Here is a 144,179-nt window from a genome sequence, read left to right as displayed (position 1 = left end):
TCCTATTCCAGCTTCAAATGAGAGCATCTTTTGCAATTAGCAGTTGGGATGAAGATTCTGGAGCATGTAAATCACTCAAAGCCCGTGGTAAAAGGGGCTAAAAAACCTTAGAACTTGCTCATGTTTTGATTTTTTTAGGGCATGCAGACCTTGCCAGAAGCATTCCTTCAACCTCCCCCCATTGCTGACCCCAAAACATAATTGTATAGAAGACTAAAGCGAAAGGAACTGGATCAGTACCCGGTCTCAGTTTAGGCTTTCTCTTGCCTCTGAAGTGTGGCACATTGCTTTTGTTGTCCTACATCCAAAAGATGGAGGTAGTTTGATCTGTTGTGAAAGCATTTGGGGGGTCCTGTTGCTGTTTGTGCAAAGACACCTTGAAGTAGAAAACACAGTTTCTCCCACAAATATTCACGCATGTTAAGTGTGATGTCTATTCCCTGTGCTACAGAAATCAGTAAAACCATCTTTGTACTAATGCTGGTTGAAAGGGCATGGAAAAGGGATTAAGACAGGATAAGGAAAAGCTGCCACCTCACTGGGAAGTGTTTTTCAGGGTCACAGGTTGAAATTTGCCATGATGAGAAGTTTTGAGAGCGACTGTTAAACATCTAAGCAGCTACTGAAGTGAGATTTTTCAGTTACTGTAGCTGCTGAGGTGGTGAAGGAAAATTGATGCTCAATAATCCGAGCTCAAAGCGCTTTGCCAAATCACTGTTAAATGTGTAAGCTGCAGACTGAACAAACATAGCGAAGAAAAATTGCCAGAGAATGCCCCATAGCAACAAGTCCATTAGTTTGCCATTTATAATGGGACAAATACATTCTTTCCGAAGTCGTAAAGATAGAATCTTCAAACATCATTCGTTTTCCTAGCTGGGATCAGAACCTATACATATATACAGTCTTCAGCCGTGATTGTGCACAAAACATTCAGTATTTATTTCCTTTCACATTTTATTATTGTTAGTGGAAGGGCCCAAAAATATAATCAGGATGCAGACTGCATATGCCTGATAATATAGAAATAGCACAGCATACCTGTCTTGCACCAGAAGACTTGTAAGAAAACCTTTAGTGTATGGAGTATGCACATGGATTTAGCTGCCACCTTGAACCCCTCAGTTCGTCTTTCAAAACAGGCATCAAAATAAATAGGAAAAAAATGGATTTGTCAGTTAAAATCGGTGGTAAAGTGTTTATGTACGCTCTATCCAGTTTTCTCACATACTAGTAAGATTTTTCAGGTTTTGCTTTTCTCCTCCTGATTTGCCTTCCCTCAATCATCCCTCCACTTTGCTCCATTTGATTCTCTTTGAAACAGAGAATTTATGGATTAAGAGCAAATCTGTTCCTTTTTTCTGCTGGAGCTCTGGTTTAGGTTACTGCAAAAAGAAGACTCCTGGTTGAATTATCAGTTGTGTCTACATTTAGTTTGGATTTATCTCTTTTGCATCCACATTCTTCTTTGTTGCTCTATGCTCTGCCTTTGATTGAAGGCATTTATGGCTGCTCTCATTCTCTGATGTCAGCCCACTGTGAGCAAAAGCAATGGAAATCAGTTAATGCGTGTTAATTGTGAGTGTCTCCACCTTAACCACAGGTATTGTTATCAATACTGTAGCCAATTTTGGTTTAAAGTGTAAGTTTTATTAAACTGAGGAAGCTAGAGCAGATAAACCAGCGCTGGGCGCCCCACGCGCACACTCGGTCCCTGGGAGGCGGTCCTTTATCTTGTTCGGTTCAAGGCTCCAGCCAATCCTGTCGCCCCTCCTCACTCGGATGTTGACGTGGCTCTTCCCCATTGGTTCCCTTTGTTGCAGGGGGGGGGTCTCATTGCCGAGAAGTTTCGGGAAGTTTCGAGAAGCTCCCAGAGGCTTCGAGAAGCGTCCACTGCCAGCCTCCAGCCCCCTCACCGTCGCAGCCCCCTCCCCTCCCCTCAAGCGTTGCAACAAGACACCACTTCGAGCCACCCAGCCCCCTTTTCTCTCTCACAATCCTGTGCAACAATACAACTGACCTCCCCCCCATTACTTACAGAGTACAACAGTTAGAGTCAAAAAGGAGTATTGTTTCACATAACGACAGCCACAGAGAGCCTCCCTCCCCGCAGACTTCTTGATGAACAAACCCCACACATCACAGGTATGGCTCATAAATAAAGCATGTGGTAGGTTTCTGGGAATAGCATTCCCACTGGGACCATCACAGTGTGTCACATTTATAGCTTTAAAAGAGAAGGGTGTCAAAATGGGCTCACTTGATTGAAAGAACGTTCACTACCAGTTTGTCAGGTCTGTTGTAATGTTCAAGCAAATTAAGATGCTGGTTTTCTTTAAGCAGTAAATACCTGAAACATGACAACGAATTGAAATATTAGAAAGGATACTGGGAAGCTTTGGTAGTCCGTGCTTGTGAATTTAAATGTCTAGCAGCAAATAGCTCTTAAGTGGTGGTCAAGCGTATCTTCTATGTTCAACTTTACGATGTGCACCAGGCAGTGCCAGACCATGTGTGTGAGCGCAGGGCTAAAGAGTTGTGACAAATACGTGTTGACTGTACTTGAAAACTTCAGCACAGTCTGGGCACTGGAAAGAGGTGCCGTCACACAGACGTGAAGTACCCATTTTCCAAGTGATTTTGGAGTCCATACGACACAGAGCTACTTTCTGAAGTCCCTTTGGACACTGTTCCCTCGCACTTCTGGTGATGGGACTCCTGCCTGCATCTCTGTTCGGGCACGCTGCCTGCTTGTGCCAATCGATGAGGCTGTGTCACAGCGCTGCCTGATTGTCTCTTGTCTCCAGCTACTGCGATCCATGTGCGGCCAGAGCAGTGGCAGAAACTTCAGCTTTGACCTTTATTTACTTTGCAAAATCAGCCTGAAGTTTATTATGGCCTTTGGAGGTGCTCCAGCTACTTACCCATAAGTATGCTGAACAAAGCCCTCCTAGCCAGGGCAAAGAAATAGTCCTAAAGGAGGAATCTGTGGTGATTGCTTTGACTGCCGTTAATGTTCCCATGCTTAAAGCGAGTAGGTGGGGTTTAGTGGGGGGCTTTTCTTTCTGTTATTGCAGGTCCTCTTCCTCACTTGGCCGTCTTGCTGGTGGCTCTTTATATTTAACCAAGGCAGAAAGCTGCTGGTTCAAAGGGACTGGGTCTTAACTGCGTCCTCCTTACTCCATCTCCTGTTCTTCCTTCTGGTGAGTGTTTTAAACTTGTCTCATGTTGTGATTCCTTTTTACTCCTGAAAGTTCAGACTGAAGTTTGGATCCAGCAGGAGAAGCGGCCGAGTTGTGCTGATGCCTCTTGCACCAAACGCTGAGTACTCCGTGCTGGTGTGGTTTTAGACAATCTAGGACGTGCAGGAGACATGAAAAGCGTGATTTCACAGATGAGCAACGTAGCCTCTGTATTTCATGCTGTTTGGTAGCCATTCTGAGCCACATGGTCTGGCAGAGGTCAGCTTTGCTCGGTATCTACCCTAAGCTCTTTGTTTTGATGCAGCCACATCCTCTGCGTGGCACAACAGCCATTTCCAAATGCCCAAAAGGCACTGTTCCCCCTTCCATCATCCGTCAGGGGTATTAGTAATGAATATAACAATGCATAATTATGATCTATAAAGAATTATTGCTAAAGCGGGTGTCATGACGGAACATTTATAAAGTATACGACCAAGCTCTTACTTAGCAGCTCTCGGAGCTTTCAGCTTGGCTGTTAAATGAAAGCTTTTGTGTTCTGGTTGTATTTTGCCTTGGGGAGTTGATGTGGTTTCCGAGCCCAGCAGCCAGGTCCCTCCTTCTTATCTCCCTTTTCTTAAGGAGTCCTGAAAGGTGTTGTCTTTTCCCCCAGAAATACCCATTTAACTGGTACCTGGTACTGCTGCTTGCTTCTGAATGTGAAGATTCTCTCTCGGGAAACAGCAGATCCTGGACCCCAAAACCATAAAAGCTTGATGGCTTTCCTATCTCTTCATAAACCCATGAGGTCTGAGGTTCTGTTACTGATAACGTTTTCTCCTCTGTTTTCTGTTGAATGAGCTGGTGAGCAAGTAAGCGTCTGTGCTTCACTCTCTAACCATAGTGACTTCATGTAAATAATCCCATGCACGGCCGATAACTGCTTAAATACATGCGGGACAAACTGAGGTCCATTAGGGATATGAGATGTGGTGGGAATGAGTAAGTAATAAATCCAGTGACTACTGGAATCATACTACTTGTTGTTAATGGTGGCTGAACACAGTGAATGGACTTGCTTGCATGCTCTGCAAAAAAAAATCTGATACATTTTCTTTCCTTTTCCTCGGTCTATAAGTAATTTCTATATCCTTTATAACATCCTCCTTTGTGGCATCTAAGGAGTCAACATTCCTTTGGCATTAAAGAAAATCCTCTCTTAGTCCCTAGAACTGCTGTTTAAATTGATAATGGTGCCGAGGCATTTTCTTCTCTGACCACACTGTGCTTACAGAAGGAATTAGATTCCTCAGTTGAGGCCCTGGCAGTCATAATTCAGGTACTCTTTGAGGGCAGGCATTTGTTTGTTGGTTTCTTTTAATGAAACAGAAGGTGTATTGAGCACATCTATTGAGTGCTCTAGGGAGTGCGTGCCTGGAATCGCTGAATCATCCCCTGGTAGGGGGTTTGCTGTTACAGATTTGCAGTTCAAAACGCAATCCCTTCGTTCTCAAAGGTGGGGGTTTTTATCACTGCCATTGCATCTCTGCTTTCCTGCGTCTGGTGGGGCACTTCACGGCTCTGTCCTTCCTCTGGGGATATTCCAGTTTGTTTAACTCCAGGTCTCCAGCATTCTTCAATAATCACTTGGAGCCGAGCTGACTGCGTTCACTGGGTGCCTGCCTGTCCAGGGCTTCATGGTGTAAACTAGCACATAGCACGGTGTCCAGTTGAAAACAGTTTTCATCCTGGAGACTCTGAGTTGCCCCTATCCGTGACCCCTTTCTGCAGATGATGTATTTTACCTTAATATGTATGCTGTCAAAACACAGAGGACCAGAGCCCTCTCTGCCTTGGTGGAAAGGAGGTCAGCCAGCCTTGCTGATAGGAAATCTATGCAGTTCCTCCATTCAGGCAAAGACAGACTGATAAGTATCAATTGAGACATCTGGATAGATCTTGGGAGAATAAGAGCCCTTGCATAGAAAGTTTTCCTCCTGGTTTTTTTTTTTTTTTTTTTGAGCGTATTATTCTGTTTGGTGTCCTTATCTAAGGACATTCTTACTTAAGTGCTTGTGTTTTTAAGTGCAGCTTTAGCTTTTCTCCTGCTTATCCTGCCAGCACTTCCTGCCCTCTCTGTTATGCAGAGGTAGAAGCTTTCTGTGGCTTTGTTAAAGTCTTGAAGCTTTGAGCATGCATTTCACTGCTTGTCCTTGGCGTATTCAACTTTTGTGTAAGTCAGCCTTGTCAGCTCGCATCCAGACAAAACATCGAACTGGAAGATGTGTACTGTTTACTACAGCAATAAGAAAAGGGCCTTGATTATGGTAAGCAGTGTAAAAGATAGTTGTCTCTAAGGACACGAACCGCGCTGATAAGCAATAGCTGCAGAGCAGTATGTTTTGGTAAGAATCTGAAGGATCTCTAGAGTGTTCACTTTGCTCATCCTCAATGTGGTAAAACGCAGCACAACCCAGTGGTAAAGTTTTGAGTGTTCCCCAGTCCCGTTTTTGGTGCGCTGAAGAAGGAAGTTCATGCACCAGCTGCTAAGGAGAGAAATAGCAGTTACAGCTGAACGCAGGATAGCGAAGTATTACTGTTGCTCCTGCTGTCACTGTTGTGGTTTCAATCTGAGCTGTTAAAGCAGAAATTTGTCTTATATTTTGCTCCAGATGCTTGTTGTTCCGTAGGAGTCTTCCCCATCACCCATATATGAAATTGAATACCTCTGCAGACCACAAGCTTTACTACCTTGTTATTCCTCCAGATAGTTTAAAACTGATGCAGTCCATCCTGTTACTCTGTGTTAGTGCCCTGAAAAAATTTGTCTTGATACTACCAGGTCCTATTGGTTCCCTTGAAAAAGGATTGGGAAAAACCTGAAACTAATATAGAACAACCTAAGCAAACACTGGGCTAAACTCAGTTTAATCTCTGCTTTCCAAGACTGGGGTTAGTGTTCCAAGCCAAGGTTGTAATTTAAGAAGTGAAGAAAATGTCTCAGACTTTTTGTCCATGAGGATAGTCATTTATCTGCAGGTAACATTTATGGGGAGAATAGAGGAGGTATTGCAAAACAAGATGGAATAGAGAAAAGCAGAGGGTACAGCAGGCGAAAAGTTCTATCGACAATGATGCCAAATTGCAGAGGTTGCCCACTGTACTGCTCTGCTTCTCAAGGGAACGCATGTACTCAAAGGGTGAAAGATTTAATTTATCCTTCTTCAAGCATCTGATGCTATTTCGAATGGTTTTAAGCAGAATATTACTTTCGGATGCTCCACAGCAGGTACTTTATCTAAAACTGCATTGCAAATAGAGATACTTCAACATATTCAAGAAAATAACCAGTGCCAAGGTATTATGGCACCCAGATGGTTTCATAAACCATGAGTATGTTTTAACTAGTGCCTCTAATCACTTACTTTGGGTTTTCATGTGTCAGACTGATAGCCTAAGAAACAGTAATTTTCTCATTAAAGTTTTTGAGCTTTAATACTGTACATAGAGATAGGAATTTGGCACTGCACAGAAATGAGTTAAGCTTCATCAGCTTTGTGAGACAAGCATGTGGTTAGGTGTGCTCCCCAATTACAGTAAAAAATGTAGTTCTCATTTCTGCAGCTGCTATGATGCTGGATGGGGCTTGATAATACCTCATTGCATTGAGCTGCTTTGTGCTCTCTTGAGCCACTCTTTTTGCACGTGCGGAGACTGCAGTGCAGTAGAACTGAAATCCCCTTTTCCTGGCAGCAGCAAGACTTCGTAGCCTGTGATTGCTGCACCCTTTGGGCCAGAGGTGCCTCTGTGCTGTGAATTGCACATTGCCAGGTAGCAGACAGAAAGGAGGATAATCCACTTCAAGTACCGACCAGGGTGAGACCTGGCCACTTTGAAGTCTTGCCTAGAAAATGGAGAGATACAGGAGGTCTGGATTCAGCCCGAAAGGTGAGGAAATGCCCACTGGATGCGGTAGTACGCAGCTCTAGCAGCCGTGATTAAAGGGGAAGTAGTGATCTCAAGTGATGCTAGGAAAGAGCAGGGAAATCCACAAACCCAAAAGATTTCATGCAAACGGGGCAACATCTTAACTGCAGCGGTTCCAGGCGACAGAGGTCAAATTCACAACGATGATAGTTGCACTTTCCTAAAAGTAAAGAATTCCAATGAAATGTTTGCAGTGCTGCTTGATTGCATCAGTGAGCTGGTTTGTATCAATCAGTAGACTTCGTAGAAAGTAAACCAAGGACATTATTGTGCCTACCCTTAAATAGAGAAGATTAAAACTAATAGAGTTCATATATCAAGTGGTAAGTACAGTTAAAAACCTCCATAAATCTAGTGTACTAGCGTGTTATTCCGTCAGTGTTTTAATGTGACAGCAGAATTACAAAGAAACTCCTCTGAAATGAAGCTGTTTCTTTTATGAAGGCCCAAGTCTTTGAATAAGAAGGAAAGGAACAATTTTTTTTGTTCCTCTTCTCAGATGCATTGATGTGCATCACTTTAACATCAAGTGATTACTACTGACTAGATGAAGACTGTGAGTTAAAAGAGGTTTGATTGTCTTTAATCCAGGGAAAATACATTCCTCAGAGGTGTTTGCTTTCTTCTTTTTAGACTTCAGTTCAAACAACCTGTCGAGGGACTACACGTGCCAGCCATTGGGAAATATGCCTTTGTAAAGTCAGACCCCATAGGAGCCTGTGCTGGGTTTGTGTGTGGATAAAAGCCTCTTGACACAGAGCGCTCAGTGCTGATGTGCGGGATGGTTCAGTGAGAATGCGAAGGCAATGGGTTATACGGGAGCCTGATCTGGCAGATTTCACTTCCATTACAAGGAATTAATCCCTTGTTCAACAGACCTAAAATAGAAGCTCTTTTGCCTGCCTGGTAATTAGTCTCTTGCATATTTGCATCTCATTGGCTTTTTCTCTGCACTTAATGGCGCAGCTGCTTTTTGCTCATGATAAACTAGCATGGGGATCAGGAAAACACATCCATTTGGCCGTAATGGTGTATCTAATATCTTGTTGCATCTCGAGCTTCTTGGTCATGATGGTAATCTCCTATTAGTTCCAGGAGTGCTTTCCTTCTTTCCTTCCTCCCTCTCTGCTCCCTATTAGTTAAAGCACAGATTTAGTGAAACAGATTTCCACATCAGCCATCCACTACTGTGAAACCTCAGCTATTACTGGAAATTTTATACATCCCATCAGCCATTCTGAACTGGTGCCTGCACAAATCCACAGATAGTAAGCAGGGGAAAGAAGAGCTGCATATAGCCAAATTAATGTCTATTGCTTCCATGTAATGAACTGAAAACCTTCCTTTCACATTGTGATTTGTGTGCAGCCTGCTTTAGCCACAGGCAACGCCAAGCAAGCCCTAGTGCTTAAGAAACCTGCTGGTTCTCACAGCTTTCAATGGGAAGAATGAGTACATTGGGGATGTGAATATAAGCCAGTTGCTAACTCTGTAATTTGAATAGCTGGTGAACGTTTAGGATCTTAATTAAGACAAAACATTAGCAATGGAATTATGAATCACGGCAGAGCTCCGTTGAGCAGCAGCAGAAGTCAGAAGCTTCTTTGCTGAAGGCAAGAAGAGTCAAATAGCCAGCGACAGCTTTGCTGGTCATAAATTGAAGGAAATAAAGGCAACCTAGGCTCTGTGAATTTGGATTCAAAGTTGTAATTACAACTTGCCCTGCACTGGGTTATGTGGTGTGAAATCTCTGCAGATACAGTCTCAAGTCTGGAGTCACTGAAAGTCACAGTATTGTTGGCCAATATAAATGAGTTTTTCCTCGGGCAAAATCTCTGCAAGTTTACATTTCTGGCTTTGTTTTTAATTTCACTGTTTCTCTTGCTCTGTTCCTATTTTCCATTTTGACCTGAAACCACCCCTTGTGAGTAGACTGCTGATGTGAGGGCTTAGAATTTATTATTACTTGTTACTGCAGAAAAAATAAACCCAAGTGCATATTTTGATCCCCTGCTCTTTTCCAGTGTACAACCTTAAAATGACACTACTGGTTCTTTCGCTTGCACCAGTCAAGAATTACTGAAAACTTGGCTTTTCTGCTTTTTCTTTTGATATTCATTAGGCCAAATGAAGCGATGAACTGCAGGCAGAACCAGCAGACTTAATTACTTTAACATTTCACCCTTGTAAGATTTGATATCATGAAAACGAGTAACATTGCATGCTGTGAATGGTGAGCTTGTTACAGCATTAAGCCACGTTTTCAACTCCTTGTATCTGAATGGTGCTAATAACAGTTACTCATTTGCTACAGGGCAACTAATCAGCCCCAACTCATACTGGTGTCACTGGTGGACTGCATCTGCACAGTTCAGGAGAGAAGGGCTGAAGAAAGGGCCAATAAAACCCACTTAAAAGCTCAGAAGTAGCACAGTTTAAAGCTGTGTGGAGGGGAAAAGAAACGTGGAGGCAGTCATCAGGGACACTTGGAGACTAAGGTGTAGAATTTGCTATTTGAACATATGCACACAAATGCAGTGATTGTATGCTTTAGTTTCAGATGATATTATGTCCTGTGACAAATCCATAGGGACTCTTCCTCTCTAAGCCTTCTAAGGACTCTGAAGACCCTTTCTGCATACCAAGGTGGGGGAAAGGGGTGGTTCATCTGCAGCCCTGGCTCATCTGCAGACTCCATAGAATTCAGAAAATGCAGGGGGTCTGGAAAAGCCCTGGATGAAGGGTTAAATTTTCCCTTTTTCCTGGCCAATAACTTTGTTTTCTTATGTGAAAAGAGACAGAGATAGCCACTGGGATTTAGCTGAAAGAGATGGTGCAGTCCAGGAAACAGCACAAGAGAAGTGCAGTGTTCAGTATGCCCTGGGCTTTCTCTAGCAGGCTCTTGCAATATTTACCAGTGGTGTGAAAAGCATGAGAGTTAGCTGCTTCTTGCTTCTAAATTATAAAGATGAGTGTTTCGCAGTGGTTTGAATTAATGAGGCTTCCAGTGTGCGACTTATTTCCTACTGAAAGAGAGGAAGTCTCTTGTATCAGAGGAGAATACAACAGGTCTGTCCCTCCTCGGTTGTGAATTGGCCAGAGAGGGAGAGCTTAGCTCATACTGCCTTCATCTTGAGCATCCCTGTGCAGTGGGCTCCACCAGTGCCTTGCCACAGGCCTTTGGATCTATGCAAATTCCTGGCCTTAGAAGAATGTGAAGTGAAAGTCGTTAATGAACACATAAGTAGTATTCTGCTGTTTTGGGGTTGTGCCTTCATTTATTTCCAGGTGTCTGTTCATGGCCTGGCAAAAGGGAATTCTTTTTCTCATTGCACAGCAAGAGCTTAAGGAAGGATGATTGAAGAACAGGGACCAAATTATGAACATAAAGAGGGATCCAAAGTATTGATAGTGCACAGTGGGTGAGATGAATGCTTCTTCAAATACGTAAATTCATCTGCCTCATTAGCTATTAATATAGCTGTTGTAGAGCTAGAACATCCTCCTACTGTAAAACCTGAACAACCTCATCTTATCGAAGATCCTAATTTTATAGAAACTGGGAACTTTTGCTGAATTATTGAGGTTTTTCCCTGTAAAGCTTGTCAACTTTTTTAAAAAAAAAGAAAAGAAATGAATTTACTACTTTGCCAGTTGTGCAAGGACAAAGGGAAGATGCTGTGTTTCAGATTAAAGCCATAGAGATGATGTCAGCCTACCTTACTTGCCAGTAGACCTTATCTCTGAGAACTCATGTAACTTGCTGTAATGAAGTGGCTGGTCTAAATGCATTTGCAACTCTAAAAATAACATTTCATTTCAAAATTAGCATATTTACAATTAAGGCTCTGCTGTCTATTGCAAAATGAAATATGCACATTAACTGCTAATTGTTCTGTCATGACAAATGGAGGAATAGAGCTCTCTATGAGTGCAAGAGGTGTGTGAAAGCTGTGAAACAGAGCAGGAAGGTTGAAAATTGGGTAAACATAAACTTGGCACTGGAGGAAGGTGGAAAAATGAAGGAGGCAAGAAAGATAGAGCCATTAAGACACAGGACTGCCTTTTTAAAGCAGATTATGGTATGGGTTATCTTTCCAAATGCTAAGGTGTTCTGAGGATTTCTGAAGGCAACCTTCTGAGAAATCATCTGTGTCACTGCTCAAATACCAAGAAGCTACTTGGAAAATAGATGAAGTTGTACTGTACATGCGTTGATAATGGGTATCATCAGCCTCAACTGCTGCACAAAGGTGTCTTGGAATTTATTGTGAGCAGAGTCCTGTATTCCTTCTCTTTAAAATAAGGACTTATATTCTGATCACCTTCCTTAAGCTATAGCAAACAACTTTGGGCTACCCTCCGCCATATAGGTACTGGTTTATGCTGTGGATGTTCAGGATCAGTGTGTCTACATGAGCCCTGCTGGAGTAATGGTCTGCACAAATAACTAGACCCCTTTCAGGAGGTACCACTTCAATAGGCCATGCCAGGCTTGGACACCCAGTTCCATTCCCCCTCTCCAGGCACTCAGGAAAGTGGTGAGGATATTGATAATTCACTAAGCCAAGCTGTCCCTTGCAGCTGTGCCTTGAAAGTTCTAGTTCAAATGCTTACAAGACCTGACTTTGAGCTTGTTAAATGAGTTTTGGGTGTGGAAAGGCATGAAAACTTAGCCTATTAATAAACACATTATACATCTTGCCTGAAAAACTAGAAGCAAGCAAAGAATAGCAGCTACAGACAAATTTTGGGAACCAGGAAGAATGGAAACATTGGAAAGAAAAAGGATAATTTGGGAATTAGCTGATATCTTCAGATTTGCACATGGTCCTGGCGGTTACTTGAGCAGGAAGAAACAGAGACCAGATTTGTCTTTATTAACTTGGTTTGGGTTCTTTTTCTTGCTTAACATTCTCTGGAGTTTGAGACGATGTCTGTTAACACATGTGCAGCCTGTGACCACTGGTGCCTTGAGCATCCTGCTGTGGGTTAGGGTTGGTCTTGTTTGTGTTTTGCTGAAGTGCTGCACACCTCTAAGACACAGCACTTGGAACGGAGCTTTAGAAACTGGAGATGAGATTAGAGGCTCTTCCTTGACTGTTTAGGTTTGCCAGCACTGAACGCTTCATTTCTGTTGCAAATCATCTGATTGGCTGTCATCACAAGGATAACCTTTGTGATCCCATTCAGCGCAAATGTGATCAAGACAGATGGTGACATCACCAAGAAACTTCTCTCTGAAAGGTTACTTTGATTCCTAACTAGGACTTCCTAACTAGCTGTCATTCTAACTCCAACGCTCACACCTGTAGTAGGGGAAATTGCCAATTTGCACATAGACTTGTAGACATTATCCACCTTTCAGCCAGGTGCCTTTCCAATGACATCTTGAATTGCTCTCTCTGTTGCTAAGCATTGGTATTTTAATATTTGCTCTTTGCAGCCTAATATATTGGCTGTCTAATTTAATTTCAGTACATTTAGGCTGAAGCTTAATCTGGGTTCTGAAATTTGCTCTACTTGTGCAAACAGTTATTTTCCCCCAGCTAATCTGAGAACACACACACATACACTCTTCCATTGAGAGATGAGCGAATCAAGCTGCGATGGTGTAGGAAGATACGAATGACCCTTACAGCGATTGGTTTTAAATGAGCCATTTCAGTACCATAGTACATTCCATCGTACATTCTGGCTGGAACTGCACTGATGCTTACATCAAAACCTCAGATGCACGTTTTGCAAGGATTCAGATCTGGATGTTTTCTGTTTTCCCCAGCTTGGGCTGTAATAATCTGATCAATACATCTGTAATAGTTTCACCTTTCTCCTTTAATGTTTACCCTGTTCAGTAGGTAGTACCCTCACCACTATTTCTTCTAAGAGGCATGTTGACAGGTATTGGCAAGAAGATAGAAAAGCTAAGGACTAGTCATAGATACCAGGTGGGTGGATAAGCAGCCTGCCAGCCTAATCAAGCTGAGATCATAGGCACAAGACACTGCCCTCCTCCAGAGTTTTCTCACCATGGTACCCCTCACAAACACAAGATTTTAGCACTGGGCTCTGAATTCCTAGTGCTCAGCTTTAACTGGGTTTGACTAGCATGTTAAAGCATGGAATCAGAGAACTGGGTTGGAAAGGACCTTAAGATCATCTAGTTCCAACCCCCCTGCCATGGGCATCTGTAAACATTCTTGCTAGGGGTGAATTATGTCCGCTCAAATAGGTTGATGAAGTGCTATAATACATATTTATGCATTATATATATATATAAAAAGTTAATTTTACTAATCTGTTCCAGTTTTATTCTTTAATTTCAACTAGGTATGCAATAGGTGTACCTTATGGCATTGCTTTCTGAGGGCTAAGACCACTTTTATTCCTGGTACACTGTGCTCAGCGTAGGCAAATAAATGTCTGGATTGATCAAAACCCAACTGATTACTTCCTTAGATAAATGATTTAAATTCATCTATTTGACACAAAATAAAGGGGGGGGGGGGGGAGTTTTTGGGGTGGAACTAGGTGGCTATTTGGCTCTTTACCATACCTGATTGAATCAAGCTCTCCTATGTGTCTCAGCCTCATTTTAGTGCTTCTGAAACCTCTCAGAAACCCTTGCCCTGGACAACAATCTAAAGCCACAGGATTCATTAGCAGAACAAGGAGACCTCATTGGGTTGTGGTAGAACAGTGCATCGTTTACTTTCCTAGATACTGCTGTTTGCCTCCAGCTGAGGGAGTGTTGTGTGCAGTAATCGGTGCTTTTGTGTACGTTCAGGGTTGGGGTTTTGTTACGTGTGTTTGGTTTCTCACGGTTAACTTGTAAATAGAACAGATTTGTTGCAAACAAATGAGTGTCTGTTGCTCCAGCCAAGGTAAATAATTTGGGCTGGCTGTAGGGGATGGGTGATGCAGTGATGGTGCGCGAAAGTCCATGCTTCCAGCACAAGTTCAGTCCCTGGTACTGGTTTGCTTTAATTCTCCATGTCGCTCGCAGTCAAAGTGAATAGAAACCCGAGTCTAAATAGCTGCGAATGGGTAAAGTCAAGTAGAAAGACACAAATACCACCATTTATAGAGCAGTAGAGCTAGGGTTACCGATAGACAGCATGTGCTAAGAGCTTTTTTAAGCTGGTAAGAACTTCAGTAGGTAGCTGACAGGAGTTCCCTCATAAACTGCAATACTGGGTGAAGGCAGAAAAGCTTTCATTAAGGATGCTGCAGACCACCTGCATAGGGATGCTATCTTGTAGTCCTGATGCAGTGCCATGGGGAGCATTGAAGGGTTTCTCACTCCGCTAGAAAATAAGCGATAACAATCTTTAATGCCTCTGGTTCCTGGAAGTACTTTGAATCTTAATACAATTGCCATAAAGAGACCTCGGAGAGGAAGATTTGCCTCATGCCAACAATTTCTCAGTTTTATTGTCCATTACAATGATTTTACGCCCCAAAACATCTGAGTCCAGCCTCCTTAAAAGGAGAATTAAACTTCACTTTTCTCTGTGTGTGTGTGTGCATGCTGTGTTCTGTGTCTTCACTATCCTTCTCCCTCAGAAAAGCTTCCACAGTTCCTGTTGCAGGTGGTAGAATTTCACTGTCAGTAAAATGATGTAGAGTTAAACAGTCACTGAACTGCAGTAGTAGATGCTTCATTTCTGAATAGATGTTACCAAAACATAGCTTAAATACTGTAGTGCCTAGGAGTCTGAATGCTACTACAGTATGCTATGTAGGCATACTTTTTCCCCCATGCTACAGAAAGATTTGCCAAAAGACGAAGGAGTACACAGTATTGAGAAGGCTTGGTGATGCTGAAAGAAAAGGGAGATGTGTAATCAGTTTGATAGCTCTGAGTTTACAGATGATCCTTGTCAGAAACACGAGCCACAACAACGTGCATGGGTTTTCTAATTCAAAGAAGTAGGTAATTTGAGTGGCTGCCCAGACAAGAAGCTATTCCATGATGCTGATCATGTATCATGAGATCAGGACAGGCAGTTGAAGGCCTGACATCAGTATTTGAACTCAGGCATGTGAAGAAAGGAATTAATTATGTGTTGCCAAGTAGTCTGATGTGGGGAGAGGAATGGGCAGAGCTGCTCTGTGTGGTCTCGTTACTAGTCCAGTAACACTTAAGGATAAGCTGCACAGAGCTGTCTGAAGTGGGCCTAAATTGTTAGGAGAAACCAGTAACTGTACCAGATTGTTCCTATTCTAAGGCCAAAATGAACTGGTATTTGATGTGCTGTTTGCAATATCCTTAGTTTGCATACCATTTATCATCTCTCTTGAGTTCTGGGTTCTGCTAGTGTTGTGCTGCTGTTGCCTTGGCTTTTTACCTGGTTTTCCCCACAAACTACAGTTTGAGTCTTGTGTGGACAGAAGAGTGCGGAAGTTGTGCAAACCACGTGTCAAACATCACCAATGTTTTACTGTATCCCTGTCCCTGATTTCTTTGTCTGCAATACTGACTTGGAAATAAATCAGTGCATTAAGTTGTCCCTTAGCCATCCTCTCAAACCTTGCATCGTGTCATCCTCTCGCTATAGGCAAAGAACTTCCCAAGACAGAGGTGGTGCTTTGAGTTCTTGCTGAATTATATTGCAGCTCCGATGGGACCAAGTGAGATAAGCTGCTCTGAACTGCAGCATGGTTTCCTGCCTTCTCATTTCTTACTGCACTGAACTCTGTCCAAAGTAATGTTCTTGAAACTGCTTGAACTGCATCCCAATAAGCCAGTATTCTTTCAAGACCAGGAGGAAGTTAAACTTGCAATCATGATTAGCTATGAGAAACTTATACTCGAGTTGATGGAACAACTCTTTCTTTCAGTCTTCACAGTGCTTCTACATTCAGTTACCTTTTGGGCTCTGCTTCAGGCTGGGCTGTGGATCTCACACTAGGTTGTCCCAGGAATTACCTGGCAGTTTAGGGCTCTCAGGGTGTGGTCTGATGTACCCTTGCTCTCTGTTTAGTAGTAGGATTTGCAAAAGGCTGTGGCCTGGGCACATGCACACAGTTGTTAGGTTTCAGCAGAGTTTCAGTAGGTTCTTAACAGTAAAAGTACACTCCAGTGTGCTATACAAATGTGGCCTTTCTATCAGTATGACAAATTTTGTAACCCTATATCTTAATCTTATAATGTTAGGGATGTAGTAGTGATAAATGCAGTTAGATCCATATGGTGTATAGGAAGGCTTCTATTTGACTTACAAAGTAAAAAGTAGTAGATTTTAAAGTTTTTCTTCAAAACAGCATCATGCTGCACCCATCTGTGTCACCTTACACAACCAACTGAAGCAACCAAGATTTCCTGCTAGGTGATCAATGGTTTTCCCACATTCAGGGCTCTTGCACTGTGTACACATGGGAAAACATGGAATGATCTTCTGCTTGGAGGACTCTCTTCCAATCGCAAGGTGAAAATGGGATTATTGGGTGACTTAATTTGGTTTTCAGTGAACCAGGAAGCTTAACATCCTGCTTTGCATGCTTTCTAGTGTATTTGCCAGATGGGTCCAGGTTGCCTGTAAAGAGTTTTGGTAAAGCTAGTAAACTTGGTGGTGTGGAGGTATGCAACAGATTAGGACCTCTGTTGGGACTGCAACTGCTCCTTGGCCAGATGGACCTAAACAGGAAATACCATAATGAGCTCCTGTTTTCTATGCTTATTTATCCTTGTGGTTTTTTTTTTTCCCAGATTCTTCCCTTTGTTTTTGATATTCCAGCACTTGAGCATTTGCACTGTGTTTTTCAGAAAGCACTCTGAGTCATGCTCTGTGCACGCTGCTGTGTAAATCATGTATTTCAATTGATTAACAGTTTAAAGCCTACTTTCCTTAGAGCGGTTGCTAAAATAAGTAACACCGCAAAAAGGCTCTGTCTGTAAGCTATGGTAATGCCTTTGGAATAAAACAGTAAGTTACTCACTTGGAGCTGAACTTTATGCAAGCTATTCTGGTTTTGTTCGGGGAACGTTCTGAAGCGGATTAGATTGCGTTAGTCTGTAACTAATGAACGTTTGGTGCTTTGTGGCCTATCGAGGAGAAATGGCTGTAACAACTTGTCACTACTGTGTTCGTTCACAAATAGACAGTCAGCATCTTACAATTAGTCTGGATGATCTTAACTGTAATCTTGATGTGGAACGTTGTGAGCAGGAGCTCCAATCTCAGTGCTCTCAGAGATTCTACCATCGAGATGATTAAGGAAAGTGTGTCTGTTTTGTAATGGCATTTAAAATCCATTATTACTTTGTTAGTTTGCAGGAATCAAAATGAAACACTTCCATCATGCAAAGTGATGCAAAAATCTTCTGCAGTTTCTCCTGTTCTTTCCTCTGTTCTGCTCCCTAAACTGCATACCATGCAGCAAGAAGTTTGGGTTAATACATGTTATCTGAAAAATGGCTATTTTTTTTGGTTTTGAGCCTGCTACCTGTTAATGGGGACACCTGATGATCATTCCCTCTTACTCTTCAGGTCCACCTCATTCATTAGAAGAGCTTTGATGCAGTCTCTTCCTGCCCTCCCTTTGCCTGTGTCTCTGCAGTGAGCACCTGGGTTGAGAACATAGCTTCAGAGAAATCATGACTACTTCTCACTCTGTTGCAGTTCTGACTTTTTAATCAGGCAGTGTGTTCAATATAGATGGAGTTTAAGAAAATTGCTTAGGGAATGTGGTTAGATACTGCTGTTCCATAACCATCATCTGAAATTTTCTTATAGAATGACAGAATTGTTAGGGTTGGAAAGGACCTTAAGATCATCCAGTTCCAACCCACCTGCCATGGGCAGGGACACCTCACACTAAACCAACTCACCCAAGGCTTCGTCCAGCCTATGTTATCATCCTATGCTCATCAGCTGATACTGTTCTGACACACTTGGAGTGATGATAACTCTACAAAACCAGCCTCTGTCCTTCATTGTTCATGTTTCAAAAACTTATTCATATGTGTCCCAAGGTTTTTTGCATAGTCTTACTCTTTTGACTGTTTTCATAGTGCAGCTGGGCCCTGGTATTTGATCACAGTTACTGGTGTCTGCTGGATTATCACTGGGAGGAGTGAAATGCACCACATAAAAAGAATCCATGAGAAAAGCATCAGGGTGGTTGGGATACTGATCTCCTGTCGCTTTATAGATGAGCTTTGTCTCCCAAGCAGAAACTGTAGCTCCTTCATCCAAGGGATAGCAGCACCCACAATAATTGTGTTAGGGAATAAACCTTTGGTTTATGGTCCTGTTGTCTCCTAGAGTTTGAGTGTACAGACAAACATCATTGGCAATGAAATCTTTGTTCCTATCCAAACACTGTTTCTAGAGAGCTCCTGTTCCTTTACAAACCAGGTATTTTCTTTCTTTTCAGAGAAATAACTTGGTGGGAAGAGGGGAGAGGAAAGAAGGGAAAGAGAGTGTGGAGAAAGAAAGACAACCACTGTGTCGTATGAGCTAACACTGGCTGAATAGCTTTGCTATAGATACTGAGTTTGTTTTTCCCAGTTGAGTTTTCTTTCTGACATTATTCTGTTGCCTGTAACTTTCTTCAGCACCATTTCACTAACATCCACCTTCCATTTTTTGCTAGGATAATTTACCTCCTACTCCTCCCATCCCATTTTCATGTTGAGTTTGGGTACTCCGAAGCTAAAATTGCTTTGTTTGGGTGCAGTAAGTAAACATCTCTCTAGCTGCTGTGAATTTAACCAGCCATGTTCAAAATAAGTTTTGGTAATCCTAGGATCATTCAGGTGGACAGGACTTCACAAGGTATCCAGTGCAACCTCCTGCTCAAAATGGGGTCCATGTATGCCTTCATCGCTTCATTAGAGAATTTGGATTGCTGAAGCTCAGAGGGATGGGTCTTTAGCAGTCACACTTGCGATCATGCAGTAGCCAGTTTGTATAGGAGAAAATGAAGTTGTTAATTTTTGCCAAGGCACATTTGCACCTTGAGTGTTCCTAACTGGAAAGTGAGGTAAAAGCTTATAACAGAGCCATGTTGTTGTGAGGCACAGAAAGACTGCTCCTAAGCCCTCATCCAAACAGGTTGTTTCTGCCTGCTTCTTTCATTCTGAGAGATAGCTATAAGGGAGAAGAAAAACAATTTTATGTGCAGCAATATGACCCCCACCTCGGGCCTTGTTAACATGATCCTGAGGCTGGGATGGTGCAGTATTAAATGGTGACATGGTTTACAGTTCCCTAAGTCACTTTGTTCATGTTTTGGTTAGCTTAGTTCATACACACACTGTGCATCCACAGCAGCGAGTGCTGAAAGCCTGGCTAGCTACAAGCATGACTTCAGCATCACTTTCATTTGTGTTGCAGTGTAGCCTAAGATACAGACCTCTCCAAGGACTGCAAGTGTGCTGCCAGGAGCAGAGAGCTGATACGCTGCTAATAGGCTGTGTCCCAAACTTTGGGACTATGAACCAGCTTCTTTGCAAACCATGTCCATGGGTTTTTTGCCAGGGTTACTTTGCAAGGCCACTTTCTGTCTCCAGGCTCCCTTCGCATTGGAATGTGGAAGCCAGAAAGTCAGATTTCATACTGTTTCACACTCTTTAATTGGCTGGATCTCCGCTGTGCCAGCAGCATCTTTCTTCCCGAGATAAACAGTAAGATGAAAAGCAAGAAAAACTCTTGCTCTGATACCTAAATAAAGAGGTTTTTAAAACATGGAGAAGTACCCTCCCCATGAGAACACCATCTCTCCTCTCGTTTGGTGTTTCCCACTTTGAATTAACAAGGCTTTGTGCAGCCCAGTGCCGCTTTGAGATTGACTCGGACTGTGCAGTGGGTTTGGACCAAATCACTTCCAATGGTTCCTTTCAACCTAAAGTAGTTTAAAACCAAACCCTAACTCCCTGGTCTAAACCTTAGTTAATAGTAGAAAGTAGGTACTTTCTTCTTCTTTCTTGCTTTATGTTACTGCAAAAAACCCCAAATGAACAAAGAAAGATGTTTAGAGAGCTGGGGTTTTGGATACCAAGCACTTTTCCAAAGATCAAAGTGAATCTAGAAAGCAGTCTAAGTCCAGAGCTTAGGCTCTCTTGAAGTCTGGCATTGTTGTGTTATATCTTGTCAAAGACAAGATACAGGGAAAGCAGATAGTTGTTTGAAATGGGCAGTAGCCATTGATTCCAACACCTCACGGAGTTCTCATACTGTACAAAGGGTTAGGCAAGCAAGGAGGCAACTTGGATTGCAAGTTTACTCTGTTTTCTTCTCCCTTATCCTTTTTATGAGCTGATGTGAGTGTCAGAGCAAGAAGTAAATCTCTATCTGCATCTCTTGAGTGTGTGGGACCTGAATTACGAGCAGACTTTTGAGCACATTTCTCTGGAATGTACTATTAGTTGTTCTGACAATTAGAGAGTAGCTGAGGGGGTGTTTCAGTGGATATAATTAGATTTAATGGGCCATGATGAAGACCAAGGGAATACGGGGAAAATGATGGGGAAAGCTTATTCTTCATAAGGTACATCATAGCATTCTAGCCTAGTGTGAGGCATCTCTGCCCATGGCAGGGAGTTGGAAGTGGGTGATCTTCAGGTCTTTTCCAACCCAAACCCGTCTGCAGTGCTATGATTCTAAAAAACCTAGAGCTTACATTGGTACCTGAAGAACCAACAAAGCAGAGAGGGGGGCACTGAAGCAGAATGGCAGCCAGTCACTGAGATAACATGCAAGTTAGAAAGGCAGGTGCAAAGGACATGTAATAACATAAAGCTGTCTTGGTTGACTCACTCTTTTTATTGGCTATGAGGAAGAAGTGGGACTTTATGGGTGTTCAAACTCGTGCCAAGAAGCATTTGAATCCAGTCCTCCAAACACCTCCAGGGTATCAGCTGGCTAACACTTCCCCGATTACCTCAGCCTGCCTCTACACTGGCATCTTCTCTGCAATGAGTAATGCTGATTTGGAACCAGCAGCAACAACAAAGGAACAGTGTGAAAAATTAAGATGATCCTCAGCCAGATTGCAGCTTGAAGCGTCTGGAAAGGAAAGTGCTCATCAAGCTTTCCAATGGCTGCCTTTGCTTCTAACTTGGCCCCAGTGTCTTCTACCTTGCGTGTCAGCAGGGAAAGTGGTCATGACATGCTCAATGTGTGTCCATTTTATGGTATTCTGAGCAAGTGTTTCGTTTGCCTTCCTTGATTGTATTCCCTGAAGGACTGTGGTGGTTTAACCCCTTAACTAAGCACCACTAAGTTTCTGGCATCGCTGTTTTCCATGAAGAGAACCTGGGAAGTGTTTCCCTAGATCCTGGTTTTAAAAGCTCTCCATCACGTTCTCCTGTAGCTAATGCTTGCAGGAAGAAATCGTGTGTCTTGGAGGATGTAACTTCAAACAGTATATTGGCTCACAGACAGCAGGGCATTTCCAGCCAGGGACTGCACTGTGTAAGAGGTGCAGTGTACTGCTGGTGTCTACAGGCTTGTCTTTGAGATCAGTTTTATTTGTAGGTGTCTTAGTAGAAAGTACATTCAAAAGTACACCTCGGGGTTAAGTAGCAGAAGAATAGAAAGGAATGGGGAGAAGCAGGATTTAAGTGTGTCTCTAATCCCATAAGTGACTACTTACCTGATCTGATGCTCTCATTTTAGAGGGCAAACGTGGGAATGCCCCAGTGCGGTAACAGTGGTACTTAATACCCACTTTGTACACATGTGGCTGATTGTGTGAGATGAAGCCAAGTATATCCTGAGCTGCTGCATGCACAGAGGCTTTTCTTCCTGCCCTACCAAAGAACATCTGACCTGGGGAGTGAATAGAACAGTGCTTTGTGTTTCTAATTCCTTTCTTTGCCTGTAATGTACACTGTTTCTTCTGAAAGTTTTTCTGCGGTCCTCATGCTGGTAGATGATGACAGAACTGTGTAAAATGTTGCCAAGAGTTTGTAATACGTGGTGCATCGCCTCTCCTGTCAGGTTTATATGTTCTGAAGTCATTGCCCTTCTTTATTTAAACATAACGTGAAATCATAGCTTTTGGAGAGCCGTGCAATAGTGCCCACACCTTTTTCAATATCAAGGATGTAGTATGAGTCACTGTTTCGTTTAATTCAGACAGTGACAGCTGTGTTCATGCAGCCTTAAAGCAGGCAGAGTAATGTTACACAGCCCTTGAACAAAGCACATGGTGGGAAGCGGCACAGCAAGCCTCTGTGGAGTGACTGGGCAGCAGTCTTGAAGGGCTTTGGCAAGCGGAAGGAAAGCATCAGTTCCAGGAGAGCTCGTTCAGCTTTGTTAATGCAGCAGTTGATTTGGTTGAGTCATCAGAGGCTGGAGCCTGAAAGTGAGTTACAAAAAGGAACTTGTAGGGTAAAAGCTGGAGAGGGGCTTTGGGCAAGGGATGTAGGGACAGGCCAAGGGGAATGGTTTTAACCTGCCCGAGGGGAGACTGAGCTGAGCTCTTAGGCAGAAGCTCTTCCCTGTGAGGGTGCTGAGGCGCTGGCACAGGGTGCCCAGAGAAGCTGTGGCTTCCCCATCCCTGGCAGTGTTCAAGGGCAGGTTGGACACAGGGGCTTGGAGCAAGCTGCTCTGGTGGGGGTTGGAGCTGGAGGAGCTTTAAGGTCCATTCCCACCAAAACCAGTCTGGGATTCTAGGATTTTAGGCTTTTCAATCCACTTTGCCTTGAAATTGTTTTTGTTGCGCAACTGCTTCCCAGAACCCCCTGTCTTTTTAGTTATCACTAGTGGGGAACAGTGAATCTGGGGGGCAGATGTGGGAGATGAGGGAACACAGGGGCTACTGTCTCTTCTTTTGCATTTAAGAGAGTCAGTGATGCTCATAAGCAGGTAGCGCTTGCATGTGAGACTTGCTCAGGCTCAGTCTCCTCCTGCAGCCTGCACATGGGACCCTGAGGTACCTGCAGGTATATCCCAAATGCATAGCAGGGGGGAAGCATGAGGGCACAAGTGTACTTGTAACCTCAGCAGACAAGAGGGTGATGCTTTTACTGCTGTTAATGAAATCAAGAGATTCTATGGGATGCTAAGAGGGACAGACCAGACCAGGTTTTCTCAGTCTCTGACTTTGCCTGGTTCTTCTGCTCTGACCCGAGATGTTCTCACTGGCTCGGTAGCGTGGCTGTGGTAGTCACACAGCCATCACTAGCCAAAAGCTCTAGATCACTAGATTGCACATTGATTGCACACTGGAGTGGCCATGGGCACAAAAGGTCTCACCTCACTGCTAAAAGAACTGTTGAGTTCTTGGGTACCATCCCAAACAGGGCACTAAAGGCTTCAGACAGGTGAGAAATCCTTTGGTAATGGCTGACACCCCTTGCAATATGTATGTTATTTATAACCAAGACTCTTTAAACCCCACAAATTGACATATTTGGCTGCCTTGGGGATGATTCTGCTGCAAACACAGATTGTGTGATACAAAGATTTGCCTCATCGAATTCATGAATATCAAGTGTAGGAAAATCTGCTTTGCTCAGAATTTGTAATAATTCAGCATATGTTATTTTGTCACAGGCTTTCATTTGAAAAGAGGAAATTGCTCTTAAACTGTTAGCACTGAGGGCCCATATATATGGAGATCTGTTTGAGAAGGATTTTCTTGTGTGAGGGTTTTGGCTATGTCTAGACTTAGCTCTTTGGCTTGCGTATTTCTATTACAGAGAATTCAGATAGGGTATAACTATTATTGATGAACTGCATTGTACCTTTTAGTGGAGTTTTCCTTGGTGAGCCAAATGGCTGAAATTAAGCTTGTTGCATTTTATCCCCTTTTTAAGGGAAGCTGAATGGTGGCTGCTCTTACACTAAGTGTTCACCTATGGGTTTTAATGGCCAATCAACATCAGAGAATATTCCAGATGGACTTTCCTCACTATTCTGATGTAGATTAACTCGAATGTCTAAGATATTTTTTTGCCCATCTAGAAAGTTGTGCCATTTATTTGCATCATTTTTGTTGTCTGAATCCATAGTTCTGAGGCTGAACACCCCTTGGTTCTGCTGGTTGAGCTCTCGTGTAAGTGCTTTCTATTCTCTTTAAAGCCTAAGTCAAGTTCTCACAGCCCTAATTCCATGGTTTATTCTAACTCTGATTGAGGAGGGTGCATATGCAAAGGTCTGTGGCACACAGGTTTCAAAGCAAGCATGTTCACAGTAGCATTGCATGGATGGTTTGCAGAACGCAGCCCTGCATGCAGGCAGTGGCAGGCTCTCACAAAGGCTGCGTACAGACCAAGCCTGCATTCACTCTCTTCTGCCCTTTCAACAGCTTCTGCAGAGCTTTTACATAAACCCTTCCTCCTCTCTTCTCACCCCCAACTCATTCTGAATCTTTCCACTCCGCATTTATTCCTTCCCACCTCCACTTCCCTCCCCTCCCCAGCTCCCAGAGCTGTGCATGGAGCTGAAATTCTATTTGCTATTTCTCTGTGATAACTCGAGTCTCCAGGACATAGCCCCTTATTTGACAGAACATCCCCGCTGCGCACAAGCATCCAGAGCGGGGGGCTGAAAATCGTGTGTGCTCGCTAAGGCTCCTATTAATTGCTAAAATGTATCCCCATTACTCTCTCCCACTGCCCATGGTATTTATGAATTAAAAAAGTCCTCTGTAGCCTAAAGCTCAGAAGTAATCCCTTAATAACTTTACTGCTGGTGGCTTGTGCCAGTTCTAAATGGAGGACAGAGCTAAAATAGAAAAGAGCTCTATTGCAGGTCAAGGTAGCAGCCTCTCTAACTTTAGACCTCAGTCACTTACTTTGTATTCCTCTCCTTAGTCAGATGGAAAAAGCTCCGAGTTCCGGCTCATGTGCACTTTGCTGGTTCCCTTTTATTGTGCACCTTTCCAGTTCAGGTCGGGTACCCTGCCTCCGTGCAGCTTTACTGCTGAATTCAAGCAGCAGCCCAGGAAGAGGTTGCATGGATGCTGTCACCGTTCCTTCCCTGGCTTAGGGGGAAGGAGTAAGAGAGTGAAGAGCTGGAAAGTTGTCCCAAATCTCAAGGCTAGCCCTGGCTCCCAGGGGAGCCGGGGCTGCTTCTAGGCTGTGTTCATTCATGCTGTACAGACATAGCCCGGTTGATCTTGGTGCTACTAGGGAGGTGAGGGTTTCCTCAGCATCATTAAGCCTGACACAGGCCCCAGTGGGAAGAGCAGAGGGAGGATGTGACATGGTTTCCCTGTACTTAGTGTTTTCTCCTCAGGTGCTCCTGTAATGCTTAGAGACTCTTCCAAAACTGTCTCCTTAGTGCCGTGCTTTGACTAGAGAAGGAGCACTGGTAACACTCTCTTCAGTTTCCAGACTACTCTGTAGCCGGTCCATCATTTCTGGGGAAAGAAATGAAAGTAAAACACAACAAACCTGATGTTTTTTAAAGTATCTGAATAAGAAAGCCATGGCATCCGAAGTCTTGTGCTAAGCATTCCAGCAATCCATTCCCTGATTTGCAGTGACAAAACCCAGCCGTAATAAAGTACTGCTATGCCATTAGAGTCACCTTACAAAGATAAAACTGTTCTGTCCTCTGAGAAACCCTGCATTTATCTCAGTGAAGATTTTGACCACTTTACTATTAATAAAAGGCAAAAGCTTCACCTCTGTTGCAGATAGAAAATAACAATACACAGTTGTGTTACCAGACAGCAGCTTGCCTGCATCCAAAGGGATGTTGATAGCACTGAGTTGCCAGCACCTGCACTGGATGCAAGGAATTATGTGACTAGAGTACTCGCCTTTTTACATGTCTTCTTCCTTTGTGATGAAAGGCATTTAGCCCCCCCCCCCCCCATATGATATGCCAACTAAAATACTCCAGTAGTGTAAAGTGGTGAGCGTGGACTTGATCCCTCCATTCAGCAAACTGCTAGCACTCATCCGTTTCTTTCTTTGCCACTGTAATCCAAATGGGCTTGCACTCGTGGTGATCTCATCACAGGTTTACACTGCACTTAGGTATGACATTGCAGCAAAACGCTGGACCTGATCTCTGCTACTCACTCTACAGATACTTGGAGCAAGTCACTTGAATTTTGTCTTCAGCTTGTTTGCTGGAAAGGAAGTAAATCAACCCAAATAGTTCAAAGTGGTGAAGAACTCTTGATTTGGTAACACTGATTGCAAAGCATGACTTTGTTCATGCTAGATGCAGAAAGATGCTGCCTCTGTTTATAACATGCCATGGTGTAATGTGTGATGCACAGTAATCACAGGGGAATAATGAGGAAAATAAGGTCAGGATTGAAATTCCATGTAGTTTATATAGACTGCTCTGATCTAGAACTGGTTAATGACAATGGACAAGTGATGCACACATCATCTAGATAAGAATTCAACTGTCCACAGTGAGGTTTTTGAATCACTCTAAAAGGTAGCCTAAAAATTAATGTTAGTGTGCCTGTGCCTCACGGTATTGGATTTTTATGAACTACATGTCCTGTTGTTCAAATACTCTTAACAATTTGGTAAAGAGTATGTGCATAAGACAGCAATATTGCGCAGCACTAAGATTCCTGTTAGTGGTGATCATTTGTTTCTTTGAACGTGCACATTGAACGATGGTCAGTCAAGTACTTGAGTGTCTGCCCATCTTCCTTTACTGGGAGAAAGGATTAAGAGCATATACATGGGTAGAAGTTCTTCATTTTAATGAAATTTTAGGATAAAATATATCATTTCCTCCTTGTTTCGGCTGAAACAAGGTGCTTTGTTTGCTTGCTTGTTGCTAAAACATGAATTAGACCATGGAGACAACTTCTGGAAGTTTTCAGAATGCAAATGGATAATACAGGGCGATGCTGTCCTTACACATCCTGGTAGATAAGCAGCCCCTTTTTGGAGATGAGATGTGAAATGTTGCATGAAACGGGGTATATGTGAGCTGGGGGGAAATTATCCATATTCCATGAAGAAATTGGAGGTGTTTTAATGGGCTTTGTGTTATAATGATTGCAACAAGGGAAAAAAATCACCATTAAACTGGTAATTTGATGTGATTCATCTCCCTGATCCATTTCTTTTCATGAATCCAAGGAATTTTGCAGAAAGAGGCTGGAATATCCCCTGTGGAAGACTTCAATTAGGTTAATGACTGACATGACAAATACTTGACAGCATGTTTATGCCTACTACCATCCATTCACAATGTGCCAATTCAAATGACATTCTGTCTTTAGCTCATTTCATTTCCTGTTTGTATTCAATGTATACAAGCAATTAACACGTTTAAATGTCTTTTAGGCCTTTTAGTTACATAGTGAGTTAATTGCTAGCTTGTTTTGATGGCTACCATGCTGCTAACTGGTGAAAAACATGGTTACTTGTAAGTCAGAAGGTGGACCGTTCCAGGAAACTCATCCATTATCTTTTTACCATATGTATAGTTAGAACATGCTGCAGCCTTTGAATTTGAAGCTGTAGCATTGCTTAACCTCAAGTATCTCATCTCATCTGGCATTCTTGCATGTTTAGATCCTTCCCACAGGACACTGCTGCTCTAGAAACCTTTGTGAGGAAGATCTTACTGTAGCTCTGGTGAAAGCATTAAGACTTTCAGTGTTAAACTGGTCTGTGAGGATGTATGTCAGTAAAGTTCTGGCCCTTTAATTGCTGCTATATTCACCTTAGCTTACAGGAATGACATAGATAATGAGTAAAGGATTTGGACAGTTCTGCTTCCCAATGGTCTGTTCGTAGAGGCAGAAGTTTTCCAAAGTTCCTATCCATGAGTTCATCATTTCAATGCGTTCTTATAACAGCTTTAAGGAGCGTTCCCAGCTCAGCTTTATCATTTTTAGAGTTACTCTAAAATCAGTATTTTTTTCTTAGCCATTTCTGCTAATTGCTGAAAATACTAATTTGAAAGAAAACGTATGCTTCTCAAGTTCACAGTGTCTTGATCCCTTAATGATGTTGTAATAATGTTGATGCATCATTGTGGATAGCAGCAGCCATTTAGAAAGAAGTGCTTTTATGCCTCGCCTGTGTATTTGGTGGTTCTTCACTGTTCTGTTAGTATTACCCAGAAGCATAAGTCTGTGTTAGCTGAACCACTGTACCAGAGCTTCAGTTTTTAGGAACTTGCCAGTGGGCCCATCTTAAATAAAACTGTTTTACAGCCTCCACAACAAGCTTTTTTGAACAAATAAAACTTTTAGTTAGGTCTCTAGATAAGGGTCCTGGTTTTAGATTCAGGCAATATCTACCACAATGAGTTCTTCTGAAAAGCTTGCCACCTTTTGTGGCAATCAAATGGATGCTAAGCCCTTGAAGAAACGAATCCCCAGTTGTGTCTCCTAACATCTTTTGGATTTAGATGATCAGCTTAGCCCAGCCTGATAAATAGCTAACCAAATCTATATACATGTCCTGGGTTCAGCAGCAGCATTTTTCTCCTTCTCAGTAGCTGGTGCAGTGCTGTGGTTTTGACTTTCAGCCTGGGAACAGCGCTGATAACACCGATGGTTTCAGTTGCTGCTCAGTAATGTTTAGTCTGACCAAGGACTTTGTGAGCCTCATGCTCTGCCAGGGAGGAGGAGAAGCCGGGAGGAAGCAGAGACAGGACCTGACCCAAACTGACCAAAGAGGTATTCCATACCACAGCACGTCATACCCACTATATAAACTGGGGGCAGTTGCCTGGAAGGGTTAGATCACTGCTCGGTCGGGCTGGGTATCGGTCGGTGGGTGGTGAGTTGTTGTATTCTCTCCCCTTGTTATTTCCCTTATCATTATTATCATTGGTGGCAGCAGCAGTGGTTTGTGTTATACCTTAGTTACTGGGCTGCTCTTATCTCAACCCGTGGGAGTCACATTCTTTCCCTTCTCTTCCCCATCCCTCCAGGAGCAGGGCAGGCAGTGAGAAAGAGCCTGCATGGCTGACGGAGTTTAAACACGACAATACATTTCACTTCAATACTGATGTGAAAACAGGGAATCTGTAACTGAAGATGACATGTGGCTCTTTTTGGCTCTTTTATTCACAAACAGCATCTTCAAGAGGTGGCACCAAAATAAGTGTGGGAATCAGCCAAAAGATTTAACAGGAATTTGCTGCCAGCAGTCACCTATTAGTATAATCTCAGGCTTCTCTGCAGCTGTTTCTATGGCAGGTTTACTTATTCAGTCTTCTCTTGTACTGTATTTTCATTATATGGGATGGTGCTGAATAGCTGTGAAACACATGGAAAGGCCAGATTTCACTGGCACTGTGTAAAAGCAGTTGTAATTGCTGATGATATCTTAAGTGTAGGAAGAAACTTCATTATGAAAGAATATTACTTATTAATTCATGTGTTTAGGATCTCAAGGTATGGTTTAGGCTCACCTTACGCTATGTAAACAGTTTGAAATGTTTTAGGATAGAAATGTGAAATAGATGAAGACAAGCTTGAAGATTCAAAGAAATGCTTGTATGATGATGAATGACTTCAGCACATCTGTGTCCTAATGCTGATGTTCAGTTGTGAATCTGTAAGAGACAGGAGAGAAAAGGGCACTAATTTGTGCCCTTTTGAAGCCATTGAAGTGAGTTTTCGGGAAGTCAGTGGAGGTGGATAAGTAGTATGTATTACTGCAGTTATTAATAGGTTGCTCTTTCAAACGTTCAGATATAGAACAGGGGAAGGCACACAGTAAGATTATCTTCATACGTACCTGATGAGCAGTGAGAGCCAGCAACACAGGCTGGGAAGCTGCATCCCTCCTTGCTTTGTATATCAGAGATGAGGGGCTGGGAAGGAGCTGACTGCAAACAAAAGGAATAAGTTTTCCAGTAGTTACAAGACCAGACCATGAATTGTGGAGTATCACAAGGACACGGAAGGTGATGTGCTAAAATAAAGCCTAGAGAAAATGTCTTCTGCTGTTCTCACTAGGAACACATTAAATCCCTGCTTCTCTGGCAGAGGATATGGCGATTTGAATTGCAGACTTAACTGATCACGAGTTTTGAGGCTTTGTTCTGGCAGCAGGTTTTAATTTCCTACCAGCCTGTTAGTCCGGTTATGCTCAATTTGAGGTAGAATAAAGCTGTACTTCTGCCTTCTTAATAAAACTTTATTTTCAGATCATTTTTTGAATTTCAAAAGACTGCGTTGCTTAAACAAATTTGTGATGCAGCCTGCTTACAACCATGTCATGGAGGCTAGGTGGCTGCTGGGTCATCTTGATAAGAAGTCTCATCTCTCTGTAGACTTAGAACTTAGCCATTTCTCATCAGCATGCAAAATGTCGTTTGTATTCCCTATTTCCACAGAAAGCATAATGACTTCCAGTGTACAGATAGGCATTCAGACCTCATTCCTCCTGGTTTCTGCAGCGCGTATAACATGGTCATGTGCAAGAACGAACTGCAGTTGTTCAGAAGGGCACTCATGGGGAGCAGGAAGAGTCTGAAAGACAGCTAGTTACACATAGCACTAGCGTGACTCCAGGGAATAAGAGTCTCTCGGGTTTGGGTTTGGGGAATGCATCGGCTACATTAGGGCAATTACCTTAAAAATAACTATTCAGAGTGTTCTCACTGATTGAATCACAGAATCATAGAATAGTTTGGGTTGGAAAGGACCTTAAGATAATCCAGTTCCAACCCCCCTGCCATGGGCAGGGACAGCTCACACTAAACCATCTCCCCCAAGGCTACGTCCAACCTGGCCTTGAACACTGCCAGGGATGGAGCATTCACAACCTCCCTGGGCAGCCCATTCCAGTGCCTCACCACCCTCACAGGAAAGAATTTCCTCCTTATATCCAATCTGAACTTCCCATTTCAGTTTTAACCCGTTACCCCTTGTCCTATCACTACAGTCCCTAATGAAGAGTCCCTCCCCAGCATCCCTATAGGCCCCCTTCAGATACTGGAAGCTGCTCTGAGGTCTCCACGCAGCCTTCTCTTCTCTAGGCTGAGCAGCCCAACTGCTGTGGCTTATTCTAGAATTAATTTTATTAATTAATAGATTTATAAAATTAATTAAATTTTAATTTATTTTTATTCATATATTAGGCATAATTTAATTAATTTATAATTTAATTAAATGTTAATCAAATTAATAAAATAATTAAAAATCTAAAAATAAAAATTAAAAATAAAAAATATGACATGAACCTGAAATAAGTTATTTTCTGTTGTTGTACACCATTATTTAAGTCACTTCTTCAGTCTGACTTTTCAATTTCATTGTGACAGCTTAAGTATGTGATGCATCATAGATGTTTAAATCTTTTGTCATGTTTAAGTATTAAAATCAGTCTCCAGATAAATCCCCCTTTCCCTCTTGTTTTTAAATGCTTTGGGCCAGTTTCTGTGGCATGACCCAAACCTCCTCTGTCAAAAAGCAGCAGTGGAATTGCTGACAGCTCTGTGATTCTCTGCTTGGCTGGAGACTGACCTTGCCACAGAACAGGGCAACTTCAAGACCTCTCTAAAGCATTTGATGGGCACAGGCCCAGTCTTCCTTCCACACCCATCTGTTCATGCTCAACTTATTCCAAGTCATCCTACAGTAAATCAATCCCAAAGGACCTATACAATCAAAGCAGCAAACCTTGGGAGCACCAGGACAACTGTTCTGATAAAGTCTTGTTCAGTCACTGCTTTATCATTAACATTTTTATTACTTTTCTTAATTACATTTTTGGCCACACTTTCTCAGCTTAAACTCTTAAGTTACGTTTTAAATGGTGAGCTACAATTGCTTTGTTTAGGTCTTGCCTTGCTTCGAATCCTTAAGAGAAATTACATTTCTTAATCATTCAGTAACATGAATTAAAGTTTATCTTCTTTCAAGTGCTAGAATCCATACCTTTAACCCTTTTCCATTAAATACATCAGTTTCTATTTGCTCTCAAGTCATTTATTCGCTGGGAGAGCACAAGTTGATGACAGGCGTCGCATGGTGGTCTTTCCTGTATTGAGGCCATTGGAAGGGGCAGTCCCGTAGCAGTCCCAGAAGCTTTCTTTGAGATTTTAGACAAGTCACTTGTTGTGACTTGTTAATAATAAAATAATTAAAAAAAATGTGAGGGATTTAATTGCCTTCTGTTTTCATGTATCTGAATGCAATTTTGATGCATGGGTACTTAGAAAGAGCAAGACTTGTGATGATTTGGGTGCCTTGCTGGATGCTGTTGAGGGGAGCTGGTTCTGGAAAAGCTGAGTGATCAAGCATCTCCTAGTGTTGCAGATTAAGTGTGTGAAATGGCTCATTTCTACTTTTTTTCCCCCAAGATACACCCGAGGTGGTTATATGGAGGTTATTAAAGTGTAATTGCAGAGTATGATTGTTTACGTACTTAGGCTGGCTTTGTGCAGACTATTTGTATTATACCCAAGCTCATGTCTGTCTTATATTACCTTTAATAGAAGAACACAGGTCCTCGGGATGTAGAAACGGGAACCCGTATATTATGCTTAATACACATATTTTAGAGTCATTATGTTATATGATGAAATTGCATAGCATAGAAGACCACATGCAGGGAAGTGATTTCTCCAGAGTATTGTTGGAAAACAGCACTGGTTTAATGTAGGGTATACAGAAGACATGATACCCTACGCTAGAAACTCTCTGCTCAGTGTTTTACTTACAGTCCCCGAGCTGTTCTAGCTTTGGGATCCGGTGCCCTAAATGCCCTATCTTAATTAGATCGTACTTTTGGTAATTAGTTTTCCTAATGCAATATAGTCAGTCCTCTCCGAAATGTTCTTCCGATGCCTAGGGACACACTGTGTCAAAACCTGATGAGTGCTAGAAGCTTACATATGCAAAAGATGATTTATAGTTGAGGTTACTTCTCTATACCAACACAGTGAAGAAGGGAAGCACTAGAACTATAATCTTTTTGACATCCCCAGCAGGAAACCCAACTTGTTCTTCTTCCATTAGACAGTTAATGTCTTGCAATGCTATGAACCATAGGCATTTACCCACAACCACTGAGCATGGCAAATGTTTTCCATTTCCATCTTCTATTTGTTCAGGCGGGCCATCAGAACCTGTGTTCGGGAGCGGATGTATCAGCCGTGTGCACTGACCACCAAATAGCAGCTGGAGTAGAAAAGGGCAACAGTTCTTTTTAGAGCTTATTTACACCCCAAAATCGCAGCTTTAACTTGACCAAATTCATGTTTTCCACTTCTGTTGCTGAACTGCTTAGAAAAGCAAAGGGGATCAGAATCTGTTGGTTTGATGCTTCCTTCAGTGACATTTCCCACTTGATAACACCTTATGCGCCTGGGGATTTTTGCTGCAAAGAGCGTGTTGAATATAATCAACTTTCTTTGATGAATCCTGGGGGTTTTGGCTTTGTTTGGTTGCATTTTTTGTTTGGGGGTCTTTTAAATTCCTTGGCACACTTTTGGAGATTCCTGTACAAAAGGCTGGAAAAGTCTGATTACCTAAACCAGAGCTGAGGTGCTGAGCCAGTCCCTTGAATATGTTAAATGGCTTTGTTGTATTATTTCAGTTGCCGCTTACTTTATTATCCTCCTGAAGTATTTATCTGACTGGAAAGCACCACACAAAGGTTAATGAGATATTTCTATAGAGGACTTCTAATGACACTGTGATAAAACCCCAAAGGATTTCGATCTTGTAATAAAACCCGGGGTATTTTGTCAGTGAGTGGAAGTGGAGAAAAAGGAATAGCTGTGAGGTAAATATCCTCCAAAGTCATCCAGTTCAGAAATGTTTCAGCAGTTCCAATTAAAAATCTCAGAGATTGATTCCTCTGAAATGACGCAGTACTTGGAGGTAACTGATTACAGCAGTTTCTCACGAGCATGAATTTAGACATTCAGGTCCTTCTCTGGCTCCATCCAGACACAGCATCCCTCCCAGGGGAGACATCTCCCCTAATTCTCCCATCCCTTGGGCACAGCAAATCATAGATGGATGGCTGGGGGGTTCATTACACAGGGACTACCTGAGATATGCTGTACTTGGGGCTAAAACCAACTGGAGCTGCTCTTTCCACTCCCTTGTGCTGATGCAGATTTTGGGGGCCACAATATACACCAGACTAAATAGGCTTCCAGTAGTGTGAATCAGTCCAGTGATGCAGGTTAGCACCCAATCTCCTGATGGGTGGCATGGGAGGAGGGGAACAAGCAGGGGCTTGAATGTCTTATATAGCTTTTGCTATAGGAGGAAGAGGACTTGTATAATTTCACCCTGACAGAATTATACTGCTAGGGAATGCCACACATGGGGAAGAAATCAGACCCTGAACTCAAGGCTATGATGTGATATGAGGGACATTTCAGTGCAATGTTTTATCAAACTGAAAGATGGTTAATGCTTTTGAATGAACTGTAATAAATATGAATACGAAGGAATACAATGGGCACATTAAATGAAGGTTTTGGTGTTTGTGGAGCCTTTGCCAGACCCAGAAAGCGTGTTCCAAGAGCAGAGGTAGTGCTACAAGTCATAATACCCCTAAAATGGACATGAACTGAAACAACCTCATTACAACAGTGTTTATGACAGGCAGAAAAGAACAAACCACAGGTATGTCAGTCGGAATGTTTTGTTCATGTTTTGTGTGTCCCATTAAGGATAATGAGAGTGAAGAAAAGACTGGTCAGTTTTTCTCACTTATGGACACAGTCTGATACTTTGCCTCAAAAACCAAAAAGCAAAGCAGCACATTTCCTGAAACTGAGAAAATGAGACCTCAGTACTTAGAAGAGACCATCAAAAGGGAATACTGAAGCAATTCCTCATTTCATTTGCGTAGCACATTGCTGCTGCTATAGCTCAGCTATATCAGGGCAGGGGTTTGTGGTGAATGTGATAGAGAAAAGGAAGGATCAGTGCTTAGCCTGGGGTGGGGATATTTGGCTAGTGAGGGGCTGGTGTTCTGCAGTCGGGCTGTGACCCACATGCCCAGCTCCCCTTTCCATGGAAAGGACATGAAAGGGTTGGAAGGTGGCAAATGCTCTTCTTCTAACCTAAATTGCCACCAGGATGAGCTCTCACCTCTGGGAAGTGTCTCCCACTGTGTATCTGCGAGTTTCCAGCCTCAGCTCTGTTTCCTTCACAAAACCAGGGCAAACACTTCCCTTGGCATCCTCTCCCTGCTGCATATGGATGTACCCTGAGGATTTTAAGTCAGTCTTCCTCATTTTCATAGCCCGCAACAGTTGCACAAGGCAGTGAACACTGCCCATGTGGGTATTTCAAGTGGGTATTTTCGTCATGGGTAATGTTCTTCCATGTATTTTTCATTCATTGCCTCTTCCGTTTAGGGACATTTGCCTTTATAGATTTCAAAGCAAAGGAGGCAGGAATGGGATGTTTAGTCCATGAAGCTGGAGAGGATTAGTCTAATTTATTGCATTCAAGTAGCCAAAGTGGCTATTAAGCACAGCTACCTGAGCATGAAAATGGGAGGTTTCCTTAGGCAATATTTCAACCCCTTAAACAACAAATAAGTCCCCCGATGTCGGGCAGTGCTAGAAGAACCAAAATTGAGCTCTGTACTGAAGATAAAGCACACAAAGGGATGAGGGCTCATGTCACTTAAAGCCTTGACTGGAAGTATTGGTGGTTAACAGAATCAATATAGAACCAACTGATTGCTAACGGAGCCAGTCAAGTCGTTGGCACTTACACCATTTTAGGCTTAGGAAGGTGAAAGATTTCCTTATTTCTCTTATTTCCTAGCACTTTCAGATTTCCTCAGAAACTTGGAAAAGGTGATGACTGGCTTTGCCTCTTAAATGAACAGAGGCTCTGAGAGGAGCACTTTGATATAAACCCATTTTGATAAAACGCATTCGATATAAACCAACGCTGCCATCTCCTTAATTACATCCACAGTGTGTTTTATAAATATTTGCTTATAGCTTCCTGCATGAAGGCACAGGCAAAAATATGGCAATAAATTTCTATAATTGCAGTTTAATGATCTGCATTTTAATTGAGGTTTTGCCAAATAATTTTGTAGGAACTCAGGAATGCCGTTGCGTGGTTAAGCACTTCGGGCTTGAATTCCTCTGCTTGTTATATTAGCACCTATAAGGGCGTGAAGACAGGGGCATTAAAATGTTTTTAAATGTTAGGACTTATCTTTTTCTCACTCCTGTTTGCAGTATTCTAGGCAAAGACGTCTTCTTATGTCTTGGCTGCTTCTGATCAAACTGCATTACACAGTGCTCTGAGGAAGCACTTTAATTAAAGTTGATAGTGAAGCCTTATACATACTTGCAGAACACTTCCCTGCGCTGTTGTTACTCTCTGAGATGCCCTCTCCTTAATTCTTCTTCTCTGAAAGCAAAACCACGCTCTCTCCTTTTTGCATCTACATTCCTCCAGTTTCTGCCCTGTTTTCCCAACTAACACTTACTTGACATACATTGTCGCCAGCCAAATAGTTAAGGAGGAGTAGGTGATGCTGCCAGAACTGCTCCTCAGATATCTCTTCTGCATAACTTATCATAGTGTGACACTTGCCATTTTGGTCAAGCACACAGGAGTTGCACCAAGATCTCCAATGGCCTGTGATGCTACTATTTCATGCTTACTGGGAGCTGTGGGATATTTCTCTTCCCTGTCGCTTTGGTCCAGAGGACAAAAACGCCATCAGTAGTGCTAAAATTCATGCTTTGCCCATTAAATGGTGTCAGAGACCAATTTCCCAGGGTGTTTTGCTGCATTTCCTAGGCAATAAATAGTTGATGATCACAAAGTCTGGCTGCCAGTCTCCTCCCCTTCACTTATCCCTGGTCATTTTGATACCATTAGCAAATCTTAACCAACCTTGCCAGAAGCATGGAACTTCCTTTTGTGACAGCAAGTGGGATGGGAGAGGGAGACTCAAATGCGTGGCACTCTGGGAGAAGTTGTGACTCTGTGCTAGGTGCATCTCTGCAGGTTCCCACATCTCAGATGCAGATCTGCTGGAAGTCAGGCCTGGTTGGGTGAGGCATCAACCAAACAATTACCAGTCCATGTTTCACTGCTTTTATTACATCTCTTTTGTGTGTGTGTGTCCTCATTTCAGATCAAACACTGAGGAAAATGCCAAGTGACTGGAGCTCACTGTTTTCAAAGCAGAGCTCTGTAGTAATTCTGGTTTCCCAGAATTACTACATTAATTAACCCTGTTAACATTCATGCAGCCAGGGTTATCAACTCAAACACACTTCTTTTCTTTGTTGCCGTCTGCTAAGATCCACTTAACAAGTGCTAAAGACACATTTTGTGATTTCTTAGTTCCTACAGGGGATGGGACTTTTCAATTTATTCTTTTTAATATAATAACAAGAAATCAGAATGTTCTTGGCAAGCATCAAACAAAAAAGCATCTCTTTCTGCCTCCAAGGATAAAACCATTTGAGTATATCCCTCTGGATATGGTCCTTTCCCAGATGTGCAGAGGAATTGCTGCTCTTCTGGATTTGAATGATCACAACTGTGAGCACAAGACCCACTGGGAGCAGACTGAAAATGGTGTTTGAATCTCGTTCTTGCAAAGACAAGGTTGTGATGTTGCAACGCTTTATGTGCCACCTTGAGTTTTCCCAGAAGCCTTTTCCTCTTCAGTGCCTCACTTCTGCTGTCCAGCTTTGCCTTTTCTCTTGTGAGCTCTGGTCCATTTTAAATGGTGATCTTAGTCTATGGAGCGATAAACAGGAAATAGAAGTATTGTCCCTTCTGGGCATCAAACTTTGCAGTGTGTGAGTATTCACTGAGTTCTGCCATACCTTTGGAAGAGTCTTTTTGTGCAGACTTGAGCTGTTAGCATGTACCATTCTTATTAAATATTAGACTTGGAAGAGCCACCTGTGTCACATAAAGTCCATGATGAGCAGAAACCTTATGCTCGTTTCCCTGCAGGTACTTTTCCACCTGTGTGCATGTGTAAAAATAGGTTATGTACTTAAATAATGCATAGAAGTCATCCATAAATAGCCTCATTTGGTTAAGAAAGATCCCTCATGCAATATACACATCTCACTTTTGCATATAGGTTTTGCAGTCCATCTCTTGTGTCTTATCCTAGACCTGATTTTCCTGGGTATCTTTCAGATTAAATAACTTTCTTGCTTCATTATTTTTCTCCATGCTTTAACTTTTCTGCAAGGTAGGTTTTTCTCTCCCAGGCCCAGTCTATAGCTATCTGAGAGTCTCTTTTAGTTGTTGTGCTTATCTTTTTTTAGTCTTCAGATAATGGATAATGTGCTTTGTGCTTTGTATGTGCTAAGCAGCCAGTGTGATGAAAAACACAATCACCAAACAAGCTGGTACTTAGAAGCAGGAAAATAAATGTGGCACCTAATTATCTGTACTCCCACTTAACCCTATCTGATATCCTACCAGGCTTTGATCCAAGCTTCCAGCAAATGGGTATGCACCCCAGGAAACAATTAGTAGAGAGTAATACTGCATCTTTTCCCACAATGAAAATATAACCTTGTTGCTGCAAAATAGAACTGCTTACTATTGGTATTCCATCTCGGCTGAGGAAAAGAATGCTCAGTTGCTTTAGACAAAATTCAGTATGCTCTGAAGGGTCTGGAGTCCAGTACCATAGAAGGACGTTTTACAGGGGACAGGCTAGTCAATGATGTATGTTTTTTGCCTTTCCTTATATCAACCTATTGAACAGTGGTAGAAAAAAGAGAACAGAGGGAATATCGCTGTGGTATGCTAAAGATAAGTCGCGTCAAATTTAGATGTAACGAACTGAGCTGTTCTTTCTGCACAGAAGTCAGCAGCAAAGTTTGCAATGGGATCTGAGGCAAAGCAGCTGAGTCGCTTACTGCAAGCCATAATCCTTAGGAAAATAAGAGAGCTCAGACTATGACATTGTCCCATGACTAAATATAGGGAAAAGCTAAGCCTTGCTGTCTTGTTTGTACTACTGCAGAGTTGTGAAATTCTCAGAGGATGAAAGGACAGAGCCGAGTGTGAAAGCGCGTGATATTTTTTGAGCGATGTTAGTTTTATGGATCTAAATATAGGAGGTGGCCAGACTGCATAACAGTCCCAAACTCCTGAACTCCGTGTGAGAGAATTGGAATCACCAGCAGTGTAAAACTGCAGTTCGTGTCATGTCAGAGCCCTGACCTGCTCCGGAAAGAAAGGAACCAGCGTTTCCAGAAAGACTTGTTATTCACTGATGGGAGCTCCTAATGCAGGCAAAGGATGTTTAAACTTCCCCTGTTTAAGTTTTAGATTGGATATAAGAAGTTCTTTACTGTGAGGGTGCTGAGGCACTGGAATGGGTTGCCCAGGGAAGTTGTGAATGCTCCATCCCTGGCAGTGTTCAAGGACAGGTTGGACAGAGCCTTGGGTGAGATGGTTTAATGTGAGGTGTCCCTGCCCATGGCAGGGGGGGGTGGAACTGGATGATCTCAAGTTCCCTTCCAACCCTAACTATTCTATGATTCTACGTGTCCTGTCTTGTGAGAATGAATTTCCAACACAGCAGGTAGATAAGTATAGAAAATGAGATTAAGACAATGCGTGACTTTTTTGAGGCCTCAGGATTCAAAAGATTAGCTGCAGAAACAGTGTAAACAGCCACAACTCCACTCTATGCAAAAAACCAGGTTGTATTCCAGAGCCTTTTGGAGTTTGACTTTTCTTCTTGACAGGCATTTGCCAACACTGGGAAACTTAGGGCAAATTCATCTTCTTTTTCTCTTCCTCTTCTTCAAAGCAAGAATTAGTCTGCGTGAAGTGCTGTTATTTTACACTGCCTCCTTCATCCCCTCTGATGTTGTTTGTTTCACACTGAATGTTTTAGTAAAGCTTGGGTAGGCTGTCTGAGAGGGTTCTGTGGGGAGGCATTGGCCTTGTGATGGCGAAGATTTACAGCTGCCAGTAAGGAAGGGAGGTGTACTGTAACTTTGCACAACTTCTTACCCAGGGAAGGCTATGCAGATGGTCACAAAACGAGAAGTGAAGAGCGTGAGAAACTCCCTTTCAGTCTATGGGGAGGGTGGTTACTTCACACACCAGTGGTCCTCCCTTTCCTGCTGCCAACAGCTATTTCTCTTCTATTGACAAGAGAGGGGAACCAGGACTGGCTCTTACACTTAGTGCTGTCCCCATTCATTTGTTCATCCCCTGGGGAATCAGGCAAGAAGGAGCTCTTGCTCCTCCTGTTAAATGCAGGATTTATGTGCCTGGGGCTGAGCGTGGTGCGTGATGCTGCATCGAACATACCCCCTGTGCTGATCCGTTGCACTCATTGAATCACATGCCTTTGAAATAAACCTTCCGTTCCCTCTGAACTGCTAGGATTTTTCCCCAGCTCCAGCAGCATGGATTGCTGGTGGGTTTGGTGCAAGTTCCTACTTAGGGAACAGTTAGAATTATTTACTGGGAAGGGCACTCAATTAAAACAGCTTTCAAACCAAAAAGCTGTGTCTGTTCCCCAGCCCTTTCTTAATGTTCTTTTTTTACTCTGGTCATAAAACACAAAGCTAATGATGAAAAGCTAAAGAGGAAATGGTGAAATGGTGAAGAGATTGTAAAGCAAACAGTTTGATGGCTCTACTGAGTCATAGCACTGCTTCGCTTACCATCTTTTCCAGTTTCTCATTAGCAGCCAAATGGGCGCGCACACAGGCACATTTCCTCACACTGGCTCGCAGCAGAGCTGTAGTTTCAGCTGCTTATGATCCTTCAGCCAGTCATTTCCTCTGCCTTTGCATAAGTGACTCCTCAGGACGCTATTGCAATGCTTGGATATTTGTCCATTTCCAAAAATAATCCCCTCTGAATGTCCCGAGTTTTAGAATGAATCATTTCAGTCTCTGAATCACTGCGATGCGCTAACAGGGGCAAACAATAGCCCCAATCAGCCATAGTTCAATTTACAACTAAAAAGCTGTAAACCCAAGGCTTCCAGAAGTAGGGTTTTAAGTTGGTGAAATACTCCAAACCCAAGAAGCAGAGTGAGGACAACTGCCTCTGAGCAGCTTCTTGTCAAGCTGCATAAGCTGTTGTCTGTGGTTGGGGCAGTTGAGCTGCAAAGCTGTCCTGTGTTGTTCTTAGGACATGCAAGTTTCCAGCCTCCTCTCCCACCCAGTGCTTAGCAGAGGAAAGATGGGAGACTCATGTTTCCTGGGAGTCATTCAAATCCTGTTTAATTCCCAGCAGATGTAACCAATAATAACACTGGTGGCTGTGTTTTGGATGTGTCAGGCTTGGTCTTACGTGGCATCACCTGCTAGTATTGCCTGGCATAGCTGCAGTGCCTAATTTGCCCTAATTGAGGCAAATGAGAAATTGCATCTCCAAAAGAAGGTTCTTTCACACCCCTCCATGAGCTGGTAATGTCAGCTACGACCTGGTAGTGTTGGTTGGAATGAGATTGTCGACATCTTCAAATGGAAAAGCACAATAAAATAGCTCTTTTGGCTACAGAAACTGGTATGATTTATGCCAAAGCAGCTCCATAGGCCCCAAGGCCATGGCAGAGCATTTAGAGTTCTGCTATATGTTACTGTTCTTCAGTTTCACCATTGAACTGCAGGTAAAGGAAGGGAAATGTCATCCTTATTAATGATTGCTTAGTATGTGTATGTGTGTTTCTCAGGAGGAGCACGTTATGGTGTACTTGCACACAGAGCCAGGATGTGAAAGGTTTTGTAATCCTTTATATATCCTCTTCTTTAGATCACAAAAAACCAACATGCTTACGCATTAATTGTCCATCTTATCTTCCTAATGCTTTCTTACCTCCTCCCAGGCATAGTGGGACTACCTCCCCTGTTCCTAACTCTTTTATTAACCAGCTACCTTTCTGTATGTTGCTCCCCACAGGTTGTCTTGGGGGCTTTTCCAGCACTGTAATGCTGTAGGAGTGGATTTCTTTTCTGCCCTGGTATTCTGTAGACCGTCTTAAAACGCTCCTAAATGACACCTCCACGTTTTTCAAGTACATAGAACGTGCACAGAATGTCAAGTGTGGGCATTTGTCTCTAAGCATATTTTATAAATACATTACTGTGCATGCAGAAGTGTTTTTTTCTTCCATAATCACACAGTTTTCATATGTGACATGGTATTCCATTTAGAGGACCTGAGGGCCCAGTGTGTTAGAGTATGCTACTAATCTCTTCGGAACGTGCAATCAGAAAAGAGCAAAGCTTTTAATGCACTTTGTATAAATGTGTGGTTGCTGAAATACGTATGATTTAGTTGAGTGCAATTACTACTTGATTGAGTGACATATCCAATGGTAGGCTGAATACGTGTGAAGAAATCTGGAAAGTCACCTATGAAATGAGGTTGGGATAGCTGACAAAATCAAGTGTAATGTCAGATGTTGGCTAAAGTTTGGGCTGCATTGGTGACAAATCCATTTCTGCATGACCCCAACAATGTCCCAGTGGGGAATTAAGTTCAGAAGAAGACTTTCCTTTGGGAAACCGAAGGACCTTCTCACCGGATACTTTTTATAGTTCACGCAGCATTTTCAACGGGAAAACATTTTCTCTCCTCAAATCCATGTTTTAGATTCTGATACATGAGAAATTCGGGAAGAGGTGACCAATGCCAACGGGAAAGTGCAGCTTGGAATTCTAAACCATGGTTTTCCTTTTTTTAGGCTAGGGAGAAGCTGGAGGAGGAAACATTCCAGGTCAGAGCACCTCATCCAAATAAGGGTTTGCTTGTTGCGGGCTGGTAGATGGCTTCAGACTCTACCCCCAAATAATCGATTCTTTCTGCAGTTCTGTCTCTCCAAGTGCTGTGCTGGAAAATAGCTGAAAGGTTTTGAGGCTTTCATTAATTATTCCTGCAGCTCTGGACTTCGGCCTTCATCCAGAACTTGTGAAACAGCAGAAGGAAAGCTGACTGCCTTGCTTTTATGTCTGGGACTAGAAGAAGGGCTAAGAAACTCATGCGATGACCTAGTTTCCTGAGCTTCCCCCCCCCCCCTTTTAAGATGCTGCCAGTCATTGATGAGCAGGTTTCATTTAAGCAAAAATAACCTCCTTCCCTCTCCTCTTCCCAAAAGGAATTGGCTGTAGGGAAGAATATAAATGGTTAGCACTTCATTTTTTTTTTTTTTTGGCCAGGAATTCAGGTTAATTTTTTCATGTGTTTTATCTCATCCTTAGAAAAAGAAATGCCATTTTAGGAGCGTGTTCTTGACTCTGAAGTGCTATAAAATTTACTATAATAGCAAGTCTGTTTCTTAAATCTTCTTAAGTGCTTTTGTCCTAGCAAGTGTGCTGTTTTGGCTACTTCAAGGAAAAAAGAAGGGGAAAAAAATCAATAGCAGGAATTCATCATACCATTTGTTTGTCAGTCTAGTTGGAAATTAGCTGTCAGCTTAAAACAAACAAAAAGAGGATAAAATACCCCAACATGCATTCATGCTAGCACAGAATAATACAGAACACTAGAATAGCTTATCTGTGACCTTGCTATTCATCCTCCTGGCTGTGAATCTGTGGAAGTGAAAAGCATTTTAATGTTTCATGGTAGTGGTTGTGTCTGTGTAGTCCTGTAAAGACATCATAGAACCATAGAACAGTTAGGGTTGGAAAGGACCTTAAGATCATCCAGTTCCACCCCCCCCTGCCATGAGTAGGGACACCTCACACTAAACCATCTAACCCAAGGCTACGTTCAACCTGGTCTTGAACACTGCCAGGGATGGAGCATTCACAGCCTCCCTGAGCAACCCATTCCAGTGCCTCACCACCCTCACAGTAAAGAGTTTCCTCCTTCTATCCAATCTAAACTTCCCCTGTTTAAGTTTGAACCCGTTACCCCTTGTTCTGTCACTACATCCTCAGCAGCAAGATCAAAGCTGAGCATCTTAACTTGAGAAACCTTGGACCTTACCAGCCTTTGCTTTACTGGGCGACACCCAGGGCTGTGGGAACACCAGGTTTTCTGCTAGAGCAATTCCTTTTGCCCTCCCCATGGGAGAAACATGTCCCATCTACACATATCACCTGAACTTGCTTTGCAGCTACTGCCCATGAGCGATAAACTACCCTAAAGAACTCACCATTTTCAAAGGCAGCAAGCACATCTCTGAAGGCCTTGTTTTCTATGCAGGTTGCCTTTACAGAGGGATCATAATTTTTGTGTGATCCCACCCCTGTGCCTTTCTGCAGGTGTGCTTGTGCCCTTTATAGTACCTTGGTCCTATTCAAACTCTTTGCATGGCCATGACTACTGCCATCTCAGCCTTGCTTCTTTCTCTTCCCACCTTCAGCAGCAGACCCCAATCCAACAGCCTTAATAGTTTTTAAACAGGTACAAGTTTTGCTTGTGGCAAAGAACTATGGAAAAGTTTAACCATTATGGTGTTCTCTGATGTGTACCAGTCCCTCTTTGCCTAAATCAGGCCATGTTCATCTGCTCCATTTCTCTAAGTTGCTACTGCCTTCTGCTAGCAAACATAAAGCTCTTCTACCTTCCTTGTAATCACAGTCCCAAGAAAACCCCTTCCACCACATGGGGTTGAAGCCAAGTGAGGGGATTGAGTCCTACCTTCAAATCATGCCCTCAAGAAGTAGGGAACCATATTTGTTAGAAGGCCAGCTTTCTACCCCAACTTTTGTTGGGTTTAGGAGATGTCAATTGATTTTACAAGTGCTTGTATCTATTGCTTTTATAGTCAGTGGCTCTGAAATCGTTTGTCTTTGGGAATGTAACCAGAAGTTAGGTGGTCCTCACATTCTAGGCCAGGTTTTGCAAATGGATGTAACCCACAGTAAGCATTTAGGCACCAGGGTAAGAGAGGCTGGGTTTTCAGAAGGGCTCAGGAAGTTGGATGTGTAGATGCTTAAAAACTTCACCACAAAGCAGGAAGATGTTGAGAGTTCTTTAGTTTTGAAAACAAGCACACAAAACCCAGATGTTTTACTAAGTTAAGAGAGAACTTGAAAAATCCTCCTATATTTGCAGATGCTAATCCCTGCAAATGCTGCAAATACTGTGAATGCTCTTGGATTGATCATTTAATACGCTTGGTGAAAACCCAGTTCTCTCTATCACAAGTAGAGAATTGCAAGTCTTTTGTATTCTGAGAGCAGGTAACGCTTATGCCTTTGTTGCCAAGTTTTCTGGATTCTATTTGTCAGGCTTTAAACCAAACCTGGTTTGCGATTCAAACAAACATTCAGGTCAGTCCATTTTCACTTCTAGTTTAACTGGGATGCAGTGTGTCCGGCTGGCTTTGTATGTTTGATGGGGTTATCAGTTCCTCGAGGTTACAGTGGTTAGTGATGTGTTTCATTTGTAAGCACTTAAAGGCACAGCCAGCGTTCAAGCTTTTTTTCCAGGCCTCTTTATTTTAGTAGAAAGCTGCCATGTTCATAAAGGAGTCAGTGTCACACAGCAAAGTCACCCTCTTCTTCCTGTTTTTTTTATTTCATCTTCAAAGTCCCCTTCTCTTTCCACATATTCTGCTTGGGCTGACCTCTTGCTGGTGCTCAAAAATAGTGAGGTTGGCATACAGGGTGGGTAGGATGCATCTCTAATTCATCACAGCATTAGATCTTCACTTGGGATCACAGGCCAGAAGGGTGCTGCCAGGCTATAAGGTTAAGTGTTAATGTTGGCTGGAAATGGTGAATCAGTTCTTTCCAGGCATGATGCACCAGAGAGTCCCCTTGGTGGTGGATTTCCCTTATTGACTCAAGTCACCTACTGCTCATGCATCATTACATGGGTATGATGCCAACCCTAAAACAAAATGAAGAGAGTGGCTCTTCAACTCCACTTCCATGTGGAGGGATGGTTTCGGGTTTGTGTTGAGGAAATGTATTGCTTCCACAAAGTCATAGCATTAAGAAAACGTCTCCACCAAGCTGCTGAAATACCTGTATGAAGCTGGGAAGGAATGAAGACTGGGGAAATGGGGAGGAAGTGCAGAAAACTGAATCAGAAGACTGTTAAGACCAGAACTCAGTGCCATTTTAGTCCCTTTTTGATACTTTAAAAAGACCATTTTGAAACCCTCACTCCTTTCCTCTTAACAAAAATGTGTTCTTCTCACATGCCCAGTTAGAGACTTTGTTCTGGCAACATTCAGGATCCTTGCCTTCAGTTCCTGTAGCTGGTATTAACAGCCCTTTTATTAACAGCCCTTTTCCAGGCAGCTTTCTGTAGAGGCATCCTCACAGACAACCTCTAAGAAGTCTGCTACTCGGGAGAGAATTATCAAGCAGCGAGAGCAGCACAGCAGGCAAGGATTTCCAAATGGAGTCAAACCTGTAGGGAAACATTTGCCTCAAACTCAGGTAAGTCGGGTAGGCTAGAAGTGAAGCAGTCGCATGGTGCAGACGCATGCCGAGTAGATGTAGCATTGTTATTTTATCCTAAAGTCTTCCGTGTTTCCTTGTGCAACGTAAAAAAGACATCAGCTACTCAATACTAGCATTCTTTTCTCTCTCATGGTCGATTAGCACCATGTACTAGCCCAGGGCTCCCAAGTATCATTTAGGTACACATACATATAAAGTCAGTCAGAGTGAACCCAAAGCATGCTGGATCTATCACACATACTGTTCATATGGAAGTTGATTCTCCTTGTGAATGCATCTGTGTTTCCATTTGGGACTGGAGTTTAGCCTGTTAGATGGACATTTAGGTTATATACAGTTGTCCTGGGGCATATCTGTCCAGGCTCTGTACACGTATAAAATACATGTGGCTGATGCCTGCAGAAGGGCTTTCCAGACGTCTGGATCTTGGGTAGTCCACTCAGTTCTGCAAGGGGAAGTCTGCGTATGTTGGAATGCCAGGGGACTAGCTAAATGCCTTATCCCTTCCTGAACAAAATGTATGAAGGATGAGAGGTCATGCCAGCAACTAAATCGCCCATGGTAGTTTTATCCTGGAGAAACAGGTTCATAATTGAACATACCCACATTCTGTATTGTCACTGCCTAACTCCAGAAGCATTTTGGTGTTGTTTTTTAAAGTTCTGCTGCCTTCTTTCTCTCCCCTGTCTGTTTTTAACTAAAAATGGGAATTTTGGCCTTGTAGCCCAGCAGGTCACCATGGGGGAAACACACTGAGCTTGGGCTGAAATTAATAGGAGAGCTTGCTGAAGCAGCAGGAATCCTGGCATGCTCGGGTGGCTCCATGTAGGAGCCTGTGAGCTGGATGATGTCTTTTAAGCCAGGGCCCTGCTGTCTAGCTCCTTGCAAGTCAAGGTCAAGTGCAGTGTTTTCACTCCCTTAGAAGTGCTCAGCTTGTACTGTGTGTGGACCTGTTGTATGGGTAGTTGAAAGGAAAGGAAGCTCTGCCGCTTCCCCAGACTTCCTTAGGCATCCGGCTTCCCCCCCCAGTGAGGGCAAAAGTGACCTAAAAGAGGGATTGCACTTTTTGGCTGACCCACTCAACTGACTGCTCACAGGGAAAGAAAGTTTGCAACTGAGAGATGTCAGAAGGGTACCTGAGGTTGGTTTTGTTGTTGGCAATATAGAGGCATAATGGGACTTGAGCATCTGTCTTTCTGGTCGATATTTAAAAGCATCATCACCAGTTAGCCCTAGAGAGGACTTGTACAGTTTTGCTATAATGTATACATACATTCTTTCTGCCTGGCAGATGAAAACAATTGTTTGTTTTAATTGTGCAGTAAAGGAGGAAGAACTATGCACAAATACATACTTTTACCACCTTTAATCCTCCTGACCATATATAAGGAGATGCTAGTGCTTGAGAGCAATTGAACTTGTTCTGGTCACACTCATAGACAAGAGTAGTAGTCATTTTTAAGATTCCCATTCTTAAATGTTACAACAGGGTTTGAAGTTACTCAAAGTGAAGTGTAAATGTTATGTGCTGCCTGCTCTATGTTGATATTACCGTGGCATATTTTCCAGTAGCAAAGTAAATAATTAGCACATGGGAAGAGATTACTTTGTTAATAAGCAGCACACAGTGCCAGTTCATCCAATAAAGACTTATTGCATTTGTCTGTCTAGACAGCACGTATACTCCATAGGGCCATGGCCTCATAAACCACAATAATCTGGCCAGGATAAGGATGGTTGTTAAGTGGCTGGAAACCTGGAACAATGCAGGAAGAGATGACTCAATAGCTGTGCTTCTTCCTCAAATTCACCCATGATCCAAAGTAGCTGTAGGGGATACTCTGCTGCCTCTGAACGTGTTGCCAGATTAATGACATTTAAAACAAGGGCCCTGATGAACAACAGACATAGCATAGTCTCATATGCTTGCCATGAGAGTGGAGTTTCCTGTCCATCCTAGTGAGGATGCCTGTCTCAAGTTCTCCTTCCAGTCAAACTGAACATGATGCAGTGCCACTGCCTGTGTGACCTGGAGCAGACCTACTCATGTCACACAGGAAAAAGCAGTTTAATTCGGCAGAGGATGCACTTAGAAAAGGTTTCTTAGCAAACCCTGTAGTACAGGTGGCTGTGTGACCTCCTTGAGAAGGGGTGAGGACCTTGCTTTTCATACAAGTGTCAGTGAAAAGAGGAGCTGAAGACTAGAGCCCACCTGCCTGGGAGAGCCACTGCACGATTTCACTTGGTGCATACAAGGAGGAAGACCTGATCATCACAAGTAGGGTGATGAGCCCTTTTAAATCAGTTCAGTGACCCAGGCATTAACAGAGATGCTTCAGCCCCATTACTTAATGATGAAAGGAACAAAAGCGCCAAAACATTTGGAGAGCATCCGGAGCCCAAAGAGCACACACGTTTTCAGTTGGCTTTTACCCAAATGAGGAGGGAGGGAGGATGTCATGGGCTGGCAGTGAGGTGCAAAAGAAATACGTACATTGAATGGCTCCTGTCCTCACAGGAGCAATGGGGGTGAGTTTGAGGTGGTTTTTTTTTTTTTGAAGAAGCAGCTTCCCAAAACCTGTGGCACTCTCTTGGGCTGTGGCTTGGGGTGGTGGGACACTGGCACAGGGTGCCCAGAGAAGCTGTGGCTGCCCCATCCCTGGCAGTGCTCAAGGCCAGGTTGGACACAGGGGCTTGGAGCAAGCTGCTCTAGTGGAAGGGGTCCCTGCCTGTGGCAGGGTTTGGAGCTGGGTGAGCTTTAAGGTCCCTTCCAACCCAAACCAGTCTGGGATTCTGAGGGCTGTTTCTTTTTACTTCTGTCTGTCTTGCAGTCATCAGATAAAAGCACAGTTGCCACGAGCTTGAAAGTGAAGCTTCCCTTACCTTAAAAGTACTGTTTCTCACTCCCCTTTGTCATGTTTTGAGTCACTGTGACAAGCAGAGCTGCTAACATTAGCTCTCCTCCTCCTAATTAGACAACTGCATTAAAACCCTTTATTAATGCCGACCCTCCTGGGTGGTTGCAGATATATATATACTCTCACAGAGTAATTGCTTTCTGGCCCTCATTTTAATTGGAGCCAGCGGGGGGGCTGTGGAATTCCACTGCCTTCATCTCCCGTGGGCTCATTGTGCCTGTGACACAAATTTAGAAGCAGGGAACTACTTTAGAGATCTGCATCTGAAAGAACGTGTGAGGGAAGGAAAAACGGCAACAGCAGCGCTGAGATTTAAGAGGAATCGACAAAGTGTTTCATTTTGGTTCCTTCTTTTATTGGGAGGGGGGGAAAAAAGGGGGTGTTATGGCCTTTGGCTCAGGTGGTGCAGGTTGTAACTAGGTTAGCCGGATTCTGAAGGAGCTTAAAGACTGTTTGAGGCTAAGCTCACATGTTAGCTAAGGTCGCACCTATTCTGCAGAAATGATCCTCAGTTTTCTAGGTCCTTGGAGTCTCAGTGTGTGTGTGAGAGATAACAGAATTCCAAACCCAAACATGAAAGGCACTGCTGCTCCTCATTCAGATCTTGTCAACTCCAGCTTCAGAAAACTGGCCTTGTTTTACTGGACATTCCTATTCCACTGGAAATTGATCCTTTTTGAGGAAAGAAACCATTTGCCAGAAGAAAACATTTCTGCCAAATAAATTCCAACAAACCAAGAGGTTGGAAGGAGAATCCATCCACGTTTGATCACGCAAAATACAGTCAGGGGGGTTTGTGCTGCAGGAGAATAGAAGTGTTTGAGATATGTGCTTTAGCCAGGTATTTAAAGTGAAATGAGTATAGTGAGGTGGTAAGAGTATTATCAGTCTTCAGAGTTAATGTATGCTAAGGTGGATGAAGTTGTTCGTATCCATCCAAGTCACTGTTTCAGGCAGTGACTGCAGACACTTCTACGCTCTGTAGTGTTCCAATTAATGTTTTCTAAATTATAGTCATAATTATAAGGGTTAGAAACTATAATTTCTCAAAGAAGTGTGCAGGTACGACAGCATGAAAAGAAGGTCTGTCTCTTATTTCAACACTTTAAAATAAGAAGTTTCATTCAATTCCTTTTATATTCCAGCAGCAATAAGCATAAAACTGTAGGAATATAATTGCCTCTTTTGGAGCTTTCTTTTTTTTCCCCCAACATCTCACGGTTTTGACAGTTTGTAATTAATTCTGCTAGAACTTACACCAATCCTTCCTTTTCTTCTTTCCCCTTTCCACGTAAGGCTAGGTTCTGGAGCAGAGTTTCATGCCAGCCTAACCATTCCCTAGTGTCGCATATACAGATGTACCTAGCTTTGCACCGGAGTGTGTTTGGTGGCGATTGCAATGCTGGTGTTTTGCTTCTCGTCTCTTATAAAAGGCTGATTACTGTTGCCAGCTCTATTCGCAGTTGGGGGTTTCTAGAGAGGACAGTTATCTCCTCATCACATCTGTCTAATTAGGCTGATTGGTTCACAGCACCCTGCCAACCTGATGGAGAGGTGTGCTTGGCTCTGTGTCCTTATTTCTAACTGCTTTTGCCTTGTGTTAAATGAACCTTTGCAGAGGCTCTTCAGGAGCTACTCTTAGCTAGAGGCAAAGAGGCATGACCAATGTAATGCTGAAGAAGTAAAACCTTTCCTGCTGATGTGCCGTGGATCAGATATGCCACAAATACACAAAGGTCTTGGTTTTGAGTTGTGGTTGCATGGAGTGAGAAAAAACAGTTGGGGGGGTTTGCAGATTAAGGATTTGGGGAGGACCACCCCATGACAGTGATCTATACATGGAGATCAGCCTAGGTTGATTAATCTGATTTTCCATTTAAAGGTAGTCCAGCCATCCCTGGTGGCTTTAAATCTGCACCATAGAAGGTAAAAACGACGTACCTGAAAGGACTGTGCTTGTTTCAGAGGCTGTGGGGCTACAGCACATGTGGGTTTGGGCTCTGCACTTGCAGCCCTTTCATAATACAGTGCTGCCCTTCAATTCTGTAGGGACTGAGACATTTGCTCAGGACCACTGACCTCAGGAATGCAGCTTCCAGTAGTGTGTAAGAACTAGATTGTGTAGTAACAGCAGCATGAAAACACATGAGGAGGGTATGCTTGGTAAGCAAGAAGAAAGGGGCAGTGTTGTGCCTGGAATGAGCTGTCTGACTTCTGAGCTGTAAAACCAAGAAGGAAATGGAGAGGAGGAGGCTGAGTAGTGTGAAGCAGGACTGAGATTTTGGTTTGTCTTTTAAATCCCAGCTTTTGAGATGTTTGTATTAGTGAAATTTATTCACTCCATAGTAGTTGCCCAAGAGCTAAGTCTCTACTGGCTTTAATTCTTGTAATCAAAACAATTGGTATAGCACACCATGCCCAGAAAAGCAGTTGAAGCATTCATGTGTGTGTGTGTATATATATATATGAATGTATGTATGATATGTAGTTTATATATCATATATAATTAGATATATATTCATATATATATGAATATATTTAAATAATTGGATTTTGAGCTCTCTCCTAAACATGTGGTTGCTCTACTCACAAAGAAAATGTAGCTCTTACATTGCAGCCTTTAAATTATCCATTGACTTTGACAAGCAGTCACAGGAATGCTGTGATAACATTGAATTTCATGCAGGCTAATGTTCTCTTTTGTTGACCCTCTTAAGGAAAATGGTTCTAAGTGTCTGAAACCCTAAACCTCACAGGTGCTCTACTGGGTTTAAGTTCTGTTGCAGCTGAATCTCGGTTAATGTCAAGCACATCAGAATGTGCAGAATTCATTTTCCTCTAACACCGACGAACCACCTGACAGATTTACATCAGAATCACAGACACATTGTGTAGCTTCATTTAACTGCACGTAAGAGCGTTTCATAACCTGATATTCTGCTGTGTAATTTTAGTGTGATGCTATTAGCTTTGAAATCATTGCAGTGAATCCCACCATCCATGTATCTGGCCCAGCAAAACTAAACCTAAATCCTACTTTCTTGACAAAGCCTGAAGCCTTAATGTTCTGTTATTTTACCTTTATTTATTCTTAAGGGATTACAAAGAAGAAATACCATGATTTTTTTCCATTTTAGAAGACCAGGAAGCTGTTACAGCTGCAGCACTGTGCAACATTAAATCCATTTCCCATTTCAAATATGTATTAGTATGTACAGCTAACATCCGAGAAGAATTTTACATTTGGAGTGAAGAGCTCATTTGAGCACAGTATACCCGGTGAATTCCCTCCTTTTAGAGCAAGACTAGTGCTCATGAGCAGCTGCCTAGAAAAAGGCTTACTTCAGGCACACAACAGGTAAGAAAGGCTTTTCCACTCACATGCTTCTTCCTCCTTGCACGAGCTCACATCAAGCTCTAATGACTCATCGGTTTGAAAGGCTTTGTCCATGCCATAGGTGATAAACACTGGAGAGATTTGCTTGAAGAGGCAAGCTATGAACACCTATTCCTATCAAAAGCCAAGGTAGAATGTGGGTGAGAGAGAGTATTTTGCACTGGTCTGAGAGTGAGGGAATTAGGAGATAAGTTTGATAAGTAGATATAGGCATTAACCTTCAGTATATTACCTATTGTCTTCATGCTATGACCAAGGCATTAGAGCTGAAAAGCTGGGTTTAGGAAAGGCTCAACAGTCATCGATAGGATAATTTACACTGTTGATTTAGGATTTCAAGGAGTGGAAAAAAAACCCTCACTTACTCCTCTTCAGTTTGGAGGACAGATTTTCAAGCCAGAACAGGCAGTAAGTCTATGGTGGATAGCTCTTCATTTCTGATAGACAGGAAGCAGTTATTTGTCTCAACTCATCTAAGGAGGCAGCTAACCAGTGATCAATCCTGGCTTTCCCCTAAATGTGTTCTGAAACATGTCTGCAGTCCATTCCTGAGTCCACATAGTGTAAACACACATGTTTTGTGTGGACAGATCACTGTATAACCCTGGGATTTTTCCTTTTCCACCTGGAGAAGAAGGGAAGATGTTCTGGCCACTCCTCAAAGGGCCATGCTCACAAACATTCAGAACCTATACCCCAAGAAGCCTTAGTGTTGATGGCTGATTACGAGGTCTGTGATGAGTCTTTAATAAAGGCCAAGACAGCAGCAGTGCTCTCACTGTGCAGCAATTTACCTCCTCCACATTGGGAAAACCTATCCAGCTGGTTACCATACTGCTTAAGCTGACCTTACTGCTTCTCTACATCTGCCAATAAATCTCAGTGGAGTTCTGTAGTAGTAGTATTCCCTGGGTGAAAAACAGTAGGTTGAATCTGTTGGAGAGCCCTGACAAACTTTGTTAGATAAAGCCCCCATTATCAAAGCTAGCCTTATGGACAACATATAAATGTTTACCTGTGCAGGAATGATAGGGGAATATGAGCTGATAATTAAGGTGAGTAATGAAAGCTGAAAATCCTTGTTTCCTGAACTAACATTTGGAGGGAACCCTTGAGGCTGAAACAGGGACGTGGCTTTTAAACTGTGCTGAAATGAGTTGGAATAGTTCCACTTTTTTTGTGAGACAAGAAAATAGGAGTGTGTGTGCTAAAAGCAGCGCTTGCCCTTCCTGAACAGGAGCATCTGACAGCCGAGACGAATTGGTTCAGCTTTGTCATTTAAAAGAATGACTGATATTTTATCGAGTTGCTCCCTCATGGGCAGGCTCTTACAAAATGAGAGCGATGATTCCATTAATTTGTGGCTCCTCTGCGGTCCCAGGTGATGTAGTTAATATAGTTCCTGAAATGTCAAGTTAATACTTATTCCTCCTTTCGGTGCCTTCTTCTCTAAGTTTGCCCTCAGCTCATACCCTCTGATAGTAAGAGGAGTTGAAAGTTGAGAACGGAGACTTCAGGCTTGATGTAAAGAGAAGAAGATAAAAGCTATCAAAGTGAAACTTCCACAGGTGTCTTCAGATGCAGCTTAGCTCCTGGCTCTCCCAGTTTGTGTTTGTAACCCCATTTGTGTAAAGTAACGCAGCTCCCTAAATTCACTTGAGCTGTGGACGTGGTTTAGTGGTGGATTTGACAGTCCTGGGGTAAAGGGTTGGACTGAATCATCTTAAAGGTCTTTTCAAGCTAATTGATTCTATGGCTGTTTAACCCACTTGAATACCACCGATATCAGACTAACCCAATACCTGGACAGTTCACAGAATTTTCTGTCTTCTTGCATTGACCTTTGTTTCCACTTTCATTTTGGGGTAGTTTTGTTGTTTTGTTTGTTTTTTTTTTTGTGCTGAATCTTTAAAAGAAAGAAGTGTGTGGAGCACTGCCCCATAGCATCTTGACTCATGCGAACGAGAAGGTATTTCAGCAGGAAGCCTTGGGACAAAGTTGCCAAATGCAAACCTGCACTTGACTTGGATGGTGCTTCCCAAGAGTCCTGGAGAAAGGCTGGTCCTCAGCCCAGTCAACCTCTGAGTGGAAGATGGAAAGGAGCCTGATAACACTGGTCATGAGCAGATCTCCTGTTCATTTCTTGAATTAGGTGAAAGAAGCCAAACACCTACGTTGTAAAGGGAAGGAATTTCACCTAAACTCTAATTTCTGGTTATCGATCACACTCAATGAGCTTAAATAGTTAACAGAGCAGTTCTTGACGTTCTTCATAGCTCTAAGGATGTGTGAGTGGGCTATTCAGAGGTGAAATGAACACTGGTGTAAAACACTATTTTACCAACTCACTTTGTATGTTTCTAGGGGTGCCTCTCACAGTGACTGAAGGAAAAGAACAACCTGGGTAGTTTGCTACAGTGAGATGGTGCAAGAAGTGTGAAAACGAAAGCGATTGAATGTGATAAACCCCAGGATTGCTTTTAGCTTTTTTCATTTCACCCTGGGGGGATGGATGGACAACAACCCCCAAAAACCAACAGTTCAAACATAGGCAAAACGTATGCTGATCTCATTGTCCTGAGTGAAAACTTTGGGGAAGTGCTCTTTTAGGAATCGTGATTTTTTTTTTTTTCTTGGATAATTAGATCTGACATTAGATGCATATAATTAACTGGGAAAATGGTTTGCATGCTGGCTGTAATAGCACTGTCTGATCTCTTTGCCAGATAACTGCTACGGCCTGGTTTTTCGGCATCATTTTATTTCCACAGATAGCAGGAAATGTACCTAACTGGAGTCACCTGGATTTGTCTCCAGGGCCAGAATCCTGGGACCCTTTACTGATCTGGCATGCACCCTCAAAGCTTCCCTTCAAGACAGTCCTGGTTCAAAGGATTTATTTCTTTTGATAGCTGAATGTGAATGACTCCCCCTTGTTGATAGAATAACAGGACTGAAACCTCAGAGCAGCCTTCCAGTATCTGAAGGGGGGCTACAGGGATGCTGGGGAGGGACTCTTCATTAGAGACTGTAGTGACAGGACAAGGGGTAATGGGTTAAAACTGAAACAGGGGAAGTTTAGATTGGATATAAGGAAGAAGTTCTTTCCTGTGAGGGTGGTGAGGCACTGGAATGGGTTGCCCAGGGAGGTTGTGAATGCTCCATCCCTGGCAGTGTTCAAGGCCAGGTTGGACAGAGCCTTGGGTGCCATGGTTCAGTGTGAGGTGTCCCTGCCCATGGCAGGGGGGTGGAACTGGATGATCTTAAGCTCCTTTCCAACCCTAACTATTCTGTGATTCATGTGTATTGCTTCATGTGTATTGCTCAGGGAAAGATGTCTTTTAGGATTGGCACAGAAGCTTTTACTGTGGTTTTCAAACTGTGAGTCTCTGGGAGGGAGGGAGATGTGCCTGTAAACTAAAAAGGAGCTTTATATGTCCTTTGTTAACCAAAGCTCAGCACTGTGGTGTCATTTATGTCTTTTGTCCCCAGGTATTTTTTAATAGCCGATTTACCAGCTGCTAAGCAAACACCTAAACATAAAGGACAGGGAAAGAAATGGTTGTAGCTGCCTGTTATGATGTATTTTATGCTACTTACAACTTTTTGCATTTAGATTAGATGAAGTTTAGTTATGTAGAAGAAAGCTTTCAGTCCTGAGTTTATAGGGAGTAAGAAGATGGGCATGAGATGAGTGAAGCAGCACCAAGTTACTCTTATTTTTGCTTCTGAGCATGGGCTCCAGGACTAATATTTAGTCCTGTAATAACAATAAAACCATAATAATACCGAGGAATATAGGCTTAAGATGTCTTGGACCACAGTGGGGTTAGGAGTTTCAAACTAAGTGCTCGATTATGGTCCAGGTGAAAGGAGGGCAGCTTTCATGTCTGTGGAAGAACAAAAAGGTCCGTGAGGCATTTTTGGAATACCCCATGATGATCTGAGCATGGTTTGTTTCACCTCATGGAGAAATAGCTTTTAAGGCATATTGCAGGCAGCCTTATAACTCCGCTGGGTGCAGTGGGATTAAGAAAAGTACCCCAAAGAAGTCAAAACCTTTAGCAGCCATCTGCAGTTAAAGCCCATCATTCCCAGCTCTGCATGTTCTCTGCTTTTCTATGTGAAAGATAAAAATAGATTTCCCTTCACAAAGCTCTCAGTGGGGGGTCACACAAATACACAGCAGACATTTTTATTCCTATCAGATCGTTCTCTCTGCATTACTTCTTTTGATGTACGGGGTCTTTACTGCAGTGAGCTTCCCCCTATCTTTCCTGAGCATCACTGCCTATTGGTATCTATCATTCAGCATGGTTACAACATATGAAGCCATTGCTGTGCTAAGTATGTAGCGTATGAACATAAATGTGTGTGTGTGTATATATATATATATATAAAAAACTACAGTTCAGCTTCTTGAGCAGACACATGTCTATCTTTTAAAATGCTTATTTATTTAGTTTACTGTAATACCTAAGACTGGACAGAAAGCAAAACTAGCTGCTGTAGAAGCTCTAAATAAAAGGTAAATACCTAGCCTGAAGAGCTCACAGCTTAGATATGAACTCATGCGAACTCAGAAAGCTTATATCTGAGGGCTGGTCACATCCCCTTGGAAAGACAATCTCACCTGCTGTGTTCCAGCTGGATTGCCAGTGCTTTTTGTATTGTTTCTCATGAATCACAGGGGTTTTCTTTGACTGAAGTTCCATCTTCCCAATGTCTGCATCTCCTGAATGTTGTGATTGTGGACACTGCCATGTCTGCTGGATTTCCCTGTTTCTGGGATCCCAGAGGAATGCCGAAGCTTGAATCAGTGCCTAACATTCTGAGATGATGGCTGGCCTTTCTGCCCATGAACTGCTGCTTTCTTTCATTGTTGGCCCACTGAAATTACAGGTGACCTGTGCTCAGCTTTCTTAGGCTCATGGTTCAGCTTTCAACTAAATTAAAGCATCCCAAATATTAGGCCACCTTAGGAGTTTGTAGTCGCTTGCCTTGCCTCCAGATTTCAGCCATCCTGATGCTCATTGCTCAGTAGTCTTTTCTTTCCTTATTAAAACCCCATGTAATACAGAAGTATTACAGACTACAAACTGAAAGTAGAGTTTTAAAAGCATACAAGTTATATTGGTTATATCATCATTCATATCAACTTAATTGTCTGTTATCACAACTAATTTGACCAACTCTCTGGGTAAATCTACAGCTTCAGTGCCCTGTTTGCTCAGAGTCTGAAGCCATTGAGCTCAGTTATTGCGCGTTTGAATTTGAAATAACTCATTCCATTCAAACAATGGGAGAGGTCCAGGTTTGACTGGGCCTGGCGGGCAATGCCTTTCTACCTGAACACTTCAGGCATCCTGAGGCATTAGAATGGCAATTTTAGAGGGGTAACACCGCAGGCGATATGACTAACAAACATCAGGGGACCTGAAGAGATTTGTTTTTCCCCATAAATACAAGGAAGAATAGAAATAGTTATGCATGTGGAAGGTGAAGGCACTCATACTTTGGACAATTTTGCCCTAATTTTTCTTTTATTTCCCTTCTGATATTTGCACTTCTAAAAATCAGGGCTATTTTTGCTAGTGAAATTGTTTGCTCTTGCAGCTGAGCTTGACCCCTGTAGAACAATGAGAGGCAGTGGTTTGTATTCATCAAAAGAAGCAGTGACTCCAGAATGCTCTGTGTTCAGGTTTCAAATGGGAGGGACCGTATTCTTTCTTATTGTTTTAAGCAACAAAATATAACGATTGTGTGCACTGGAGCACTTCAGAGAAATGCATGTTATTTCAAGGAAGAAATCTGATTGGAAAGGTTCACAACTACAGTGCCCAGTGGTTTTATCACTGCTTGCAGTCTTTTAATAGTACAGTCTGGTTTTTTATATTAGAAATTGACCTGAATCCTTTTTAAAAGGTACTGATTGTGTTTGATAGGCTCATAGAATAGTGATAATTCTGTCTTTGCCAACAAGACAAACTTGTCTTTCTATTATCATTTTGCACTGGGCTCCAGGAATTCCATTGCTTTAAATGAAATAATAGAAATCGTTATAGATAACCTCTTGCAGCATTTGTAAGGTTTACCTTTATTTTTTGCTCACTTCAAATTTTACTGCCCATTTTTACTTTGAATTGGTAGATATGTACAGAGCTAACAACCCGGCTACTATCAATATCTGTCAAATTTTGCTTTACATGAAGATCTGAGGAACAAACCAGATGTGTGTGGGCTGCAACGTATTCTCCTTCCCATCAGGTTTATAGGATGCTGAACACTTGCTTTATTATTGTTTGAGGGCTGTAGCAGATCATTTAAAGATAGGTAATTGTGGGGCACCCTCATCATACGCACTTCTGTTCCAGCTGACATGTGCACTAATCTGATCGAGTGGAATGTTAATCTTGGTAATGATAATTCCTACTATTCCTACAAACCCAGTCTCTGAAGGCACTGATGAGACTTGCTGCACGTAACCGACTTCCACCACACCCTGTGGAAAAGCTCCACTTTCCTGACAGAGGTCATTGGCACGCTGAGAAATCCTTTATATTTCCAGGTCCCAATACAGGAGCACAACGGCTGCAGGCTTGCAGTTGACGGCGAGCTTTATTTTGCATTCAGCATGCGTGTTTGTGCCTAAATATTGCAGCGACAGGCGTGCTGTAACTACCTAAGACAGGAAACACTCTGCATACGCAGCCTTCCGAAAACTGGTGCATAGCCATGAGATCTCTGTATGAAAAGAAAGAGGAATGCATATACATATCCTTGTGCTCTGCTGGGAAGGTTTGCCACGTCTTATTTTGGATTCTATTTACAGTTAGAGCAAAATGTTGCTCCTGATGCATTTTTCACTGACATGAGTGAAGAAATAGCTCACGCTGACAGTGTTCAATACCACAGTGAATGGAGCAAACAGGAACCTGAGACAAACCCAGTAAAGCCCTGCCAGCTGTAATACCCAGCTCACGCCTGGAAAGGCTAACAACCAGACAAAGGAATTGAAGGGGCAGTTCAGGTCAGGGAAGGTCTAAGAAAGAAAGAGGTGATTGAAAGCTGGCTCCTAACAAAAGCCTTTCAGAGAATGAAAAAGAAGCCCAAGATCCAGTGTGCTGACCTGTGTATGTGTAGGGGGATTCCTCCCATCCCACTCTGGAAAAGGCTGAGGAAAAGCAGTAGTGTCTGGCTGAGATGGTGTGATTGTATGAGACCCTCTGAGTGGTACTGACAGCCATTGGGAAGAGTCTTAATTCCTATCCAAGGAAATACAAGTGAGGTTAAAGCAGAGCCCAGAAAGAGTGGAGGAGATTATATTAATTATCACATCTTTGTTATCTCTTTAAATAAATATCTGGAGCATGGATGTCCTGAAAGGATGCAATACACAGCTAAATCCCCGCTGCAGCAACCTGATGAACTGGTTCAGGACTTTCCTGCTACAGTCATACTGGTCCAAGTCAGTAAGTGGTTATTAAACGGCAGGGATCTCTAGGAGCATCTGTGAGTTGCAGGAAATGGTGATACTGATTCCATGGGCCTCTTCTTTTTATATCGCATTCCTATAAAAAGTGAGAAGGAATCATATTGCCAGCAGAGATGTAAAATCAGGTCGGGACTGTCGCTGGTTATTTAAAGGTATTGCAATGCTTTTTGTAAGACTGAACATATTACATGCTGTATCTTGGCTAAATTCCATCTCTTATAATTACATCCTCTTCTCCCTTTCTCAAACGTTTCTTGCTATCAGAAGAGGATGCAGCATTCTTCTTTCTCCTAGATATCTGGGTAGCGGTGTTTCAGTCTCATCATCATCTCTCTGAAAGACAGATTCGAGCCGCAGCATGATCTTTGCATTGCTCCCTGTGCCATTGCTGTGGATGGAGAGAGGTTTTGAAAGCAGTGCTCAGGCAGAGGTTCCATTTTACTCCCAGCTTAAGTACAAGCACAAATCTGTTGGTCTGGCTTCCTCTGCTGTTGCTCGTTTGCTGCAGTAGAATCTCTCCCTGGAGCAGTGGGAGGCTTAACACTTAAACCCTAAAAAGTGCTTTGAGATCATTTTAGTCAAACTGCAAGCCAACAGCATTCCATTAGTACTGGGAATGCTTTCAGAGCATTGACCAGCTTGTGCTTCCGGCTCGATGAACTGGTGACTGTAGCCCTTAGGATGGCATTTTGATCAGCAGAATCCAAGGGGGGTTGTTACTGCGTTAGCTGCTGGATGAGCTGTCAGGATGGTACTGAAAGCAAACATGGGCTGTGTGACCAAAAAGAAAAACCCAGCCACCTGACACTATTTTAGTGTCCTTTCCTCTGTGACTACAGTGTTTGCTGGTGAGAAGTGCCCACAAGCCTGTTACTTGGAAACACAGGCAGACACTCCATGAGAGCAGTGGTCTGGTCTTTGCAGTCACTTAGCCAGCTGTGGACAGCAGCAGGTATTTGGGAGGAGAGCCTAGTGAAGATGTTCATCTGGCCGAATGCACGATGCCAACAGTAAAGTTCCCATCACCAATGGCCCTAGAAGGATATCCTGTTGCCAGTTTCCTTGAAGACAGAATTGAATTGACTAAGAAATGGAGCTACTGTTTCTCACCTGGAACACTCACAAATTGGACTGAGGAACTTGGGAAGAGGCTGGCCAAGTTTCACTGCAAGTGCCAGAACTACAGGCTTTTTTTGTGTGTCCAACGGTTTTCTGTGGTGCTCAGCCTGCATCCTCTTGGGAGTTGGATACAGTTCAGGAAATGTAATTCCTCTTTCCTTCGAGGGCTCTGCTTCAGTGGCAACCAACCTGATTCCTCATTGCTTTGTGCATTTCTAGAGAGAGGCACGTAGTGGTTTAAACCAAAGGCATTTATCGGCAGTGTCATCTCTATATGCTCTCTTATATCCTCTATATGCTCAGGAGCAGGGGATGGTTTATGCAGCAGGCAGTGAATGATGACACCTACAGCTCCCTCTCTCCTTTTTACTTCTGTTTTTTTCTCCGGTAAATACATGAGGGTCTAACCAGGAATTATGGAATCACAGAATGGTTTGGGTTGGAAAAGACCTAGTTCCTGTCCCCTGCCATGGGCAGGGACACCTTCCTCTGGAGCAGGTTGCTCCAAGCTGTGTCCGACCTGGCCTTGAACACTGCCAGGGATGGGACAGCCACAGCTTCCTTGGCAACCTGTTCCAGTGCTTCACTACTCTTGCAATAAAGAATTTATTCCTTATATCCAGCCTAAATCTCCCCTGTTTCAGTTTGAATACATCACCCCTTGCCCTACCACTACAGTCCCTCATGAATAGTCCCTCTCTAGTATCCTTGTAGGCCTCCTTCAGATACTGGATATTATAACTGGTGTTATTCACAAGGATAACATTTAATAAGCACTGATTTGATGTCTTCCCTTTGGTGATATCCAGCTCTAGTCCTGTACCTCTTTCACAGAAAGGTGCTCAAATATTTCAAAGCAATGCCTATACAAGAAGAAAAGAAGGCAAAAGAACATGATATGTGCCAAACTCCCTACATCAGCTTAATCTTGCCACTGTGGAGCTCTCCAGCAGTGTGTGTATATTCCTAGTGTCAGGATCCTCTGGGATTCTCTTATTGTGCTGGCTGCAGTCAGAGCTTAAGAAGTGCTGGAGCCCCAGCACAGAGGGGTGCTCTGCATGGCACCCTGTTGCCTGTACCAGGAAGCAGGAGGGATGGGCAAAGTGTAGCACCCATGCAGTCATCATTGGAGCACCCCGCCAGGCCATGCTCGGAGGGGATTCCAGGCAGCATCCAAGCGCCTTCACACGGTGCAACAACTTCAGCGGGGGGCTGAGCATCGGCTCTCATGTTTTATTCATCCAGATTGCATTTCCCCACTCCAGAGATCTCCGTTTGTCTCTTCACTGGAGAATCTGTTCTATTTCCTCGTTTAGCACCGTGCTGCAGCGCTCACGTTTCCACCAAGTACCTTTGCTTAGAGACCGATGGGCAGCAGTCACAAGTCTGGCTTCTCAAGACTGAAGAGTGGGAGAGAGAGGCAGATGTAGTTGTAACTGATCAGTCCGTTTTGTTCTACAAGAGATCTGATTTGCAAGAGCCTCTGAAAAGGAAATGAAACCAGAAGAAAGCCAGTTTCTTGTCTCTTTCGCTTTTTTGGTAAGATTTGAGGTTTGACTCATCTTCCCCAGGCTAATTGTCAAGAAGCTGACAGATCAGTGGTGCTTGACAAGTGAGTAATTGGGAGAAAAGAGGGAGTGCAGCAGGTGTCAGTACTAATTTGGTAAAACAACCAAAAAAAAGAGTGGCGAGTGGTATGATAGTCACTTACACAGTCATGACGCTACAACCTCCTCACACAAAACATGTGCAGGCTTTTACAACACATAGAGCATTAACCATTAGCAAGCCACTCCGGGTCTATTTCTAAGGTGACCTAAATGTTCACCAGAAGGAGGTGGGTTTTGAGGCTCTTAACAAGACTGGTTCACAGCGCTGCTGGGGAACAGGACCAAAGTGAGTTTTGTGCTTCTCATCTGCCCCGTTGCTGGGCATATGGAATACTCCTTGCAGGGAGCAGAGCGCCATGCCTTGGCCCTGACTTGGCTGTGCTATAGGCTGGACCATCAGGGAAGGGTACCACTGCCAGAGTTGGAGCATCCATCGTTATCACTCTGCCAAGATCTCCGCTGCCCACAGCTGCCCTAATTTTCCCAAACTGGGACTCTGCCCGGTCCCTGCTCATTGCTAAGAGGCTGATTTTACAGCAAAGCCCAAATCTCACTTGCTGAGTGGAAGAAATGAGCTCTGCACCTGGAGAATACCTCTGGCTCTTGAGAGAACAGTCTAAAACCCTTAAAGAATTTCTTCCTAATCTCTAATCTCAGTCTCCCCTCTGGCAGGTTAAAGCCATTCCCCCTTGTCCTGTCCCTACAGGCACCTGTCCAAACCCCTCTCCAGAATTCTTGTCAGCCCCTTTAGGCACTGGAAGCTGCTATAAGGTCTCCCTGGAGCCTTCTCCAGGCTGAACAAGCCCAGCGCTCAGCCTTTCCTCACAGCAGAGGTGCTCCAGCCCTTGCAGCTTCTTTGTAGCCTCCCCTGGATTTGCTCTAACAGGTCCTATAGCACATCCATTCAGCTTTGTCCAATACAGCCTGTAATTCAGCAGGTAAGAGAGCTGACAGGCGCTGTTGCGGCAGATTTAAATCAGGCGAAACCTTGAGCAACAGGAAGCAATCAGAGCCAGCCAGCAAAGTCGTGCTGACCTTCCACTGGTGCTGCCACAGCCCCAAGCATGACTCCGGGTGCCGCATCCTTGGGAATGGTGGCACTGGGGAAAGCCAGAGGGCCCTTCCCGATGGCTGCCTCTGCTCAGTGTCTGCCGGATGGAGTGTTATCACTATGACAACCCACAGGTATAGGATGTGAGCACCAGCTGACCCGCATTGCATGTGTCTGGCTAGGCGCTGGGCTTCCCTGGCTGGGAGGGGAGCAAAGAACACAAGGAACCACAGGTGACTGTCCCCTGGCTCTGTCCCATCACTTGCTAGCAAGTTTGGGATGTAAGGTAAATGTAAGGCAAGGTGGGAGCTTTAGGGACACTGGGTTATTTAGGGTTTTAAATCATCCTCTCTGGGACAAGGAAAGGGTAGACTCATTTTTCTCCTCTGTTTCTAGAGCCCTTCTTCAGGAAAAGACTTGTAAGAATACAAAGCTTCCCTTCAGACTCTGCCTTCTGCTGCCTGTTAAAAGGTAAAATGCTTCCAACGCTCATACACACCGCCTGTCGCTCTGCCTGCATGTGTGTGTGTGTGCATGCAAGCCTTACTTTCTTTCACTACTATGACAGCCCATGCTCCTCTAAAGCTATTCCCAGCGCTGGAAATGCAACTCCTCCCTCCAGTGCCCCGCGTGTGTGTGCGTGTGGCTTGGGCTTTCTGCTTCAGCTCACTCCCCTCCGATCACAGGGCTGGCGGTCACGACTCTGCTCCACACAGAGGGGAGGGGAAACACAGGAGCAGGCACAGAGCTGACCTACGGAGCCGTTGATAACTTATTCCCTTCGCAGCGGAATCGCATAGGGGAGGGGAAGGAGGAAGGAGGGAGAGGAGAAAGAGGGGGAGGAGGAGGAGGAAAAGGGGGAAAAGAAAGAAAATCCGGAGAATTCCAGTCTCCCAAATGTAGTGAAGCCTGGCAGCCGGAGTTCATTTGCTCTAGAGGAGCAGAGAAGCGAGAGGACATTCAAGAAAAGAAGCCAGCAAGGTCTGTGGCTTTCTTCCCGACAGCAGCAGTGATTTAGAGGTGAAATGATTCCTCCGAGCGGCATGACCGAAGTCGGCGTGGATAGTGTGGAGAAAGAGAATGAAGTGGAGAGCACAGAGCAGCCCCCCTCTCCAGCATCAACCACCAGCCAGGAATCCAAGGTACTCGCACAATGAGGTCTTTTCCCTTTTTGTTTTTACTCTTTCTTTGGTTTGAAGAGAGCTTTGCTCTGGTTTTGATGTGGAGCCCTGTGCCAGGAGCAGCGCTGGAGTGCTACGAGCCACCTCTGATTGCGGTGCCTGCTCTGGCACTCCTCCTTCTGAATTCTCCCTGTCACCTGGGCAGCTCAGGAGGCTGAACTGGGAAAATACCTGCCTTTGAGATGCTTGCTTGTGTTTATTCCTCTGTATGCAGTAAGGTCTTTAAGGAGCGATGGGGCTCAGGGAGGGGATCGCTGTCAATGGATGTTTTTAGCTATTCCCACCCCAAGCATCAGATCGCTTACAGGGGTTTGTTCATAATTGGAGAGCTTGATTTATTACACAGGTTCAGAGAAGAGAACCTTGCCTGGGGACTTGGGGGTTATCACCTGCCTTACCCTCTCTGGCAGACTCACCAGTGAACTTTCACTGTTTAACCACTCAGCATTGAAGCAGGACGTGACAGTTTGGGCACAATAATCCTTATGTGAAAAGAGGAGAACTTCTTCTTTTCCTGCAGCCTTTTCCCTCTGCTTATTGACTTTTAAGTGTGGTTCAATTTACTTTATTGGAAACCAGCTTCCAGCTCAAATGGCATGGCCTCTGAGTCTTTAAATGACCTGCATATGAAAAGTTTTCTGCCTGCCAGTATGTCACTTAGAAGATAGAGATGTAAAGGGAGAAAATGCATAATGATGGCCTTAAAGGTCTTTCCCAACCTAGTTGATTATATGAGTGTTCTTTTCAACATACCTGGATAATGTGCTTTTACTGATCCTCTGCTTACTTATGATGGGTATTATGATAACACCTGACTGATCTCCCTGTGAACTTCATAGCAATGCTCTGAGCTGTGTAAACACGTAAAAGCAGGGAGGTCCTTGCCACTAGGAGCTGGGTAGAACCTTAGGAGGCAGTGTATGAACAAAACAGCCACTTGACAGGGAAGGTTCGTTCCAGCTCGAGTTTAAAGGCAGTGGCAGCATGGTTCTAACGTAGGAAGACGGCTCCCTTATTCCGCAGCTATAGCTATAGCTGTGAGTGAGTTGCAATTATCTGTCTGTGTGGGTAGTTCTGACGTGGGCTTTGGGATTTATGATTTCTTTTCTATTAGATGCTATACTCCAAGGAGAGCTGAGGTATTCCCTCTGTAAAACAGCCTCTTTAAAAGAAAAGAGCTCTCTGCATAGCAATAATATACACTGTTAACTATACGCATGCAGCAGTACTGGGATGCTGCTGTAGTCTTCCTGGTTAATGGGAAATGAAAAGTAAATGGGTCATCAGCTCAACCCCAGGCTCTAAAAGGATCCAGTTGGTTGGTACCTATGTCTCCCCTGAGGCCACTTCTCTGCAATTGCTGAGTTGTTATTTGGCCAGTGGGAAGCTCCGTGAGGTCCCAAAAGGAACTGGAGACTGCGCTGCACTTGCCAGGAGCAGCTCCTCATGCGCATTGGGCTGTGCACAGGGCCTGATGCTCCCTGTTCTCCTAGCTATGGTCCTCACTCAGTGCTGGGCAAGTGGTTATGGAGCTCAAGGTGCCACTCACATGGCCAGGGACTTCATTCCCATGGTGCTTTGAGGGACTTTCTCACTGGGTCACAGAGAGCTGTTCCCAAAAGAAACTAAGCAGCACGAATCCAAAACTGAGGGAAAGTGAAGTGCTGCACGCAGGGCTCCTCCTTGCAGCTCCTCGCTGCTCCTCCTTGTGCATCTACCCATGCTTTTGCAAGGATGGCAACAGGAATTAGGCACATCTGGGCAGAGAGCAAATAAGCTGCAAACTGGTTTATAATCGAACGTTACCATCATCAGTTTGAAGCAATACACTGGAATAGGCAAGAGCCGTGACTGTGCAGTGGATGCTGTTACTCACAGATATTTTTAGTAAACATGTAATCTGTGTTTTTACATTGTAGAGCTGCAAAACCCATCAGAAAGCACATTGTATGGTTATTTCAATAGATGGAGTCAGAGGAACCTTCTGAGCACTGGGGTAATGAGATAAGCTTTCTCTTTTTGGTCCTAGCAAACAGCAGGATGGAAAGATTCTCAGTGATTTCGTAAAGGTGATGGTTGTGCTTGGTTTTTTTGCTAAGAGAATTGATGTATTTCAGAACCTAAAGACTGACAAAAGCATAAACCAGTGCTTGCCAAGGGCCTGTGTGCAAGCTTTTATCCTGTGTGTCCCCTGTTGAGGGAGCTATCCTGGCATTCCCAGAGGGCTAAGATTTCTTCAGGTACTCTGTTGCACAGGTTAACAAGTTCACATCTGCTGCAGCTACTGCAGAACAGTTTGTGCAGTATCTAATTACCCCACAGGGACTTGTTTCTGTGGCAAAGCACTATTACGACCGCATATACGGGAGTGGAAACGACATGGATAATAGCAGCCTTCAAAATGCATTTGAAAGCATTCGGCAGAAAGGCAGTTTTGATAACCTAACGTAGAACTAGCATAGCAAGCTTGCTTCCAGTCCTGTATAATCACAGGCAGTGTGGCACAGGGTCCCTTCTAGTACCACACTGCAGACCGTGCTCTCACGTGGAGGAGATATTGCAGTTCCTGACTAGTGTGAGTCTGAGAGGCAGAACTTCAGGCTGCTACCCAGTAGTTGAAATTTGGAATGACTCTCATGTGTTACTCACACACCCCTGTCACGGGAAGGCAGCTCTCTCTGTAATAAGCACTAAAGCCTCCCACTGTTGTCCCAAAAGTCTATGTTACCACCACCTTTTCCTATGGATTAGGAGCATATTATCAGGTGAGCGCGCCCAGATGTTGAAAGGCTACACTGTCCTCCTCATCATGAGCATCTTAGCACCTTCAGTATAACCACTCAGAACGAGGAAGTTCAAATGAGCTTTCAAGCCCTGGGCCCTAACAGCAAACCCATTTGCATGTTTTAAGCCTGTTTGCCTTACTGCATAGTACATGTATTTGTAAAGAGCATGACTGTGTCTTTTGGGTTACGTGTCCTCAGGTACTTTACACGCAGCAACTCCAGCGTACTCTGTCATTAATACAACTTCAAATAGGTGTCCAAAGGGTAGCAAACACGCTGTAGCTGATCCAGCCTGTGTACTGCTACTGTGCTAAAAACCCCAAAGCTTGAATGGTTAAGAATGTTGCTAATTTATTAAATTATTGGCTCTTGAAAACATTTCCTTCACACTTAAGTATGACTTGAGTGGATACTTAAAGGTTACTAGGAGAATACCTTCATGAGGGTACCATGCAAACACATGTAATTGCTACGTTTACTACATTCATATATTTGTAGTTGTGGCTCCCACCTCTTTGGCTTCCAAGAAGGCAAATTGCCAGTTTGCCAAAGGCTTTTGTAGGTTTACAAGTCAAGGAGGAATCCTGATGGGAAGTTTCTTCTTGGTGGCAGCAATTACAGACACACTGCACGCTTGTACAGCTGCTAACTTAGCAACATAAGCAGCATTCTAGTGGCAACGGTCAGAGATCATGTTTCTGATGTATCTTACGTAAAGATTCCTTGGAATTCAGTAAAGAAAACTGGGATTTGAAGGAATATCTTTCTAAAGAAAAGATTCCTACACCTGGCAGTGTTTCTTTATGTTTTAATGTAGTTTGGCACATAATTCTGCTAGGTTTATTCTTCTTATATCTAACTGACCTTTTCATATGGAAAGGAAAGAGCCCATCTGCTGATTTCTTTAGGTGTGAGTCAAGCCATTACAGCTGCATTGTGAGTAATGGCTGAGGGCATTCATAGACAAGAAAGTATATCTTAGAAAATTCCCTTACCAGTTTAAAGTTCGGGGGGGGCTGAGCATTTGGGGTGTTTGAGCTAGTACCCGCAGGATCGATCAGCACTGCTGATCTTCAAGCTGTTGATCTGGACTATGTGCTTCACAAAATAAATGAGTCTGTCTCAGTCTGCACTTTCCATACAGGGGCTATCCAGTGGCCAGTGTTCAGGGAAATGCAGACCCCTCGTCTTCAAGTTCAGGTATGGCAGTTCAGGAGATGGAGCACCATTATGCAAACACTAGCTAACCTAGTACATAACGTGTGCATGTGTATGTCCGCTTTATGTACTATGCATCATGTATACATGTGTAGTGCGTGATGTGTAGCACATCGAATGGAAGTTGCTGAAGAACAGCAAGCCACAAAAAAGATTAAGCATTGAAGTCCAAGATTAGACTTCATTTATGTACATCCCCATATAGGTCAAGAAAATTGAGCTTACTTTCCCCTGACTTGCTGATCTAACAAAGCAATGGAGCTTACCTGAGGTTTCAAACCCAGGTGTTAATATTAGATACTGAACTAACGTAAACAGCTTGGAACTCTTTGGATTTTAATAGGATTGCGTGGGCTTTAATCATGTAGGATTTGTGCTATGCTGTTCAGCAGAGATCTTCCCCAGTTAAAGAGTTAATACTTTATGAGGCTGCATAGATGGTTACTCATGGATTAATATTTTAAGAGGGTAGGGAGTTTGGTGTACAGTTAGTGTTTCACCCTCCATACCAGTGATAAACATCCAGTACATAAACTACTGCTGTGGTCTTCAAAGGAATACCAGACAGCTTCCAAAAAATCCTGTAAAAGGGGAAGGAAAAACCTGTTCTTCTTAATCTCACCTCTATGCCTCTGCTTAAAATGGTGAGTACATGCTCTGTAGGTAAGACTAAGGGAAAGAAGTGAGCTTAAATGTATTAATGTCTTCTGATGAAGTGTTAGAACAAATTATGTACATGTTAGAACAAATTATGTACATGTTAGAACAAATTATGTATGTGTTAGAACAAATTATGTACAGGAAGATTTCATTAAGAACAGGAAATAATACTCTATCAATAACTTCTTGAGCAGACTTGTTCTTGTATTTACATTTTTTCACTTGTCTTTATTATTCTTCTTCTAATTAAAACACTCTTGTATTGGTTTTGCTTTGATATATGATGCCTGATACATAGTTCTGATCAGTCTGAGACGTTTAAGGCAAAATAGAAATGGGATCAGCTCATTCTCTTCTGTCCACACTTCCAGTGTTGCCAGAATGGGCAAGATGCCTATTGCCTTCCAACAGCTGATGATGGCTTGTCTGATTTATTAAAAAGTGCAAATTTTCACTGTAACAAAAGTTGTTTTCAAAGCTGGAAAAGAACTCAGTCCCATCGCCTCAGTCTTCTTTGCTGTATTCCCGTTCTGAAAGTAATCCTGTTCAAATCATTTTTAACCACTACTTTTAAAAGGCTTTCCCAGCATCTGGATGCTCTGATATTTAAGGGATGCCCTCTGCCCCTCTCCCCTTCCTAATTCCCTGTCCAAGTTTATTTCTGGCCAGCTTGTGTGCCATTGTAACTTTAATACCTTAGCCTTAGTTTAAACACCTCTTTTTGTATTCATGGTCTAGGTTTCCATCATGTAAGAATAGACTTTCACATCTTTTCCCAGCCTTTTATTTTCTCTATTAAACAAGTTAGGCTCACAGAAGATAAACTGTCCGTTCTTATCTCGTTCTTGTAACAGATCCGTGCCCCAGTTTCACTTTTGAATAACCTTTGAGAATGGGTGGCTGAGTCTGTGCAGGGTGTTCGACATGAGATCTTGAACAGCATCACTAATGCCTCCCTAACTTTCCCAGGAGCTGTGCTCCTGATGTTAGTGTCTCTTCATCTCCCCTTGGTCAACCAGAAGTCTCCATTCTGTCTCTCTGTAGTTCCTGGTGGATCCAGGATACATTTGTCCTCATCTAGCATGGTTTGGAGCAGGTCTCAGGTGTACAAGCTTGCATTTCCAAAGCAGAATTTCATCACATTCCCTCAATCCCTAGGCTTCCCCAGTTTTGACAGTGGTTCCAACATCATGTCAAATATAAATGTCCTATGAATTGCCTAATATTTGCATCAAATTCAGTAATAAAAATACAGAGAACAAGATTGATCCTTACACTGTGCCAGTGTTGCTCTTTGAAGAACTCTACCTTCCTTCAACCTAGCACTTCTTTCCACAAGAGCCATCTGTCATTGAACTTAAACATTCTTCACTACTTCACAGACTCGTAGAATGGGACCCCAAAGTTCATCTATCTGTCCCATGGGCAGGGACCCCTTCCACTAGAGCAGCTTGCTCCAAGCCCCTGTGTCCAACCTGGCCTTGAACACTGCCAGGGATGGGGCAGCCACAGCTTCTCTGGGCACCCTGTGCCAGCGCCTCAGCACCCTCACAGGGAAGAGCTTCTGCCTAATGTTTAATCCAAATCTCTCAAAATACTCTGGTTCTTTTTTATCTAAAGGGAATTCAGTTCTATTCCAAGCGTGTTTCAAGAGCCAAAGAAGTGTATCTCTGTGATCGACTGCATTCTGCTCTGTTCTCTTCTCTTCAGTCCTGGGTAATAGATTTTGGTAGCATACTCAATAAGTTTAATGAAATCCCAATAGGCAGAATCTACCTTTGACCTAAAACTTTTTGTCTAGAAAATTGTTCATCTCACCCAAGACAAGCAGTCTGGGAGGATCCACCTTTTCCTTTTTGTCAAGCAATATTGAGGTCAGGGCTACAAATCTGTATTTGCTGGCGTTGCTTTTCCTGCTTCTTTTGAAACAGAGTTCTTTTTTTTTTTTTCACTTCCTATCATTTCTGCCTTCATAAGTCTTGTTAAGGAAACTTGTTCCTAGTCTTCCAAAGGAGAATTTTGTAATGGAGATTAACCGTTTTCTTTTCTCCCTTTCACCTCGGCCGATACATTGAACTGCTTTTTTAATGTCATACCATCCATTTCTGCAACCTCTTGCCTATTATTGTACCCTATTGTTCCGGGAAGAAAGAAGTAAGATGAAGTATTTGCTGAAGTTTTGAGGCAGCCTTTTATCCCATCCTTACTGTACCACAGCCTGTTTCTTCTTTATCTTTCCCTAGCCCAAATCAATCCATTGACATTTCCTTAAATACCTTTTGCAAGGACTCGGCTTCTCTTGACAATTAACATACTTAAACCTCAAGAGCTCTGCTTGACAGCTCAGGTTTCATTTGCACACTAGGTTTTTTCCCACTTTTTCTTGTTCCCCTCCCCACCATTCTCTGGGGACTCTTCCCTTATTCCAGATTTCCCTTTTGAGGTGACCGTTTTCATGCAGTCTGCCTGGAGAACATTCACAGGACCTTTTTATTTCTTTCCATTTCATATTCCAGGCAGTATTAACAGATTTGCTTTGAAGAAATTCTAAGCCTCTTACACATGCAAGCACAGCCAAGCATCTGACCGTTTCTGATCAGTGCTTATCAGTTAAACATGTCTCTAACCTGATACCTGAAGGCTAGCAGAGGCCAAGGTTGTTCCACAGCCTGTGGTCATCTGAGTTCATCAGCATTCAGTACTTGCTGAAAGCCAGCATGTGTTAGCAGATACAGTTACCTGCTTTCATAGCTGTGCTGCTTTCCAGACCACTGCTTCATCATCACACCTTCAGAGAGAGACTAGTTTGGGTCTTTCTGTGCCACACTCCAAACTGTGATGTGATCTCCAATATATCCGTAGGTATCTGGGAGTGTTGAAGCTTGGAATTTCTTCTAGGGAGCATAGCACATTGACGGCAATCCTCTTGAAATCCAAAAACATGTCTTAGAGGCTCATTTTCCCCTTACACTTTATTTAATTTAGATGGAAGTAAATCATAATCACCTGACAGAAACCTCTAATTTCTTGTATGATGAGCAGTCCTCCTATTGCCTACCCGAGCCGTTGCTGCATACTCTTGATAGGTAGAAGATTGTGTATTTGATAGGTTTATCCTCATGTTTGTCAGGCAGAAGACTGATCTTTCAGATGTGAGCGCAAGCTGAGCATTCTTAACACAGTTTTCAGACCCCCACGACTTCCAGTTGCAAAGGAAAAGGATCATTCAATGTTAAACGAGCGCTGGCTTTGCCAGGCAAGGGGATGTCTGTATTCTAGCTGAAGCATAAGCAAACTTTGCATGTTCATTAGCAAAGAGGACCAGCTGTGAAAATGAGAAACCTAAGTGTGAATGACTGAAATAACTTGATCTTTTTTTTTTCCCTTTGGCATATGCCTCTGCTTCAGGGAACTCCCTTGATTCACTAGGCCAACTGACAGAATATATGCTCCTTGTCAGGGATTTCAACTCCTATGTGAAACGTATTTACAAGGGATGCCTGCAAAGCAGACTTCTTGTGTCTTTGGTTTCAACAGTTAAATATGACAAAGGGCTTGCATATCTTATTTATTTAGAAGAAATAAGCCTTATGTCTGTAGTCTTGCATGAAGATGGAAGTGTTACTTAAAAATGACTTAAAAATACCATAGCATGAATAATTGTGAAAGAGAGGTGTTTCCCAGGCACAGGAGGCTGCAAGTTCAATACGGGATTGCAGACAGTCCTTTAGGCGGGTAACAGGGACAACGTGCATGTTTTTGCTTTCTGTAGGCATCGTATGCTTTGTTTCTGAGTGCCATTTGAAAGCTTGATTAAAATGCCACACATGCAGTGCTTTATTAATAAAGATCATTTTAGCAATCGTGTTCTGAAGAGAAAAATGCAGTTGACCTGTAGTAACTGATGATTAGGTTTAATTCAGAAAGGAGCAAAATAGAAGAAACTGGGATTCACAAAGCTACTGAAATCAGTGTTTAGGATACTGGGTTTTATCCCAGCTTATTCATCAGAGTCAGACAAAGAAATGTATGCTGTGGAGGCCCAGCTCAGGTAAGAGAGCAAAGTCAGCATGACAGGTTGTTATAACAAGTACTGTTGTATATGGTCTTAGAGATCAACTTGCATCTCCATTACCCCAATATTTAACTTCATTTGGTTTTTACAAGAAGTACTCTTGCATAGTGAAGGGACGCATCAGCTTTTCTTGGCCAAGAGTCAGATTACTGGTGTGATGCATACAAACATCACATATATAGGTGTATTATTCAGTATTGGTTTTGTTTCCCCTGCCAGTTTGAATGCTGTGGTACCCATTCTCAAAACCAAAATGCCTTAGGATTGAACCAAGAGGCTGAAAACCTTGGCACAACCTCCCTTGTCTTTGTGCGTACACACAGTGAGGAATGGCCTTGGACTGGGCATCTCTGTCCTCACAAGTAACCAAAGTAGACTGGGTAAAATTCAACATGGACAACTCAGCAGTGCACCACTCACTTCTGTGCAGTTAAGTTGTTAAGATGCTCAGGTCCATACGCATTTATAAAGGCACCCATTGTTAAATTTTCAGCCAGTACCAATCAGCTCGAGGACCTGACACATCCAATTTTTATTGTACCTCTTAGTGTACTTATTTATATTATTTATAAGTGCATGTAGCTCATTTCTCACCTTCACACATCCTCTTTTAATTCAGATTATCTACTTAAGGAATCATTTTCAAATGAACATAATGTGACTTATGCTGATTTGCCAAACATTTCTGTTAATGGATGTTCCAGGGAAACGTGTACTTGTCAAGGTGGGTATTTTTAACATCAAAACTCCTGGTTTTGAGGGAATCTTCCGTTTTCTCGACGGGATAAACACTTTTGTCAGGTGAAATTTCCAGTCAAAAGAGGAGAAAAACTCACGGTACAGCCTCACCTGTAATTAGAGACCAACTTGAGGCAGTTGAGTTGGTAGTTCAGTCTCCTTACGTTATAAATGGAACCCAGACTGAAATTGTTTTATCAAAGGTGATTTAGAGGAAAAGCCTGCCTTGTGTGCTCTAAATTAGCCTCTCTGAGGGGAGATCTTTTTCCATGCACCATAGTAGGCAGCTACAGCTGAGTTTAAAGCTTGAATTTAACTATGGTGAACACCACTGTGTATCTGTCAGAGCAAGGTCTCGAACCTTGAATTGGCCAGTTCTCAGTTCCCCTGGCAGGTTAGCCTGTTTGACTTTCCCCTCTTCTGCCCACAGCTTGCTCAAAGACCTTTTGAAAGGCTGCAGTTGTTTCTTATGTCAGTGTGGAACAAAATCATTCAAACTCTGAAAACCTGTGCTAAGTGGAACTGCTGTTTTCCAGCCAGCCCTATAATGGAAAGTTATGCACCTATGACAAAAAGAATGACAAATGTGAGCCTACCCAGGCTTCAAAATGTGAAGTGCTGCTATTAAACCGTAGCCACAAGATGAATCATGTTCCAGTTCCATGAAGTATGGGCACACAGGAGTCTTTGGCAGGTTCACAGCAGTTAGATCTCCTGTAGTTAGTTGCAATGACAAATGGACTTAATCCTCCTGGCTGTTAAAGATCCAGTTGAGCAGTTAACTTTTTTGCTAGCTCATCCTCTCACTCTCTGCCTTTCAGTGTTTCTCCCTCTGTTCCTGTTCTCACCCCAGTGCTTTAATCCAGGACAATCTCTGATACAGTGAGCCAATGCAAAGATGGATGCCCATTCACCTCTTACATGATGTAACCTTATGTTTTCTTTATGTGTATATTCAGGAAACTATACATAAATTTAAAACCTAGGCAAAGAGGTAATAGAAAACATTCCTTACACAGAAGAAATGAAACCTTCTTCTTAGTCTGCTTTCTGGATAGGTAGTTGAAGACCAATGCAAATCAAGAGATTCCTTTCCAACTGCACTGCCAGTGGAGGGTTTTCAAGCTCCTGCTTCCCCAAGCAGCTTAGGCTCCCACAGACTTCCCTGTGCTGCAGTTCTGTGCTCTGACAACACTGGCTTTTTTAGCAGTTCCTGCCTGATATCCAGCAAAAATGCTGTGGACGTATGATTCCTTAGAGATTATCCAAGCTCAAACGACTGCCAACAGCTCTAATAGACCTACTTGAATCCTGCTAGAATGCACATAAATCAAAAGCGTTTCACAAATGTTCAAAATATGACAGCCAAGTCTTAAAATAAAAACCTTAATAACATGATTTGACTCTAAGGAGAACTCGACTATGACCGCATGCTGGCCATGAGAAGTGTAGTCAGCCCGCCTGATGAAAAGCCATCTCTTTTCTAACAAGATGAGGCGGCTAGCCTATTTTCATCGGCACACCTATTTTACTGTTGAACGCAGTGCAGTAAATACAGTATTCCTGAAGCAGCAGTAATGTCATTTGGTGTTTACTACCAGCTGCTGAGTTCTGGACAAAAAATTCCTTTCCATGAGTTATTGTACCTTTAGTACAGTCATACTTGCAGCCACTACTGCATATAAAATAAAGCAAGTACTGCACTGGCTCTTCAGTTCAGCAGAGATCAGTAGCTCTGATTCCTGGTGTAATACGTCATGTTCTCTATAAGTCAGTGCTACTCTGCTGATACCAGGAATTATACCTGCTCGGACAGAAGGGACTAAACAAAGCGAGGCACTTCATGGAAATTGCTCTTCTTACACAGAATTCATATTTATATTCTTTTAAACCCTCTCTGTCCTAACTTGGCTTTGCTTTCCTCTGTTTCCTTCTTCTAGTCCCCTGCTCTCCTGTCTGCCTGAATCCCTCTTGCAGCCCCATGCAATATGTTGTTCCCGTCGGAGTCGCTGATATTATCTTTGTCGGAAGGGCTTCACAGATCCTTTTACTGCTTCAAGATCCCTAGCTCTCCTATCAAATAAGTAACCCCTACTAAATCTGTTATGTCACTACCAACAGCTCTTTTCTCGTTCAATACCAAAAATGTGAAGTTTGGATATACTTCATTTATTAGATGAGCACAAGCTTGTGACAGAAGCTTTTCTCCTTGTTTATTATTTAGCTGTTTGTGTGGAGGCTTTCATTAGCAACAGTTGAACTTTAGAGGATTCTGAGGGTCTTAAAATCTCTTTTAACACTCAGAAGAAATTGTAGCTCTTCAGAAAGAGCTATAGCCTTAAATTCCCTACCTTTCTGTTTGTGGTATTCTGTATGTAACCATCCTTTTGCATGAAGTCAGCTCTCGCAGTATGAAAACGCATTTCTGCCATTCAGACAGTCATTTTCATCGTGAGGCTTTGAGAGAGGTAATTTGAAGAGGAAAGCTGTGCAGCTGCTGAGGATAAAAATAAAATGGTTTTGTTTTGCAGGGTTGATCTTGAAACAATAGCTGGTGAAATACACTCAGCAGCTTGCAGCTCGTGGAAAACAATGTGAAAGAAAGGGAATAGCCTGAGGCCAAAGGAGTCAAACATGTGTGATAGATCCCATACAGAACGATTCTTGCCAATTATCATCTCCAAATACATGTACTTACATTGTCAACCTCTTGAAGCAGTGTTTAGGCTTTTAAACATCTCCAGAAAGTGCCACGTAACCGTATGTCATATATACGACAATACCATCACCAAGTTAAGCAGATTCTTCATGTGGAGAGCTGGCCTGTTCTTTATGTAGGACGCTGAAGCCAGTTTCTGCTGGGCATGACTAATGTGTAATAACAAGCAGACAAAAGACAGACTGCGATAGAAACTTTCTGTACTAGTATCAGGTTCCTTGGAAACTGGTACTACAGGCGTAATTTTCCCCAAAATTATCTGGAAGTGCTTTTTGGGAATTAGCAAATGGCTGGAGCAGATGTGTCGAAAGGGATGAATGTGTGCCGTTAAGTTAGACTTTGAGTAGAGCTTTCATGGAAAATGTGCCAGATCCGGGCTCGATCTGACTAGGGATCTCTGCCACAGTGGACAGGAAGATGACTAGATGCAGAATGAACAGCAAGATGTTACCAAGATAGGAAAAATCAGAATTGGCACAGCATTTGTAATGTATCTGATAGCTGCTGTAGGACATTAGAACTGGAAATGTGAGATGAAGGAAACTGGTGGGTTCCTAGGTGAAGCATAGAAAAGCCAAGAGGAATTAGTTGCTTTGCTCTACCTCTGCTTTCAGCTCTTCCCCCAGATCCAGTGCTTCAGAGCAGAATGGTGCTGGGTTAGCAGCACCAGGACCATATGGATCCTGCTGGATTTGTGCTGTCAGAACAGGCAGTGCCAGGGTGGCTGCACTCTGACCTGCAGAGTGGCTGGCAAGAAGCAGTGTTCACAGGATGGGACAGTGTCAGTCTTCATGAGGGATAAAAAGAAGATGGAAGGCAGCAAATTTGCTGCCAGATTGCAAAGATATGCACAAGAAGGGGAAGGAAACTGTGAAAAAGGAAAATTGGAAATGCACCAACAAACACTGCTAATATTCTGTAAGGCAGACGTTCCTACGCCATCTCCCACTGAGATGGGCTTGAAATGGAAAGATGGAAGCACACTGTGCAACTTGAATCTGTATCTCTCTGAACAGGTAGGGAGGGCAGAAACCTGCAGGATCAAATAAGCCAAAATATCAAAGTTTAGGGGTTTGTTTTAAGCCAATAGACCATATAGCACCCAAATTCTGGCAGTGTGTTTCTGGCCCTTTCGTTGATTGGGAACTGAAATAACATCATCTCTGGGTTAAAGCAGAGCAGCTAAGTGAGACATTTGGGCAGAATTAATTCACACAAAGTATGAACTTGAAACAAGTGTCTAGGAAAGACCAAAGAAGCCAGAAGCATAGGGTATCCCCCTTGATCTATCTACATTTGGTTATGGAGGAGTGGAGGTTGACAGAGAAGGGTTGAATGAAGTCAGCCAGATGACAGGATGCTGAAGGTGGCCAGGTGTCTTTTTGTGCTGCATGCGAGCAGAAAGCCTTTGGCTTTAATGCATAGTGTAAAACAGTATTGAACCCAGAAAGTTTCATTTCAAAACAAAAAACCCAACCACCCAGCCAAGCCCCAAGCCTTTATTCAGTAAACATGCTCGCTGCAGTCAGCGGGAGTTAACAGTGAGGAGAGACCTTAGCATTTGGCCTAGTGACAATAACTTTGTTGTAGAGCTGAGCACTCGCATGTTTTCATTGCGAAGCAATTTAAACAGCGCAAGTTTGAACCCCAGAAGTAGGAGTGGAAACACTGGCAGGATATTAACTATAACACCTCCCAGTAGATCTCAGTCTTGGTTTTAAGATGGTACAAATGTGGTTATCCAGTACACGGGATCTGGTGCTGATGTTAATTTGCCCTGTGTTAATATTGGCCTCCCTGCCAGATGTATTTCCGTGCTTGCTTCAAGAGTCATGCTGCCATTTAAAGTAGTGTAAAACACCTCTGTTAAGAAAAAAAGAAAGATAAATATAAGAGGAAAAACAAACGGGTAAAGTAAATCAGTGGAAACTATTGCTAGAGGTAGAGCAGCACTTTTTAGCAGGATGCTAATGGTCCAAGAGGGTTGTGTTGAGCTTTAATTTCTCATAAGATCACTAGTGGCAAATAATGATGTACGCTTCATGGATGGACAGAGACAAGATACAATCAAGGATGATTAATCTTACATTTGCAATCACATCCACTGCAGAATATTCATGACAGGGAAAAGCAGCAAAATGCAAGCTCTATTATTATTATTGAGGACTCTCAGCGGGTAGATCCCAGCATAGCTTCCTTCACCTCAGCAGGGCTGCCTGGCTTCACATTACCCTGAAATCCAGCCTTTTAATCTCCAAATTTCATTGTATTACTTACACAACAGCAAAGATTGGTAAATCCAGAGTTACTGCAGGGAAATCGTGGCTCCATTTAGAAGCTGAAGTGGAAAAGACATGTTCAAAAAGGGCAGCAAATTGCAGGATTCCCAAAGAAACCTTTGGGAGGTAGCAGTCCAAATTCCTTCTATGTCAGGAAGCAAGAGATAACCCTGTGTCCCCCATCCTAATGGGGACAAAGTATGGAGATGACCGGCTGCTTAGCAACCAGATGCCTGAGGTGAAACCTAAAGTACAAAACAAGACATTGCAAGCACGTACCTGTGTTGAAACGGAAAATATAGGGATTTTTGTGTGTGTGTTAAAAACAATTGACTTTCCCTGACTGTTTCCTGCTTTCTTCATGAGCTTTCCCGTTGGTTTCAGGAGGAAAGACTCAGGCAATTCAATTGCTAGACCATGAAACCAGAGGTTTGCAGCTGGTTATTCCACCAGCCCCCTTTCATAAACTGGATTACAAAAGATCTCTCACAGGTGGTGCCACCCGTGTTGGAACAGCTATTTAGCAGCAGGGAGGATATAATCCTGCATATAAACACCAGATTTGTTGTTTGTCCCCCTGCTCCTGAGAGGTGCAGCTCTTCTTTTGCTGGGTTAAGCAGGAGAGGAGATCAAAGAGACAAAACATCTTGCAACCCTGATACAAAACAAGCAACAAGCTTAGTAGTGTCTGAAGTGTTGCTTAGTTTGATTTCTAATGTGCTTTGATTTATGCACATATTCGCAGAGAGGGAAGAATTGATAACCATTGAGCTCAACAAAATGAACTCGGCAGACCCGAGTTAATCTGATTTCCATGAACCAGATGATAAACTTCAGAAAGCTACAGTGTAGCTTGACTGACAGATATTGTTTGTTGTTAGCTTGAAATGCAGCAAACTTTGAGACAGAGTCCGTTTCTTCTCTCTGTTCGAAGCAGACTAAACCTGATCCTTGGTTAGTGTTATCGCAAGTGTTTTCACCAAGCTGAACTTGAATCTAACCCGTTAGAAAGTTTGAAGAGATATCACTAGAGACTAGATCTGTCACAAAGAGAAAGGTTAAATGAAATCTTTTCTTTCTGTGTTACACTTTTTAATATAAATTGTTTGAAAGAAAGCAGCACAATACACCAAAATACGGCACAACGGCAACAATGCTGTTGCATGTCGAAATTGAGAGTCCTGGCTAAATATATGGGTTTATTACACGTGTTGGGGTGGGATTTTACTTATCATTAAAATCTGCTGCATTTGACATGCATACAGGTATCACTGTATTTATTTTGCATATGCTTCCTCCTTTTTACAAGCTGTTTTAAAGTGTTTAAATGACTGTGAGTCTTTTGAAGTCAATATGATTATATAGTTGGCAGAGAAGGTAATACGAGCTCAGGATAAGTCACAGTTGCAGAGTATCTAACACAGAGTTTACTCTTTTTATGCTTTAAGACTAAGTAGGCTATTCTGAACTTATTGGAGGAAAAGGATTACCCTGAGATTAGATGCCAGTTGTTATAGTTAATAAATTGGTTGTGTTTCTTCAAATCTGTCACTCCCTACCTTGCATTTCTTTCTCCTGATACCTTTCCTGTTCAGAATTGAAGCCATATAAAGGAATTCGGAGCACAAGTGAGACTTTCATCTTTTTCAGGCCTTAAAACTTTCAACACTTGTTGTGTTCAACACATTTGTCTCACGTTTGCTAATCCTGGTGCCTTGCAGTATAAGAAGAAAAAGTACCCAAAACTGTAGGGTACTTTCAAACCAACTGCAGGAACAGCTGTTGAGAACTAAATTAATTGTTCAGCTTGGTTTAAACCAAACCAGAGAGTTGTACAGAATGAGCAGGTCCGCTAAGCCAACACGCTGCTTGGCTACATGTGCAGGCTGTACCTCTTCATGAGTTAGAGGTCTGGCAATTAGAGATGTAAGCGTGCAGCTGCCAGCGATGTAGTACATCAGAGAAGGGCTGAGGACGTGTGATTCACAGTGACAGTTGTAGGAGCAGTGACAACTGAGCATCCCTTCAGACTTCATGCTTTCAAACCCGAAGGCTCTCTCAGGAGTTTCGCTGTTAGGCTCTGGCATGCCAATCAGAGCATTTCATTGCAGTTAGGACTCTACGTGTGAAACCAAATCACAGCAAGAGCCCTGCCTGAAAAGGTTTATATCCTAAATAGGTTTGAGGATCAGTGAGTATCAAAACCAGTATAGGGCAGGGAGGAGAATGCGAGGATGACGATCAGAGCAGCGAGAGCCAACCAGATTAGTTGGAAGTATGCAATAAATCAGGAACAATGTTATTGTTAGGTATGATGGAAAATGTCTCCCCTCTGACTATTCCAACACAGTATTCAAGCTGACAGTTTGATTTCTTTACTTTTACAACAATAACAAACATACTTGTTCCCATGCCAGCTATGCAATCTGTTTGGGAAAGCACAAGATATACGTAGCAGATTCTGCAGTAATGAGCACTCCTTCTTTGTCTGTAGTGGATTAAAACGATGCAGCTTCCAAGAAAGCTGGCTAGAGCAGGCACAAATACATGACAGGGACTGTATAAATCAGCTACAATTGAAGTCAGTTCAGCTAATTCAATTTGTACCAGTAGATTATTTGTACTATTTATTATTTAGAAAGAAGGTAGGAAAGGAATCAGCCTTGCTAACAAATTTTATCATGGGTGCATTGCCAACAAAATAATACCAACCCGTTAAGTGTTTGAAATATCCTTTTATCTTGTTAATGCTTTAAGACAGGGTACTTCTCTCATCAGCAGGCAAACATACATGTGATTTATGAACTGGTGTACTGGCTTTGGGCATGTCATAATCTTATTTTTGCTCATTAAAATACCAAGACAGTGCATTTTCAAATCAAATCCAGGAATAAAACCCACCCTTGTCTGTGCCCCAAAATACCTTACTTTTGTATCCCTCAGTTCTAAGAAGAAAATCATCAGCCTTCATGCTCATAAAAATAAGCACTTCTGTTTGAGCTGGTTCCTTGTTTACTCCTAAGCATAGTTAGCTGAAACCCAGCGATGCTGCCAGGCTAGCTTACACCCTGGTAACATCCAGTCCTTCCACAAATCTAGTTAGCATCTGAAGTATGTTCTGAGGGTTGCTAATACAAATTGAATGCTTCTTGCCCCAGAAAATGGACTGTGGTCAGTAGAAGAGATGCCATGATGCCATTCATCAAGACTCTTGTTCTTTCCCTTATTTGAAAGGCTTTTGGTCTGAGTCCCCTTGGGTAACATCCCATGTACCTGATGTGCTCTCTAGTGAATCTACGCAACATCCTCTAGGCCCTCTGTGTTTCAAGTCCTTCTTTTATAACCCTGTAAAAGTCAATTTGGAAACTTGCCCCAAGAAGCTGTAAGGAGGAAGCAGCAGTTCCTTACAGAAAGTGGATGTTTGTCTCGCAGCAGAGTGAAATACGCTGGCAGAGCATTTTTAGTCTGCATAGCTAAACAAAACAGCTGCATTTTATAAAGACTGCAGGGATCAAACTGGCTTGATGGCTCGTTCCAGCTCTCTTAATACCCTATATTAGCTGTAATCCATCTAATCATATTGGTAATGCTAGCATGAAGAAAGGGGTAGAGAAGAGCAAGCAGTATCTCTGTTTTTTATTGTTAGTGCAATAGCAGTGCAGCAGACGGCTGGTGTCTGAGAATGAGGGCTTGGTTATATGGTCTGTCAGTAAAGTGGGGTTGATAAGCCTGGTTCACTTAAAGGTCTTTTCCAATCTAGTTTATGATTCTATGATTCATTTGTTCATTTCTCCTGGAAGAGAGTTAAGAGGGCAAGCGTACAAAGATAATCTCCCTGTTGGCCCCACGCTGCACAGGAGCCTCTGCCGCTAGCAATGATGAGTAGCAGTGGTTGAGAAGGGAGCAAGACCAAGCACATTGGGAAATAAGATGAAGTGGGCAGGCTCTGTGAGGGTTGCTCTGAACACCAAAGCTTTTTGGCCCCAGCAAACATAACAAACGTAATATAATGTGAGATGCAGTTTGTCCTCCCAGGGACCACCGTTCACCCTGAGAGCCTTACGGAGGGAGCTTCAGGAAAGGTAACGAAGCATTTGTGTGCGTGATGTGGAGAGAGTGAGGCTTTCCTTGAACTCTTTTGAATGGTGAGGAGGTGCGATGAAGAAGTTGTGCTAGAGAAGTGGTGGTGGCCTAGGGGCACCTATCTTTGCATTTTAGTTTGATTTGGGAGCGTGGTTTCAAAGCACATCTCCCAGATGCTGCTGCTCACCCCTCCTTGTTTTGGTGTGTAGACCACAGGCTGCACCACTTGGGGGTTTGCTTGTGCTCCCAGTTTGTACCTAATGCACAGCAGGACTGCTGGGCTGGTCCAGAGTACTCTGTGCCCTGAAAGGTGTAGGATCTGTATGCTGGGTCCTCAACAGCCCCCATTTCGCTCTCCAGATTTGCTTCTACTGAGCCATGCTGACTGCTAATGTAGGTAAAGTGGAGAGACAAGGGAAAAGAGTACCAGTGAGCAGTTAGGAGCTTGAACAGATTACTCTACAGGGTGGGTAATTACCTTTTGGAATTGCAGAGCTAAGGAATATAAAAGAGCTCAAATCACTGATATCTTCCTAACTTCCATGGGAAGTTCTTGAATCAATACTGTAGAAGAATTGTGTTTCCAAGGTTTATGTCAAATAAATTCTCAGTGAAGGCAGGTGCAATTCCCACTCAAGTCAAAAGCAGTTAACACTAGGAAGGGATTTCAATAGCTGTCCTTTTTCTGCCTGCTATTCTCTGGTTTTAGCAGTTAAAGGGTTTGAGTATAGGGGAATTAGGAACAGAGGAGGTGCAGGTAAGCTGTGATTTGTCAGGGCTTCCTTATCCCTTAAAGCTTGAATTTTCAATGTCTCGGATGAAGATGGAGATTGGGGAAGATACTGAGAAGAAAAGGTCAGCCAAGCTCTGAGGTAGAGCTATTGCACTTATCTCTACCTTGCCTGCAGGGTGGGTGCGTGCAGTCACTCGGAGGCTGTGTGACTGGTATCACAAGTCCAGGAAAACCCTTGTGCTTATGAGGATCTAATGTTTATTTCAATGGAAACTAATTTGTGGCCTTCCTTGCAGAGGAGGAAATCTGGGAAGTTTAGGAGGTTTATCTCAAAGATGGTTCCTACAGCCTTCTTGAGCTTGCTTTAGGGGTTTTGTCTTAAGTCCCAGTACCTGATTTTTCACTGAAGTATTGAGTGCAGAACAACCCTGGTTTATCCAAAGGTTGGGAGCATTTCTTCCTAAGATTCAACTTTGGACTCATGCACTCTGCAGAAAGGAATGATAAATCGTAGACTTTGCATACTATTGAGAGAGCTGATTCCTGTCTGAGGTGATGCTGTAGCAGCTCTATTAGGAGCCAGTGGAATCACAAGTGCGTTAAATTGCTTTACAGCAGATCGAAATCGGGCATCGATTACATGCCTGTTACTCCATTTGAAATCTTCCAATGAAAGAACAGGGATAGGTCATAGCAAACTTCCAAATGGGGAGCTGGTGATATTTAAACAAGTGAGGTGATGCTTAATTGACTGCAACAGAATCAGAACTTAAACTCTCATGGTTTGACAGTTTCCACTATCTGCACAAATTCTCTCATGAGCCCGTATGAGAAATGAGGTTTGGATCACATTTTAAGACCTGATGCCAGTCATACCCTGTGTGCTCTCACTGAGGCAAATGTAAACCATTTTGATCTGAGAGGTGCTTTTTAACAGTACTGAGCAATGTAATTAGCTATTTAAAATACTAAACATTGCTGATGTTCTGCAGTTTGGCATAGTCACTTCTGTACACATGTAGCCTGTTTGGGGTATAATAGCTGCAGATTCCATTGGTGTTTCAGGGATGCAGTGCAAGCCAAATATGTAGGCATCTTCTAGCCTGAATGCGAATGCAGATGAGTATGATATCTGCATTTGGGTAACAACAAGGATGCCTACCTTGTCTGGAAATTACCTAACCACGTTGACACAGAACAGTGCTCAGGGAATCTCAGCACTATTGGTTTGTGCAGAGATGCCTACCAAATATGTGAATGTAACTCGATCAACTTGTTCTTCAGTATGTGTGTGTCCTGCTCTGACTATTGGTGATGGTGATGCATGGGGTATGCACAGTTGTATGCTCAGCATGGTGTGCATGCATGTGTTTGGACATGCATAGCCTGAATGCTGGACTAACCTTTGGAAAACTGTTGGCTTCTCTGCCTGGGAGAGGGAAAGCTGCTGGTACATCCCTTGACTGGCAAATGGCTGTGCAAAGGAGACTGGGGTGAGGGTAGTAAATGCAGAGCTCCTTATGATACACTGCATGCATTGTCCAGACTAGGACAGCTGTTTCATGGTAAAACAAATCCTGTATTGCACAGCTTAGTCTTCTTTCTGCGCAAGAAGCCCCGTTTTGAAATGTAATTAACTTCCTATGGCTCTATGGAAATGGATGGGCAATCAATAACGAATGCCAATTCAGTCACCTTGGGGCCGTGTAATTCTCTGTGTTTTGCTGCACTAATGAGGCCTGACTTCAGTGAGGAGGGAAGGGGGTGAATTATTGTGGAGTTCCTGGCTGTCACTGGAGAGATGGAGTAACCTCGGGACTGAGTAACCTCAGTGATTGCAGGAGCCTGTGACTAACATCCAAGCAGAAGAGAGAAGACCTCGCATTTTATTGGTGCAGTTATACAGTGAGATTTAGGCTCAGCTAATCCACGACTTTGGCTTCAGCTGAAAGAGCTTCAGAAGCTGCTCTTACCTGGTAGCTGGCATATCATAACTTAATTGCTCTTATTCACACACTCCCCCAGAGACTGAGAGTCTCTTGCAAATAGGTATTTCCTTTTGGATCCCTTGAACCCCGAGAGAGTTGTGGGTGAGAGTGGTGCATGTTGGATGGGCTCTGGTCTCTGCCTACTCCCAGAGTCACTAAGGAGAAACAGCTCAGGGAGCAGAATGCAGTTTGCTCCCATGTCACAAACCCAAACACTGTTAACTGGAGGCAATGGCAGCCCTTTGCCTATTTATTGGACTTGGAAGAGCTCATTGTGAACCATGGGGAATTGAGCTGGAGTGTCTCCTTTCTCCAAGAGCAAGCTGCTTGTGTCTGAAGGTGGCATTCCTTCAGTGCTTTTGGCTGCACCATAGGAAAATGGATGGATCAGGAATAGAACCTAGGGAGTTCGGCACTCACAAGCACCCTGGGGCAACTCAGTGTTACAGACCAGTGCCACACTTTCTTTAGGAAAGCATGTGAACTCCTTCCCTTTCTGTTAGTGTGAATTATGACTCCCAATCATCATTGCTCCTAACATAAACAGTCTCTAAGATAAACCATTCCTGCTGGATACCACAGACAGCCTGGTGGCATGGAAAATTTTGGTTGTTACATCACACTTGCCCAGAGAATTGCAGCAGTGATTGAAAGGATCGTGCAGTGGTTGGAATAGTGCTGAGTGAAAGGTGGTACACTGACATTAGGCTCCAGAGACTGCAAACATGAAGGGGATGCAGAGCTGGCTTTGCTTTTACCTGGCCTCTGTTTGTGGGCCATTGGAGGTGACGGACCCACAAGCACGTGCAGCTGATATCCTGATAGCTTCTGTGCCTCACCTTGCACCTTTCTCAGCCTTACATAAACTTGATTTTGGGGGGGAAGGATGAGAGGATCTGTACAGTGCAAGACAGTTGATAGATGAAGAGTCTGAGTTAACAAAGTTAAGTTAATAATGCCTTATTGCAGTCCTCAATAGTCTGACAATCAAGGCACAATACATGGATATGTACATATATATGTTCAGATATATATACACACAAGAATATATGTAAATGTGTGTTAACTGGCATTGATTAATACATTAACCATCGGTTAGCTAGTTAATGATACTGTTACTGCTCCTTAGCCTTCTTTCATTTAAAAAGAACTAAAAGAAAACAAGAATTTCTGTCAAAACTGTATGAAATCTCCATTTTGGCCAAATTCAAGAAATACAAGCGTTTCAAACATCTTTACTGGATTCATTCCTCTTGTACCAGGGTTTTTTTAACAGGGGTTCCTGAACTGGCTTTACAGGCTGCTTAAGGACCGTGCAAGGATGAATAAGACTCCTCAGGTGTTATAAGGATATGTTCTTCAACGCGTACAACTCTCTGCAGTACCTCTTTGCTCTCATACCTGAAAGAAAAGCCCAATAGAAGCATTCATCAGGGCTTTATTGTCTATCAGAAGGCATGTGTAGGGTAGTTTATTTTCTCTTTGGGATGTGTTTTCTTTGCTCTGAAATTGCTGGTTAAATTCTAAAGTCAGTTTTATTGTTCAGGGTCTGCCAATGGCTCCCAGGTTCACTTGCCTGCAGCCCACCCCAACCGCAGGAGCCTTGCCTTGCCGTTGGAGAGGGAAGGGCTGTGATTGTGACTGGCTTCTCTGTTGCAGCTGCAGAAACTGAAGCGATCGCTCTCCTTCAAGACCAAAAGCTTGCGGAGTAAAAGCGCGGACAATTTCTTCCAGAGGACTAACAGCGACGTGAAGCTGCAAGTGGACTTGATGCCTGAGGTGAGCACGAGCACCGGGCAGCTCCCCAGCTCCGAGAGCCAGGCGTCCTCCCCGAGCAGAGTCCCGCAGCTGCCAGAAAACAACAAGGCTCACATCTTCCAGGAGCACATCTTCAAGAAGCCCACCTTCTGCGACGTCTGCAACCACATGATTGTCGGTAAGGAGTGATGTGTGTTAAATCCGCGCTAGGGATCGCAGGGTGACCTTTCCGTGACTTAATGTGAGCCCGGATGTCTGCTTGAGGGTGTTCATGCCGGAAGGACCCAGACTTCTGTCACATCTGCACTGGTTAATACAAGCTCTACATCTGTTGACAGATCTCTTGCCTTGTAGGCATATAATGTTACCACAAATTACAGGTGAAGGTTTCAGCTGGAGTCAGATTCTTCTCCCGTTCAGGTCATACTGAGCACTAAGCACAAATATGGTTGTATGTTACACTCGAAACAGCAGAAATGCATCTTGCAAATCTGTGTATGCTTATCCTAATTCTTTTGCCCAGCAGTAACGCTAACTGTCTTGCAACTTGCGTCTGCCCTCACAACCTGCATTGTGCCCAGTTTGCATTCACCTGTGGTGACCACAGATTCCAGGTAGACCTTAAACAGTATTCCAGTACATAAAGGGCTGACAAGAAACCTGGAGAAGGGCTTTGGACAAGGGCCTGTAGGGACAGGCCAAGGGGAATGGCTTTAACCTGCCAGAGGGGAGACTGAGATGAGCTCTTAGGCAGAAGCTCTTCCCTGTGAGGGTGCTGAGGCGCTGGCACAGGGTGCCCAGAGAAGCTGTGGCTGCCCCATCCCTGGCAGTGTTCAAGACTATAATGAGCCCTGCGTGTAAGGTAAGATGCTTGAAGATGCTGCAGATTATCTATGGGGCTGTGCAAGGAGAGGTCAGGAAAGCAGTGGTGGCTGGTGGTTGGAGGTGTAGAACGTGCACCATCGTCACGGCGGGAAGCTGCAGCAGTTGCTCTTCAGAAGTCTGGCCCTAGAAACTCATGTTGTTTTGGCTGGTGTGTTATGTACTGTTTCTGTAACTCGGTGTTACAGAAACATGGAATAGTTAGGGTTGGAAAGGACCTTAAGATCATCCAGTTGTCCCAGTACAGTAGATCTGGAATGAATTTGGTGGCAGTGTACCAGCGTGAAAGTGAGTGACACACTATCCGAGTTTTTACACAGGATAAGGAATAAAACACTAGCTTTATGCAGAAGTAGCACAGGTCTTTGAGCACAAACTATTGTCTGTAGTTTATCTAGCTTACTGTAAGAAACTCCTGTCCTTTGGCATGGAAATCGCTGCCCTTCAGATAACAGTATGATGAGCTCCTGAAAGGTGCTGGTAGGATTGCTCAACCTTTTTCAGAGAATGGTACCTCCTTTCCCACATAAGGGTGCTCAGCGTGCCCCACTTGTGTGCATGGGAAAAGGCAGATGTCTGTAGAACATTAAAGCTCGTGCAAGACAATCCTGCCTCCATGAAGTGAAGGATTAAACACAAGGTTTGATTTCATCCTCTCTGCAGCACAGCTGTACTGAATCCAGGGAAACAGAGAAACTTTGATCCCAGGTTTTTGGTGCTATTTTCCAGTCTTTTAAGCTTTTTTCTACTTTAAGTGATAGAACAAGCCAAAGGGAGAAGGAGTAAAGCATTGCTATCAGGGAAGTTCATAGAGCAGGTACTGAAAGGAAGTCTGGAAGACAGAATAGGTAGCTGAAATAACCCATTTGTGGGAGCAGGCCCAGAACTTGTCTTCTGTAACACAGATAGACGTTTCATCGAGGCTTAGTTTCACAAATACATGCTGCAAATATAAGTCCTTTGCGTTCCTGGCAGCTTTCCATGACGTTGTATGGAGATCAGTATCATCACAGATCTGTACGACTCAGCAATACTGTTCCAAAACACTGCTGCTCAAGATGGATTAATACTGGCAGCAAACTTTGCAGGGAGTAACGCCAGCTCGTAAACACCCATGCCCTTCTCCTTTGCTGGGCAATCTGGGATAGGAAAGTCCTGAAGCATAGCTTTGAGCTTCGAAATACCAGTTTTAACCCCACCTGCCTTCTGAACTTGCTCTATTCTTTTCTATCCTCTGAGGACTTCCCTTTTCTGGTCTGTAACGTAGCTACTTCATTAGAGGAAGAAGCCTTTTATAGTCGCTGAAGAAGCTAATGCGGCCTGGTTTGCCTGGTGGCAGGCTGAGTCAGGTGAATTGCTTTCACCTCCTCCAGCTCATCTTTGGCTGGAGGTGCAGCAGAAAAGATGATGAGGGTTTTGCTTTATAATGCTTTAGACTCTAGATGGCCTGGTTCTAAATAGACATCTTCTTTCTTCCTGTAATTCTGTCCTTTTGATCCTTACTGCAGTCATGCCTGGTTTTGCTGTATTGTATTTTAAGGAGCATGGGAGGTCTGGATGTTACTGTTTGCAGCTCTGTTATAATCTGTACAGCTTTTGCAGCTGGTGGGGGAGCGGAACAGGCAGATTCCCAGGAACTCCTGTCCAGCCTGCTCCCAAAGACAGACTGAAACAAATTCACTCCTGTGCAGGGACTCTGAATTTGCACTTGCAACATGGAGCCTCTTTGTTCTCTCTGTTTGTACTTTTCATGGGCAGTGACATTGGAGAGTAACGAGTCTATGGCTTTAAATTCCTTATTGATGAGAATAAAGGCGAAGACAGATACATGTTTTGAAGAGTGGGGGAAAGAGTCCAGGAAAATCCCAGCTGGACTTTGGATGGTTTCAGTTTTGTCACCAAGGATGTTTCCAGGTTCACCTTAAATGGCTTTCTGATCTATGAACTGAGCAGCTCTGTTTGGTACAGGGCAGCATGATGAACTGCGCGTAGCATGAACGTGCAGTACGTACTTCAGCCTCCCTGGTGTGGCAGAATCCATCTGTAGCTTCAGAGTGAGCAGAACACTGGGAGCAGAGGCAGCAGGCTCCTTGGGCTGCTCTTCTCAAGGCAAAATTAAAGCAAAGGGATGTGACACGTTATCTTCCTACAAAAAAATACGTGCATCATCTCTCCTTGATTGTTAGGCACTAAGAGCCAAGTGTTGCCTTTGGGATGCAGCGCGTGTTCGTTTGACAGTAGAGTCATCAGATAGTGGCCAAGTACATGTAATCGATTTCAGCGTTCAGAGGAAGAGGTTTACTAGGATCAGTGTAATGCAAACATACTCATTCACGTGCCTTTCATGCATCCCAGAGTGCAGTGCAGCATACTCAAAAGAAACTGTTGTTTTGAATTCAAAAGGGAAAAGGCAGTATTACAAGTGTGCTTCATACCTCACCTTAAAGACAGGAGTTGAAGTGTTCCTACTGGCTGTACGAGACTGGGGAAGGTTCCACCTCAGTAAATAGAAGGAGAATGTGACATAGAAGCAGTAGTTTTCTGCCAAGTAACGTAAGGGAGAAAACTTCAGATGCAGGGGGAGTTCTGAGGAGTGCATGGCAGATCCATTTTGCATTAATGGAGCCTTCTTGCAGCATCAAATGCTGCAGTACAGTTGCCAGTTCTAATACTGAAATCAGCAGTAATAATTCACTTAATTTCAGAGCAAATCAACTGTATGCTGGAGCAGACCCTCCTCCTTCCTGCCCCTCACTGTTCTGCTGCTGTGAGCTCCAAGCATTGGTTGGTTTAGGACTGAGGTTTCAGCTCCATGGTGGGCTGCATCTTTTCCTAACTGCATCGACCCATGAACATTCTTCACAGTAAGACTCTTAGACATCCATTTATTTGCTGTTCTTACTACTAGTATTTAGCACTCTTTTAATAACCCCCACAAGGGAAAAGGTTGAAAATCAAAGTACCTTGTGGAATGTATCACCAGATCATTATTTAGAAGACATTGGTTTGCTTACTTTACATCACTGAAAAGAAAATCAAACCCCTTTGAGTTGGCTTTGTGTTGCCTACCATCCTCTGTGTTTAGTAAGAATGTGGCAAGCTTTGGCAATGCCCATAAGGGTAGGCAAAACTGCCTGGCCCCGGCAAAGATGGGAGCTGTTCATGTTGCGTCAGGTTAGAGTCTTCAACTATGCTGATCAGAAGTGAGTTCTTGCTCTTCTTCAGTCTCTGGTGTGTCATCGCTCGTCTCTGTGATACTCTTGAGGAAAACATGATGTCAGTGCTCTACTCTTGAACAGGATTGTGTGTTTAAAAACCCTCCATCTGTAGACTTCTCAACATTTTACTCACTTGCAGTTCATTTCCTGTGCTGACTCACATGGAAAAAATGTTCTTTTCCACACATTCCAAGCATATTACATGCAATTAACGTATTCCCATCTAAGTCAGATATAAGTAGTGTAGCAAAAAATAAGTCTCTTTGCTTTTAAAAATAGCTGACTTTAAAGTGAAACCTTTAAAGCTGTGTTTTAACGAAATAGAAGCTTATTTATAACAACACTGGTGTTTCAGAAGCATACTTAGCAGTTTCCTTCCCTGCTTAACCTTAACTCGGATGCGGAATTTTCACCAACTACTCTTTTTAGTGACACCTGAGGCAGTATCTTTGCCTGGAAAGACAATGCTAGAGGGCCACAAACTTTCAGGAAGACCCAACAAGACTGTGGTGTGGAATGTCCAGTAATAGTCAAACCCAGGTTCTTCTGGATCATGCCATCACTAGCTTATGTACCTGAGATAGACTCATCTATAGATGGTCTCTGGGCAATAGAGTTTCTGGTCTGGATGCAGATTCTCCAGACCTTTGCAGCTCTGGAGGTAAAGGACTCAGTACCTGCCTTCTCAGGGAAGTAGCTAGGTTCCAGTCAGAAGCATGTAGAAAACAAAGCAGATTGTAAAGAAGCAATACCAATAATAAACCTCTAATGCAGTTTACTTCCTGTCTACTCATGAGCAGTGCTTAAGCAGTGAAATTGTGATACCCCTTTAGTGTTGACTGGCTCCTGCCACTGCCTGTTCTGGTTTAGCCGCCAGCAAAGTCCCACGTGGCCATTCTTTCTGGCCATTTCGTCTAGAAGCAGCCTTTATTCCTTTATTTCACTGTGTTACTGTGGTTACTAGAACATTCAGCCATTGTCATCCCCAGGGCTGTAATGCAACATCCTCCATAAAGCTAGGATCAAAGTTGATAAGTTGGCCCAGCTTTTCAAACGCAGGAGTGAATGAGAGAGGGAGAGATCTCAATCGGAGCTATGGTCTCCTATTTTCCTTAGTCACTACATCTGAACCTCTTCTCTTAAGACTATCAGTAAGTGCGACTAATAAGTAATGGAAAAAACTCTGTAGTTTGAGGAAGTGTTTATGTAACTGTAATTTATGTGGATGCTTATTAAATATAGCAAAATTTCACAGGAACTGTGACACAGTGCTTTCTGCCTCCAGTCTGATCAGCTCCCTCCTAAAGAGCATCCTTGCCTTTTTTTAAGCTTGCTGCCTAGCTTCCATTAAGCAGGCATTCTGCTTTGATCCACACCTACCTTTATTCAGCATTATCCAGGTAGACGAGGGTCTGGTAAACACGCTGAACACCCCTGCTTGGCAGCTAGACAAAGTAAAAGGACACCTGGGAAGCATGACAGTAGCTGAAGCTCTGTTTCCAAGGCTGTAGTAGTTTGGAGGACTCTTAACAAATATAAATATAAAAAAGGCATTTTTATTTCCTGAGGCTTCTCTTGGAGGATAAAGGCAGAATAGCATTATTCAGCCTTGCCTCCGCTCAGTCTCTCTAACATCTCCCATCTGCATGACCCTGCGGCGAAAGATTTGTGTTGCCACTGCATCAGCATGAGAGTTGTCCCCTATAGAGGAGGGTAAAGAGCTGCCAGTGAGGAGGAGATGCCCCTCGAGCAGCTTGAGGAGGAAGCTTTGTGTCCGCCTCTCTAATGGGTTTGTGCAGTCACAATTGAGCCTTCCCAGGTCTATTTTCCGGGTGATAGACCCCTACAGTACAACATAGTGTGAATGTTGTGTATTATTAATGTAAGAGGATGAAGAGTTTCTCTATGGAAAGAGGTTTTCAAAAGACTCCTTTGGTTGTGATTGTGAGGAAAAGGGGCAGTTGTGTAACCTTGTCAATGACTCAGTGACCGGTACCAGGAGCCATCCTATAGGTTTAATAACACATGACCTGGAGTCCCTGTCTCTTTCTCCTCCCTCTCTCCAGTAAATCCACACCTGGATTTAGGAGCCTCCAGTTCTCGCTCCACTTGATGGACACTTAAATCTTGTAGCACTTTTAAGACTCAGTGTGAGCGAGAATGATTTCAGTCCTCTCTGACCTCCTGTGCTAGGGTTTAAGGCAAGCAAAAGCATTGCATTTTTTAGCACACACCTGCAAAAAATGGATGCAAGATAATAATATTAATAGATATATTTGCTTGAAATTGAACCTGGTTTGTCCTATGATTTCTTCCTTGAGTTAATAACTCTCCATCAGCACAAACTGTTGCACTTTAAGGAGGAGCCCTGTAAGAAGAGCTAAACAAAAGCCTTTTGGAAGCAGGAAGTTAAGTACTGCAGTAACCAAACTACTGTATGCAGTTAACTGTTAGCTGTAGACTAGTCAGGTACAGATAATGTCATCGGGATTCTGCATGATTTCCAGAAGTGAATGGTTTGTCTACTGAAACACACAAAGTGGGGATGAACAGATGAAAAGAGGTAGAAATACATATGGTACATGCAGCACAGGTGTGCTCCATCGGTATGACTCCTGTGTTTAATAAGCATGACAAGAAGTATTCAATTCATGCAGCCCCCTATTTGTAAAGTAGCTACTGAGAGGTCACGCAGCATCCCTGCATTAAATTAGTATTGTTCTTTGGTAATGAAGAGTTAAACAGACTTGAAAGCAAATACTTGAAAGCAAATATTTAGTCTGTTTATCCTTTGGGAGGGCTTCCTCCTCTGAGATGAGGCAAGAATGTTATCAGTAAATGGGATAATCAGCGACTGCTTAGCTGAGAAAAGAGTGTGGAGATGTGTTTTAAAAAGGGGGTGGAAATGTGTTTTAAATTGTTGAAGAGCATCAAGCATGTTTCACATTTGTAACCAGATCATTTGCAAGCTCGCTGTCATTTGGTGGAAATGGCTGCAGTTAATCTTCAGGGAAAAGAGACATTCAAGACCTTGACCAACATTTGCTGCCTAACTAGATGGAAAACAGTAATTGTTCCCAGCACCTCTACAAGCAGTATTTTGACGTGGTGTTAGCCAAGATGCTTTTTGACCAGAAACTACATTGAAAAATACCAAACACCTTATCCAGTAGTGGCAATTTCTTCTGAGATCAGCCCAAGTGAGGAACATAACGGTAAGCTCAAGGTCTGTTAAAGACCTAGGGATGAAGCAGGATGTAAGATCTCTTTCTTTAATGTCCTACTCTGGACTTTTCCTGAGCTCTATGGGACATCGGGTGCTTTCAGATAAGTGAATTAAATGCATCTTCTTTGAAGCTGACCTTCTAGTCATAACATTATTTTTCTACTTGAGAGTCTTTGTCTACCAGAGTATCGCTGTTATGTGGATAATTACGTTGCCATGTAGCTGACAAAAGCATCATCTAGAAGGGAAATTGCTGGCAGCTTCACCTTACTATGAGTTGCAGAAGCCATAAAACGAGGCAATTAGCAGAAATGCTTTTGCAAGAAATAGAGCATTGTCATTGTGTAGAGTAAAATGCCTACCCACGGTTGCTCGTCGCTGTCCTTAATATAGAAGGATGCCTCAGAAAGCAATGATCCTTATGGCTTACATGGAACGTTGCATGCTCTTTCTGCTTAGGTAATATGAATGCAAGTAAATGCAACTTCAGCAATCTTCTCTAAACTGCTGAAGTTTTAGCTTTACCCCCAGGCACATAATACTCTTTCTGCATTGCTGAACTGGAGAAACTTCTGTACAGAAGATTTTCTTATTCATTGAAACAATAATTGATGCCATGTGGAAGTGTACTTGTAGGTGTGCTGTGGACCAGTGCTGCTATGTGTCAAGTACTAAATTCTCTGGGGTTGCAAGCTGAGATTGCCTCTTTGAGCAGATGACAATAGCCAACAGCAGTGGGTTTCTGCCCAGCTTGTGGGATTTCACTGAAATCAATAACTATTTCTGAAATAAAAACCAAAGACATTTGAAAAGGGCCAAAAGGTTTCATTTGAATGTTTTTTCACATTTACAATTTCTCTTCTTGTTTTCAAAATCACTGTGGAAAGAGAAACTAAAGCGAAACCACAGTTACAGAATGTGATTGTAAGATTATGTAAAGAAGCAACACATTGTGACTAACTGTGAAAATAACTCCCTGAAAACTGATCCCACCAAGCTGGTACCACTGCCCAGTTACTCACAGTGGTGCCCTGAATCATCTCCAGTGAGAGCAAATGATGCTGCTGCTCGCGCAGATTGCGCTGTTGAGGGAGCGTTTTTTGCTATGGGAGGAAAGAGCCAAAAACCTCAATAAGTTTGAAACAGCAGAAAACCACAGAGCAACTGACCCTTCACATAACAGGGCTGGGGGTTTTAAAGTAAGCCTTTTATATTCCTAATTAATTGTCATCATCTTCTGGCACTCTCATAGTGCCTCTCATGTAGCCATAGCAGCCTCTTATTTCAAGCCTATAGAGCTCTGTGAGCAATAGGCAATGCTAAAAATCCATCAGCAGATCAGGGGGGATATTAAATCCCATCGCTGAGGATAGACTCTTCTTTTGTTCTACCTGCCTTCTCCCACATTTTCAGCAAGCCTAGAGTCCTGCTTTTCATTTCGCAGCATGGCTTTCGTTCAGATACTGTGTTTGGTTTTGGTTTCCAGCTTCTCCTTAATGGTCCAATGTCCTTGAAGGATCAGCACATATAAATGGCCCTACAAAATTCAACTGTTTTTTCAAAGCATCTCAAAACACACACACACACAAAAGCTGTAATTGGATAGGTTTTCATTCCAACACATGTAAGAACACAGGTACAAATAACCTGAGCCTGCCAACATGGAGATCTTGTTTGAAATCTGAGTTTCTTCATCTTCTCCTTAAGAAGAGTTATTGAACACACTGTGTTTACTAACGTTACTGAGGCCAAGACCAGCGACTGATCTCTGCTTGTCCTCCTCCAGGACATGACCTCAGGTTTAATTTCTCCATGTCCAGTTCAGCCGTGGTACTACCATCATCTCTGGGGAAGTTCACTATCACCTCCCATTGGCAATCATGGGAGAGAGGATAAGTATATGCTTATCTTCTTTGAGCTATTTTCCTTCTCAACAATGCAACACGCTGCAAAGGTCTACAAGCACAGGCTCAGTACTCTAGAAAGCTGCCTAGAGAAGCAGGTATTGAGATATCAGGGTGTGTTTAGAGCAAAGAAGGTTAGATATGATTTATCTTGTTTGGTTTTTAGAGGACTGGGAGCATTTCTTTCGATAATATCTAGATGTTAGTTTACTTATCATGGCGTTCCAGCATCTTAATTAACATGTAGATGATCAAAGACCTGAGATGATAATTTAAGAAGTATGGAGGTGGATATTTCCTTTCAGGGACAGACATTTATAGCAAAGCTGCTGAATATGTGAAAAGTGCATTGCCAAAAAACCTTTTGTGGACAATTTCTTCTTCTTCTGATCACCAGACATCAAGAATGAGGCTCACTTTTGCTCTCAAAGACAGGAAAAACTTATTTGCATTTTAAGTAAGTCTTGTTCTTGAACCACATAATAAAAGGTCTGGCACCATTGGAAGTTCTTTGTCAAGGAGCTACAGAGTTGATTTGCAAGAGGAATAAAGGCATTTCCTCTTGCTGCTGTGTATGATTAAAAGCCATGAAGTTAGTACTTTATTTTAGTAGGGATATTTTTCTTCTCTGTAACAGCCTTGAAGAAAAAACCTGCCTATTACTGCCTCAGTTTTTTCTCAGCATGTCATTTCTAAAGAAAACTATGTCACTAGGAAGTCAGTTCTAATTTTATGCGCTGTTTTGTAGCCTGCCTACAGGCAAGGCAACTTTTTTTGCTGTTGAAACATTGGATATCGTTATGGGGAAATAGGGTGGGGTGGGTACTCACAGACCCGCACCTCTTAGTGACAGGTGATCTAACATTTATCCATGTGGCAGGAGAGGTACCATGGCTGCATATCAAGTCCTGTTCTACAGAACATAAATGGAGAAGTCCCAGCTTCTCCCCACACCCCATTTGGTTTAGACTGGCACAAGGTAGACTCAGGGGAATGGGCCGCTTCGCCAGTCAAAGTGTCAGGTTCAGACCCGGCAGCTTGGTCCCAAATGGGGAAGTTCCTGCTCTAGTTCCCATGTGTTCATAGGATCATAGAATAGTTAGGGTGGGAAAGGACCTTAAGATCATCCAGTTCCAACCCCCTGCCATGGGCAGGGACACCTCACACTAAACCCCTCTCACCCAAGGCCTCGTCCAGCCTCATCTTGAACACTGCCAGGGATGGAGCATTCACAACCTCCCTGGGCAACCCATTCCAGTGCCTCACCACCCTCACAGGAAACAATTTCCTCCTTATATCCAATCTAAACTTCCCATCTTTCAGTTTGAACCCATTACCCCTTGTCCTATCACTACAGTCCCTAATGAAGAGTCCCTCCCCAGCATCCCTATAGGCCCCCTTCAGACACTGGAAGCTGCTCTGAGGTCTCCACGCAGCCTTCTCTTCTCCAGGCTCAACAGCCCCAATTTTCTCAGCCTGTCTTCATAAGATGTCTCTGTAGAGTCCTTGTCCCAAGGAGCTACTGCTTTAACCTACCCACAGCTCCGAATGCATTGAACTCACAGGTTTAACTGTGGAAAAGAAGGAGACCAGTACAAAACCATCTCTCATTAAAGAGTAACCCCTTTGATGTCAATCCCATGCTGCCATTATTCATGAAAAAAAAATCCTAAATAAGATTTTTGCCTAGTTTTCTCAGTGTGCTTTGAACTTCGTCATCCTACACTTCGGTTATTCATGCATAGAGCGCCTTTGCCATAGTGTTGAAATGACTGCCTGGTTGTGTCAAAAGAGAAGGTATCCATGAAGCATGGTTTCATCTCTTAAAAAAGGAAAATTGATCCTTTAGAATCACCAAAATGGCAATGGCAAGAGCTGCCATAATACATTTATCTGAGGGCCATTTAGGAACAGCACAGAGCAGACCACAACGTCAGTATGTCATCTTTTTATTACTTTGTTAAACAACCCTCTCAGTCCTGTATTTAGCAGTGGAAAGCACGATGGGAGGGTTGCTGATAGCACTGGTAATTTCATGTGAGGTGAATATTTGTGTATCAGTCAGCACACCTAGCAACTGTGTGTGTCCAGCAGCTTGCATTGTCGCTCTGGCATTAGATGGCAATGATTTCCAGCAGTCAGCTATCTAGGGTGGCTTGGGAAATCTGGGTTCAGGCTTTGATTTATAGCTCTCCTGATGACCAGCTGAGGATCTGGGCCTCTGTCCTACCCACAGCGTCAGCTGGGAAAGGCAATGGGGACCCAGCATCCATTAAGAAGAAGCAGCAGAAGGATGCCAGGTATTAGGGCAGAGGAAGGGGGGCAATTCCCAAGGTGGCAGGAGGCTGAAGGCCAAAGAAGGTCAAGCAGAGGGATGCCCAGCTCATCCTTACAAACCTAATGATCTGGGGGAATGAGGCTCAAGAGTGTTAACTTGAAAGGGGTGGATGTCCTGCAGAGAAAGTGCCATTCTCTGGTCTACCCCCAGCTCTAGGAGCAGGAAGTAGCCACAAAGGAGTTCTTAAAACCAGTCTCCCTTTGAGCATCAGAGATTTTGTGCAAAAACAGTCAATTAAAAATGAAGAAGGGGATGGGAAGGGAGGTCGTGCACAGGCTTGGAGGTGACTGCATGGGCACCAGTGCCATTTCAGGGACTTTTCTTTCTCCTTCTAAGGTGACATCCAAAACCCTTCCCTGCTACGATACCGGCCCTAGCTTGCTTAAAATTCTCCTTTTCCCATCAGTTCTGGCATGGAAACAGCTTTCTGGTGACAATTGCAAATGTGCTTGGGGAGAAAGGGGCAAGGCATTCATTATTTTTATCAGCCTCCCACAGCACAAGTTGAAGTTCTATGGAAAATATGTAATTTTAAATGCATTTATTTATGTAAGTTTTAAATCAAAACAGTTTCTGACTAGCATGTTCCCCTTAGCTGGAACGCTAAAAAATAGTTGTTGGGTCATGGCTGGATTAGCTGGAGGTGACAGTCTCTCTCTCTGTGTCCCTTTCCCTTCTCCTTTCTCTCCTCTACAGACTGGAATCATTTTATCCTCTCTTTTATTTTTTCCCACTTTACTATAATATAATTATCTGTATACAGGCAGCATAATGTCATGTTGTTACCAACATCTGCAGTGTTCTCTCACATTTCTCTGGGCTGTAGGGCTTGTTATCCATCTCTAGCTATTAATCTTCTGTTGAGTCTTGAAGCAGGCAGAAAGCAGCCAACTGTGCTGCGGCCACAGCCGTGCTGACCAAGAGGATGATAAAGGTTCCCTTTGCATGTGTGTGACAAATGTAATTCCCATTTGCATTCCTTAGGATAAATGTCACTTTCCTGAAGTGCAGCGTGGTTACTAAATTATAGGAGAGACAGACATAAAGATTTAGGATTAAATTCTGCCCTGTCTCCTCTGTCTCTCTCCAGATCTTTCCATCCACCTATATTGAGGTGTTCTGTTTCCATTTAGGCTTTCTCCACAGGAAGCTTTAGCTTTACCAAAGTGATGCACTGCGTCCTTCTGGTCGTATTTGAGGTCAGATTATCAGAACAGTTTAGGATTCAATTTTCCATGGCTGCCCTGGAAAACCTAGCCACTGGTTTAGATATTCAAATGGGAGCTGACCCAGTCGTAGAGTATTTCTAGCGAGGCATTATTAAACATGACCTGCTTCTCAAAACGCTGTCCTTCCAGGGCCGGGTGTCTGGATGCATTAGCTGGTACCTGAAGAAACTGGCTGTAGGAGAACCTCAGTTTTAAGTTCATTTAAGAGCTAGTCAGGTATCCTGACATGAAATTTCCTCATTTGCATGCAGTGAAACACTGTTCTGTCAGCTTTTCCCCCCGTTTCAAACTACCAGGATGCCTTCCAAAACCAGCCCCATTGAGGCAACTGCGAAGTCAAAAAGCTTGCTTACATGGGAGGATGAAAACTGATGCAGCAGGTCAAACCCTGGTCTCATTTACACCTATACAGAACATGGATCTGTTCTTTGCAGCGTGGGCAGTGCCTCAGTTCTGAATCTCGGGAACTTCTGGGTCTGATGCATTGCCAGTATGTAGTTGTCTAATCTCTGGTAGCAGTTTTGAAATAGCTTAGCTATGGTTCCCTGAGGAGGTTTGATTTAGTGTGATTGAGATCAGAAATCGAAGAAGAAAGAATTATCTTGGGGAAGAATGGAAATCTGTCATGTATAAATGCCATTTTCAGAGCTTTGGGATATGGTAGTTAAGTGTAAATACAGAATAAATGCTTCTTCTTTAAGCCCTTTAGTTATTCCTCAGTGGGAGACAGGGAGATATATGCAAATTATTTCCAAGCTGCCTAATCCTGCAGTAAATCAAGTAGTTAGAAATGACAATGAATTAAAGATTGAAGCTTTTGGTGGTTAGAGGCAATTTCGTTTTGATTTACAAAGACTTCTTGTAGGCTCAGGAGTGTGACTGAAATACTTTTCCTCTCTTTGAAGCCCTTACTTACCTGCCCACCGGTAACAAATGACATTCAGCAATAGAAATACAGTGCTGCTCTTTGTAATTTATGGTGTTAGTGATTTTCACATGATCACAGGTTTCTGCTGTGGAGAAGCTGGGTCTTAGTTTTTGAAGGTGGAACGGACACTTTGCATTCAGTTAACACATCATTTGGATGCACGTTTATATTGACAGATGCGTATCTTCTGTGATCGCGTGGTTATAACACGTAAGGATGAATACACACCTGTAATGTTAACACTGAAACGGCTGGAAGAGTGTAACACAGCCAGTCTGTGAGACTGTCTTTTCAGGTGAACCTCAGGAGTAACTTAGTAAAGCAGGTAAGAGTCATGTTGGTACAGACCAGCATGACCCAGTCTAAGCACTGACACTAAACACATGTGTAGGCAAAGCATGATGCCATTTACTTCTTTTTTTCATTCCACCTTATAATTGCAAAAGCGGTGGAGGAGGCCCTGTGCTCTCACTGTGTCATTTGTTGTCCATCAGGAAAGGTGATTCAGTATTTCATCATCTGTCCCAAAAGGACAAAGCCTCAGCCATCAATGTGGGTTTGAGCATATGTTATTGAAAAGAAACTGACTGAAAAAGCAGCACAGTAACCCGAGTGCAATCACACAGAAAAAAAAACCAACCAAAACCCACAGGGATGTGTTCTTGTAGTAAATCCTGTGTTTACTAGGAAAAAAGACGCCAGGGATGAGGCTAGGTGCTTGCACATACGCAGAAGGGGCTGAGAGGGACCAAGCAGGCAACAAGCTGGGAGCAGGCACTGACCCCACTCTGTGCGAGTCCCTGGGGTGCACCCCACACTCGAGTGCATCCACTCCCCATCTCTCCAGCAGGCTCAATAGGAAGGAGGGGAGGATGGCAGTTCCCTGTCCTACTAGTGATGCATCTGAGCTTTGCTCACTCCTGTCTGCCCCAGCTCCTCCAGCCTGGCTCTTTCTGGCTTGAAAGTGGCCACCTCAGGGACCAATACCACTGAAAGCAGTCCTGTCAAGGCTTGGGTTTTGTCAGCACCTTGATGAGACCTTCCCTCAAGTGCTTCTTCCAGACACAGGGTTTCACTAAATAAAGTGAGCAGCACGTACATGGTGTTGACTGCTCAAATAACCAAGAGCTACATGAGCACTTTCCGATGCAGCATCCCTCTAACATTCCTATCGTGCCTGTCTAATGAGGGTGGGTTAAAATGTCAAGGGTTTTTGAGAGGTTTTTTTACTACCTTGTTTCTTACTCTCGCAGTAGATGGTAATGAACTGACATGTTGCTTACTCATTGCGTTTATACGGTCCTGCAGGGACAAAAGAGTTGTTGCAGTTTAACTGCTTCTGCATAGTTTAGGAGGTCTTATGGGCGCACGAATACAAATGACTGTTCCTGCCTGGAAGCAAACAGACTTGGCTCTGTCGTTAAAGAGTAAGTTCATGTTGAAGATAATGCAGAACTACCTTTGCCCAAGTGGGAGAAGCCTGCTTCTGTGTGGTGAAATTTCTCCTGGAGCTACGTTACCTGTGATGCTGGTCTTTTCCACTGCCAGTGAATCGGAGCAAGGTCAGACCCATGATATCACACAGGGACATGCGAGGAGCCCTTTCTGCAGCCTCTGAGCACTGGTCCAGGATGGTGAGAGCAGCAATCCCTGGGTGAATGTGTGAGCAATGGTAAGGGGGCTGGTTTAGCCCCCTCACACACCCCTGGAGCTACCTCCCCCCACAAAACCTGGTCCTTCACTGGATCCCCAGGGCAGCTCCCGAACCTGGGTGTTTCTTCAGCAGCTCCCTCAGCCATGCACAGCTCTCATGCCAAGCCCTTTCAAAACAGCAGAGGGATTTTGCTTGGTGTTTGTGAGGTAGAGACATCACAGATAAGGCTCTCATACAACAGAGCATCATCTGATGTATATCTGTAAAGGCAACAATAGCCTAGGAAAGGGCCTGGGGGCAAAATGCCTAACATAGGCTGTAATGAAAACGTGTGTATAAATGTATATGAAGAAAAGCAGGTGAGGCAACCTCCAGTAAAAGCAGTAAAGTGACCTCCCTGTCCGTTCTTTCAGGTCAGTCGTTAAATGCATGGAAACTATGGATTTTGTCTGAATAAATCATTTCCCTGCATTTCACAGGGACAACCGCCAAGCATGGACTGCGCTGCAAGGCTTGTAAGATGAGCATCCACCACAAGTGTGCGGACAGCATTGGACAGCAGCGCTGCATGGGCAAGCTGGTAAGTGCAATGGGAAGCACTGCTGACCCTGTGTGCCTGACCTGGCTGGTGTTAGCTAGTGTGTGAACAGAACTGACACCAGGTCACTTCACTGAAGACAGAGAAGGAAAGGCAGGTTGGTCACCTTAGAATCCATTTGGGCAATTGCTGTTACTCATAGACCTGAACCATAATGAAACACAAATCTGGTCTGTTTGTGGATGTGAAAATGCAGTTCCATAATCCAGATTCAGCTAAATAACAGAATTAATTCCCTTGGTTTAAACTGTGCTGTGTGTAGTGTAAATCTCACAAGGAATGCTAGAAATCAGTGAAAATACTCCAACAGAGTTTCATGAAAAATCCTTCAAATTATGTTTTATTGTTTTTTCCACTGTTAGGGCTTGAAGAAAACCCCAAATTCATCTTAAAAAGAAAACCAAAGGCTATTTCACTGTGGGACATTGCAGAGTTTGAATCAATCTCTCGTTAGGAGAGGCTGGGAGGAGATTTCCTCCCGTATGGAGCCCTGCCTGGCTCACCTTCTGAGCAGCAAATTCTCATTATTGGCATAGGCAGGACATTGTGTGTGAGACAGTTCTAACCCAACTTGATGACTCTTATGGGAATGCAGTTCTTTTGACAAAAGGACTTGGAAAAATGGCCATTTAGAATATCAAAACTGAATAGACATATTCATGTTTCGCATGTTCTTATTTGCTGCAACCTGAAGGTACCCGAGACAAATATGAGCTAAACCCGAGCAGTTTCACTGTGTTAAATGATGAAAAAATAGGCTTCAGAAGGCAGGAAAAAGAGTATTCAGTAAAAGCTATTGTTGTTCATACACATGAGGCAAATCTTTATGCATTTAAACCATAACCATAGCCCTAGTGTGAAGCATTCTGATATAGGAAGTCAGTCTGTGAAGAGCTGGTGCCACTGCAAGTCCTGGACAAGTCAAATATAAAATCACATTACTTATTTGTGGTCATTAGTTTTCAGCAGCAGAAAAGTAGAGGGCAAATTTACATCAGGAAGCTGTCCAGCAAAGCTCCTGGGTTTTTCTGAGCTCACGTTATGTCTGAATCTATTTTGGGGGCAAACCATGGATCTGGAATTTATTACTCTAAGAGACCAAATTTATCAGCCTCCTCATTCCTTCTTAATCTGTACTGTGGCTCATTAGCAAAAGAATTAGTTGCCTATCATTTTTGATGTATACTGAGCATAGGATACAGTAGATGTGCACATCTCAATGAGGCTTTTCCACGTCTTACTGTGGCTGGAAGCTCTCGAGCCTGTGAAGATTACAAATCTGAGAGACCATTTGTGAGTCCCTATTACCTGGAAGGGTCTTTCCAATGCCTTAGATGTTAGCACCTTCATTTGGGGTCCTCGGCCTTTGCCTGAGGTATTTGCTAGCTGAGATAGTAAATAGAGAGGTAACAGGAAATGGTCAGCCTTCTAAGAAGTGTTTTATGAGTGGTATAGGGCACAGTTATTTGCCATATTGTGGCCTTTAATGGTACAGCTTGAGTTGTTACAGTGCATTTCTCTACAAAAGGGCACTGAGGGGATATCTGGTGACAACTTGGGAAGCTTTGTGTCCTTACAAGACAAAAAGGCAGTGGGAGCTGCAGTCAGTGGGCAGCAAACCTCAGAAAAATCCATAGAAAGGCTCTAAATTCCTTGGGTTTCACAGGTGGGCACACGAGGATTTGGCGTTAGGGCGGGGAAGGGTAGTCCTGTGTTTAGCAAATGCAAAACAATGCAGATTCACACTGCATAAAGAGAAAGGGAGAGGGGAACCTTCCCAGAACCTGTAATGATTCAGCACCTCTGCTGCAGCTGATCAGTGCTGCTTTTGTGTGAGATGAAAGAAAAAGGGGAGCTGAAAATGAGCCCCTCCTTCCACATAAGGAAGGGAAACTGGGGATGAATCTAATTAATCCCTGATCTCTAAACCCCGTGGTGAGACAACAACAGGAGGCACATTTCCAGCCGTTAACACAGGAGCTGAGGTTATTTCTACTGCCTGTATCATGGGAGCAGTGCACTTCACTTGTCTTTGCTTTCTCTCCCTCCAGCCAAAGGGATTTCGACGGTACTACAGCTCACCCCTACTCATTCATGAACAGTTTGGCTGCATCAAAGAAGTGATGCCTATTGGTAGGTTTCAATTGCTTTTCTGTTCAGTCTCCCTTGGGCAGTGCTCTGCAGCAGCAGCAGCAGGTTATTTACCCTCAGCAGCCTTCCAGCTCCTTTCGGTGGCTGGATGTCCTTCTGCCATCTCAGGAAAGGACCACTTCAAAGATAGCTGGAAGAGGAGAGGGTGTGTTTATTGTGCGCTTCACTCACCCCCCCCATACATGCAACCTTTTAGCAATCACCCTGCTTAGAATGATCACCAGCTGAGACCAAGGTTGGAACTTAAAAGGGAGGAAGCACTGGTGAAGGCCTGGGCTGGGAAGAACCAGATAAAAGACGGATCAGAACAGCAGAAGGCATTCAAATCACTGGTCTGGCTTTGGAGGGACATTGCTCAGGTCCTGCTTGATTCCCTCCACACTCCTTACTTTCCTCATGCTTTTCCCTTATTAACCATGTCTGCACACTGCCTGAGCATTGCAGAGACCAGATTTCACTCGCTCTGATACCAAACTCCTGGAAAGAAACCTTCTGAAATGGAGAAGTTGGGTCAATTCGAGGAAATAATTTCTCCCCCCAATTCCCTGGCCAGGCAGTACAAACCATGAAAGCCAAAACTAGGCGGCCAGCTTACAGTTAGGTCTCTGAGGACATTTGCTGTGTTGTTTTCAGCAGTTTGAAAACAGGGGGGGTTAAATTAAAGAATTAAATGGATTTCATCTCAGTTTTTTTCTAAAAAAAATATGTAATTCTTGTCAGAAACAATAGAAACGTTTTGAGCAAACTCTGGCTAAAAGTGAAGTGTGCTTTGCTCTCATCAAAGTTCCAAATCCCACGTGTTTTCTCAGTATACTGGCCAAAACTTACCTCCTTCTACACAGTACTACATATATAATGTATTGTACATGTCTGCTGCCTTGTACCACAAAGCAGGCTGAGGAGTGTTAAGTATAAGGAAAAGGATGTGAAGGGAATTTGCTTGTGCTAGCTGAAGATGTCCATTTCTCTACTGTGGCAAACGACTTTTAGAGGCAGCTATGAGGGACAGTGGCAATGAGAACTGAACAGACATATACCAGTGGGAGTGAGTGGTCTCCTTTCTAGTCACTCCTAGGCTGAGCTGAGCAACTTGGAGCACATTCCCAACAGCAGGTACCTACTCATGCCTGCCTCCAGACCTCATATGGCCCCACAGTGGGGATGTCAGCGTCTTTCAAGGAAGATCCAGGCCATCGTGTTTATCCACGTTAGCCAAGTAGGAGTGCTGAATGCAGATGGATAAAGGAGTTGGCCCACCCATACCACAAGGATGCTCAGGCACCACGCAGGGCTTTTCCCTTTAAGCATGCTGTTGAGAGCGATCCAAGAGGTCAGTGGTAGGTGGGAACAGGCAGCAAACATGGATTGGAGTCACTGGCACTTTGTCTTCCTTACCTCAGTGTAGGCAGCATCAGCGGTGATTAGAGAAGAGGGATGGCAGGTGAAGAGAAACAAGGCAATGGCCAGGACCCTAAGAACCTGTATGAGGGGAGGATGATTTTGATGGGAGAAGCAGGAAATCGCTAGCAAAAGCCAATTCCACCAAGTTATCTAACACTTTGTATCAGGATAATCTGTCAGCTCGTGTCTAAGCATACACCCCAGCATGCTGGTAGAGGCAGGTATTTCTCCAGGTGGTGCAGGAACATGATCAGAAGTATCTCCAAGGGGTTGATGCACATTTTGCTCCTTCTGTTGCAGCCTGCGGAAACAAGGTTGATCCTGTGTATGAAACTCTCCGCTTTGGGACCTCCTTAGCCCAGAAAACCAAAAAGGGCAGCTCTGGAAGTGGGTCTGATTCTCCAAACAGAAATTCTGTGAGTATCCCACGTCTTTGTTCCATTTTCTTTCTGGAGGAGCAGCAGATATTCACCCACAGGAGTTCATATCAGAGCTCACAAAACTTGTATTTCAAACTGTAAAACACTAATCTCATGCTGAGCTTCCAAAGTAAGACCAGGAAACACATTGCTTTTGCAAACTGAGGTTTGAAATGTCATTGAGATGACTCCTGAGAAAAAGGGGGAAATGCAAATTAAATGAAAAAAATTAAAATACATATTAAATGGAAAAAAAAAGAAAATACGAATTAAATGAATAATCTTATTTTGTCAGATTGGAAAAGGGAATTGTGTTCTTTTGATTTTGATTGTGTGAAAGTGGAACAGAGATATTTAACCGTCATGCTGGAGTACATGCCCACTGCCTGTGGTTGATGGTGGGCATTTACCCTTCATACAAGTGATGGCATTCATACATTTATCCTTCATACAAGTGATGGCAATGGGCTGGAGTCCTCAGAGCCTAAATTTAAAAGGCCAAAGCTCCACAATACTAAGCCACTGTGACAAGGTAGCAGACTGACACTTCCACTCCTCCTCAGTATAGGCTCAGCCTCAGAGACCTGGATTCCTCTCCAAAACCCAAACTCCAGGCAGGTGTACACAGCTTGTTCTGTCCAGACAGGGAGATTTTCGCCTTTGTGCTAATCTTTGTCATTCACTTTCTCCTATCATAAAAGGCCAGGCAGAAAACTGGAGAAGGAGAACAAGGGAAACAATAGTTCCCTTAGCCCTGCTTTTGCTAAATCCCTACTTAGCTCAACAGTAACAATAACCAATTTCTGCCTTACAGGAATGGTTATTTCAGCAGTGTTGGAATCCATGAGACCAGGAGCTCATTCATGGTGTTGAAAGACTGTTTGCTACCCTTTCATCTCTCATAAACAGGGACTTCAGCCTATATATGCTTGAGGCTCTTTTGTTTTTGCATCGACATCCTTCCCACTGGTCCCCCCACCAAAAAGAAGGCACAACAAAATCACCCCTGAATACACTGGAGGCTAACACTGGTTGTCATATCTAAAACTCAGACCCACATTATCTGACAATCTGTCCCACTCTCACCTCAGGATAAAAACCCCAGGCACAGAGACATAATGACACTTGGTCTCCAGGCCTCAGAGCAAACACTTATATGTTTGATTTGAAGCTGTACTATTATCTGTTCATGTTTGGTACAGCATCTCCCTGGCGCTTCAACGTATGCCCACTGAATTGTAACGTTAGGTGGTATAGGTGGCCACTAAACAGACATCCATTTGTGTCAGATGGGAAAGAAACCAGGCAAATTTAAACAAGAACTAAGTGAAATCTGCAAGGAAGTTATTAAACAACATGTCCTCTATCACCCCTTGTTTGTGCCTTAACAGAGGTTTTGTAATTCCCATTCTTCTTTAAAGCCCGAAGTAACACCACCACCTCTCGCCTTGTGGTTGCGTTTCTTTCAGTTATTTAATTTGCTTTGAAGAAAGGAGTTCTACAAATGTAATTATTGCTTCCTAAATCCACAAAGTGTTCTGTTAAATTATGAATGGCAACTCAAGCGTAGAAGTCACGACTGCTGCATCAGCTTGCCCTAGGGAGCTGATCACGTCTAGGTGGGGTGTGGGTGGAGGATGAGGAATGCAAGTTCATTATGGGGATTTCTCCAGGGTATTGAGGCTGAGAGAGAATATAACATGTGTCAGCATACAGAAAACAGGGAACATTAGAGAACTGAATAAACAGATATGTTAAACCATAGCTTGTGCCAGTGCAAGCTTGTGGATTGAGACAACCGGGGCAGACACAAGCCTGATCCAAGTGATGGATCTTTATAACTGTGATGTGTGACCCAGGAGCAGGCACTGAGCGGCGACCACAGCAGGGACATGACACAGAGCCCTTAGAGCAGAGGTAAAAATGCACCAGAGCATGTGAGCGAGCAGCACATGTGCAGTACCTAATAACACATAGGTACTAAGTTCTTTCCCCAGTGGTCCTCACTTCTGTGTTGCTTCACTCCTCTCCAAGCAGAAGCAGCTGTGTGAGGCTCACAGCAGTACAGAGGCTTTGCAGCATGCCTTGTCTCTACAGCCATAAAGCTTCCAGGACTGCAGTTCATGACTAGGCAGAGCAGAGAACTAGCCATGGTATTTTGAATATGAGTGAGCAGTGTGGATGCACCCACTGTGGTTTTTCAGCCCGGATTCTGCATTTTCCATAAAGGAAAGGGGCCATATGCTCCAGATTTACTACCTACTGCTTCCTTAAAACTGTGCTGCTGCAACCCACATTTATACAGAAAGTCACTCGAGGTGATGTAAACGTGATTCCAGTTCTCGTTAGCTTTTCGTAGCTCAGCTCCTCTCAAAAGCAGTTTTGTCCCGCTGTCATTTCTGTTAGAGCTCTTGAGTGTAAAATCGTTAACTGAGGTTACTTCAGGAGGTTTTGAATGAGGTGTGCACTGAAGAGACAGCCACTGAGCATCCCATATGCAGTAGTACCCAATAAAATATGAAGCTAATTATCAGCAATCATGTAATTATGAAGATAGTCTATGAAGAATGAGGAACATGCCATAGCAATGAGCTGGAAAATGGCTGGCACTTGCTGTTTCATCTAAGCCAGTTTCCCTTCTCCACACAGCAACTAGAATTCCCTAGGTAAGCTCTGCACTGTCTCCATGCTATTGCATATTGCACCCATTGCTACTGCAGTGCCTTCTCATCTGGGGTGACCCATTTGTGCAAGATGCAAGAGAAACATGACCTGCTCCAAAAGGCTGTGTCTAAAAGCAATGCAGAACAGAGCAGTAAAGTGGAAGTCTCTTAAAATAGCAGGGGAAGCAACATAACCACAGGATACCTAAGGCATAAACCTACTTTTAACCTCTTTGTTCATTGGTATCCTTGGGTGGAGAAGTAGCTGGGAATGTACTAGATATGGAAAATAAAATTGTCGCAGTACTTTCCAAACCAGCCTGGTTTTACTTAGTGTCAACACTGCTAAAACAAACCCCAAAACCCCATCAAAATCTCTAAAGGAACTCAGATCTTGAACAAAAGCAGTGGGTGTTCCTCACCTGGCTTCTCTTCCTATAAGAAGGCAAAAGTCTGTAAAGCAATGGACAGAGCCTTTGTGTACAGTACGATTGCAAAGTGTCATGGAAAACTGAAGTTACATCCTTGCATGTGTCTTGCAGTCCTGTTAACAAGAAACAAGCAAAGCTCAGGAGCACATCAGGGTTCAGTTTTTCAGATTGGAGAGAGCACCTGACTCAAGTTCAGCATTTGGGTTTTTTACTTTTAGCAAAGGTGTTCTACCCAAAAGATGTCACAGAAACTGCAGTTCCATAAGGTCGGATTCAGACAGCTGTTTGGAGCAGCTCCTGGTTCCTGTCAGGCTATAGATGGAGAAGCTGACTACTCAACTGAGGAATCCAGTGCCTTATGCAGAGTATACTTCTGAGGCTTGAGATTATATCACCCATGTTTTCCTACACTCTAGAACAATGGGTCCCTAACCATGATTGACATTAATGTGGTACAAATAAGAAATCATAGTAAGTCTAACACCACCACTTGGGTTTCATTTTTCCCTAACCATACCAACCAGATGACTTTAAAAAGCCCGTGAGGGCAGATATTTAAAGACTGACTTCACCAACTCCATCACACTCCAGCTCCTTCTTTCACAGCATGTTAACAGAACTAAAATCAATACATTACAGTTATTTTACTGAATAATGGATTCAGGGTTCGTAAATTAATAGTCACTGATTTCAATTAACATCCAGTCTGATGGTAGATAGCTATTTAGTATACCTGCAGGATCTACAAATCCCCCCAAGCTCCTTCTGTTTTATACAGAGAACCACATAATTTAACATAATCCTTTGTTCCCTGATTTTCATTTCACTTTATACTGCAGAAATCTTTTGTGCTCCAGGCTGCCAATTTGGTCTGGAGTTCTTTCTGGGCTCCCTGGGAAGTAGGTATTTGTTGTGCATCACCAGGTACAATGTTTTCTGTAATCCCATCAGGCTGACTTGCTCTGCTCTGATAACACCCAACTGCTGCCTTCCCCAAAGGCTCTTCTGTGGTCTTGGCTCACCCCATCTTGCTCTTCCTGTCCCTGCAGACAGCTGACCTGGCAGAAGTTCCTGAGGAAGGCGGTAGCTCTGCAGGCACCCTTGACATAAGCAGGAAGCGCAGCAACAGCGGTGAGTGCTGCCAGGCCAGGAGAGCATCTTCAGATGTACAGGCCTGTGTACAACCTATTTCAGATGGGGGTTTTATGGCATGTCCATATTTTAGCAGCGTTCTGGCTTTCAGACAGGGAGTTGAGTGGGGGGTGAAGTTGGTGCAAGAGTTTGGGGAATGCTTTTTGCCATTCAGATGAAATCCAAGCCACCATTTTCTTTAGTTTCTGTGTCCAGACCTGATACTGGCCAAGGTTCAGGTCCATTCCCTATCTCCCATACTTCAGGAACATGGCTGTAGACTAATCACTTAACATGCTGCAGTTCAGCATTGGCTAAGTGGAACAAAACCAAATCTTTTCCATATGTTGGACTTGTGTACGTGGCTTTGTATACCATAACCTCTTTGGGACAGGAGATGAATCATATAATATACATATGTCTGTGAAATATCGAACACAGTGAATCCTGATCATAATTGCAGCTCAGTACAAGTACAGTATGTGCTCAGTAATATTAATAGCCTAATTTCCTTGCCTGCTATGCAGTACCAGAGTAATGTTTTTACAGCATTGATGTGATGGGGTTTCAAGACCATCATACCCATAGAGAGCTTAGTAATGAAAACTTAGTCAATGAAATTGGTGTTTGTGGCACTGTTCTTGAATTCAGTGAGGGAAGAAATAAGTGCAGAAGGGTTTGGGACACTAAGCAAAGCTTCAGGTCCAGACCATCAGAGCAACTTCTCTGGCAGCACCTGGAGGCTGCTTTGCTAAATCTCAGGTGCTGCTAAAGAAGTTGATCTGATGGTTTAGCATGTATCTCATACGCTACCAAAATAAATCACTTTGAGCATCCTTTTCTTCTTCATAGCACCCCCAGTGCCCTTTACGTGCTGCTAGCAATACATGTAGGTAAAATGACAGCTCCAACTTGTCCATTCCCATTTTATGCTGTCTCCTTATTCCTTTTCTCCCCTCCTGGTCCTGTCACTGCTCACTGTGTTCAGTCATTTCCTCCCCCTCACTTTGTGCACACACCATCTACGTTACCTGCTTTGTCTCAGCAATACATGTAGGTTCTCTGTTTTGCAAGTGCGAGCTGACCTGACCTGGTTAAAGAATTCATTGTTTAATCCTGCCCACCCGAGATTAATTTGATCCTGCATTTCCAGATAACTTTTCATTTCCCTGTCAATCGGGAGCTCCATTTCTGACACCCAAAGAAACTTTCTTCTCTGAGCTCTGTATTCACCGAATGCACCGAGAGGCCTTTAAGGAACTTACTCATAGAGATCAGTTTAAAAACTCAGCATGTGTCAAACCTCCACACAACTTCCGCGGCACATTAGCGATTCCTTTGATCAGCGCTGCCTTTTCCACAATCCATCCTTCAGAGGCTCAGGGTATAAATTATGCATCAGCCGCTCCAAAAGTTTCCCCTCGGTAGGTTTTTCATGGAGTGCCTGCACTGTTTGCCCAAGCGGTGGGATGGCAAAAGCCTTCTCCCACTGGAAAAAATCCCTCCTTTTTCTTTGCCTTTTTTTTTGCTGGCTGCTGCTAGGGCAAGCAAACGTGCAAATAAATGGGGTTTTATTGTGCGGGGAAGTGGTCTACACACCCATATGGCATTTGGGAAGAGCCAGGGACCATGAGCTAAACAGAGATGAAACGCTTAAGGAAGTGCATTGAATATATTATTGCAGGGTGATTCACCACTCCGTTCTCCTCGGCTGTCCCCTGCTCCTTCAGCAGGCAGTGCCACTGCAGTGCTTTGGTGAACCAGCTCTATTCCGCTTCTTTCCCTTTTAATTAAAACAGGGCCTTCTGCAAATAAGATTTTTAGGCAAAGGTACTTTGGGGACTCTTTCCTGAAAGGGGAAGAATGGAAAAGACACAGCCTGCAGAAGGGTGAAAGAGCCCAGCACGTGTAGCCGTGGAATCACTCCTACAGACTGCTCGGACAACAACTTCAAAGGAAGGCTTTTTCAGTCAGAAACGAAGCAAGGCTTCCTAGTGTACAGCTCTAAGGTGGCATACCTGATTTCCAGCCCTTCAGCCTCCTCTAAGCCAGTTATGCTCCCTCCCTGCTGTGAATTGCCATCTGTAACAGAAGTCCCGCAAGCCAAAATGTGATTCAAGTGACACGTATGAATCTGTTATCAACAGGGATTTGAGCACTTTCCCCTCAAGTGAACTAAGGGATGTCTTCCCTACAAACCCAGGATATATTTCAGCTCCCTCTCTGCCTTCTGGGTCAGCTCCACAGCTTATGAGGCTGTACATTAGCCTCATAATGTACATAATGCATTAGCTTTCAGCTTTATATCCTGTCACCAAGCAGATATCACTCCAAACATGATGCCAAAGTGCTTCTACTTTGTCTGGCGAATGGCTTTCTGCAAGTCCAAAATGTTCTGGCTACCCAAATTCATGATTAACTGGGACTTTTTCTATTTGTCTCCTCAACTTCTCTTCCTCTGGACAAAAAAAAACAAAGAACAGTCACTTGAGTAGGACTTAAACACTGCCAGCTTGTCACAGCAGCATTTTACACCCCTTTCTACAGATGTCAGATATACTCATGCACCCCTATACTAGAAGATAAAAGGACATTCATTTTGTGTTGGTTTTCCCTCTGGTACTGGTGGCAGATTGACAGTTTGCAGGGTCAGGTCTCTCTATAGAAGGACTTGGTAGATACAGATTGAGGCCCCCAGGTCAGTGCGGTCAGACCACGTGGATGGACCCAGCGTGGGGCATTCTCAGGTTAATCGCTGCAGGTACCAGCTCACATGCTGTCTTCACATTGAGCTTTATGACTGCAATATTATTGCATTTTATCAGAGAATATGTGCTTGTGTGTGCTCATGGATACATGCTAGTTTGCACAAGTCTTGTGCATGCTGTCACTGCTGTTTTGGCTGTCTTTGTTACAAGAACACTGCTGTTTCAGTGTCTAAACACAACTCCCTATTCTCAAGAAACCTCACCATTTCACTCATAGAACTTCAGAGTTGTCATTTATAGTGATGCATTTGCAGGTGCTTTTGAACTGAAACACTGCTCATCCTAAACATGGAAATCCAGCATTCAGTGGGAGGATGAGGCTGATGGACTTCAACTAGTAATGCAGTTAGGGGACCTAGGTTCTGCTCCCAGAGCTGCACTTGTGTATATTCACTTGATGAAAATGGTTTATTTGTTAGGATTGGAAATTCTTCAGGACAGGTTATTTTGTGCTGTATGCCAGTGTATGTGGTTTTGGGGGGGGGGGGTGTAGAAGGGTTCAGAGGAGAGCACAAGGGATCAGAGAAATTAAGGGGGAAAGGAAACAGATTAACACAATGAAAGTGATGCTGCTGAGGTGAAGAGTCTTACACTACCCCTAACGTGTCGTGTCTTTTCTTTATTGCAGTGTTTACATACTCTGAAAACGGCACAGAACACTTTGGAGAAGAACCAAAAAGTATACATTCCCTGGTATGGGCATACGTGTTGTGAGAACGCAATGGGAATGGGAACGGGAAATATATATATATGTGTATATATAAAAAAATATATATAAAAAGTATATATATATTTATATACATGTACATATATATAAATAAAAGTCTTGGTTTTATAGATAGCTGAGGCCCTTGAGTAGGTTTGCTGGGGGTCTATTCTGGAGAAGCACTGGTATCTGACTGTCACGTTCCTACACCATTTCTGGGCCACTGGCCACAGTTGGAAGCAATCTACAGGACTGGATGGCTCTTTGGTTTACCTGTTAGGGACTCCTTTATGTTCTGGTTGTGACAAATTGATATTGTGAACATAAAGGATCCAGTGTGGAGGCCATGTCGTTAGGAACAGATCATAGATATGGTGTGGAAAATCATTTGGGGTTTGGTTTAGGTGCCTTTTTTTCCCCCTCCAGTGGAGAAAGTGAGGAGAGAGTGGAGCCAGGGGGAAGCCCAGCCCAAGCAGCTTTCTGTTTCAGTGGTTTTCCCACCCTAGCTTTTGGACCTGTGTACGTATAGCTCTACCTCCATCATCCATAACAAGGCCTGCATAATAAACATATAATGGGAGTGATACACTACTGGGCTCATAAGAGTCATGCATCAACAGAGAGCAAAAGACAGACTCATTTTTAAGATCTCACCCAAAAGACCTACTTGTGCAGGTTTCTGCTTGTGTTCTTTGGAAGCCTGGAGTCTTGGGGTTCAAAGAGTCTTATTTCTAAGGGAAGATAGTTGCTGCCTTAGTGGTTCACAGTGTATCTGGACCATAGTCCTCTGAGGTGTGAAAGGAATAAGATGATTCTGGCTCATTTCTTGGAAGAACAGGCCCTGGTTTCACAGTCTCTAACAAAGTGAGCCGTGTGGACAGGACAGATACTGAAATCTGTCTTTCTCTTCTTTCTTAAAGGGACCATTTTATAAAAGCACGTTACAAATGAACACCTATGTTGCCTTGTACAAATTTGTACCACAAGAAAATGAAGACTTGGAGATGAGGTAACAAAACATTCATTAGTTGTTTTGGCCTGTGTGACTTTGGATGGGGAAGGTTTCATTCTGATATTTGTACTAAACACTTCTTATAGACATATCCATTTGTAGCTACAAAGGCATTCTCATGGGTGAAAAGCTGGTAACACAATAGAGGAAAAGTTTCAAAGCCACTTACATCACTTCAGGAGCAAGATGGCTTTCAGCTAGGAAATAGTCAGTCCTCAGCTGCTTTGGTTTGTCCACCAGGATTTTTCACTAGGAATCCCTCACCAGCTCTCGTGCTGATTTCAGCAGCTTCCTTTCTCCCCTCAGCAGAGTTTAATTATTCCAAACACATTGGAACAGCTTCCCAAGAAGGGCTTGAGAAAAAATAGCAACCCTGTTGTCCTGGTGACAGCACCTCTCTGGGAAAGCTGGAAAACACTGGTTTAGGTGGTGCAGTGGTAGAAGACCGAATGCCTGTTTCTCCACTTGGAAAGTAAACCAAAGAGGCCCACTACTGCACCCACATCCAGCTACATCCCGACAGGGCCACATCTTCTACGTGTGCTCTGCAAGAGCCCATGGAATTGGACCCGTATCCATCCAGGTGTATTTGTAAGCTCTTGGGCTGATACCTCAACACTACAGTGAGCCTAACAAGGAATGGGGGGAAAGCTGAATAATTAGGGGTCAGCCGTTATTAAGATCAAAGAAATCCCTGTTATCAAGCAGACAGAGCTTTCTGCCATTAATCTGTTTGGAAATGGGCTGCCACTTACATTCTACAATGCAGCGCTATTATAATAACATGCTAATGTTGATGAAGTGCTTCCAGTGGGGGAAGGAGGTCAAGTAACTGTTCGACTACCTGCACACAATCAGCTCAGCACATTTTGCTATTAGCATTTCCAGCCAAATTATTCTCCTAGCTCTGCTGTTGAACTAGTCAGCTGGATGCTGATACTTAGCAATTACCACCCTGCACCACACATTATAAAGGTAAATATGTCCCATTGAAATCAAAAAGACTTTCTTGGGCAGAATTATATCCCTGCTGACTAATTGCCTTTGTCAGTTAAATAGAACTATTTTCCTGCTGCCTTCCTTCTGCAATCACAGCTTGAAAACACAGATGATGAAGTGGTGTGTCCCAACAATGTGAAATGTCTTGAAGTAATAAGATAATGCCTGTAACAAATAGGGGCTGTATTTTAAACAGTTTCTTACTAAACAGGAAGCAAAAATTCCAGTTCACAGATGTTGTCTCAAAATAAAGATCCAACCCAAACACACAGAGGCTCTCTTTCTGCATGATTGAAGTAAGCCTTGCTTACATTGAGTGTACCTGCAGCGAATGCTCACGTACATTGACCAAGACCTCCTTCCTGTTAGAAGGCAATTGTGGAAGCTGATGTAACATCACAATTAAGACTCATCTTAACCACTATTCCTTTTCTAATTACAGGCCAGGGGATATGATCACTCTTCTGGAAGACTCCAATGAAGACTGGTGGAAGGTATGTGCATATTAGTTTTTACCTGTTTCCTTTACCTGTTTTCTTTCCAATACTGAACTTGTATGCAGGCTACTTATGTTAACAACCTTCTTCTGCCTATATGTTTTCTTCACAGGGGAAAATTGATGACAGAACTGGATTTTTTCCTGCTAACTTTGTTCAAAGAGTGCAACACAATGAGAAGATTTACAGGTGTATCAGGACATTCATTGGCTGCAAGGAACAGGGACAGATAACTCTGAAAGAGAACCAGGTAAGTTCCCTTGTGCCAGATCCCCACTGGACTTGAGCATCCACCAGTCTGATCGATGACTGGAGGGACTGTTGTGCAAGATGAGCACAGGCAGATGCTGTTCACTCCAGTTTTACTACAGCATTATTTGTACAGTAATAGCATCTAATAGCCAGTTAAGAGCAGTGTTGGCCTTGTGCAAATGTATGCACCTTGCCTAATATAGCCAAGATTTTCAGACTCCAGACATTCATAAAGGTACTTTGCATTTTATGCACTTTGCTATTGACTTCAGAGGGACAGCTTGAAGAACACGCAGTCTTCTAGAGATAGAGCATGTGGGCTTGATAAATGATTTGGGTTTCTACTCACTATTAGAGCTAACCTAAAAGATAGTGGCTCCCTCCTCAGATCTTAACTTACCTGAAGATGCAAACACAGCTCGTTGGTCTGGCTTCAAGAGGAACTGAGTTTAGACAGCACCAAACCAACCTGTAAATCTCTAATTTCACTCTCATTCACCAGTTGCAAAGTATCTTTAATCATTGATTGCTTGTGTCACCACTTGTACACCTTCTCTACAGGGCTGTAATTTGTCCTGAACTAGAAGTGCTACTGTGAGTTAAAGTACATCGTGTACAGTGAGGACTCGCTGGGTCCACCCTGGCATGCTCTCAGCAGCTCCTCGGTTGGGCTCACTAGGCGAAAGCCACTGCCACCACTGTTAGCTTTGCCTTCGATCTGATTTTAAACGTGATGTTCAACATTAAAACACCCAAGTGTGAAGACTTGTGATGCAGCTATGAATACTTGCTGGGGTAAAGTGAGAAAAGAAGGTTGCTCAAAACCTGCATTAAGGGACAGTCAGGTTTCTGGTGTAAGCTCAGGATGGCTGAGTAAGCGTGAAGCACAGCTTGAGTACTCTGACACCTGGATGAAATAGGTGGATTGTTCTCACTGCATCTTGTGAAGGCTCATGTTCTTCCACTTTACTACGTATTTCTTTTCCTTTGGCAATTGATGTCATATCAATTTTTTCCACACAGGACTTCTGTAACACTTCTTTTGTGGAGAAGGTTAATTTATACCTTTGCTGCTGCTGTGCCATACAAGTGCCAACAACCCTTGGCTTTACATAGCTTTCTTGAGGAAGGCACAGCAATACAGTGACCAGAATACATTTTAACTGCCCCTGTGCACATAGTACATGGGGCAGCCCTGAAGCTGCTAGAAAGAGAGAACAGTGCTTGATTATATTTCCTTTTTCTAACCCAGCACCTCTTTTGATGGTTTGTATATGTGCACACAGAGGAAAAGAAATGTTACCAAAGCAGAATGAGAGATCTTGCACCCTTTGTGCTCTAGAATAAGCAATATATGAGAGTAAAGCTTGGGGGAACAGTAGTGTGGGAAAATGGCATGCCAGCATGAGGGAACGCTCAGGGTCTGAGTCCCTTCACATCAGTGGACGTACCAGACCCTCTTTGTTAGCATAGCTGCTGCTGCAGACAGTAAGAACCCAGCTTCTTGCCTCATTTCTCAAACTCACAGTTTCCAAGTGGGCAGATCTGGCAGCTTCATCTCAACACAAGGTCTTCCTATTGTCCCTATTTCATAACAGGCTCACAAGAGAGCTTGTAGTCAGGGACGCAGCATTGTCTGCGGTAGGGCAGGAGGAAAAGAAAGGGATGAACGCATCCTGCCTGTCTTCTGCTTCCTCCTGTTTAGTGAACTTAGCTCTGTCTCAAAGCCCTGCAAATGCTGAGGTTGAATGTGAATGCTCCCAGTGAGAGAGGCTTCAGAGGGATAAAGAGATATTTGGTGTTAAACAATAGGGCAGGCAGACAAATGCAGAGACATCAGAGGGAAAGGAGGGGGACCAATAGATCCCACTCCACCCTTGCACAAATCATCCAAAAGGAGGCATCCAAGTTGCTGGTTTTGAGCATCCCTTGATAGCTGGCAGCATGCACAGGACCAGCAGGTAGCAGTGGGACAAGGACAGGAGCACAAGGTCTCCTGACCCTAACGTGTGGGACGTGTGCCTGCCGTGGAGATCGCGGTCTGAATGGCACAACTCTTTTGTCTCTGTTTTTAACAGAACAACTTTGTCTTCACTGTGGAAAATCTCTGATTGCAAAAACCAGTCTGATATCAAGAAGGTTTGTTTTTAATTCCAAAAATTAATTTATGTTTCCAAAGTGAAATTTTCTTTCTTCAGCCGTTTCTCTTCTTTTTTAAATCCTTTATTTCCCCGTTGTTTTGCTTGTGAAGCAGACAGAGGGATGGAATGGGGAAGAAAAGTCATCTGAATGGGGTTTCTGGGAAAAGCTTGGCAGAAGTTTGCTTGTTTGTTTGTTTTGTTCTATCTGGGGATGTCTGTGGGATATAACCACCCGTTTTAGCTGTCTCTGGGCACAGTGTCCAAAGCGCTGTGAATGCAGTGTAAGTACTATGTGCATAGTGCTGGCTTATTCCAGGTTAGCAAGAAGGGGAGGTTATTTATTGCTACCAATTGATGTCAAGTCTCACTTTAGCTAGAAAACCTCATTAACTGAGCTAATAAGTTCTTGTTACAGTGGGATGGCAAATTGTCTTGATTTTATACTGTTAATTCAGGGAGTCAGATGCTGCAAGGTCTAACAAGAGCCCAGAGCTATTGTGACAACAGAGGCAAGGATGACATGCCAAAAGATGGGAGATTGGGACGAGCTCTCAGGCAGAAGCCCAGAGAAGCTGCGGCTGCCCCATCCCTGGCAGTGTCCAAGGGCAGGTTGGACACAGGGGCTTGGAGTAAGCTGCTCCAGTGGAAGGGGTCCCTGCCCGTGGCAGGGGTTGGAGCTGGATGAGCTTTAAGGTCCCTTCCAACCCAAACCAGTCTGGGATTCCATGATGGATTATACTGCTTGATGCCCTCCATGGTTTACCCTGCAGGTCTCTCTCCCTTTTGTGCTTTAGATGAATGTTGCCAGGTGGAGTCTGTTCTTCTAAGGCAAAAGGCACTCACATCAACAAAGCCACAGGACTACCATAAGAAAAGGCTTTTCAGGCAAGCAGAGATGTTGTCAAAGTTTGATGCTCAGTGGGTGAGGCTTCCTCTGGAATCACTGGGCAGTTTCATGCCCTGGCAATAACATTTTGAGCTCCATCTTCATGCAAACCTTCCTGGCAAGGCCAATACTGCAGGACATGGCTGAGGGAAAAACAACGCAATTTGCTCACCCATCTTGAGCAATCTTGTCTTCCCAAAGGATGCCTCGGGAAGTTCATTCTGAAATGTGAAACCCAGCCTGGGGGGGAATGGGAGCAGTGCTTCAGACAGCAACCTCTGGGGGTTTAGGGTTCACTGACAGATTTGTGGGTCCTGAAACCATTTCAGAAGCTGACTGGGGACCACAGGGCTCAACCAGGAATCTCTGGCAGAGAGGCACACATAGGCCCTGACATCAATAAAGCAAGAGTATTAACAGGGCGACCGAACTCAGCCTATTTCTGTGGCTTTCCACTCTTCTAGGCTGTTTCACACACAACACTGCTGCATAATTTCCAGCTCTGGTTGCTTGTACCATCACTTGGAAATATAATGTTGTCTCCAGCCTGTAACTTCTGCTCTAGCCTACCCGAATTCATTAGCACACATTATACAAATGCTTCCTTGCATGACTACAGGCTCTGATTTGACCTCTTTTAATGAAAGAAAAAGCCACCACATCTTAATATATCACCAGTGTTTGGAAAAGTGTCTCTTAAAATGCCTCTAACCTTTCTGGTCATCCTTATATTTAAAGTAGTCATAATAATCTATTGTTTGAATGTCTCGGTTTATTCCTTTTATGACACCCTACTTAAATAAAGGAAATAGCTTCTTTAAAACCAAGCTACTCCTGCCCTTCTCCAGCTGCCTCTGACGTCCAGAGTCACACTCATACAAACCACTTTAGAGCTGGGCTTTTTGTGATGGAATAACACAATTGATTTTAAATTGCACAAGTCATCTTGTGCAATAGAAATGACCCCAAACCACCACATGTGTAACAGCACTCAGTCAGAAACTCCCTGCCTCATCTAGATGTGCACTGTGAGTTTACACAAAGGCCAGTGCAGCAGATCCAGTTTGAGATGGTATCACTGATGTAAATTAGACCTGCTACCGAAAAGCATCTCCCAGCCAGATTCTGCCATAGGCCACTGCTGTGGTCTATGGCACAACCTCTGAACCAGAGCTGTCAGCCTGGCTGTCCCCTTGGCACCACAGCCCAAGGGACAAACTTCCCTCCTGACCCCAACACCCATCACATGTATTTCAGGGAGCCACATGTATGTTAGCAGCTGTGTGCAGATATGATCCAACCACTCCAGGAGAGCCTGGGAATGGGCTTAAACATATCCATGAGGCTGGGTTTAACAAGGCAGGGTTCCAGCCCAGGTCTATAGCCCTGGGAGATCTACTTGTCTCAGGTCTTCTGATGAGCCTGGGTGCTGTGTCCCTACCTGTTTTTTTCACCTCACTGCCCAGGAATTCCTTTATGTCCCCACATCTTTCATCTGTGATACTCCAAAAGAAGCTGAACTCCCAGGAGCATGACTCAGCTGCCTTTGCAAATCAGTTGCATTAGGGTGACTTATGCATTTGGTCTGAATGCCATAAAGCACAAGCCCAGTGCAGCAGGCGAGGTTGCAGTTCTTCACGTGCTCCACAGCTATAACTGGCTGCACTTCATGGCGAGCCTTAAGGGGAAAAGTGCCTTTTTCCTGCTGCCTCTGATTTCATTGACGTCAGTCTTGCTGAACAGGGAGGGGTGTCTTCATTCATTCATCCAGTTCAGCCCAGGTCATATTTAAAGCCCTAAGTAAGTGCTGTAGGTAAAACAAGCTGGTGCTCTCCGTCTAAAAGCTAATGAAATAACTGATGTAAACCCTGTCACCATTGTTTTCACTATGACCAAATGGCTATGAAAACTGAACTACTTACTTTTCCATCCACAAAGCTCCCAGAAGCAAGAACTTCAGCACAGATGTAGAAACTCACAGTGACCCTGTGCTTTCATTCTTACAAACAGAAGACTTGAGCTTTCAGAGCACTTCACCTGGTCTTCAGGCTCCAGGACAGCTCTTGCAACTGTCATTATAACCAAATCCCTACGTGATCAGAGCCAGTCTGTGGCTGGCAGACGCATTAAATATATGGGAGAGAGAGGATAAGCAAAAGATAGCAGCATAAAATTAGAGCAAGTTCAGACTACTCCTGAACACAGAGAATTTGCCACTTGAGGCCACATTCAAAGCATGGGACTTAGAAGAACAGGAAAGCATTAATGACCCTGCAGCTTGAAGGATCGTTTCCTAATTGCTCATCTCCCCCATGTGCTCCAGGCTGACTGCTGGGTAACAAAATCCTCAAGGCAGATGCTGACAAGTTCAGACAACAGTTGTGGTCTGAATGGTTTGGGTTTGGGGTTTTTTTAAGTGAGATGAAAGAATTGAGAATTGACTTTAAGACATTAGATCCCACTTTCTGCTAGTCCTGATGCCTGAGAAACAGCCCAAGATGCAATTTCTCTACCCTGGGGCTTACTCCATCACTAACCTGTTGAGCTGGATGCAGGGAAAAAACCCAGCTGTTCATCCCCATTGGTGTTGCTACCAAATTTAGTGGAGAGTGGCTGCTCAGTGGCTCCCTTACCTGGCCAGGCCAGCAGCCTTGCCCCCAGGACACGCCAGCCTGAGAAGTTCCCATTTTATCAGGTAGTTTCCAATCTGACACAGAAAATCATGTGCGGCACCGAAGCAAAGCTACGGCACCTTGTACTGCTGCTGCCATCAGGTTTGGCGTCTGTCACCAGGGCAACAGCTCCATCAGGTGGAGTCCAAGACCCTGGATAATGCGGCATATTGTAGGCAAGCTTGTTCTGCCCTCCACACATCCCCTTCCCCTGGAGGGAGTGGGAAAAACCTCTGTCCTCTGACCACCGGCATATGCGAGGCTTAGTGCATTAGGGTGGGAGAATTTCAGCTGGAATTTGGGAGAATTCAGATCAATGCGTTCATATATAGTTCTTACAGAATGCCTTGTACTCCTCCTGCCCAGTGAAGATCTGAAGTTATTGCTATAGCAGGGGACAGCCACTGCTAGATCAAGGAGTACTCAAACCAGCAACAGAAACAAAGAACCCCCTCTAAACAAAAGACCAAATCTGCCATCCTTTTTCACTCCGAAGATAAAGGAAAGCAGTGTTCAGAAAGCTCAGTATCTGCCTTTTGTCCCCAGATCATTCTGCTGACATCAGTTGAAAACTCTGATCTCACAATACATTCTGCACAGCAGCAGAGGGGTAAGCAAGAAATGCACAGTGGCAGCAGGCAGAGCAGATCTCCTTCTGGAGATCTATTTTGGGGACTCTCTGGCCCACACAGAAACCAGGGGTCTTGCAGACCCCTTTGGTTAGGAAGAAAGCACAGTGATGGAGCCAGGCATTCCTTTGAACCAGAAACAAAAGGCTGCAAAGGCTCATTTCCCCACGCAGCAGCAGGGATCAGCTGAGCAGGGGCATCCTTCAACCAAGATGCTCTTTCCCAGTGTTGAATACTCTGCCACGCTCAGCCACCCTTACCCTTGTGCTTCTTTGCAGGCTTTTTCTCTCACTGTTGGAGTTTCCATAGTCTTTCTTAGCCCAACATCTCTCAGAGGTCAGAGACCCCTTTCTGTGTGTATGTGCTTCAAATGGTGATGCGACTGCAGAGGGGGCAGCTGCTGTGCTAGGGAATCACGCGCGAATGGGCTGGGCTGCTTTACAACACAGCCTAAACTAAACAGCATCAATTCCACACCTCCCACGCTTTCCATATGATTTAGCCCAAACAACGATAACATCATCTTATTTCACTGTATGTCAGCTCTGTTGGTGTGCTCAGTCATTCTGCCACAGGGATCCAGTTCAGTTAGTGTTCAGTAGGTAGCTTAATGAAATTAATGAGTCCATTTGCTTTCCAAACATTTGTTTGCTGGTACAAAGATGCACCTGAGGATTTCTGAGTGCTGAAGGCAGCAAACATGAAGCAGCTTCACCTCCTTCTTATGACCTTTCATTTTCCTCTGCCAGCATCACTGTTGAAGGTAAATGCTGTGTATGTAACAACAGCAGGACAAGCTGGCCCAGACTTCAGATGTGGTGTTTAGGTGTCACTGTGCAATCCACAGCAGTCATGCTGAAATGGATTTAGCCAGGAATACTATAGGGTCATTTTTATTTCATTTCATACCCTCTGAATTATTGCAATTAAACACTGTAAATACCTACAGACAGAGCCTTTGTGAGTGTTAGGCCAGACGGAGGGCTCTGAAGACCTGGCACTGACATCATGAGAAATCAGTGAGCTGGTCTCAAAAGGACCATCAGTTTTCTGGCTGGTTTTCAGCCTTGTTTGATCAGTAGGAAATATGCAACTCTTTGGCATAGATGAAGTGCCCAGGCTAAAGTACCGGTGCCACTGGGCTTTCAAATGGTTTGGCCGTTACCGCAAGTGTCTCAGAAAGGGCCCTAAGGTGGCAATACCTGAGATCAAAGATATAAAATACCAGCTCAAAGATATGAAATACCATGAAAAAAAATACAAAAATACCATGAAGACAAAGGTCTTCAGGAAATGCAAACCTTTACCAAGATGTAATATTTGTGCTATTGGAAAGACCATATGGTTTCACAACAACTGCCTCCATTTGGAGTAGGTGTGATGCAAACACACGCGCAGAGCTGGATTCAGACCACATACTTTGGTGCCCAAAACAGGCACGTGTAGGTGCAAGGGCTGAGTAAATAACATAACCCACTGCTCATCTGAGAAGTACCTTGAACATGCAGAAGAGAGTATGCTTGCATTCAGATCACCTGCTGCAAGTGACCCACTTGGTGTCACAATTCGGGGATGCTGATGAGGATGCTGGGGCACTGGCCCATCCCTGGCAGTGTCCAAGGGCAGGTTGGACACAGGGGCTAGGAGCAAGCTGCTCTAGTGGAAGGGGTCCCTGCCTGTGGCAGGGGTTGGAGCTGGAGGAGCTTTAAGGTCCCTTCCAACACAAACCAGTCTGGGATTCTAATTCATTTTCACCAGCAACATGTTGAGGGAGCCAGATAGCTCATGATCTGGAATACCCCATTCCTCTTGTACACAAAGAACTAAATTGCATCATTACAGCAGACTTCACAATTCAAGTTTCAAAACCTTTGATCCAGCACAAATTTCTTAACGATTTTCATGTTTCTTACGCAAACGTGGCACTTGGAGGAGGCGGCGGAGAGGTGACTCTCTGAATATGTGAGTTTGAGTTTCTTATCAAAGCAGGCAGACTCCAAAAGGGATTGTCCTACCTATAGAAATAACTAGCAGGAAGTCTAACCCACCTGATAAATAGCCTGGAATAATTTGTTGCTTTTGATCGTGGCAAAGAGTTTATTATTTTATTTTCATACCTTCTTTGCCTTCAGATTTGTGTGACTTCTGAAAAGGAACATGATGGCTTTATCAAAGTATACAGCGGGAAGAAGAAAGGCTTTGTCCCCATAGACGTCTTAGAAAACATCTGATTTCAACAACGCACCTGCTGCAGTAGGAGCCCTTTGTTGGCGATGCCTGTCTGCCTCATCTCACACTGTGTCAACCCAGAGGGGCTGTCTTGCAGATGTTCAGGGAAATAGTGAGAAAACTGCGACTATGAGAAGAAAAAGACATTTAGGCTGCCACAGCAACACTGAGAAATAAGAAAAGTGGAACGTTTGACAGCAAATACAGTCAGAAATCAATAGGGAAATGAGAGGTCCTTGGACACCAACAAGAATAAGGTAAGGAAAAGAAGAGGCTGGGCTGATTTCTGGTGCAGGATGCCTGCTACACCCTGATGGAGACGGACAGTTTGTTCCGAAGGACTAAACCTACGTCCTGTTCTTGTGTCTTAGAAACCTGTTGGGCTGCTTTCTTGTTTGAAGTGTGTGTTTAGGGGGGAGGGGGGAAAAAACACCTTTCAAACTGTCCTCGTACTGCAGTCCAATGCTTGTAGGAAGTGTGGCTGTGGTTCTGTCCCATTATCAACCGACCAGTTTAAACCCTGGTGTTTAGTCCCATAGCAGCGCGGTTTGGAGCCACCACATGAGCCGTGTCAGGCCGAGAAATGCACTGTGCCCTGAAAGTCAGCAGCTTTCTCTTTCTGTGCAATCCCCCCGTATGAAGGAGTAGCGAACCCGTGTGTCCTTTGTTTTCTCTGTATACGAGCAAAAGCTCTCAGCGTGGTTTGGGTGTGATGGCTGCTCTCATAGCTCACAATAGCTGGTCCTCCGATGCGCAAACCTGCTCAGAAGCATCCCTCTGTGTTTCCTGTACCTTGATCTGGTGATACAGAAATGCTGGGAGAGAGCCACAGGCTTGAAATGTTTTCTATTTTTCTGTGTTTATTGCACTTAAAAGATTTTATATATTAATCCTATTTATAAGAAACAATAAAACAACTGAGTCGCCCCCGGAAGACTGAAGATGCCAGGGAAGGGCAGACTGCACATGGAAGTGAAGTCTGTGATTGCTGAAATCCAGAACTCGCGATAGAAAGTCACTGTCTGAGTATTGTGTTCACACGCCAAAGGCATCTTCTTCATTTGCTGAATAGAAGTTTTGCAGATTCAGCAATAAATGCACTGTCATGAATTCCTCCTTGGTATAAACCTTTTCCATCTGTTTTGTCCATGTAAACCTCCATCTTCAAACACGTTTTGGGCGCATGAACCTTTTGGTACCCAGGAAGCAGCCTGTGGGACCTGTGGATCTTGACCAAACTGTACAAGTCAGCCAGTGCCAATCCTGTTGTAGAGCAGGGGCCTTATGATGACTCCAGACAGGGAACCTATTTTCCAAGTATTTAATTGGATGTAATTGCACCAAACACACTCTAAAACAGCTTAGCATGTATTATGACGTGGAGATTAAGTCCTATCCCGAAGCTCCCTCCTGAATTCATGCCTTATTTGACCAGATTGAGACTGAATTTGAGTCTTTACTGAGATTAACCCCAAAACGATGTCCTAAATCCCGATACCACAAGTAGAAACTCACATGCTGCCAGGCGAGTGTGGCCCTTTGCAAAGATGACACTGTTTCCAAAACCAGGCTATCCATCCTGCCTCCGTGTACTGAGGCAGTTTGAGTCTCAGTAGTTGCCCTATTTGAGTAGCTGATCTTACACAAAGCCTTATGAAATCCGGTGCAGCTCTACACACGGCCAGAAGTTCACAGAGGAGATGGGTCTACAACCTTTCAGAGACACCTTTTGCAGCTCTTGCATATCACTTGATTGCAGAGGAGGAAGCTGCAGGGGTGGCAACTGCTGAAATGTGGTCCCTCATAAGTTATTATAGTTGGTCTGTACCAATCGATGTCCTCCTGGCTGATTTCATATCTTTTGTGGCAATATCAGCAATTTATAAATGTTAGGGTTTGGGTTTTTTCTCCAATTCAAACCATGAACATTTGCTCAGCTCATTTTCCTAAGTAAGTAACCAACAATAAACTCGGTGCAAGGACAAAGGATTCTGTTAAGCCTTAAAGATCAAGAGGGAAAGCAGTGGAGATGTAGTCATCTGCTCTGCTTTAAAAGATGCACTTTTTAATATTCACCCGTTCAAAATGAAAACTCAAGGTCTGTTAGAATGAAAATATTTGCTACTTTTGATCAGGCCTCTCACGTGGACAGAGGAAATCCGTATTAATCTCTACATATGTGCTGTTGTTTACACGATTGCATCATACTGTGATTCCCTCCTCTTTCAGTCTTCTATGATTTCAGTTTATCCCTACAATGTGCATTGTACTATGGAAAGAATTATATGAATATTACCTACAACTCACAATGGCCTTTAATCAATGTCAGTTTGATTCCTTTTGATACTGAGCAATAAATAATAAAGTGACTGAGTAAAAACAAACAGACCTTATGTGGACTGTATTACATCTGAGAAAGCATTGCTTCTGAACCAAAGCTTTCCTGGTTATCTTTGTGGGTTTTGTCTTTTTACTGGGCTATTGCTGCCGTTTGATCTGTAGAATGCCTAATTTAGCAAGAAGCACATACGTGAGTCTTACTTTAAGCATGTGATTCATTGGCTATTTGCATGCTTAAAGCTAAAGCACTTTGCTGAATTAAGGTAATTTTCCTTGAATTTATTTTGGATGCCTTACTCTGAATTCAGACGAGTATCCTGTCATTTTTTCCTACCACATGCAGTTCACCATAGGTACTGCATTAGCAAGCAGTTAAAGTCAGACAGAAAATGGACTTTATCTGACATGTGCTCAGAAAAAAAAAATTGAATTTTAGGAGATAAATGCTGTTCAGATTTAATTTAATATTCTGCTTAATAAAAACTATGTGACGGTTGGAAGGAGAATAGAAGTGTATGTTTCTTGGCTTCTTTGCATTGGACTGTATCATATTCAGTTATCCACCTTCACGAACCTTCACTACACCCATCGTCATCAGATGCTATTGAGCATTCCCATTTAAAATGTACAGCACTTGTATTTATTTGCCACATTTAGCAAACCATTTCTGAAGTAGCTCTTCTGCACTGTATGCACCATGTGTAGACTCGAGGTGAAGTTTCGTGGTGGGGCCACCTTGAGCATTTGTTTCTGGTGCATCAGAACGTGTTTTAGCCGCTCCACATCTCATCGCAGCATAAAACCAGTACAGAATACTTTCATAAGCGCTAGGAAGAGTTGATCAACAGAAGCTGAGGATGAACTGCCTGAATCACCATCACCTCCTCCCGTCCGTAAATGACACAGCATCTCAGCTCATTCATTATCATTTCTCTACACTTGGCCATTTTGACTTCCTTCAGAGACAGATGCTGCAGTGCACAGTCAGCTGCGGATTCATGGCTCCAGGGAAACTAAGATGCTTCCACAGAGGTTGTGCATCTTTAGCACTGCTCACAGGCCTTTTCTTCCAATTATTTGCTGATAGTCAATTGGCTAAATATAGCACGCAGAACCATCAGAGGAACCTGCATAGAGCCAGCAGTGACACTGGAGGTTTGGAAGAACCGTGACCATCTGTGTAGGCTGTCTACACTGACACTAGACAGATGTCATTGCAAAATGAACTTAACTCATTTATTTTAAATATGCACAGATGAGGCTGATTTATTGAGCCTTTAAATTAGATCTTTCTTTCCCTAAAGGCCACTGAATAAATGCAGCAAGCCATAGCAATCTTACCCCATTGAAATCCACAGTGAAATGAATCCTTGAATGCCACAGGGACTGGAGGTCAACTGTTGTCTTGGAAAAGGCTAGTCAATGTTAAGTTCCCCCCAAAACCTATCATGTCATTTGTCTGATCTAACTGTAAATGTCTCCATCTAAGTGAGTAAATCGATTTGCTCTCATGCTTCCCCAGGAAAGAGGATAATATGCACTTCAGTGCTATGGTTCACCTGAGCACCTGAAGACTTTTGCTTTTGCATGAGCTAGATTGTGCCTCACAAGTGCCCGTTTCTACCCATCGACAACCTGGGGCAGATGTAGACTTCTGCCGATGTAACATCACTCTCAAGGCAGAAGAATTCCTAGCCCTAATTACTGGATACGTAGGTGTAACATGTATGTCTCTGTAACAACCATGTGTCTTGTACTTTCTACGGTGCCTGTGAAGTTACCAGTCATGGTTGTTAGAAATGAGAAACAAAGTACATTTTTTTTCCTCATTTTCCTTCTATAGAGTTCCCTTTACTGGCTGGTGGGTAAGGGTGGCTTCCTAAGTAAAACATTCTTCATTTGAGTACAAACATAACTTAAATCTCATATAGAATCAATCCTATTTAAGGACATTTGAATTTGAACAGGAAGAATATTAGCATGACCCTATCCCTGCCTGCAAAAATAGATTGCCCATAAGTTCCAAAAACAGAAGCAAGAAGAAGCAAGAACAGAAGCATGCACATACCCTATGCCTAGGGCAATAGCTTTGTTGTGGATCATTTTCTACTGGCATTTCACAGTGCTCCTCCTGGACACAATTCTGAGATGCTCCGATCCACCAACATGAATAACACTGGCCTGGGCAAGGGAGGGTGTTGCTTTGCTTATTCATACATAAAAGGCAAGAAAGCAGATATATATCTATTCTGTTCACTGGTGATTCACTTCTCAAATAGAAGTGAAAATAAGTCCAAAAGAAAGTGAACAATTACAAAGGATGCTAGGTTGTGTTTAAAATACCAGGAGGGAGGAGTGTGAATGATATTCCCATGCATACTGCTTCTGTACTTTGCTCTATTACAAATAAGGTCAGACCAACACAAGTCTTCAGTTTCATATTTGAGACATTTCCTAAACCAAATTATCATGCAGATCATGCAAAGCAAGGAGAATAAATATGTTTCCCGGTGGGAATACATGTCATCACAACATTGAGTGTTCCATGGCTAAAAGGAACATCTAAATCTGAAAGGTACATGAGAGCTATTTTTAAACCCATTCTTTGTATTGTTATGTGCCTGGGGAATGAACACGTGGCAGGGTCTTCACAAAGGTGGAGCAGAAAAACTAGTAGGGTTGCTTGAGGTCAGTATGTTTGTCCATCTCCTGAGTGGCTCAGGGAAATCAGTACAACACCTACCTAAACTAATGTCATTTGGTCAATCAATCAGATTAATTTCATATTTTATATGCAAGCATGCAGGCAACACATAAACATATATAGATACACATGTATATCTTATATTCATTAACATCAACCCAAAGGCAAGAACACATGCCCTCAGAAATCTGGCCTGACTGATCTTTTCCTTATTAAAGTGCTCAGCACCTAAACAGGATCATAATTGGTACCTGATAAGTACTGAGACAGACAACTACCCAGAGAAATCTAGCCCTGACAAGTTTTACCTGTGTTAAACAAAGCATATAACACATAAACCAAGAGTTACAGGCAGTTGAACTGCAAATATGCAATACATTGAGTGCGGTCAAGATACTTGCTGCTCCAAAATGCACATCATTCATCAGGTGAAGGTAGGACCGCACTCTGCATACAAATTGGCATCCTGAAAGCGTTATCAGAACATGCAATCTTACCTGTTTGAGCTGGCTGCCTCACAGTAATGAGATAGATGGTGAAAACAGAGCATCACAAAGCTGAAACCACCTCTGCTGCTGGTCCTGCCATGGCTGGGAAGGCTGCAGCACCTTCCTCACCAGCACACCAGCCATTCCCATTTTACACACAGAGTGAGCCTGACACCCTGTCCTGCCAGGAAAAACCTCTTAGGCCCATCCAGTGCATCCATTCTGTTAAATGCTTGCTGTCAAAACGTTGCCCCCAAAAAGGCAAAGCTGGCATTGACCCTGGCTCAGCAGCCTGCCTGCATGAGCATCTTCTACGAACTGGTTGGAAACCCTCATTCAAAGGGACTGCTGTGAGCCTCATCCTATCAGCATTGGGGATGGAGGGATCTACCCTATGGCACCAAGGATCAAAGGGGAAAAAACAGGTTCTAGCTTCCTTTGAGCCTTTGGGAGAAGCCTGGATCTCTAAGGCTCAAGTATGAAGTGAATCATACTAAACACGGGAGAGCAACTTCTGTTTTCAGCCCATTCACTTTATTTATTACTGTCTCCACATTTTGGCTCGAGAAATACAAGGCAAAAGCAAAGCTCTCCTGCTCTCTCCTTCACTCACCCCACATCCCAATCAGCTGTGCTCAGTCGTGCAAAGGTTTCCCCTCCCTGCCTTTTCTCCTCCTGCCAAAGGCAATGCTTCCTGTGGATGTTAACAAGGTACAGTGAGAAATTCCCCCTGCAGGGCAGTAGCTTTTCTAAGCTGACAGCCCATGTGGGATGTATTACTTACTTGAGCACAGCTGTCCACGTTACTGAGTATTGCCTGAACTGACTGAGCCACTTGAAGCTCAGTCCTGTCAGGAATGAGGTGTCAGCTGCACAGGGAAGAAGTAAGCCCAGGCTATTATAGTGTCAAGAGAAGGTTACCCCATAAAAATAGTACCAAGATCCCATGTGCTCAGTTTCTTGCTTTAACCATGGAGGAGGTAATTCATCTAATGGCACTGGAGCTCAAACGGAAGCTAATACTGTGGTGGGACAGACAAGAAAGACAATAGAACAGATACCTTTTTTTCAGTGTCTATATAGTTTGGAGCATTTTACCGTGTAATAAAACAGTAAATACACAAAAATAGCCCATTATTAGCTTACTCCTATCCATCATCTTATACATGCAGCTTCTAAACCATCTGTTGCAGTTTTTCTGTAGAGATGTGTATGGTCCTGTGGCCTCTAGAGGCTACTGTCATATGAATTATGAGTACAAACAGCAGGCAAATCAGCTTTGCTGACATCCTGAGACTAGCTCATAGGGGCTTTATGGAAGGAACAGAAAATCAGTTTAATTCCTGGGCATGCATCTTCATTGGTCAGTAAGACATTTCCTACTGAAAGGAAGGGTGAAAGGTCCCACATGTTGAGACTGGAAGAGACAGATTTCTTCTTGGAGACTGTAGCACCAATCCCATTGCTGTTCTTCACACAGCTTGTAAGGCTCTGCTCTTGAAAGAGCTCAGAGAACCACAAAGAGCCTGCGCTGTACCTTCACACACATACCAGCAGCGCAATGGAACATGCAAGCCTGCACACGGTGTTACCTGGGACAATCTGCCTCCTGCAAACCTACATGCCTTTTGTGCAAAGCAGAAGAGGTGGCACTCTGGACATGGCTGTATCTAGAGCGTGCTCCATGCAGACACTATGAAGCTTTGGCTGCAGCAGCACCACTGGAGCAGCGGGTGAATGCTAGGTGCTCAGAAAACATCACCTCCCAGTCTGTGTCCAGGCAGTGTCTGCCCAGGTTTGACCATAATGGCTTTATAGGTAATGATGCTCTAGCTTGATTCCTCCAAAACCCCAGCAGCCTTTATGTTGGCTTGTGGGACATTAGTAAGGGTTGTAAAAATCTCTGCATACTCCAATTAACCCCCCCAATCCCAATTAACATCAGGCAAGAGCTGAGGGATCACACAGTTCTTCATCTGACAGCACTGTACTTACCCCTTAGACTCTGGTTACACAAAACCTGCTCATTGGGAAGGAGGTGCCATAATTTCTGCAGTTTAAGAGCACTTCCTGCTTCAGTGCCCCAGTTAACCCCCCTCCAGAATTAGCACTCAGTTAACACTAGCAAGTAATGAAACAGTCTGCAGCAGACCAGAGGTATCAAAGCAGCCTCTTGCCTGCACTGCTGCCTCTGTGACCGAACTCCTCTGCCCACCAGACCAGTGCAGCCATGGGTAGTGGAGGAAATAGGAAGGGTCTTTTTGACTCTTGTTCCCTGTTCCATGTCCAGGCTCAGTCAGGTCATCCTCAACTTAGAGTCGTTTTTGCAGTCAGGCATCACCATGGGCTTCGCAGGTAATACCAGTCTCATAGCCAGCTAAGATTCACGCTCCTACAAGGGCAAATCCTACACTTACAAGGGCATGCCCTTTTTGAAGCAGCATCACTGTGGCTTTGGTGTCAGAGCAGTCAAGGAAAGAGCAGCATCTAATGAAATGTTGCAGTCCACTGAAGATGAAGATTCAGCACCTGCTTAGTGGAAAACCAAACACAGACGGGGAAGTGCCTTCCCCCCACTGTCTTGGGAGCAAGGGAAGGAAGGACTGTCAGTACTAATGAGATATAGAGCAGGTGATGTAATTATCATCTGAGAGCCTGAGTAGGATGAGACAGATGTTGCTTTCAGGGTTCATTACTTTATTAGCTCCACCAGGTAACCAGCTTACATGATACCCCCCCAGCCACCCTGGATGATACAGCCGTATGAAATGAACTGCTTTGAGTAAAACCAAAACACTCTAGGTAATATCAAAGCCATACTCAAGGCTGCCTTTAAACAGTGGAAGTCCCAGCAAGAACTGAAAATAGGGCCATAAATTACTCTTAAATAAAGTAAATGTGCTCTTCCTGCTTCTTGAGAACTGGTCTCCAGCCTTGTACCCCACCACAGGTCCCTTCTTCCCAAACCAGAATCATCAGCTCTGCGCAGGAATGGTGACTCTGCTCATCTACAGGCTGAGAAATAAGCTAGTTAACCATGGGTTTGAGGCTGTTGTGGGAAGGAGGGTCCAGCTGACATTCACCTGATCACGTTCAAGTGGGGCTGAGGAATGGAGGCAGCTCCCACCATGGTGTGAGTGGCACAGGGAGACTTGGAGTATGTAAAAACCCACTGTTGTGGGTCAAATCGCAGTCAGGCACTTGCAATAAGGTCTGATGTGACAGATCAGCACTCAAATAGGCAGGATGTCTTAGGAAACTTGGCTTTGCCTTAGGGAAGGTGGACTTTGTGGATCTATTTAAACCCCTGCAGCTGAATGCAATGGCATAATAACAATTGTATGCATGTGATGCTTGGATCCATATTCATCCTTGCTGCTGAGGACTAAGAACAAGTGGACAAGGGCGATGATAGAAATCCATTAAACAAGGGACAAGGTGAGTTAAGACTGTAAAGTGCTTTGAGAATCTTGTACCACCGGAGCCAGAGGTGCTACCACAACACAAACCTCTGGCAGGACCCAGTGCTCTGTAAACCACTGTAGATTGAATCAAGATTAACTCCAAGGCTACAAGTGCATAGGTCTAAAATCACACCCATGAAATGTGCTCTTGCTCTTAGGCTTGGCCGGATTGAGGGGAGCAACATAAAGACCTTACTCAAAGAGAGAGGGTGTTAACAGTGTCAGCTGGCACTATTTTTGCCACCAGCCCAACTTGACAAGAGAAAAGGGGCTTTCCTTTTCAAGTTGTGCTCACTCATTCCAGTATTTTTCAGGTACTTAACACTGGGCACCAGCAGAGTTCCTTAAAGAAGAGTGAAACATTTCTTACCCTTCTTGTCTCCCTTCCTGTCATGATTGAGATGAAAGAAAGGTTAGAAGGAGAGTCTTTTCTGGGTTGTCTTATTTCTCTTTTGTCTTTCACGTTGGTTCCAGGAATGGAAAGTCATTAATCACCTATCAAGATGGCACGTAAGAGCTGCCTTAGGGTTAGAGAGGATTGGAAAAGGTCATTTAAGCATGGCAATTAATTGAAATGAGTAATATAGGGACTGATTCTTTATTCAGAAGTAAGTAGCAGGTGATAGGCAACAGATTTGGACTGATATTAAGAAAAATTGAGTGAGGGATCTTGGCTGACAAAGATAAGGAGAAAACGAGTTATAAGGGAAAAAGAGAAAGCAGTAAATGAATGGAGAAAAAGGTTTATAGTGATAATCCCAGTTTATTTATCGTCTTAAATTATTCATCTGGAAACCTCTGCCTTTGCTCCTAATTATGTTAGCCATGTCAGTACTACACCGACAAAGCAGTGCAAGCCAAACATCAGCCACCCCTGAGGCTCCAGAAGAATGCCTCAGACAGTGACTGCATTATGCATCTCTGTGACCAGGTTTCTCCCCCAGTTAGGCTCCAGGAACACCACAGGGATATGTATCCTGGAAGGCTATATATATATATATATAAGGCCATATATAAGCCACTGAGTTGCACAAGCTCTCATTATATCTTTGATACGATTTGATCCACATGCAATCTTTGAACAAGTTAACAGGTGGGTTGCTTCTACTTCTTTGTTAAGCTCAATATATTCTCTAATAAAGAAATTCATTGTCCCATACACATGCAAAAAGAATTTCTCTGTGGCATATTAGGAGCTGGAATTGCATCAGTAAAATCTCAAATCAACAGATTCCTACAATTTGCCATTCCCATAAGGAAAGGGCATTAGGAAGAAATTAACATGGCAATGGGTGCTGCTTCTTATATACTAAGGTGTTGTAAAGATGCAGGTGGGCTACAGGTGCTGTGGTGTCTACTGGCAGGGTCTTCCATCCTTCCCTCTTGAGCCTATCTGGGTTTTCAGCTAAGGTCTGGTAAAAACACACCACAGAGCAGGCAGAATCCCAGTTTGCTGTTGGAGCAGCTGTCAAAGAAAGCCTTGAGCTAGGAGAAAACCTGAGGAAGGGAAAGGTTTCCAGAAGGAAAAATGAATTCAATTTACTTTTATCATCAGCCGGGTATGAATTGTTACTCTCTAGAAGGAAGGAGGAAATGGGACTAAATTGCATATCAGAGACAGTCATGCATTTAGCAGTCAAAATTCATATCCTGGCTGTAACTAACAACTCAAAGTCTTTAAACTGGGGCAGAGGCAGCCAGGACTGAGTTTTCAGCTTCTCTGTGCCAAGAATGCCCATTTCCTAGTGAATCCTGATATTCAAACACCAAAGGTTGGAGCCTCTTGGATGCTACCCCTCCGAATAGACTTTTGTCCTAGAATGGTGGCTTCCAGTCATCACTTTCACCTTCATCACCCCTCCCAAAAGAAAAGGTAGTTCTGCAAGGGTTTGTGATAGCTGGCAAAATAAAACAGCGTCACCTCCTGGAACTGACAACCGATGCCTGCGCCACATGCGGGAGCATCCAGTTATGACGTTTTCATTGCTGCTGAATCAAAGGCCAATTTTAATTAATCTCCGATGCCTTCAAATCAAAGTTCAGTATTTGGTGCAATGATTTTTATGGGTTTTTTTTCATAAATACCCTGTTCAGCTGCGGGCTGGAGCACCCAGGAGCAGGTTGATCTAAAGCATCGATCTAAACCATCAATCTTGGGGAAATTGGAGGAGCTTTTAATAGGCTCTCAGTCACATTTGCAATGCAAGATTAACACCGTTTCTGCATGACTTTGTTCAGTCTAAGTCCTGAAAGACTGATAACACCCACAGCAGCTGCGGCTGAAGTTCCTACACTGGCCTGTCATTTAATGGACATTATACTAATTACAGAGAAGAATTGTTCTGCTGATTTTTAGGACACTAAAGCTGTCGTAATCACATGGATTGAGAACAAACCTCAAAAAATAATTGAGAATAAATCTAAAAAAGAAGAAAATAAGAAAAGTTTCAGGTGCTGCTTCATTAAAATTGCAAACTTGAAACCGGCTCTGCTGCAACAGGCCAGATCCAGCTTTCAAACATGATGTTTTCTTCAGATAGGCTGGCTGGGACAATCCTCTTTGCATGCAGTATACTTTACTGTGCAGAATATGGGGCATGACTCATGATACGTTACAACACGGAGTGATAGCTAGAGAAAATTGAGCTTCTGAAAGCTGAGATTAAAGGGGGAAAGGCACAGGAATAAATAACACAATAGACAGGGCTGGAGCGTACAAATGAGATGTCTCAGAAGATGGTTTGGCCTGTCATAGTGGTAGTGGGCTATGGACATGCTTTATCTTCCTATCACCCTAAGGGAAGTGTGGGATAATTAACAGGAGTGAAGCATGAGGCTTTCTGCTACCAAGTCCTGGTACCTGAGGGACAGAGGTTTGTGTATTTTCCACTATTCCCTTGGTTTTAGTCCTCTGATAAAGAGGAATGAAAATTTTAGGCTTGAAAACATATCTTTCAGTTCTTCCTATGTGTTTTGTATTTGTCAGGTGGTGTCTTCCATGGTGCCACATGATTTCAAGAGCTACTTTTAACTGCTACATCTCTTTTTTGCTTTGATTTAAGGAAAAGCCTACTTGTTCCTTCCAGTATTTCATACTCCTCCATACCTATGTGCTGAGCCTAGTGCACGAGATGAGCAAAGCCCCTTACCTCCTCTGCTGCTTCCTTTTGGGCATGGCAGGGGGGTTGGAACTTGATGATCTTAAGGTCCTTTCCAACCTTAACTATTCTATGATTCTATGAACAGAAAAGATGGCACGTGTGACAACTGGAAGGAAAACAAAGAGGAGACAGAGAGATCAGAGAGATATCAGTGAGCAAGGAGGAGGACCAGTCCTCTACGATCAATCACCTCTTGCTGCTGTTCTGGCTGTGGAGATAAACACGTTTAATTCCATTATTGGGCCTTTTTTCCCTCCCCCCAGATGAACATCTCAGTACTAACATGCAGAGGCCGATGTTCTAAAAGGGAGGATGCTTTTAAATTAAATTTAAAGAAGACAATAACTTCATAATGGCTTTTCCAGATCATAAGCGTCCTTCCAGCAAAAAATTAATCTGATGTTATTATAAGAGCTGATAAGCTTCCACACCCAAATCGCCACAACACTGCAAACGCAACCCGTGCAGCCCATGGCTGTTATTCTTAGCTTTATTAGCCTTGTACTGTGCATGCCCTTTTGTTCTGCCTTTGCAGATTCAGAGGCGGGCAGCTGAAACACTTCTCGGAAATGCTGGGACATACGTGCCCAGGAAAGTCATCCTGTATTGGCTCATCCTCCCACTTGACAGAGCCCAGAAAAGCCAACGGGAGACATGATGTCATTCTTTGTGAGTGATAGTGCATGTAGCACTTCAGCGTCGATCACCCTTGAAACATCTGGGAGGCAGATAACACTGCCAATGGCCTCTGTTTTCCTGAAGAAAACAGTGGAATCCTAGAGGAGTAAATGAAATATCTATGCTTCATCCTTGCTTATAAATGATGCCCTTCATCCCGAGTGAAGAGGGAGAAAAGGAAGGGGCAGAGATTGATGTATTTGGGAGAAAACCTAAATTTCAAGGCAACAAGTGATACGTGACTGAAATATAATTGTTAATAATTAGAAATTTTAAGTTGAATGCCAACATACATATTCCTTAAAGAAAAGCATCCTGGATCCAGTGAAGCTCATCTATGCCCACCTAAGGAGATGCTACAGCCAGGGTGAGGATAATGCTGTCAGTAGAGGAGAATGAGTTTCCAAGTCACTTCTGTGTGAGGTGATACATCCTAGGCAAAAGGATGCTAGCCCAAAGATGCAATCAAATCCCTGTCTCTGTCTATGGAGTTGCACTTTTCTAGTGCAACAACGTGAAAACAATTCAGTGTTAAACACTCTCCCTAGTTCTCCAATAAAGGATGCAATTGTTGATACTGAAGACAAGAAAGAGGAGTAGAAAACAATGAAATCAATATAGAATAAAAAATATCAAATGCTTAAAAACGGATTCTAGATTTTTCCTTATTGCCTTTAAGTTTCCTTTTTTTTCATGTTCTACACGTTAAAACTTGGAGCTCATGCTGAAGATAGCAGGGAAAGATCTAGGGCTGCCAGGACTGTGAGAGAGGAGTTTTCAGTTCATGTTCAGTACAGCAGAAGTTGTTTTAAGAGCTGCCAATGTCAATGTTATGGTTCCAATTCAGAACTAAACAAACACAGCTCCAATCTTTCGGGAAAATCATGGCAAAAGGTACTCGCAAAGAGCTGACCCATTCAAACACACTGTGTGCCGGCACCTGCAGACACAAAATCTCTTCCAGGTGATGAAGAGAGACAGTTTTTCCTATAACATAAAGAAACCATAGACCTTCAGATCAGGACAGTCACATCCTGAAACTCACTGAAAAGGTTATAAGCTCCCACCAGTGCAAAAGAAGCTTCAGCTGTAGGGATTTAAAAAGACCTTAAGGTACATTAAAAAGAAAAGAAATATGTGGTCTGCTGTAAGGGAGGTTGTATTAACTGTGCAGACAACATGGATAAAATGAACATCAGCTACAGCATTAGTTGGCAGTCTAGATGCTGAAAACCCCGGTGCTGGAAAAGGCATCAAAACTGATGCCAGACACATAAAAAAAGCCTTCCAGGCAGGTTGTTAATCAGAAGCTCATCAAGAGGATGCTTTCTGAGCAATTTGTTCACCTGGTGTTATTACTTTCAGAGAGCAAGGCCAAGGGCAGTGACAAGCTCTTTCATCTAAGAAAGACATAAAAAAGCACCAAGGACTCAAAGATGAATGAGTCAAGCTCAGACCAGAAATAAAGCCCATGTTTTGAGGAGCAAGGATAAGTGACCGGTTGGAAGAGACGCCAGAGGAATGGCAGAGTTTCAGCATGAGAAAGGAATGGCTTACTTAGAAAATAATGTTCATTCTGCACTGAAGCTGCTAGCCTCAAGACAGCAGTAACCCTGCAAGACCAGGAATAACCCAGGAAACACAGGAGATGGTGTAAGGGTCGTGTCTGACCTTACCCTCTCTGAACTATTATTGAAAATCATTGTTGTTAACCTGAAACATAAAATGGGAATGAATCACTGGAAATCTTTGAGAGGCCTTTCATTATAAGTACCCTTGCACCAAGTTACTGCATGTACTTCAGAGAAACAAAAAGGTGCAATTGTGCTATCCAGGAGCAAGGAGTGGAAATGATTTTAAGCTTTAAAAATGGCACTTACCTTTTCATAAGTGTTGCCCAAGTGTTTGCAGCATTAGTCAGAGTTTTCAGCTGCCTAATCACAGTTAATCTCAGCCTCAAAACCAGTTATTACTCAGCCAGCCACTGGGAAGGGAAGGGGAAGGTGCTGGTGTCAAACAGATGTCAATGCAAAGCAATCCTAACAAAACCAGGCGAATCACAAGAATGCAAACCACATATATAATGTAAACCACATATATGCTAACTCTGGGGACTGCACCCATGCCAACGTGACTGGTACGTGCGAAGCATCCCTGTGTGCAGATGCGTGCCTGCTCAACCAGGCCTGTAACATGCAAAGAGCTCCCCCAAAAGCCACTCTCCTAGATGACGAGGGGCACAAAGCACTTGTAAAAGTAGCACGGAAGGGAAGTACCAAAAATTAACCTATAGCCACTTGTGCTCTCCTGTACCCTGAGGCACTGGTTTTATGGGTGAAAAGAGACGGTGGGCTTAGGGTTGTCCCCTTATTGGCCAACACTGTGCCCTTCTTCACACAAAGAAGTCTGGCCCTGGTTCTTTCAGAGATACATTGGCCACCTGGTGGGGAAGGTTGGGAAAGAAGTCATTTTGAAAACTACACCATGAAGTCCCATCTGTTTCTTTCAGGTGGACAGCTTAAGTGTGAGCAGAAGAGGTGCTAGCATGTGTCTGCTGGGAATGACACAGACCATCCCTGATCAGTGCTCTGAAAGCAGCTTTCCCCCTCCTCTGCATAACTATGGAATCTTTTAACATGATCCTGGGAATTATCCTTTTTCCAGCACCCCATTTGACTTTGTTGTTGATGTCATGGAAAAAAAAGCCAGTCAGTTGTTTACCAGAGCATTCGATTTCTTATCGGCAGATCTGGCTATGAATAATGATGCCACATATTAATACCATAGTAAGCCAGCTAATGGGCTACAGACGCCTAACAAACAACAGGATGAGAGAAGAAAAGGGCAGATTGGCAGGAGGCTGTTTGCCTTTGCGAGGGTTGAATTATAGAACTGGCCAGGCTTCAAAACTATGAATCATTAAGAACATGCACACAGCAGTTTTACATCAGTGAGCTCTATTGACTGTAGAGGAGCTAATATTGATCTACTAAACATATGGAGTGGGGAAGCAGGTCCCACATAGTTAAAAATGTGGTTTAATGTCTGTCCTTTGAATTGTGTTGGTTCCCTGAACACCCGTGCGTTTCTGACATCCATCATGACCAGACCTTATCCAAAGCCTTTGAAATGGGAGATGTTTCCTTTCAGGTTCACAGTGACAGACATCTTTGAAACACAACTGAAAACAGCATGACCGTGAGTTACCATGCTTATCATAGCTCGTATCTCCCTTATGTTAACCCAGATCACAATACCTTTCATTAACTTGCCCTTGCTTAGTAGTTGGGATTTATCTTTATTTGTGCAAATGGGGCGAAACTATTTCCTTGCTGCTCTGCAGACATAACCACTGTAAACTCCAACATGAGCCCAAGGAGCCACTGTTCTTAACTCCTGCAAGGAAGGAAGAATGAATATCACAAACCATGAAGCAGGGAAGGCAAGCCAGCCTATGATTGCTTTTCTACCCATAAATAAACTTCACTGTCAGTCATAGGAGATAGAACAAATTAGCCCAGTGGCTGTTAGAGGCTACTTCATGGAGCAACAAGAAAAACCTTTAGCAGAAATTATACTGTCCTGGGTTCAGCAGTAGCAGTCATTTTTCTCCTTCTCAGTAGCTGGTGCAGTGCTGTGGTTTTGACTTTCAGCCTGGGAACAGCGCTGATAACACCGATGTTTTAGTTGCTGCTCAGTAATGTTTAGTCTGACCAAGGACTTTGTGAGCCTCATGCTCTGCCAGGGAGGAGGGGAAGCCGGGAGGAAGCAGAGACAGGACCTGACCCAAACTGACCAAAGAGGTATTCCATACCACAGCACGTCATGCCCACTCTATAAACTGGGGGCAGTCACCTGGAAGGGTTAGATCACTGCTCGGTCGGGCTGGGTATCGGTCAGTGGGTGGTGAGCGGTTGTGTTCTCTTCCCTGTTATTTCCCTTATCATTATTATTATTGGTGGCAGCAGCAGTGGTTTGTGTTATACCTTAGTTACTGGACTGCTCTTATCTCAACCCGTGGGAGTCACATTCTTTCCCTTCTCCTCCCCATCCCTCCAGGAGCTGGGGGAGGAAGTGGGGGGAGTGAGCGAGCGGCTGCGTGGTTCTGGGTTAGTGGCTGGGCTTAAACCACAACATATACTTAGCCTGTTTTATTCT

The 144,179-nt window shown here is 43.5% G+C and overlaps 1 protein-coding gene across 1 annotated transcript; it reads left to right on the top strand.

The window, feature by feature from the left end:
• Positions 1 to 64,864: 64,864 nt before the first annotated feature.
• Positions 64,865 to 127,671, top strand: STAC (SH3 and cysteine rich domain). Its single transcript, XM_057431473.1, has 11 exons — positions 64,865 to 65,146; positions 88,124 to 88,400; positions 104,081 to 104,181; positions 106,251 to 106,332; positions 108,052 to 108,167; positions 112,314 to 112,395; positions 115,792 to 115,856; positions 116,790 to 116,878; positions 118,323 to 118,374; positions 118,490 to 118,627; positions 127,090 to 127,671. Exons 1-11 carry the CDS (start codon positions 65,030 to 65,032, stop codon positions 127,186 to 127,188), a joined length of 1,218 nt encoding a protein of 405 aa, XP_057287456.1. The 5' UTR covers positions 64,865 to 65,029; the 3' UTR covers positions 127,189 to 127,671.
• Positions 127,672 to 144,179: the final 16,508 nt, after the last annotated feature.

Source organism: Pezoporus wallicus, unplaced genomic scaffold (genome assembly GCF_028554395.1).
Source record: "Pezoporus wallicus isolate ANWC-B61680 ecotype Strahan unplaced genomic scaffold, APGP_CSIRO_Pwel_v1 scaffold_11491, whole genome shotgun sequence".
Classification (NCBI taxonomy): domain Eukaryota; kingdom Metazoa; phylum Chordata; class Aves; order Psittaciformes; family Psittacidae; genus Pezoporus; species Pezoporus wallicus.
Note: the sequence above shows the minus strand (reverse complement) of the source record. Positions and strands in the feature narration are given on the sequence as shown.

Coding starts and splice junctions, on each gene's coding strand:
- STAC (XM_057431473.1), top strand. CDS start 65,030: ATGATTCCTCCGAGCGGCATGACCGAAGTCGGCGTGGATAGTGTGGAG. Junction 108,168..112,313: donor ATTCTCCAAACAGAAATTCT/GTGAGTATCCCA, acceptor CTGTCCCTGCAG/ACAGCTGACCTGGCAGAAGT. Junction 118,628..127,089: donor TAACTCTGAAAGAGAACCAG/GTAAGTTCCCTT, acceptor CTTTGCCTTCAG/ATTTGTGTGACTTCTGAAAA.